Here is a 105,250-nt window from a genome sequence, read left to right as displayed (position 1 = left end):
GATTACGCGTCAATAAATCAGGTTTATTTGTTTCTTTCTGGTGATATTAACATTGATGTACGAGCTGCAGTGTATCACCGTCAGAGAATTAGTTTGTATCATTGGTGCATGCTTACGGTTTTTGTAATCACATCGATGCGCGACGCGTATTACATTTTCCAGTTCCACAACCATATACATTATTATAATCACTAATGCTGACGGTAGAACGACTTCCAGTACAACAATGTCTGACATCAGCGATAACCTTCCTGTATTTGTTTTTTTTTCATGGGCAGACCCCATCAAATCCCCACCAGTATTCTTTTGCTAAATCAACGAATCTATGCAATTACTTTGGACCGTTCTCGAACTGCAGTTACTGCCCTTGAGTGGTGCGACGTGTCATCTTTGAACGACGCGGATGATTCGTGTATTGCATTCATAACAAAAATCAAGGTTGTATATGACACATGCTTTACATAACAATGCTTTCAAAAACAAAAAGACAGAAAACCTTGGATCACGTGTGAATTAATGCGAAAAATAAAAAAACAAAGATAAATTGTTCGTTCACTTTTTGAAATCTAGAGAGTTTTCAAAGTTGCAGCATACAAAAATATCGCAACCAGTTAAATCCGGAGCAGAGAGTAGCTAAAATACAGGATTTTAATGAGGAATTTTCACGTTCACCTAACAAAAGTGTGAAGAACCAATGGGACTATTTAAATAAAATTTTAAACTACGGTTCTAAAAACACTGTTACGTCGATCGATCGCTTACGAAATATGGGCTTGAACTAACTGGAGGAGACCTCTCTAACGAATTTAATATTTTTTTGCATTATTATTACTGAAGCGCTGTGCTGTTCTAGCACTATCACAAATTATGTATATCACGCTCCTGGTGTTTCACATTCGCTTTTTGTGTTTTTCACAACGGATGTGAGAAAGTGAGATAATTACACTGTCTTCGAATCTTAGAACAACTAAAGCTGAAAACAAAGATGGACTTCAAATCAAACCTTGTAAGCATGTTGTCGACTTTTAGCCCCTCTGTTCGTGCATATTTATAACCATACTCTTCGCGCAACAGTTTTTCCAGAAGAAATGCAGGTAGCGAAAGTTACTTTCATCCACAAAGAGGGTGACGCTTCAAACTTTTCTAACTTTCGAGCAACCTCGATTCTTTCGGTATTATTAAAATGCTTAGATAAATGTGATATATGTCAGAATTAAGAAGTGATTCCTAATGAAACATTGTCTTCTCTGATTGTCAATCAGGTTTGCGACAGAAAATGTCCACATAAGCAGCATTTATGAAGCAAGAGGACATTATAAGTGATGGATTTAAAGCAACACAATTAGTACTCCGGATATTTATATATGTAGGCTTTCCGAAAGTTTTCGTCTCCTGAATCACGACCTACTAATACGAAAAATTCAACACTATGGAATAAGAGGAAATAGTCTAACATTATTCAAATATTACCTGAAACTGCGAAAACAAATGGTTGTCATAACCGCGCATCACCCATCCGGTATCGTGTTTTAGGGTCTTTATATAGCATTTTAGGGCCTCTACTGTTCCTTCTGTACATTAACTATATATTTTTTGCCCCCGCTACAGTAACTATTATAGTGTACGCCGATGACTTAACCATACTAATTTCAAGGAAAACAGAACGAGAAGTATTCAACAATGGCAATTATATTTGGAAAACTTTCGACGATAGGTACTCAAAAACTGCTTAAAGATTAATACAAATAAAAGTAAAGGCATCTTGTTCAGACTGAAAATCAGACTATACCGCTGTAACTTTGATCTTGTTTTAGGGGATCGTAAAATTGAGATCGTACCAACTGTTGAAAGTATAGGCGTGTTTTTTACTGAATTCTTAGTCTGGATGCGCATGTCGATACCGTAAGGTTAAGAATAAACACAATAAACGGTATAATAAATCGCCAGACACGTACTTCCTCAACAGGCAAAGATTTTGATATATAATGCATATATATACTACCAATTATTTCGTACTGTTTTACTATATGGGGCAAAAACACTTTGTGTTATTGACCGATGAAAATAAGTCGGTTTCAGCGAATTTTAAACCGCTGTTTTTAACACTCGTTGGTGTTGCTGTTCTCCATTTTGTGTGTACAATGCATCTGTCCGAACGACGTGTCACCTGCCGGCGCAGGTCGTTTCTCAAGCTGCTGCAGAAAGCAGCATTTTGCTCGGCGTCTGCTCTTTCTGATGTTCAAACTGTACCACGAAGAGAGACATAAACTTGTGCTGTGTGTGTGTGTATACATACATACAGCTTGCGCGTCCGGTGTGCAGCGCTGTCGGTCGTTTTTCCGAACAACGAAAGCCGCATGTCCGTAGTAAAGAGTAGCGATCGGCCACTACGTTTAGGAAGCCACGTTAGCACCTGCATTGTGGAGATGGAAACGCGCCAAAATTATAAACGATAAACTGGCACTGACAGCGGATCGAAACACGCTCGTCGGCTCTCTACGACGAACATGCCGGCTTCCTTCCTGGCGGGCTTTCTTCGTGTCCAGTAGGAAAGCACCACTTGAAGGATAGCGTCATGATAACAACTGTCTTGCGTGTTTCTGAACACGCTCTGCAACCTTTCTAATGCAACTGGTGTCCTATAAAACGAATGTGTAAAATTTTGCATTTATTGATAAGCTAATGAGCTCGCTAATCGCAGTTCAAATACTCGGGGAGCCTTCGAACGATTCGACTTTGATTTTAATCGCCGAAGATGTCCAGCTTTTTTTTTAACGAAGAGCTTGATTCAAGCTACGTGACGTAGTCGGTATAAATATATGTTTTTACCATTGTTCCACTGTTATCGCTGTATGTAGTTTCCAGCCGCTTGCATGTAAGTTTCTTAAACGCGAAAAAAAAAGAAAAGAAAAAGGGGTATTGAAACTCGTATTCGACATAGTCGATACGAGTTTCGTTGTCGCTTCGCAGATGTAGGCTCGAGCTCGAAATGTTCGTGATCGGGCGAGTTGGAATTTTGTGAAAAGAATACTTTTCGCGCAGAAAAGAAACAAAGGACAAAAGAACACGTTCAAGATGACAGACCAGGAGCCAGAAGTTTGAGAATTCCGAGAAATGTACATTAAATATTTATTCGCGAGGTGTCTCGTTGCTTGTCCTCTTGCTTACTTGTACTTTGAAACGGTTCTATTATTTCAACTGTATTCGTTTCTTATCACCCTTAGCAACGAGTGGCTGATCAAGACAATAGTACTACACTGCTGTCTTCAGTTCGTACCGATGACGCAGGACGAAAAGAATGGAGAGCGTAAGAAAGAGGTCTTTATACAATATGCGGCACCTGTTTCCAGAGAAACCGATGTGGAGATAGCTGGTCATAAAACTTCGAAGAAAACTGCGTCATAAACTGCTGAAGAAACAAGGTGGACCGTGACTTTGATGGGGTGAATTTTCCGGAGCGGGTATACAATGAGAACGTTGCAATACCGGCGCGATTTTTCACGCGATACATGCCTGGCAACGCAAACCCGTGAATTTAAAAGGCACCGTGCGTGCTGCCGTGCCGCTACGGCATGGCGGATGCACTGTGCAACTGCTGTAAGGTTCGTGAATATTAAGAACTTTGAAATAGATAATCGAATATTGTCTTGTATTCAACTCGAGCAAGGAAATCGAATAGGGCAATATTCGCAAGTCTTCGAATCTAGTAGCCACAATTCGGATCCGGATATTTCTCGAATAGCTTTCGAATAGTTGACGTCGTTGTTGACTGTACAAGATGAAACATAAAATTGAAGCAAAGATAAGCGCTAAATTGCATGCCAGCTGCAGTGGACATAACGTACTGGAGCACGCTACGTTGCTCAGACAGCCAGACTTTTTCGGCGAAACACGATCACTCGCAGCAAGATAATGTTACACGGCACTCGGAAGTGGTGGTTGTTTGGCACTTTCTATAGGTGCGATAACTGCGTCCTCTCATCGGATTAAATACGTTTCCTAGCGACACACTTCACACAATGGTGGCATCATCTGGCGCCACTAGAGAAGAAGTGTCCCCCGCTTTGCTGTCAGCGCAGGCTGCGCGCGTTCTTCGTTTCGTCGTAGAGGTGCACAGAAATACTAATTGGCCAACAAGGCTGCCTTCTTATTCTTGATACGATAATGCTTGACCGCGAGCACTCCGAAGAGCGCCGATTTGGCTAGCAGACTACTCGGTTGTATTTTAATGGTTGTATTTTGTGCGTTTAATAAAGCATGTTTTTATAATGCGCAGTGTAATGACAGAAACTTTTGAAATCTTGTGAATACGATGCAGGATGTGGAGGCTGTACACTATGGTGAGAAGGTCGAACATTATTCGCAATGTGTCCGAAAAATATTAGATATTCGATTCCATTTGCTTCAGGCACTCTTCGGTTCGTATTCGATTCGATTCTATTCTGGCGCCGGACACCGCTCGTAACTTGAGTTAAGTAAAGCTCCATATTTAAGCACGGTTCCAGGTAGAGGTGTGTGAAAAAGTGGTCCGGATAAATAGATGTATGTGGAATACTGTACAGCACCTATGTCATAACAGCACCTATTTCACTGCAGCATAGTTCTACATACTTATTGTTATGTGTATTTAAAATGTAAAAAAAAGATATTCAATATATGCAGCACAGTTTCACATATTTTGCGGTATTATGTGAAACGAGGTTCCATTCAGGCCAGTGGAACGTATTCGTAAGAATTTCCGCTTATAGCTGGAACCAAAGCGGACCAAAGACTGTGAGTGTAGAAATTAATTGTGACAAGGCTAAGCGGAACGAGATAATTAAACACAGTTCCGCTAATCTAATTTTCTTTCACTAAACTTTCGAGGTTGTTGAATCAATACGTACTTTGTAATCGTTTCTGTGGTCAAAACCTAGACGCATGTACAAACATTGATCTGACAGCTGCCCTTCGGCGTCTGCGATATGATCACTTTCGTTCATTATGACGAGCGGACCTAATTTGTCAGCAGGCTTAATTAAATTACTACATCCGATGGTTGGCCATAGCCCCTCCATGGCTACATATTCTCTATGGAAAAAATACATTTCAAAATCTTAGGTTTTTCGAATACACACTCGCCACGTCTCGCTGGACGACTCAATATAAAGATTATAGGCACTTGTCGCACTGGGTAGGCAGGGAACGTTGTTTCACTGGAGGTAAATTAGTAAGTCTGCCTTCGGAAGTAGATCGTAAATGTACTCTCGCGGTCGCAAATTTTGTCCGAAGTTTTTTTTTTGAGATCTTTCACCAATTGAAAATTCGCAATAGCCGCCACTAATTGCTGGGCAGAAATAAAATTACACCCAGAAAGATAGTGCACTGATTTCTCCGTAGTGCCGATACGCTGGAAGAAGGGACAGTAATGCCCGTGTACAGAAATGCATGACTGGGTCTAAATGACGCATGTCGCGAACGCGCCGAGGGAAACGCAATGAGCGTCTTGCTGGGCACGTTCACGCCAGGCTTCATTTAGGTCAAGTCAAGCATGGGCTTCGAGCTGAGATGCATTTTTGTATGCGGGGGTAACAGTGTCATTTGGTGTCGGACTTCTTCTGGCCATTTGTTTACAACGCGTATAGATACCGTACTGCGACATCGCACACGGAAGTTTCACGGAAGCAGGATGCTAGGACAACAAATAAACCACAATATTTCTAACAAGCATCAATATTTATTTTGTTCTCATGCGTAGACACGAGCATATATTCTTAAAATTATTATCACAGCTAGATGTGTACGGAACGTACAAGCACGATATGTCGGGCGCTGACTACAGGAGGCGAAAGCGCGTAGGTCAATCGTCCACGAGAGTGAGGAACAGCGCAGAGTCCGTTTCTTCAACCCAGTTGCGCATGTAACTTTTGCGCACGCCACGCAACAAGTTGCTCAAATACACATGCCCACATTGCACACTGGCGACAGACGTAACAGAGGTTCGTCAAGTCCTGTCCTAGCCACTTCATGGCACTCGCGCCTAACGTTGTTTCAATACACGAACATCCGTACTTAGCTGTTCGCGGTGTGATCCAGGGAGCGTCACGAAACTCCATTATCATGCACCACGAGAGTCCTAGAAAAAAATGCATTCAGCCCTGATATTAACATGAAGATGCCTTGGCAACTACGGCCCGAAAAAGAAACACTTCTGTGTATTTACTTGGTGCTTGCCTATGGTGCTTACTGCTCTGCCCTTCGCGGCCTCTCGAATCCGGCGCACTAAATAACAACGTTGCTAGCACATGTTGATTAGCTGTACCGCAGCAGAGTAGCTTTAAGTGTCCCATTTCTTTGTAAAGCACCGAGGAGCGTCGCTATTCTCTAGAGGACTTTGAGAAACAACAAAACGTAGCCTTTAATTGTGTAGCACCCACGTCATGCGCAAGTGCACCTACACCTTGCGTGCACATACTGAGGTGAAAGCATGCACAGCTCCATCCCGCGGGAAACACCCTGCGTGGCACAGCTTCTCTCGATAACCGCGAGCATGCAGCAAACAAAACGATGCACTTCCTAAGCAGCGCCTGCGTGTGTTCAAATCTGACTCTGGTGAGCAGTTGCAGGACCAGGACAACAATCTCGTGTTCGCCCTCGTGCATGCATGCAAAGTACTACGCACAATCTACATTCGTGGGAGATCGACAGGCAGCGATCGCGCGTTGGGCCTTCGCCGCTCGTGGGTGACGCTGATATTCTGTGGAGTCACTGGTGCTTTCGGGTTCTTTTTGAAACCTGTGTGCGGTCTAAGTGAATCATTGCACCACCGCCAACTGCAAGCGGTCTGAAAGCGCTGCAAATGATAACTTCATATCTGTCTCATGGCACACAATGCCGTCGGTTTTCACGGTGGCGACATGGAATAAGATACTCGCGGCTCCACCACGGGGCGTTCTTTAGCGTGCGTGCTCTTCAGTCAGTGTCGCGAAGCAAGGCGCCGACAGCCGCGCTGGACGGCGGTCAAGAGATGAGCCAGGCGAGCCTGGCTCTGACGGCCGAGCTCTCGGGCAGAGTGAGCGCCCACTTGCGCAGGCCCGTGAGGAGCACACAGGCGGTGACGAGCACTGCGCCGGACATGGTGTAACGGTCGGGCACCTCGCCGAAGAACGCCACCTGCCAGACGAACACGAACACGATGTCGGCCGCCGACCGGACCACGGACACGGGGCCCGCCTGCTCGAGCTGAAGGGCCCGCGTGAGCAGCACCTGGCCGCCGAAGCTGAACGCCCCGAGCACCACGAGGAGCCAGCGGTCGATGCCACAGCGGGGCAGCTCCAACTGACCGACGGTCAGCAGAGAGATGGTGGCCGTCTCCAGGATGGCGACCCAGCCGAAGTTGAACATGATCACCGAGTGGTGGACGCCCTTGACCTTGCGCACCACGATGTAGACGCTGGCTCCGAACACGGTCGACGAGAGTGCGGCGAGCACGCCGCGTGCCTGCACGGGGCCCTGCTCGGCGCCGCCGAACAGCAGCGGCACCTTGGTGATGAGCGCGAGGCCCGCCAGGGTGACCAGCACGGCGGCCACGTGGAAGAAGCCGCACGGTTCCTTGAGGAAGAGCTTGGCCAGCGCCGACACGAACACGGGCACGCTGAATATGATAACGGACGCGTCGGCGATGGGCATGTAGTGGATGGCGTAGAAGCGCAGGAACAGGCTGGTGGCGCCCAGCAGTCCGCGCAGCACCAGCAGCCGGCGCACGCCCCGGGGCCCGAGCGGTGACTCGCGGCTCAGCACCACCAGCGGTGCCGTGAACACCAGGATGCCCAGGAAGCGCACCACGGCCAGCTCGGCCGCCGAGATGTAACTGCGCCGCGTGGGTTGTTGATTGGCTGTGTTACATGGGCTCCTCGACGATATACATTGTCACACGAGTGGGGCGAACAATTCTCAAGCACACGCGGGGTAGTAAATCGCAATAAAGAGAAAGCCCCCGCATAAAAGAAAGGGGAGAAAGAACGAAATACTGTCTTTTTTTTTTCTCGGACTATACTAGTTTATATGTTAAAATTTTGAGGGGTGCAGACTACCTATAGGCGCGGACTATACAGGATTTAATTTTTTTAGATCTCAAGCACGCTTGAAGTGTCACACTGCGTCTACACACTGCGTTCACACTGCGTCTACATTTCGTTCGTCGGTGCATACGAGCAATATTTCCAGTCCATATTGGCAACTCGCGATATCCGAGGGAATGCTGCTCGCAATACGTAGAGTGGCTGCTTTTGTGTGCGTCGACTTGTGAGCATATGCGCGAAAACTCGTTGCAAAATGTGCCACACATTTAGATGTAACTTCACACATGCGCAAAGCACAAGAACAGTATGCTAGTAGGGTACTATTACTACTGATTGGATACTACCCAGACTTTTACTAATTGACAATAAAATATTTGCTTCTCCGCTGTATACTATACTGCTGTAGTCAGGAAAATACGGTAAATCAATATTCGCATAGTCTGATCGCTCGGACTGTCGCGCACAGTTGCGCCAAAGTGCTGGGGCTACACTCGAGTCACAAAAGCATAAGTCTGCAAACTCACTCATGAGCCAACTGACTCAAATTTACCCAGACTCGGACGTGAGTCTGAATGAACCCAGCTGAGTAGACTTTTGGCGAGTCTGAGCACGAGTGAGCCCTCAGGAAAAAAATGTTTCGTGAGTGCGTCTGAGTGAGTTCCAGTTACTATACCAACCTGGCAAAAAAAAAAGAAACGTCATGGCGGCAACGTCATCGCTCCCCATCGCGATGACGTCGCCGTCATCGCGATGACGGCGACGTCAACGCGATGGGGAGCGCTTACAGCGCACGTAGACCAAAAAAAAAAAAAACGTTATCGCAACACCGGCAACGCAAGTTGACGCCGCTAAGTCTACACTGTCACGACGCCACGCTTCGACCCCACCTCAGTGTCTCTCCTGTGCTTCTCTTTTTCTTACTATTCCTGCTTAAAAGCACACTGGAAGCAGGTTCGGAAGGGAAGTGGGGGAAGGCTCGCTGCGAAGCGCGATACATCTGGACGCATGCACGTAGCTGATCCTTCCATCCTGGCTGCCAAGATCAGACAAAGCTAGACGCTACGACGCTGTGGGCTGCGGTGTTGCGAGAAGCGAACGAGATCGACCTCGGCTGAGTTTGTCGAGTTGGGTATAGCTCGGTAGGCTCAGTTACCGTTACCGTTCAAAGCGCGCTCGACCTCTCCCCCGTTCTCTTTGGACTGAGCGTCCACGTTCCTGGCTTTGTGCGGAAGCGGCGCTGGCTGGCATTCAGCGCAACTGACACCATGCAGGGCACTGGTCGTTTGCAGGTCGTGCTGCACACCAACGCTTGTGGCATATTCTATAATAGGTACTCCTGCTGCTTCTGCGGAGCAATCATCGAAGTGCTCACTGTCAACCACGACCTTCGAGAATGAGCTGGACTTTCAGCGGTGCTCTCGTGAATCACACTTCGATTGAACATCGGTTTAGCGATGTAGCTTCGCTCGGACACTTTGGTGCCGTCGAAGAATGAAAAAAGAAAAAAGAAGCTAGCAGAGAGCGTGATGATAGGCATGCCGGCCGTTTCTTAGATCACACCTCGTTCCTCTGCGGGGCCCACCTGCGCGTTGACTCTTGGGGAACAGGCCCTCCACGGTTCCCGGACATTTTCAAGACATTACTTCGTACGTAGTAGCACTTAGTGGCGGCCTAATCACGTTTTTTTTTTTATAATTGGGCTTCATGATGACCATGTGACGCTCCCTCCTAGTCCTTTCTTTTTTTAATGTTCGGCTCGCATTCAGCGCGATCGACAGCAAACATGGATGTCAGAGCCGTGTCACTGGTGGAAGTGCACATGTGCATTTATGACATTTGGTGCCATAGACGCAGCTGCTGTTGATTCTGCGGACCAACTGGGACTTGCGATATTTTCAGCCCCTAGAGAGATGTCCGACGATTCATAACGCAAAGCAGCGAGCCCGACAGTCAGCGGGTGCTCTCGTGAATCGTAGTTGAAAAATGGCATTACTCAAAGTGAAGTTTTCTTCATGCACAATTTTAGCAGCGTCCTCTTGTATTTACGAGGCAGCCCGCATACCGTACAGTGTGATAGAAAGGACCGAGTTTTATCCTGAGCTGCTAAAAACGCAAACGCACGAGCCGCACGTACGCATGAATCAGAATTTACAATTTTGTTCTAAAGTCTCTTTTAGCAAACGTATACTAAAACATGGCGGCACCCACGGAAGCGCGGTGGAAAGGCTAACGTGCAGCTGGGAGCCTCGTAGCGGCCGCATGACCGGGGCGTCGGTGATAAATCGTCACTAATAACAGTCAGCACCCATAACACTTCCGACGAAGGGTGAGAGAACTCGCTTACACAGATGTGCTCCCGCATGGGTTGCAGAAAATAGTGCTAGCCTTTCCTCCTTCCCCACAATAACCACTTCTCTTTGATGAATGATTGGTTGCTCAAATTTTATAGATCGGCAAACTTACCCATGAGTTCGCTCACTCAGACTCAATCAGAATCAGCTTGACCCGTAAGTCTGAGACCGAGTGAACGCGGAGTAGAATTTTAGTAAGGTTGAGTCCGAGTGAGCCCGGCTGAAAAGAATTCTGTTGAGTCTGAGTCAGAGTGAGCCCTAGGCAAACAATATTTTATGAGAGTTTGAGTGAGTTCTATTTATTTTGCGTATACCCATGGCCCCGAGTATTTCAGTGTTTGCATAGCCACCGCACTGTTCCTCTAACCCAAAATGGAGGCGCCTTTTTGCTTCTGCTTAAACGCCGTTCCTACGCGTCTGTTCCCGTCAGGAGGAACAAGAAATGCCACCATCCCGATCTTGCTACGTCAAGCTTCATGCTGTTTGTGTGTCAAGATTGGTTTCCAAACAGAAATGGCAGAGCAGATCGATTCGTTGGCGTTGAACGAGTGCGGTCAACTTGGCGCAACGGCACGTAGCAGAACGTGGTTTCGGTTAGGCGTAGCTCACAGTACGGAGCAGGGTGGTACGCACTTGAGTCTCTTGACAATGACGGTGCAGATGGAGAAGAAGAAGCTGGACAGCGAGGAGAAGGCCAGGCCTTTGTACAGCTCCCACGAGTGACCAGAGGAGGAAGGGGAGCCGTCTTCATCTTCGTCATCGCCGGCTGTTCCGTTGGCGTAAGGCTTGCCGTCCACGGCGGCGGCGGAGTAGCCATCGTGCTCTTCGTCGGCCGTCTGCAGCAGCGGCAGGGCCAGCGAACACGACGAGGAGGTCGGCATGGGCCGCCGCCGGCTGGTGGGAGGAGCCTGGCCCGACGCTGCTCAGGACGCCTCATCGCCAAAGGCCATCTGAATAAGTAAATAAATAAATAAATAAATAAATAAATAAATAAATAAATAAATAAATAAATAAATAAATAAATAAATAAATAAATAAATAAATCCTTGCATGCAGTTTAACACAAATGGGAAGTGGTAAGGAGTTATTCTGGTGAGAACACAGTAGGCGTTGTGGCTAAACTAAAAGTGAACATATGTAATTAACCCTAGCACATGCCCATGAGAACCGTTCTAACGCAGCTTAAGACAGCAGGCACAATGAAAAGCGTGCTGGGCGATGAGGACCCTGCGAAAACAGCTGCAGAGATATGTATCACTTCTAATTTCGACCCGCCGTGGTTGCTCAGTGGCTATGGTGTTGGGCTGCTGAGCACGAGGTCGCGGGATCGAATCCCGGCCACGGCGGCCGCTTTTCGATGGGGGCGAAATGCGAAAACACCCGTGTGCTTAGATTTAGGTGCACGTTAAAGAACCCCAGGTGGTCAAAATTTCCGGAGTCCTCCACTACGGCGTGCCTCATAATCAGAAAGTGGTTTTGGCACGTAAAACCCCAAATATTATTATATTATTCTAATTTCGATTTTAAGAACACAACGTGATGAGACGCAAATGTTAAAAAACAGGGAGAGCACCATCTAGAGGAACATCTTTCAATACAAGTTCCTCTGTATAAGCGCGTGTCCCTCGCAGTGCTTGTAAATACACTGGCTTCGAGAGCTTCAGGTTTTGTGAAAAATAGAAAGGGAGACAAATTTGTCGGCTAAGCAAGTAGAGCAAGAAGAATATTTCAGTACAAGTATGCTTAAGCGCTTCAGACATTTAAACTACTGTTCCGATTTCGGTTTACGGAAGTGAAAATTGCGACAAAGAAAGAAAAAAAAAACAGGAGGAAAATGGTGCTAAAGAGAGGACATCGACAACATCTTTATGCAAATTTCGCTAGATTACTGTAATACTGAGCTGGGTTACATCACGTTAGATTGCGAAAAAATGCAACTACAAATAAATAGTAGCTATAGACAGTTTCGCACGGGCCTTGGCAGGAGTGTGTTCGCGATACCAAGAAACTTCCAGTTCCGTGTCCTATCAGCTTCATATTCCGAGAAAAAAAAACATGTTTTCAAGCTGTCTTAATGTACTAGACGCCCTTTTCAGCAGTTCCAAATAAAAGAAATGCATATCATGTCTCAAGCGCACATATTTATAATTTTGCGTGTAATATACAGCTAGATTGACTTGTAAGTTTGTGGTTATATATCCGCACAGGAAAACTGTTGATCGTGTGTGCGGGTTTCTGTTTTACCTGCGACTCACCACTGCCTTTACTGTCCGTTCTATTTCTGCGAGGAAAACCGAAAACTTGCATGGATCTCTGTTTGCAGACGGCGAGATGGTCTACAGAAAGACAACGATCAACAGCCACAATTCTCGTACGCTTTGCATATACGTTTTTCGCCGAAAGCGATAATTTCTGGGGGAAAAATTAGCCGAAACTCCAAAGGCGCTGCCATACTGGGCCACACATCGTCAAACACCAAGCGCATACAAGTGGTGGCCCCTTAAAGCTGCAGCAACATCTGGCCGATCATGCACCCCATGGAGCCTTCACCGCCACTGCTACGCAGTCGGGCAGCACTCTGCGATACCCTGGCCATCCACAATAACCACAACATTCATGTGAGCGTCAGTAGCTACGACCCAAAAAGAGCTGAAGAATTTGAACGGACGCTTCGCATGCGTGCCAGAGGTGTTTTAGTTATCGTGTTCCGTTCCCTACACCGATATATTACGCTTTCGCCATTCTTTAACCATGTGCGTATTACACGTCGCTTATGCTCAATGTTTGCGCCCGCGCGTCTGTAACTGTGTAATAAAGGTTAGTAGATGCCCAGTGCTTGTCCCGTTTATTTCGTTTCTTTGTTTATTTTTTATGTACGGGAGCGCTTCAGTGCGCGCTTCCTAAGTATGCAAGCTACTCCCAACGTCACGTATTGCGTGACGCACGTGCAGTTTAATGGTTGTTCCACGTCGACTGCAATGGACACTAGTGGCGCTGGCGAACAGTCCCGGGGCCAGGCTAAATATGCACGTATAAAGTAACACCGAAGAGAGTGGAAGGGTGGACAGCCATCGCCGTAGCTGGACTGGCATAGCGCACCCCTTGCGTCATGCAGATGGCGTGGAAATTCGTCTCTTCCAATTTTACTTAGCTTCTCTTTATTAGGAATACGCAGCTCATAGTAATTTTAATCCTCGTATATATGTAATTATTTACTGGTTGCGACTTTTGCAAGAAGGCGCAGACAAGCTAACGTTACACGCTTGGCATAGCGTTCCTTCCAGCTCTTTAGCATAGGCATGTCGTACAGTGCGCCGTGCAGCTTTTGTGATTGCGACCAAAACTCTAATGGACAAGGAGAAGTGATGCATTTCAAATGGGCGGCAACTTGTCCTCACCTAAACCACCGAATGACAGGCGTTCTATTAAAGTCTTCTTAGAAAGAACAAAGCTTGTTCGGGATTTCCAAATCCTCATTACGAAATAAAGTAGCACTTATCATCGGCTCGGTCTCAGTCGAAACGCCGATTTAGTATAATAGCCCTTTCGGCCCTGGTGTCCTATAAAAGGGACACGAAGAGAAATTGTTCTCAGTCATGACGCAAATGCTCAGCAATTTGAAAAAACAATTTGAGCTAGTGTCCATACACCTCCGCCAGCACAGGCAACAGTTTCTTCGTCCTTGTCTTCCTCAGAAAGCCCTAGTGGTTAAAACAAAATGGCGGACGGCAAGAAAGACGACTGCAGCATTATCCACGTCTTTTGGTAATATTTTGCTCAATACCGACTGTCTCCATAGCGATTATAAATTGTATGACGAAAGTACATCCGAAAAAGCGACTATCAAAAAGATGGAGGCCATTGAAGTGCAATGGTGCAGGAAGTGTGCTGGAGGTAGAAGACGATCACGATCTATAGCGGGATATACAATTTGCTTTTGCAGGCTTGGGCTTGCAGGCTTGGGGAGCAGTTTCTCTGCATAGCATACGAATCATTGGCCATATACAACGTAAATACTTCCAACAAAGCGACTATCAAGTACATGCAGCTCATTCAAGTGCAATGATGAGCCGCGTATAACGAGCCCAAAGAATGCTTTTATGGCTTTTCACGCACTAGAACCACTGTCAAAATGCCATCCTGCAAGTTTTTCTATATTTAAATGTGCGACACAGCTTATACGAAACTTCGATATACTTCGTATCGTGCTTTGCAACCACTAAGCCCTGGTGTGCTATATATAAGGACATGACGTCATACCTTGTACTGAGAGGGAATCCGAATATAATAAATATTTCGCTGTTTCTTAGGCAGTAGTACATCCATGCAAAATGATGAAAAAAAGTTAAAATCCAATTCTTGAAGTGTGAAAGAGGCTCGGGAATAATTTCAAGCTTTCGTGCACGGACGCTTGAGCATGAAATGTTTTATCGCTCGTTTAGCGCTGTTTCAGAGGGGGGGACCAGCAATCGAGCCATCCTAAATTCTATGAGAATACAAGGAAAAGTAAACGAATTCCAAAGCACAGCTTATAGTCACCATGCGGCGAAGAAAAGTATGGTTTAGCTCACTATTGAGGGTCAGACCAAGGCCACTGCTGCCGGCCGCTCGAACCTCTAAGCTGTCGCCTGGAGACGTGCACGGTGCAGCAACGGTGAGTGATGTCGTGCGCTTAATAACGCGATAACGCAGAAATGGTTTGTGCTGGCAAAAGCTTGCCAAACCGGATTGGTAATGTCCCCGCAATCACCGGGGAGAACGACGTTCCCCCTCAATAACTCACTGATCTGAATAAATCAAAGAATGGGGAAAAAAGTGAAGTTAAACTAACAAGAAACAGTAGGGTTCTTTTTTTTTTTACCGAATCCGACGCCGGGAGGTCGTCGATGCGCCCAGGCCTTGATTGAAGACGTGGATTAGAATAATTAGGCGGACGACGTTAAAATGAAGAAGCATTTCATATGGTTACACCTAGATCTCGATACGGGAGTGCGCGTAAGATTGCGGCCGACCGAGGGCGGGACGTCAAACACGCGAGCTCGTGAAAAGCAGCACGAAGCCGTATCGCCGCGGTTACGAGTGCGTGTTGTGCACGGCCATAACGCGGCAGTTTCAGCGGTTAGCCTCTTCAGTCCCCACTGTTCCGGGGAATGGACGACTAACGCGACGCAAGGACAACGCGGATATCTTATCTGTCTCGTAGCGATGATGGTATACCGCGAATGATTCTTTGCACTACGGAGTCTATAAAACTAAAGCAACGCATTAAATGGTGAACTCACGCGTTCTGTGCTTGATACCTCACAGCACGTCGTCGTTGATCTTACGAAAACTTGTGCGACTGTAAGTCAGCAATACTCTCGTCGTTGTTGCCTCAAAACGTGGCTTCTTGTTGATGTCAATGTTGAATCCTTTCTAACATGTTCTTGCGCCCACAGTGATTGTCTTCTTTGTTCTCTTTGTCTACGTCGTCAGCACGTTGATAGCAGTGGCTCATTAATGCTATCCCTCATCGGGAAAGTAGTGTACCACGGGATGGAAAAATAGCCTTATGACTACTGAAGAACACACACTATAAAAAGCAAAGAAGTGCGCTCATTTAGGCAATCATTGGAAAAACCTGAACACCCCCCCCCCCTTCCTTCTAATTGTTGCACTTAAAGAAGTAAAAAATCAGATCACAGAATAATGTTCGGAGCAGAGCATGCTGATTTACCTTCAATATTTATTTTTTCTTACAATTTATAACTGAAAGTTGAAAGAGAGAGAGAGGGAGGGAAATTGATTTAGCAACTTTAACTGTGCAACAAAATCAGACATAGCAATTCTGTAGATGATAACAAAACTGACATGTTAATTTGCAGTTTACGTTATTGCTATTTCAGCTTGTGAGTTCGATAAAAGCGTTATTTGCGATGGGGCGATGGTATTTCTGACTATAAAGGTCCGCTTTAACGCTACAACAAAATCAGATATTGCAGCTCTGTAGATTGTACCTGATAACTTTCAAACGTAACAAAACTGGCATGTTAAATTGGAAGTCAAACCTAACTGCAATTTACCTAATACTGCTTCTTCTGCTTGAGAGTTTAGCAATAGCGCCGTTTTCGAAGAAGCGGTTTTTTTCTTGAGTGACGTGTAATACAGCAGTTGCATCCACAATATGACATTCCATCCAAGCAACTTTCCTAAATTGCGACGGCTACTTTCGTTGCGAAGTTATCGAGTTGTAGATCCACTTGTTCTCACCACTACCATAATCATCATCATCAGTCTATTTTATGTCCATTGCACGACGAAGGGCCCTCCCTGCGATCTCCATGTGCTCCTGTCCTGCGCCAACCGATTCCAACAAGCGCCTGCGAATTTCTTAATTTTATCACCCCACCTATCTTCTGCCGTCCCAGGCTGCTGCTCCCGTGTCCCCCGCCATCGTTTGCTGTGGCGTCATCCGGCAGCGCGATCATGTTTAGCAGCACAGACGACCCCGTCAAGCTCACTAATGTGATCTTTTACTTGACTGACGTGGCGAACCTATGGTTCCGCAATGATGAATCCGATCTTGCCAACTGGTCGGCTTTCTCGACAACTTTGACAGAGGTATTCGGTCGTCCCGCCGTTCGCCGGTTTCGTGCTGAGCAGCGCTTGCGCGGTTGAGCTCAACGCCAGGACGAGAACTTCACCAGTTATACTGAAGACGTGCTCTCGCTCTGCAAGCGCGTCAACTCATCTATGGACGAAGCTGACAAGATCAAGCACGTCATGAAAGGCATTGATGACCATGCCTCCCAGGTGCTCGTCGCGAAGAGTCCCCGGATGATTGCCAAGGTCATACAGCTCTGTCAGCAGTACGACGAGCTGTGCGCAAGCAGCGTATACCTCAACACGCGCTGTTCAGCAGGACACCGCGGATCTAACTCCCTTGGATTTCGGCAGCATCGCCGCCGAAATTTACCTCGTCAAATTGTCAAATGTCAAATTTACATTTACCTGGAGGCTGCGACGATTTACCTTAGTTGTTAACTGGGAGAGTGAAGTTATAAGTTCAACTTTTCTTTTTCGGCAACGAAGTGCAGTTGCGGAGAAACTGCATTTTACAGCCACGGAGCACCCTATCCACGGGGTTCTTCGATAACTAATCACGAGGGTCAGTATTAACGAAAACGTTTTTATATAAGAGTGTTTCGAGAGCAGATGTCAGGCAAAAATTGGCGTTGGACATATTATTCGCGAAGGCGGCCAGCCAATGCAAAACAGCGCTTGCGAACGAAAAGCTTTGTGCTTGGCGGGAATTCGCTTTTAAGAACAATTCGATCGTAAGATGTTGTCGTGGACACAAGCCGCATCCTGCAGGATATTCGTATAGTGCACAACTGCATGTCCTCTGGCAAACTGCAGTGGTGCGGTGTCGACGGAACAAGGCTAAATACGTATGAGAGTGGCTGCTGAGCTTCAGGACATACTGCTCATGCTTCCTTCAGCTCGTCTGTCCCGGGGGTGTTGCGCGTGCAGACTCTCGCACTGAGGATGACGCTCAAACGCTGCTACATTCCGTATACGCAACACGAAACCTGAGCGCTCTGGTCCTGACTGAAACGTATTCTGCACGCGTGCCTTCGATATAAGCGCAGACCCGCAAGCGGTCGGTGAACTTTAGAGAACTACCAATGCAAGCCGACACTAATATGCCGCCTAGTGGCATCAGCACAAATTGAAACAGTAAAAGCAAAGCAGAACATGTGACACACGGAGTCACATGAACGTGCGGTGTTGCATCTCTTGACATATCGTATCGCTGAACGTGGTATACGGTCCCTCAACCAACATACCCGCCTCCGTCAAAATAACCCTGTATAGGCTCCAAACTCTCCAGCAACGTGGAAACAAAAATGTGCGGCACAGTCTATTAAAGTTTCTTCACATTATAATGTATGTCGATAGCACATGCACCTAAGGGCTCACTCGCCAGCGTCCAAAGTCGCTTTCATCTGCAGGACGAACGTTAACGAGTAAGATTAGATGCGGGTGAGAAGCCGCTCACCGCTGTTTAAGCAGGAGTTCGTGCTGAGGCAACCGTCCAGAACCGAACAACGCGGCAGAATGAAGGCACCGCCTTTTCTCTGCCGCCAAATGCAATTTGCGCCGACAGCGCTCGGCAGAGGTCGGCGCGATGACAGAGAGTAACGTCCGAGCTGTTTACGACTGCCTCTCGTCGATTCGACGCGGACACGCAGCTGGCGCTTGGCCGAAGAACAATAACCTACTGCTCAATCAATGCGCGCGAACTGCTCGAGACTCGGCGATGGGAGGACCTCGTTACGCGCCACGCCAGTGATTCCGTTCACGCGTGACGAAAACTCGCGGCGGAGACAAGGGGGGACGCGCGCGCAAACGGGGCGAGTGCCGATGTCCGTAAGTTGCGCCGGCAGCTGACGTCCTCTCAAGGATAGATTTAACCCGACTTATACGTGTAAACGTCGCATTACTACTGCCACGCCGGGACGTGTACGCGGCGATGCAACTTTATCAGCACCGGTCACTCGCCTTCGCAAGCCGTCGCTTCTCGTCATTTGTGGTTCCGAGGTTTTTTCTTTTTTTTTTTCACACACACACACACACACACACACACACACACACACACACACACACACACACACACACACACACACACACACACACACACACAAAAAAAAAAAAGCCCACAGACTTCCTTCCAGGAATACGAACCTGTAGCAGGGAAGCCCTAACTACGATTACGAACGCTGACTAAATGTGCCTTAGATACCTGAATTGCGCCTATGGCTTCTGCTGTCCATATAAACGCGGTAAAAAATGACAGTCGCCCGTTTAGCGCAATAATGTACGAGCTATCAATATTCCTGTGTGATGTCGCCATTCACGCATCTTCAACATCAGTCACGGCTGCTGCTTTCGTGTTTCCTGCCATGGGGAGCGAGCTTCTCTGGAGCGTACACGTGCTCCGAAAGCATGTACCTTTCGCGAGGAAGGAACGACGCCCACGACGCGGTGTGGACTAACGGCTCGGCGCCGAACGACGACAATGAGCCTGCGATAGCCGACTCTTCTCGAGCTGCTCACGACTAACGTAAAGGACAGGCCTATCACCGGGACGGGCAGCGAAAGAAAAATCACTATTCGCGAAATCTATAAGATATATGTTGCAATGAAGAAATTAGCCCTGGGGTTACTTTGTCTTATGTAGGAAAAAAGTCGCAGTTTCGCCCGATAGGCGAAGCATCGATTCACCTTAATAGCCAGCTAATACTAAGTAAGGATAGAAGTTTTTATCGGCCGTATAAAGTTGTAAACATTCCCTTACTATAATTAAATTACCAAGCATGGTGTCATGCAAGCACAAGCAAATATGAACACATCTCACTCGATGACCAAGCACACTCGCTGTCCAAACGCTGGAATGAGACAGCGCGGTAGCAGCAGCGAGCGAATTGACCTTCGTGCTGCCTCTCGCTTCAACTCGAACTAAGCGGCGAGAACGCAGGGCACACGAACGAAGCTATCAGCACTCGTCTCACTCTGTCGTCATTGCAGATCGATTTCAAGATGGCCGCGCGCAGCCGCACCATATGCCGCTGCCGCCGGAGGAGACCAGTACCAAATGTGTTCCTCTCATTGGTTCCACTACACTAAAGTCTTGTTAAATAACCATGAGCACAAGGTCACAGTGGGCTATATCAATTCCTCCTTTACTAGATGCCTGCCGCGTGGCTAGTCTTCCCATTGGAGCGGAGGCTCCTATAGCTCAGGGTAGTCGTGGAGAGACGGCGCTCGCAGCCATAGAGTTTCTCACTATAACACCTAGAGGGTAATCTGGCGCCACCGTCTATGGGAGTTTCTTAAGGGGGCACCGTGCCGTCATGGGAATGACGGGATATGTGTCTGCGAGGCTCGTGTTGGCTGGTGTTGTAAGAGGCTTCGTCTAAAACGTGGATATGGCTACGCAAATAACGCGTTCTCAAAGTAAAATCTTCATAAAATGTTTCTATTCACGCATATTACATCTTTACTCACCCACGATGCATGACTAAGCGAAGAAAAGCAAGAACAGACGACCAACTGTTTCAAAGCGAGCGCGAACCTTGTCGTCTGTCCTCCAATTTTAGCGGCCCGCTGATACTTTTTACGTAACATTTAGTCGTACACACAATAACAAGTTCTCATAGTTAAATAAAATATGTTTTCGCGTAATAATAAAGCTAAAACAGCTCTTCACGTGCTGTTCTAGTAGAAAATGAATCATTGTGACAGACGGAACGGTACTTGCCAAGCGCGTCTTCGAGGTGTCCTGTCTCTACGAGAACGATGCCAATCCGAATCCACAATATACCGGCATTCCCATGCATACCACAGCGCAGCAGCGCCAGATTTCCCTCTAGGTAATGTAGTGAGAAACTCTATGCTCGCAGCCGACCCTACTTCCTGATGCGGAGGAAGTGACTATTACTAGGCTGGCGCGCGCTCGACCAATGGCTTGACGAGAGACCGCGGGTCCAGCCTCCGGGATCGCAAAAGACGCCGCTAAAATCTCGGAGGCAGGGCCAGGTGATTTAGGTTTGCAGTGGCCACCGCAGCTAGCACTCGCAGCCGACCCGGATGGATAGGTGGAAAGAGAAGAGGGGCCGGAACCAGCTTCTCAGCTCACGCGGCGGGCATCTAGTGAAGGAGGCATTCGCTATATTTAAACGAGATGGCTGATTAGTTAGCGCGATCATCCATGAATGGACCTATAATTGGACCTATAACCACTTGCAATTAGCAGCTATAATGCGTGCTTGTAGAGTCTTATTACCCTCTGTATTAAAGAAGTATAACTTCCTTTGAAATTTAGGCCAAGTTAGGCGCCGCTAAACCGTAATAAATCAAGTCACAAGAACGTCTGAAGCCTCAAACAAGAAGCTCAGACAAATCCATGCACTACACATCATTTCCATGGTGGCCATAGAGTTTCTCACTACATTACCTAGAGGAAAATCTGGCGCTGCTGCGCTGTGGTATGCATGGGAATGCCGGTATATTGTGACTTCGGATTGGCATCGTTCTCGGAGAGACAGGACACATTGAAGACGCGCTTGGCAAGCACCGTTCCGTCTGTCACAATAATTCTCTTTCTGCTAAAACATCACGTGAAAAGCTGTTTTAGCTTTATTATTACACAAAAACATGTTTTGTTTAACTATGAGAACTTGTTATTCCGTGTACGACTATATGTTACGTAAAAAGTATAAGCGGACCGCTAAAGTTGGAGGACAGACGACAAGGTTTGCGCTCGCTTTGCAACAGTTTGTCGTCTGTTCTTGCTTTTCTTCTCTTGGTTATGCATTGTAGGTGAGTAAAGGTGTAATATGCGTGAATGGAAACACTTTATGAAGTTTTTACTTTGAGAACGCGTTATTTGTGCAGCCATATCCACGTTTCAGACGAAGCCTCTTACAACACCAGCCAACGCGAGCCTCGCAGATACATATACCGTCATTCCCATGCCGGCACGGTGCCTCCCATAGACGGTGGCGAGAGATTTCCCTCTAGGTGTTATAGTGAGAAACTTTATGATAATGGCTGATAACATAGAGTTTCCCCCCGAATTCTTTTTTTGGAAACTCTATGGCTGATAAAGCCCCTGGAAACATACTAAAGTATAGCGCTATTCGTGTCAGTGTGCAGGCACTTCCTCTCTCGTGAGTTTTGTAGATTGTATACAAGTTAGTCGACGTGCGATGCCCATCGAGCAAGGTCCTCGGTCGCATAGTTTCCTACAATAATTACTTATTGTAGGAAACTCTATGCTCGGCCGGAAAGATGGCCTTGTGCCATTATCCCGCTAGAGAACACCAGGGCGGTGCGGTTCGGAGTGGTGTAGTGGTAGAGGTCCGAGAAAAGGGAAAATGCGAAAAGGTAACATGCACGACAAAAAGCCCTTAAAATGTAATCCCATCTTTTTTCAGGGGCTTTAAACTCAGAGGTTGGTGCCGATAGTACTGTTAGCACTTGTTCGCTATTTTAGGGGTACACCGTGTCTTGGAAGTGACGTGTGGAAAATTTAAGTCAGGGAAACGCTTGTACTAGCAAAAACCATCCGCGCAAGCAAGCACGGCCGGATGCGAGTGCGTTTGCACGCAGACGCGCTCAGCGTTGGCGCGCCTGAACGTAGCGCCACTGCGCTGGAAATGGACATCCGGGTAAGCTCGGCGACGCTGAGAAATCGCACGGTTTCAAACGTGATGCACTATGCTTTTGCAAGGTCATCTTGAATGTCCACTCGCGACGCAGCACGCGCGCCGAAGCGACGATAGTGAAGCCCTGGGACGAGAGACGCCGAGGGGAGAGAGAGAGAGAGAGAGAGAAACATTTATTTGAAGGAATAAATGGGGTTTGTGGTGTGGGGCCCACTTGGTCCATGGGCCCCTTCACGCGGAGGTGGCTGCCCTCGGTCCAGGGCACCACAGGCTGTTGCCGCCCTGCGTGCCCTGTCGATCTAACTGAGTTGATCGTCAAGGCTGTCGCTGGCGAGGAGCCTTTCCCAGCGCTCCACACTCGCTTGGTCTATATGGAGCAGTCCGGGGATGGCCCGGCAAGTCCAACTGGTACGTAAAAGTGTGGGCTTCTCAGAGCACCATGGGCAACGCGCGGTGTACGTCGTTGGGTGCATTTTATTAAGAATGTGTAAGTTGTGGTACGTGCCAGTCTTGGGGGGGGGGGGATTAAGCTCCAGGTGACAGCCTCCTCCTTTGTTAGTTTTTTATGTGGAGGGGAGTAGATCCACCCGAGTCCTTTGTAGTAATTTAAGATGGCCGCGATGTCGCACGGTACTGGGGTAGGCTCCTGCGGGGCAGTATCACAGAGTGCTCGGTCTGTTGTGTATCCTCGAGCCACCCTGCTGCCTCCTGGTTCCATTCCAGCCCCATGAGACCCGGCACCCATATTATGGTATGCCGGATGGGGGATATTGTGTATCTAGGGGGTCTGTAGGATCTGGTACGCCAAGAAGAATACTCGTTGCTGTTTGGCCGACTCGCCCATGCAGGAAATTTTGGCAGGCCGCCTGAGAACCCGTAAGGATGTTGAGCGACCATCTCTGGTTGTTACCGTGGGCAATGGCTAATGCGATGGCCGCTTATTCAGCCTTCGCGACGGAGGTGCAGGGAATGGATACGCTGCTGATTTCGCGAAGATGATTATCGACCACTGTGACTACAGCCCTATTGCGATTACCGGTATATAGCGCTGCATCTGCATATGTTGTATTGATCCTATTTGAGTAGCTTTTTGGAAGACCTTCAACTCGAGCCCCTCGTCGCCAGTGATGAAGTTGCGGGCCCATATTACGGGGTATGGGGGCTACATTGCAGTCGGTCCGGAGGCTGAGCAGAATAGATTGCTGTTCGGCGATGTCTCGAAGGGGGCCCACATGCCCAAGGCGTCGCAGCAGATCTCTCCCAGTGGTAGTCTGTGCGAGTCGGGAGAGTTGAGTGGCTAGTTGTGCTTCCCTTAACTCTTCACACGTGTTGTGGACGCCAAGGCTTAACAGTTTGTTTTTCCTAGAGGGAGCCTAAGGGCCGCCTTGTACGCCCGTCGTATCAGGGCGTTTACCTGGTCTTGCTCCCTTTTGTGACATGCTGATAGGGGAGGCTGTAGGTTACTCTGCTGACGACGAGGCTGCGGATGAGTTTCAGCGTATCTTCCTCACGCATCCCGTGGCGACGGGCGGTGACGCGCGCAATCATACAAGCGACCTGTAGAGTGGTGGTGCGAAGGGTGGTGAGGGTGTAGTTGTTCTGACGGTTCGACTGCATCCACATGCCCAGGATGCGCACGAGAGTTTTCTCCGCTACTTCTTGGCCGGCCAGCATAATGCCTAGTCGATGGCCAGGATCTTGGGTGCTGGGTTCATTGCTCTTTCCGTGCCAGATGCGGATGAGCTCCGACTTCTCTGTGGTGCAGGCCAGGCCACATTCACATACATAGTCCTCCACGCAGGTGGCAGCTTGCTGCAGCTTGGTCTCTTTTTCTCCAAGGGAGCCCTGTGTGGCCCATAGCGTGATGTCATACGCATAAAGCGCAGGTTGGACTCCCTCAATTTGTTAGAGTTTGCGCGCGAGGCCTTTCATAACTACATTGAAAAGCAGCGGAGAGATGACAGACCCCTGTGGGGTTCCTTTGTTGGGGACGCTTAGTGAGGAAGATCGAAGTGTGTCCAGCCCTATAGTCGCAGTGCGATTGGTAAGGCACATCTTTACGTATTCGTAGGTTCGATGACCGCAGTTGAGTTCAGCGAGTCCCTCAAGGACAGCCTGATGATTAACATTGTCAAAAGCGCCTTTTATGTACAGGGTCAAGAGAATGTGTGCCTCATGTTGGGGCACTGTCTCGAAGACTTCCGCTTTGATCTGTAGAAGAACATCTTGGGTTGATAAGCGGGCCCGGAAACCAAACATGGTATTAGGAAGGAGTGAATGGTCTTCCAAGTAGTTCTGGAGGAGGGTGGTAATCACTCTCTCAAATTTTGCCAAGTTAGGAGGTCAGAGAGATAGATCGAAGGTTCTCGATCTAAAGCGCCTTGCCTGGTTTCGGGATCAAAATAATATTCGCATGTTTACAATCAGGCGGAACTGTATCTTGTTCCCAGAGAGGGTTGAGGAACGTTGTGAGGTCCTGCACAGCTGAACCGATGAGGTTTCCTACGAGGCCATAGCTGACATGATCCGCACCGGTAGCGGTGTTCCGAGTGCAGCTGCAGATAGCGGCATAGACCTTATCAACCGTAATGGGGCTGTCTAGGGTGTGATTTGGGCCTCCCTGGTATGTACCCCGATAGGGAGGAGGGGTGGTGGTGCCAAAGCATTCGCGTCTGATTTACTCCAAGAGTTCATCTTCAGTACCTGGATAGGTGTAGATGGTTCTTACTACTGCTTTATTCGTTTCATTTTTCGTTGTTGTGGGATCGATGAGCGACTTTAGGATATGCCAGGTGCGGGCCGTGCCCAGTGATTTTTGCAGAATGTCGCTGAATTGAGCCCAATTAAGGCGGGTCAGTTGCACCGCATTGTTTTCCGCCCGGGTTGTGAGGGCGGCGATTTTAAGCTTTAACCTGCGATTGTGCTTCTGGGTCTTCCACCTCTTGATGAGGCGGACACCGAAGACGCAGCTCCCGCACGAGCGAGCGCGCGCCAGTCGAGCCCGGCCGTGCTCGTGGCTGTCGCGTCCGTAGTTTCCTTGTGGAAGGCGCTGCTGCAACTCCTAGGAGAAGAGGCGCGAAGGGGCGCAGTTGGTGCTACTTCTTCCTGATCCTCCACTACTTCGCTTCTGCTGAGCCACCTCCTATACGGTCTAACACCAGCCTACTTCAGTCGTACCCACTGAGCCCTGCTGGCCGGACTGCTCTGATGCTGCTAGGACGACCCTCTACCTTTCTCCCTCCTTCCTTCTCTCTCTTTTACTCCCATCTCCCCCACCCTGCTGCCGCTGAGCCGCGCTCCCGCATGGGTTGCAGAAGATAGTGCTAGCCTTTCCTCCTTTCCCCACAAAAACCACTTCTCTCTAGTTTTTACGCGTAAAAATACGTGTGAAAAGCACAAGTTTTTGCATGATTAGCTGAAAATATGGGCGGTTAGTAACTCTCGAAATTTCGAAGGGTTTCGCCCTACAACAACGGATTCCGGAAGCGAGTCTTATTGTTCTATTGCAACGGGAAGCAAAGATTTGTTGAAAGCGTTAGTAGAACCATGAAGGCGTTGGATAATTAAAGAATTGAATAGACGATGCGATGAGCGCACGGGTGGAAATAGAAGCGAGCAACGAAGGTCAGGAAAGTTGTAGTACAATTTATGGGAATAGGCAGAGTTGTGAAATTTTACGTCTTGATGCTAAAAGGGGCAGACCAATAGATAATTTCAAGTTAGTAAGGCTGATAGTGTTGTCATAATTCGATCAGATAAAACGGGAGGCACGACTTTGAGTAGCTTCTAAAGTGTCAATAAAGTAATTTTGATGCGGATTCCAAATTGTGGACGCGTATTGTAATTTGGTACGGATGAAAATTTCATATGCTAGTTTACGAATCGACGGAGGAGACAAGGATAGGGATCTTTTGATATAGTTAAGGGACCTTGAGGCATCGGCTGTTATTTGTAGAACGTGGTTCGACCAATTTAGTTTGTTAGTGATGATAACGCCAAGGTAGCGGCCACTGTCGACCTCAGATAAATTCACAGAGCCTAAAGAGCATGGAAATTTGGATATAGAGCGTTTACGTGATACAAGCATTAACTTGCATTTGGAAACATTTAGTTCCATCAACCAGTGTGAGCACCACTTGTCAATAGAATTTAGGTCATTTTGCAGAATGGATTGGTCAGTGTTAGTAGTGACACGACAGTAAATAACACAGTCATCGGCGAATAGACGTATTGTAGATGATATGTCTATTGGGAGGTCGTTAATGTATTTATAAGAAGGAGTGGGCCGAGGACGGATCCCTGTGGTGCACCCGATATTACTTTGGTAGTATCTGAACAGCGACCGCCAACACAGGTGAACTGGAGGCGATCTGTCAGGAAGCAGGTGATCCATTATAGGATTAGTGGGTCGAGTTGAAGGCATGAAAGTTTGGACACTATACTCGATGATGAGGGACGCGATCGAAAGCCTGAGAAAAATCTATGTAAATTACGTCAGTCTGAAATGAAGAATCTAAGTTTAGGTGGAGTTCTGCGGTGAATTCGAAAACTTGTGTTTCGCAAGATAAGCCCGGACGAAAGCCATGTTATTTGCTAAAGAAAAAATTATTTCTGTCGAGGCGGGACACTATATGGGAATATATGATATGTTCTTAAAGTTTACAGGCAATACATGTTAGTGAGATCGGGCGATAATAGGTTGGGTCGGAGCGCTTACCAGATTTAAAGATGGGGGTTACTTTCCTTAGTTTCCACTTTTGGGGCACAGAACCCTCCCTTGTAGATTGGGTAAAAAAGATTTGTAATATCTGGCTAGAAATGACGTTAGTGGCTTTCAGTATCTTCACCGGTATGTTGTCAGGTCCAAGGGAGCTAGATATCTTAAATTTATTGATTAGGCTCGCGATATCTTCAGCAGTTACATCAATGGGAGGCATTTCAGTGCCGCAAAATCTTGGTAAAACAGGAATGTTGGTGGAAGATTCCCACGTGAAGACGGAAGAGAAGTATGAATTAAGGACGTCAGAACATTTTTCAACTGGAACATGTGACCCATCATGATTGGTGAGTTAAGGCGAGATGTCAGTGAATTTACGAGGTTCAGCTCCTCTAAAACGACCATTGTTTTTTTGCCTGTGCTGGAATAAACGTATCTATTGGTTACCAACACTCAGTAGTGGTACATAATCATTATCATATTCATCATCATCATAATCAGCAGCCCATCTTTATGCCTACTGCCAGGACGAAGGCCTCTCCCTGCGATGTACAATCACACCTGTCTTGCGCTAGCTGATTCCAGCTTGCACCTCCAGATTTCCTAATTTCGTCACCCCACTTAATTTTCCGCCGTCCTCGACTGCGCTTCCCTTCCTCTGGAACCAATTCTTTAACTCTAATGGTCCACTGACTATCTACCCTACGCATTACACGGCCAGCACAGCTCCATTTTTTTTCTTACGTACAATATCGGCTACCATCGTTTGATCTCTGACCCACACTGCTCTCTTCCTGTCTCTCAACGTTACGACTAACATTTTTCATTCCTTCGTTCTCTGCGTCGTCCTTAGCTTGATCTTGAGATTCTTTGTTAAACTCCAGGTTTCTGCTCCATATGTTAACACCAGTAGAAAGCAAAGATTGTACACTTTTATTTTCAATGACAGTGACAATGAATAAGCTCCCAGCCAGGCTTTGGTATTGCCATGCTATTGTTACTCTTAAGTAAATTTTGTTCTCGTGGTCAGGCTCACCTGTGAGTAATTGACCTAGATAAACGTACTCTTGCACAGACTCTAGAAGCTGACTGTAGGTCATGAATTTTTGTTCCCTTGTCAGGCTATGGAATTTTACCTTTGTATTCTGAGTAATAATATTCAACCCTACTTTTCCACTTTCTCGGTTAAGGTCCTAAATCATGTGTTGCAATTCATCCCCAGTGTTTCTGACCAGGGCGATGTAATTTGCGAGGCACATTTATCCACTATTCAATCTGTCTACTAAACAGTATACATCTATCTGGGAAGCTTCAGATGCACCAGCAGGAGTAACTAAAGAATTTTGAAAGCTTCGTTGCATACGTGTAGGCTGGCAATTAGAGTACATTGTGGGTCACCACTGTTTCCTCCAGATTTCATAAGTGAGTGTACCTTCCATAGCAACGCCACTAAAGTCATTGTAATAACAATAAACAAGTAAAACAAAAGAACATAATGACTGCGACAGAGGAGGCCACAATGGGGTGAATGTGCAGTTATCACTGTCAAAGACTTACCAGAATGGTTTCTCTGCGGCCGCTCGGTTCTTGAAGTGCGACGGGTCACTCGTCAGCCGCTGCAGCGCATACAAATAGAGAGCGCAAGTGCCGCTCCTCGCTCGCCTTGTCGCCCGGTTATCGACAGCGCGTGACGAGGCACAGGTGCGCGAAGGCGATGTCCGCTGTTGTAGCCTCGGTAGTGCGGCGCATCGGTACCCGCTGTTCTTATCCTCTTCCTCGCTCGGTCGACCGTGTCGCAATCTCCCTCTTGTCCACTCGCGCAGCGGCCGCCACAATTCGCGTCGTCACGCGGCGCGTGACGGCAGCGCACCTCACAGCACCAGCACGCAATTCTGCGGCTGATCGGCGATTTCTGCCCCAGCACATGCGGTCAGACTGGCAGGGTCAGTTGGAGTGCCGGGGGAAATTGCTTCTGCGCGCTTCACAGAAAAAATAGGGGCAGTTCGTGCGTTAAAGTATTTAGAGCAACCGAAGATGCAGGCAGGACGAACGCTTCCTCTGTTTATATATCCTCTGAAAATAGAGCCAAGTCCTTCTGATATGATCTTCACATGGCGCACTTTCAATCGTAATTGTGCCCGTTCAGGATCCTAATTTTCGGTAGCGATTAGTTCCATTGCGAAAGTCGCGGGAGACAGCCAATCGCGGGCGACAATTTCGATCCATATTAGGCTCGATCGTGATCGAAAGTGCGCCGCATGAGACCATTATAATAGAGTCAGGTTCATTTTAACGCGACAGCGTTAAGTAGCTCGTGTCGCAGAAAAGCCGGTGTCGTCGGCGTCGGCGGCACTGGCCATGAGCGAAAAAATGACGCAAGGCAATCCATAAATAAAAACCACTTGCAAGATGGGCTGGGTGGGAATCGAACCAGGTACTCCGGAGTGTGAGACGGAGACGCTACCACTCAGCTGTGAGTTCGATGGGTCAAAGCGCGACAAAAGCGTCTCTAATGAATGCAGCGTTGCCTTAGAAACGTGCCGTAGAAAGTTATACTGCGGTGTATATCAGTAATTATGAGCATGCAAATCACAGAAGCCGCAGTTAAACAAGTAGCAAAGTACGTTTCTGCTACAGTTCTGCGCTTGGCGCACACGCAGAGTCATCTTGCGGCAAACACAGAAAACCCCCTCCTCGCAATGTACGGCGCTGCCCCGACAGGTGGCGCGCCACTCGCCCGCGTCTCCCCTTCGTCTCGTTTGAGCGCATTGGGGCCGTGCGGAGACAGGTGCGAGGATGCTCGAATACCCTTGCGTTTAATAAGTTTTCTCGCTCTCCCCCCTTCCAACTTCCAGTGTGCGTCACTCGAACCCTTGTGTTTAGGCGACGCGGCTCCTCTTTCTGCTCACAGCACGATTCCTAGGTGCAGCGTCCGATGCGGGACGCCTCTGACGTGATCGCTGCGCCGTAGTGCGTCTGGTGGGAAAGCGTCCCCTGCGATGTGTGCCGTGCTGCTGGCGAGGAGTCATGCGTCTGCGTGGTGCTCCCAAGCGAGATAGAGGACGATCCCATCGCGGCGTCAACCACATGATCGCGTCCGCCTTCACGGCGCGTCGCGGCCCGGCTGTCCGTGCTGATCACGACGTTTGGCTCACGTAGATCGTTTCTCCTTCCGAGACACCGAGTTCTTTGGTTCGTTCTTCTTGCTCAGGCGCACGTTTCGTCTGTGTGACTCAAGAGCATGCCGAGCGAATGAGTGGGCGGTGCGAACGGGGTGCGATAACGCTATCGCGTTCCACTCTTGAAGGCGAAGCTTAAGCGTTCTCCAAGTTCTTGAAAGACTGCGTGCCGCTTTATTCGGCTGGGCGACAGAGCGTTCACGGAAGAAAAAAGTCGCAGTTTCGCCCGAACGGCGAAGCACCGATTGCGATAGCAATTTAGTGCACAGCTATACGAAGTCATGGTTCTGACGAAGTTCACAAGCACGGCCTGTAGATGGAGAGTAAACGTAGCATTTCTTATTAATGTACAGTTTATTGTATCGCACGGAGATCTGCTGACCACTGGCTTTATCGTAATCGAAAAGCTTTTTGCGCAGATTTCTGGTTGTCCGGCAGAAATCTTCATTGACGAATATTCTAGAAGTTTTCAGTTTGCTGCGTGATGAAAATATACTATCTCTGAATTTGGAAGATAGAAACTTGCGAATAACTGGCCGACATTTTCTAGAAACAAACTTTCCCAATCGATGAGCGCGCGATATGCGGTTATCGCTACTGCTCAGATTAAAGTTTAGTGCATTGTTAAGGGCTGCGCTTATTTTCTGCTTGTATTGTGCCCATGTTTCTGAAGGACTGTCAGCGATACCATGAAAGACTGGGTTTTCTCCGCGTGATCGGTCTTCAATGTTGTCGAGACGGTGGTTCAGATTAATAACCTAAATATATATATATATATATATATATATATATATATATATATATATGTATATATGTGGTGTCCGCTCAAGAGGATGCACCCGGCTCACTCACGCTAAGCGAATCCACGGCACGTACATTCCCGTGTTCTCCCATTTACTGCTGTATGTAGTAGCATGTCAGAGACATGCGCCTGCGGCGAACCTCTCCGCTTTTTCTTTAATCAAACCAAACATCTCTCTATAAATGCACGTAGAATACAAAGAATGGAAACGACATCTACAGAGCGTACCTTGAAACGCATCAAGACGCTTAGCGTATTCATCTACAAGAAATGGTGAGAAGTCTATTCGGCTTTTACCAGTCGCTTCCGATTTCTTTAACACTGCGTCGAACTGCTGAGCACTTTGATAACAAGTTGAAAGGCATTGCAAGAGCGGCGTTTATTCCACCGTCTAAAATCTTTAGCATCAAAGGTGTGACTGGAGACGAACACCGAAAGCACCCCACGGTACCCGCGCGTGACCAATCTGTGGAAACTCATGAGAAGTCATTACTGACGTAGTGCCTCGCGCGCAAGAAACAGCTATACTGGAATTGGGTGAGCAGTATAGCTGGCCATGTAATACGTGGGGCAGATAACCGCTGGTCCCCTCGGAGAATGGCTCCACCAAGCGAAGGAAAATGCAGTAGAGGACGGCAGAGGGATAAGTGGTGAGATTAAATATAGAAAATTTGCAGGCGTCATGGGATGGCGTTAGCTGACTGAAGACACGACTTTCGGTCGGTATAAGTTAGGGTCATGCTGATGACCCTGACGATTGGTGCGGAAGCCGCCGCGCTCCCGTGACGTCTCGAGCGCTGGCCTCCTTTCTCGCGCACGGCACCCCGTTGTCCCCGCGCACTACGCATGCGCGCGGATTTCCGACAATGCAGTGCCCCTCGCGTGCCGGTAGAAGTTACCGCAGAATCTTCCTGCAGCGTGACTTGTCAGATAGTGCGCAAGGTCGATCCAAATGGGTCGCGAAGCTTCGGGCAAAAAGCGGTTCAGTACACACTGTCACCGACATCAGCAAGGGTGTTTATGGGAGCAGCGATTGAAACGCGACTATGGGTGCTACTCTCGACACGCATGTCGGCTGCACGACCGCCATTATCCGCCATGTTGACTCTCTGATTGGCTGTGGCGAGCTCACGTGCCTTGAAATTTGTGCCGGGAAACGGAAGCTTTGCGAAATGTCGTTTTGCGTTTTCATCAAGATGACGAAACGTGACGTGGAGCTGCAAATTTTATGGACTAATACATTTTTTTGGTCCTTGGCAGATATATTGTGATGTTAGCGCTTCAAAAAGAGTGCGAGCGGTAGCGTGCAGAAGCCAGTGCAATGCATCTGCGATTGCGCGAATATGTGGTAGCGATCAAAGATATGCGCCATGCCAGCTTGCTAATTGGCTGAAGGAATATCTCGTGAGGAGCGTCACAGGAAGGGCTGTTTCGTAAACGTCATTTTGACGATGCGTGACGTTGCGCTGGGCGGCAATTGCTGAGATTTTCCGCCATAATTTGTGGTGCGACGAGCCGCGCGAATTGTGCTAATGAGCAGCCATATGCAATGGCACCCGAGAGGAATGCGTATCGCCACATTTTCCCCGTCGCTTGGCACCACGAAAATATTTTGTTCATAACGCGTGCTCATAGTATTTGCATCGCTCTCGGGTGGTGTTGGCATTTGTGTTTGGGGCCATCATTTTTTAAAAGAACGCGTTTATACGAAATAATATTGGTTGAATATAGCAAACTTTCGGCATAGTTGTCCACTTTTCACTGCTACATTTGTATTGTAATCAAGATTAATGCCTTTTCGCACAATCAGAAGTTATGACAACGGCCTCTTTCTAATTTATAAAAAGAAATGTACGCAAGGCGGCGCCTTGAAGTTTCCTCCCGCGGTGCGAGTAACCAGCGAAATGAACAAGATATGGCAGCGCCGGCGCTTGCGTCGCGCTAGTGGATATCTCTGGCGCGCGCAACGCTATCGGTGATATTCAGCCGTTTCTCAGCCAGCCGAGTCGGGCTGAGTCACTTGCGTTTCACGAGATAGCGATAACGTGGCCTAGAACGTGCGCGCATCACCACTGGTAGGTCGCGTATGTTGTCTCAAGCAAGAAAACAAGCGCGTTGGCGCCAACGTGCGATGACCCATTCGATTTTCCGGGGACACGCAGCCTAGCTATTGAAGCAGACGATGGCTTGTACGCAACAGACGACGGAAGCGAGATGCGTTTTCGACGGAATAATCATACGCTTTGAGATAGCTGATTTATTTTTACTGCGGAGGAAAACTGTTTTGCTTTACCGATAACGCTATACAGTGCCTTCATTTTAGTTTCTTAGGCGAAACGTCAAGTTGGCGTCACGTTACGTAAGCAAAACGGGGCCACCAGCGCCATTTTGTTTGCGGCGCGCCTACGTCTCGCACCGAAGAAAATGGCGGAATGTCCAGAATAGCGCCCCAGCGGCGCTATTTTGGACCACGACCTACTGTATAGTACGACACGACATACAGTAGGTCCTGTTTTGGACATTGGGGAATATCGTAATGGCGAAATTTTCGTTTTTAGGCGTATTTAAAAAGTGAAATCTTCACATCGAATCACATGGGAATATTACAAGAAAGAAATTGGCTTCCACTATCGAATGAAATGCTCAGTATTGCATCGTTTCTAATAAAAAAAATTATGCGTGACTCTAAAGAAGAGACGAGCGGAGCTGGGGGAAGGCCAGTAAAGTAGCGCCAAACCGCGCATAACACACGAGCGGCGGCAACGCGTCCCTTCGGCGACCGCGATTCGCGTGGCGAGGCAATTGAGGCCTTGGCGTGACCAACGCCGTAGTAGACGGCGCGGTTGTCTCCACCCTGTACGGAGCGGCGGGCGAGGAGAGAGAGAGTGTGTGATTGTGAATCGGAAGAAGCGCTATGAGCGCCGAGAATGAACTGCAGGGGCGCTGCGAGCGCCGCTCGCGTGACGTCAGGGCACGGACTCGCGCCTGTCGTCTGCTACAGTTCGGGCGGTGTCCGTAGCATGGTCCCTGGAATCCGGGCGCCTTTTGCAGTGCTTTCGTTTGTTCGTTCTCTTTCCCTCTGCTTGTATACTTATGGCGGTCATCTGAAATATATTTTTGCGTCGTCTTCGTTTGCGAAAATTTATTCAAAGAGCTTATTTCTTAGACAACAATACAGTACAGAGAGTCGCTTGCAGCCGCCCAGTCAGTCTGATGCGCTCCTACTGCTACCTGTACGCTATCATTCACTATCTGTAAATATTGTATAAAGCTTTTCGTTTCTTCTTCGTTTGCGGAACGAGTCTGTTTTTCGTCCTCCACCCCAAAGTCACAACAATGTCTAGCACTTGCGCTATCCCTGAGGCACAACAGGCGTCGCACCGTCGAACGGTGCGTATCTACATATATAAGCCAATCACAGTCATGTCTAGCCATCGACCTATAGGCACAGCCGTCACACTTGGATTGACGATGATAGTACACCGAAGTATAATTATTGCAGCTAAATCAAAGGTTAACCAAATGAAACTAAGACTTCACCAAGCTAAACCAAGCTTTCGCTTTGCATATCCAAGGTTAGCTGAGCTAAGCAGCAGCCAGTTTTTATACTTTGCTTTCACTCTCTCTCAGCTCTCTCTCCCCCAAGCTCGGCCAAGCTGCGGACGCATAGATAAACCCAGCGTGGTTCTAACAGCTACACTGTAAACAAAAGACACGGCTTTCATATAAAATGAAAGCTGCACGCCATTATATGTCCTTCAATAAATGTAATTACATTCAAACTTGAAATTCTAGTCTCGACTGGAGAGCTTGTAAATGAACAGAAGCGAGTAGTGACCAAATAATGTACGATCGCGACAATGATAGGAGGAAATCGAATTAACCAAACCCGACACGCACAGAGCTCTGTTCATTGCAAAAGAGTATTGTAAAGGTGACAGTAGAGGTCGATGCCCATTAGAAAAAGAGCCGAGTATAAAGTTAGGTCAACATAGGTAAATTCGTCATAAACAAGGGGAAACGCGCATAACACAAAAGTTCATTTGAAATAAATCGGGGTAGTAAGTCTACAGGTTCCATGAAAACCGGTTGCCTGTAAGCGACTGCAAGTTATTATTGGGCGAAAAACTATACCTTGTGCACACGCAAGCTTGCGCAGTAATCGCTGCTCAAGCGACGTAGCATTCCTCCTACAGCGATACACTACAGCGAGAGACAGTACGCAACCGTTCTTTCTTCGTTAAACCACTATCAACTGCAGTCACGCTATAAAATACGGCGTTAACGGGATTCCCGAATATACAGAATAGAAATTGAATGATAAATGCCAGTCGATTCACATTCAATATATCGAACATTGCAACAGTTTTATTTATTCCAGTTTTCTTCCAGCAACAACGTTTTTGTTATACGTGCATGGCAGTAAATAGTCAGATTACTGTTTGGCACAGCTACACCCACACATATAATTTAGAACGACTGGAAGTGGAGCAGTTTGGTAGGGATTCAGGTTAGTGAAACACAGGCGCGCAAGACAGGGACCAAAGAAGGACCACATCGAGTATATGAACTGAATTAGGCCGCACAGTTGCCGAAAAAGCGTGAACACGTTCATGTTCCAGATACTGTTGCGCCTCAACGCATAAAACAGCAGCTCGTTAAAGAAGTTCAACGATACTGCAGTTTTACTGTAATATTCAAGGAACGTATCTCGAAACTCGCGCGATTCTTAGAATTAATTCCAAGTTGACACGCCTTGCAAGCTCACCGGCTACAATTCGTAAATTGCGATATATGGCTTGAAGTAATGAGTTCAAAAGTTCATTAGTGATTTTAAACGCGTAAGCATTTGTAGGCTTACGAAAAGGATAAAATCCGTTCATCCGTTTGTCATGTAAGACGATCGCTTTCAAGCCCACGCGTCCCTCTTAAACGCGAACCGGTGAGAACACAGCGCGCGAAGATATATACCAGCAGTCGGCACTCTCTGGTAATCGCAGATCACTTTCAAAATATGGTCCACGCGGCCGTGCCATATGCAGCTGCCGCCTGAGTACGGTTGATCACGGTTCATAATGGTTCGACGCGGGTGGAGAAGCGGGTGCTTATCTTCACGCGCAGCTACCTGGCTGCGCGTGAAGATAAGCAAGTGGCATAACGCCTACGTATACTTAGACAACTCCCAGAGGAGTCTCTGCGTGAATGTTTTGCATGTTAATTAGGCGATTATGCATTTCGATTTCTCGTGCGAGTAATATCCGCCACTTCGCGTAAACCAGACCAAGGACTAAAATTATGCTATCTACCACAAGCAATGTCTAAGAAGTCTGCATGAAAAAGAAAAAAAGAGAAAGGAAAACGCAGAAACTCCTCTGGCAGTTGTTTACGTATGCGTAAAGGCCAGACTACACGTACTCTTGCTGACGTGCGCATGCTCGCGTCAGCGCGCGCACGCATGCGCAGATGGTGTGGGCTCGTACGCGTCGAAACGCGGCGCGATTTCGGTGAACAGCTCCTCTGTGTTATCGCGCGCTCAGGCTGCCTCGCGTCGCCGAGCTTGTCTACGCAGTTACGGCGCGTTGCATTCAACTCCCAGTGAAGCAGGTTTATATCATACAAGAAAGTGCTTATTTCCTTTTTGTGCTTGAAAATATAACGTTTACGTTTACAGATATCGAAACATTTTGAAACATTGCCAATAACAAAGTACGAAGCGGTGTGTGCCAAGGCATCTATGAGTGAACCCCATAGAGTTTCTCACTATAGTACCTAGAGGGAAATATGGTGCTGCTGCGCTGTGGTATGCATGGGAATGCCGGTATATTGTGACTTCGGATTGGCATCGTTCTCGAAGAGCCAGGCAAGCACCGTTCCGTCTGTCACAATGACTCATTTTCTACTAAAACTGCTCGTAAAAAGCAGTTTTAGCTTTATTATTACACAAAAATATGTTTTGTTTAACTATGAGAACTTGTTATTGCATGTACAATTATATGATACGTAAAAAGTATCAGCGCGCCGCTAAAGTTGGAAGACAGACGACAAGATTCGCGCTCGCTTTGAACAATGCCTCCTTTACTAGATGCCTGCCACGTGAGCCGAGAAGCTGGTTCCGGCCCCTCTCCTCTTTACTCTTCCCCACCCGGGTTAACCCGGGTCGGCTGCGAGCCCTACCTGCGGTGGCCGCTGCAAATCTAAATCACGTAGTTCTGCCCCTGAGATTTTAGCGGCGTCTGTTGCGATTGCGATCCCGGAGTCAGGACCCACGGTCTCTCGTCAAGCCATTGGTAGAGCGAGCGCCAGCCTAGTATTCGTCACTTCCTCCGCAACTGGAAGTGGGTCGGCTGCGAGCGCCGTCTCTTCGCGACTACCCTGAACTACGGGAACCTCCGCTCCAATGGGAAGACTAGCGACGCGGCCGGCATCTAGTAAAGGAGGCATTGCTTTGAAACAGTTTGTCGTCTGTTCTTGCTTTTCCTCTCTTCGTCATGCATTGTAGGTGAGTAAAGATGGAATTTACGTGAATGGAAACATTTTATGAAAATTTTACTTTCAGAACGCATTATTTGTCCATATCCACGTTTTAGACGAAGCCTCTTACAACACCAGCCAACTCAAGCCTCGCAGACACATATACCGTCATTCCCATGACGGCACGGCGCCCCTTACGAAACACGCTTCGGCGGTGGCGCCAGATTTCCCTCTAGGTGTTGTGGTGGTGAACCCACGAGTGAGCCATATGGTGAACCCGCGAGTGAGCCCAGTGAACGCGCGCTGTCGCGCGTATTTGTGGATGCGAACCGCCATTCCGCGCGTAGGCGCGACCTCGCGCGCGTCCGCTAGCGTACGTGTGATCAGGGCTTAAGCATTGTGCCACTTGCTCATTTCCACGCAGCGCGGTGTCATTATCGATGCTGTAAAACCTGATCCGACCAGTATAAACGACAGGGCTGCGGCGACACGAACTGCTGCGGACGGCGGCGCAAGGTGAATTGATGAGGAAAGCAAACTACTGCAGATGTCGGCCCCAGGTGCGCTGATGACGTTCCGATCATTATAAGCTGGTAACGCTCTCTAGCGCTTTGTCCATCCGCGTCGAAGATATTATATGAACCTTCATCAACGGTACTCAGGCGGCGGTTGCGTATGGCACGGCTGCATAAGCGATCTGCGATGCGTACAGTACTGTACTGTACTGCTAACAGCTTCGCGCGCTGCGTTCTCACCGCTTCGCGTTGAAGAGGGACGCGCGGGCCCATGTGTTGAAAGCGATCTGCGAAGGGGGCGCGGTGCGGCGTGTACTGAGGCCTTCGTGCCGCTTCGTTCGCATGGAGGCGACATGGAGTAAGAAGGTAAAGTCGCTCGATATATACTGCGGGATCCATCATAAAAGCGATCGTGTTATGGGACGGACGGACGGACAGTTTTGCTCGCTGGGTGAGCATGGAAATGCTTACGCATTTAAAAAGAAACGCCCCGTGTGTCTGCAAATTAAAATAATGGTAGGAGACTTCGTGGCTGTGTGCTGACGACAGGTACTGGTTTTCACCTAGCGTTAAAAAAGAATCTATAAAGAAATGTTAATTTAGCTGCATCGTTTCCACACAGCACAAAGAAATTATAATTTCATCTCGAGAATCAAAGAGCGACAGAGCGTCGCAGTGTAAAAGTCATGAATAGAAAAAATAAGGCATTCACAGCACGCACGCTACGCACATGCCTTAAAACAGAGGCATCGGTTCAGTACAATGGCAAGATATATGCACGTTAGTGCGTGTTCACGAGAAAACTACGCAGTGCCTTGCTTAGCTGGCTAGGCTTCTCGTATAAGCTCTACAGGCGGCCGCTGTGCACAATAACACAATGCGACGCTACAGCTAACACGGCAAAGAAGCAAATAAGCCCACATTCAGCATGCAGCAGTTGTGTAGAAAGCATTCACGGTTCACGGTAGCCGGCGAAGGACTTACAGTGATGAAAGATCCAGCAGCTTGGCGAGTGAGAAAGCCCGATACGAGTTAAATACTCAAAGTTCTAATTGCAGACAACGCTGAAGACTTCGCTTATACGAGTGTCATTGATCCCTCAACCTCCACGGAGAGCCATCTCAGTGCGATCTGCAAACTGCTTGTTTTCAGCGTACCTTTGAAAACACCGGCAGACAGATGTCTTATCCCCACATGGTGAAACGGAAGCAGAATCAATCTCCGTGCATGTCACCAGAGCGCGGCTTGACACATTTCAAGCACGTGCTATGTGTTCCACTAGGCGTATCAATCATTTATAATTGTACACAATAAGCTAATGACCTGCGACACACGCTAGCGCTCCGCACTTGAGCACACCATCAGCAGCATCGTTTACAACTTGACCGTCATTAAGCTGCCATTAGGAAGCGAGCCTCCGATCGGATTTTCCGCACTCAACAGCTGGCAGAATACGGAAGGCCTTTCCGAGGGAGGGTCGAAGCGAGGCTCGACATTTCCGTGCCCTGTAAATGTGAAAGCTTCCTTCTAGAGAATTCTATATATCGAAGCAATTTACCCGATAACTCATCCACGTTACCATAAAATAAAACCTCTACTTGAAGTCCATGAAAGACAATGCCTAAGTCCTGGGCGAGTTAGCGGTGAGCAGTTATCATCACAGCAATCACCGTAATAGTCATCATAATCGTTATCATCATTATCATCATCATATTACTCACCATCAGCTTGGCTCTCAGAAAAAAGTAAGTATAAATTACACGGTTCATCAGTCATCATCATCAGTTTTGGCACATATTTAGACTGCATTATCCTCGGTATCGGCCCACGAAAGAAGCTATACAGAGATTAAAGACAGACATGGAAAAGTGGCGGCACAGCTCGCTAAAGAAGACATTTCCTTCAAAGTACATATCTCACAGTCTCCGCGTACAGAACCCGCAGCCCCGAATCAATGACTCCGCTAAGTAGAGCCGATGCCACGCACCCGTTCGTATGAACTATGCCAGCCCCACTCGTACGACCGACCGAATTAATGTTTACAAAAACCAGTGCTCGACATCATTACCCGATTCAGTTCCACTGTGCACTACTCAGCAGCTGTTACCACTTCGTGCATCTGCAAGCGGGAAAGTTTATCAGGCAATTGTCGGTTCGGGCTATCGGTGACGTCGCCGAATTCTCCTGCGTCTTAGATGCACGAATTATGAACTACTACTATACAACATACAGCAGAGCTTTCGACGGCTCCGGCTCTTCGCACGAAGACTTGAACGGGTGCATACTTTGTGTGCGTACGCTCCATGTACGCGGGAGGCCGAAGGCGCGCATCGAGGAACCCAGTGCGGCATCGTAGCTCTCCGAGGCAACGGGCTCCTCTTGGAATGAGAGAAGTGCAGGGCGAAATCTGTTTCGAGGAAAGACGTCTCCCGAAAATGCTGGGCTTCTAACCTGGCGGGCGCGTTAACTGGTCTGCGGCGGAGATAAACAAGAAGACGATCGAAGTCTTGGCGGGAAAAGAGAGCGGGGAAATGAGACGGGGTCCTCACAGGTAAAATTTCAGAATAAAATAAAGAGAGGTAAAATGGTTTACTGATTGCATTAGGTAGGTACTAACAACTTATATCGCGCGGTCTACTTGTGGCCACCTCGATTCAAAGGTTATGCCATACTAGCGACCCTCATAATCAACGTAGCACATTTTGCTCACTTAGCCGTACTCTCTAAGCTTAATTTCAATCGCGAGAAAAGCAACTTCGTATTTTCTGGTACGAGCTCTAAGGTGACCTATTATTATTTGCGAACTAGAAAAGTAAGATTATCACGCATTTTCAAAACTACAATTGTGCGCTTCATTTGCATCAATTTAACTAATGAGAATAACTTTTATATCATTAAGGCGAAATTATGAGATGGCTCAGCTGTCGGAACATTGACTGCCCGGCGTTATGCCATCAAAATCCAATGGCACCTAAATTGGGGGTCAAACTCTCGACCTTCGGTGGGAGTCAAACCCACCATCTTTCTTGTTTGCGGGAAAACGAATTAAGGCACATTTCATTGGGAATTAATTAAGGCACTCGAACCCACGACCTTTGGTGGGAGTCAACGCTACGAACTTTGGTGTTAATTACGGCAAAACGAATTAAGGCACATTTCATTAGGATATAGTTAATTAAGGCACTTCAACCCACGACCTTTGGTGGGAGTCGACCCTACGATCTTTGTTGTTAACTAGGGCGAAGGTAATTTAGGCACGGTTAATTAATTTAGCATTAATTAAGGCACTGGAGCCCACGACCTTTGGTAGGAGTGGAATCCAGGACGTTGGACCTTTAAATTCAGCCGGATTTCCCCCCGTATGAGCCATATAATGCGTTCGCATTAAAACAAGTAAAGAGAAAACAAGTAATAGGAAGTAACAATGCATGTAATGCAAGTCATTTAATTATTACCTCGTGAGTGCGCACGGTTTCGCCTTCATCCTCTTTAGCGTACGCTAAAGTGACTGTCAACTTTTTTTGCGTTTCCGAGTTGTTCGAGGGTGGTGTTACAGAAGTAGCCAGATTCCGAGTTGAGAAGCGCTTCGCGCAGTGAGCTGACTTTCCCTTCCGATGCGCTGTGAGTTGTCTCTTCTGCATTTATGAGAGATGACCTTATGTTCAAATTTGATTTTGTTGTATTTTGCGTGCTGAACTGTTTCAGTGCATTTACGTCACCTGCCTGCCTGACTTTTTCGCTGTTACTTTCGTTTTGTTATATGCCGGCTTGTTATGTGGTATTTAGCACCTACTGGTTCTACGAGAAAAGGAGTGGCAGGTGCCACCTAAAGGCGCCAGCATCTTCTAAAATTAATGTATTTAAAAAATAGAAGTTTGATTACAAGCCCGTTTCACTATATTTGACCAATTAGTTCGTAAAACGACTATTACGCACCTGTCGCTTCAGGCTGTTAAGGCAAACAAGAAACCTGTAAGCTCCGTTCTCTCTTCACCGCTTATCTCATTCTATCTCTCGCCGACATTCACTTCGTCATGCGCCCTATACTTTCCAAGTAACACTATTTTTTTTTAAAATCGTCTAGAGTCGAAGTGTTATTAAACGCAACGTGTGTTGGTAACGACCGAGCGTGTTTCTTCTGTCGGATTGAAATTTGTACGCAAGACATTATTCCAGTTAGCATACAGGAAGCAAAATAACAAAAGTCTTGATGGCGCCCGCGATGCCATTTTATTTGGTCGGCGCTCGGTGCACGTCTGACTAAAAAGCCATTTCCATCCGATACGTTCCCGAGTGCAAAAAAAAAAAATTGTAAAAGCTACGACGTCTCATTTGGCTCGCTCTTTGCTCGCTATTTGTTGCATCGCAGCATCAAATCAACGGCAGAATCTCACCCTGGGGAAGACGTTTAGGGATACCACGTTTATGCGGACGTATACGGCCTCGAATGGGCGACTGACGAAGAAAATGGCGGCACGAAAAAACTCGCTCCTGAGCGGAACCAGTGAGGGTGAGAGCCGTGCACGTTCGTTGGGGTTGGCGTGAGCAAACACGACCACGATGTTCACTACACTTCGGAAAAGAACGTCACCTGGCGTTCATTATTTTTATCTGCAGTTATTCCTATAGTCTGTTTTCGCATCGCTATATAGTTTCTGCGAGGGACTGCACGCGCGAGTTTGACGTGCTTCTTTCCTGGCAGGACGCGTGCAGCTCACGTGCAGCTAAAATGCCCGTTCCCCGAGGCGTGGATCGCGCTGTGTTTAGCGCAGCTATCAGTCTGTCATCACCGCCCGGAGATCGTGTCGTACGCGGCACAGCGACTGGCCACTTCAGCGACGTCAATTTGCGTCGGTCCGTGGGCGTGGACGCGAGAGCAGCTTCCGACGGGATGACGCGGCAGCTTTCCCGATTACGGCGACGGCGTGCGACTCGCGGCGACCGCCGGCGCACTTCCAGCGGAAGCAGCGCGTCTCCGTGCGGCCTTGAAACGTTTGCGATCTTGCGAAATGTCACGAGCCCGGAAAGGAACGCTCGGCGTGCGCTGCTCTTTTGCCGGTTTTCCGCAAAGGCGTTGGCACAGTGCTTGATCCGCGGCTGCCGTGGAGCGAAGTCTGCAGGCGGCAGCCATCTCTTACCGGAAAGCCGACACAGCATACGGCTGAGATTTGGCGCGGCCTTGTTTGCCCCCACGTAATTGCTCGTCACGGCTTAGTCGCTGCGCGCCGACAGATGCTGACTGGCGGGGCCGAGATTGAGTGATTGAGTGCGCTCTCTCTAAACAAAAGTGCAAAAAAAAAAAGAATTAGGGCCCATGTTGAAAAACATCTCTTACGTTGGAGTTGTTTGACAGAGAAAATTCCAGACAATTCATTATGCGATATTAGCGAAGGCAGCCGGTGAATTACAAAGAGCCTATAGGGCCAATATCAAAAAAAGAAAACCCCGAGAGCTATAGAGAAATCGTACCGGCTGTATAATAGCGGCAGTCGTGTGTACTTACAGCCAGTATCGTTTTTTTTTTCATCACGAAGTATTAATTAATTGCATTTAAATAGTGGACTTTCTAATTATTGCTTGAATCGCAAACGTGTCAATTACAATGTTGTAGGGCACCTTAAATAACCTCAGAATCAAGCATTTATTTCGTGCTTAAGTGTGCCTGGTTGTTTTTTCCAAGAAAAAAAAAAACAAGAGCCCGCGAAATACGCGAAATATGAAATAGATGCGCGCTCGCGCGCCGCTACTCAAGCGCCTCCAAGCAACCTTTGATTTATTGCCGCATCGTACATAAGGCTTCGTCATGTAAGATGGCTCGAAAGGTTTCGCGACCTAATTAGCGTGGTGCGATAAGCGTCAGCATCTGCGGACGCAAGAACGCTGTGCTCGATCATGAGGCACTCGGGATAGCTTTAACCTTCGCGTATCATAAAACAAAGCTACGAAAGAAATGCAACCAATGTTAAAAAAAGGCAGCTCTCGGTAAAACGGGAGAGAGCTACTTAGAAAACAAAATTATGGGGTTTAACGTGCCAAAACCACTTTCTGATGAGGCACGCCGTAGTGGAGGACTACGGAAATTTCGACCACCTGGGGTTCTTTAACATGTACCTAAATCTAAGAGCTACTTAAAAGTTCATTTCAATAAAGAATAAACCAAAAGCACGCCAGGCGTCTCAGCCGCTCACAATGAAACGTCCAAAGGTGCAACTGCTTTAGCCATTTACCCTTTCTGTCTCTTGAATTCCGGAAACGAGACAAAACAAAGCGGTGTTTTACCTATTTCTATCTTTGTCGCAAGCTTTCTTTATTTAGGGATATGATGAAATCATGAAGGCGGGTTAAACAGTCACGTTTTACACCAGTTTTGAGCGGTTATCTTCCATTGCCACTTATAGCACGTACTCAAACCGGTCACCGTCTGCAGCAATGTAGTGCTTGCTTCTTTCCAACACTTGTGATGTTGCAGCTTTCAGCAACGACGTTGGAATCTCACGGCAGACTCTGCTTCTTTTTGCCTTTAGGGCGGCGGGTGTGGTAGTTTCGCTGCTATACACGCGATCTTTCACGTAGCCGCGCAAGAAGTCCAACGGTGTCATGTCCGGCGACCTTGCAGGCCAGGGTACAGGTCTGTCCCAGCCAATCCACTGTCCAGTAGAAAGCTCGTCGATCTACGCTTCAGACTGACTACTACTACGCGCAAGAGCACCATCGTTTTGAAATCAGACGTTCCGAATGTGCGCAAGCGGAACGTTGCAGCAGAAGTCGTTCACGGGGCCCTCGCGGATGTCGTTGACATAGCGTTGCGTCGTTCATGTGTTGCCAAAAAAGATGGGTCCGATAATGCTGCCGCCAAAAATACCGCACCACACTTTAAAGGCCCACTGGTATTGGTGTCGTCTTTGTGCCAGACAGTGGGGATCCTTGTCACTCCAGTAGCGCGCGTTGTGAAGATTAACTTGTGCGTTTCTGGAGAAATTAGCTTCATCCGTCGAAAGCACGCGAGTGTGAAAGTCCGGTTCTTCCTCACATTTCATGAAAATCCAACTGGCAAAGTCAAGTGTTTTCAAAATCTCGGTCTTCAAGTATTTGATGAAGGTGCACATGGCACGGGTGCATATGACCTTTTTTAAAATCCTCCACACTAATGACCTCGAGGTTCCTGCCTCCGCACTGGCGTCGCGCACACTACCCTGAATGTTAGCAGGAAAGAATGGCAAAACATCCGTTTCCGCTTCTTCAGCTACCATCGCAGTCCTCTGTCGCTTCCTTCTGAAGCTACCCGTCTCGCAAAGGACTTCGTACGTTCCAAGCACTGTTAACGGACTAGGGCGTCCTCCACAATGCCACTTCCGGAATATCTTGGCTGTCTTCCTCTTGTCGTCGTGCGCCACCCCTAGAGCCAGGATTATTTTAGCCTTCTGATCATTCGTGAAGGGCATCACTGTCCTCTTGAAGAGCAGGTCACTGGCGTGGTACCGTTGAGATCTCCCGTTAATAGACAGTTTTAGTCAAGCGTTTGCAACCGAACGTAAAAGCATTACGTACTTAAAAAAATAGCGTCGTCCTCACTGCGCATGATCCCAATGTTATTGGGTTTCTGTGGTTTACGTGCGCTATGATAACGTACGTTATTTGGCGAGTTTAACGTTCGTAATGTTTACGGACGCTAAGAAATAGCGTTGTCGAACATGGCGGCACCCATGGCTCCCGCTTCAGCGTGAATTCTCGTGATGGCTGCGCTCTCACTCGCGTTGATAGCCAGCAACTATCCTAATGAGCTTTCGTTTTCTCTAAACTAACCTGAAAAGGTTAATTATCACCGCATAGCACGTCCATTTTCTGAGATCGTTCAGCGATTCTGGCGCCCGTAAGCCTAACGCGACGCGTCCACACACAATGCCTTTGCCACATAGCAACAGCAGTATGGTTGCTAATGGATCGTCTTGGCTTGTATACGTTTGGCACGAGGTGACAGACGGCGCCCTGTTTTATAATGTCTTCTTTACGTTTGCGTTTCCGTGCGGTAAACTAAATGACTTGAAAGGACTCGCACCGTAACGTCCCGCAAAGGTGCTTACGTTTAACGTACGTAAGGCGACCAACGCTATTCTAAAACTGTCTATCATTTACGCACTGACAGGTTAAGCAAAAATTATTCACGTAATCGACAACAGCACATGCTGGCCGTACAGATCCGTTAAAACGCATTAGATCGACACAGCCTGCGAAAGTTTTTTTTTTTTTTTTTCCTGCTAAAGGGAACTAAAGGAACATACGTTCCGGGCGCGCCTATCTACAGAACAAGATGAGTGCGCAAAATTAAATTCCGAAGTGCACCGTCACGGTTTCCAGTCTTCGAAATTCCCCCTACGGCTCCGCTACGCTTATCAATGCGTCAGCACCGTATTCTCATGATGCTGCAACCATCACATATCGTGAAGCCCTGTATCGAGCTGGCGCCGCTAGTGAAGACATGTATCCGTGGCTACTCGCTTGGGAGCGCTTGAGTAGTGGCGTGAGCGCGTATCTATTTCGTATTTTGGATGTCTGGCGCGCTTGTGTATTTTCTCAGAAAAAACAACGAGGCAACGCTGAGCGCGAAACAGACGCTTGATTCGGAGGTTATTTGAGGTGCTCTACAACTTTGTACTTGATATGTTTGCGATTCAAGCAATAATTAAAAAGTTCACTAAGTAAAAGCAATTAATTACTTAATACTTCCTGATGAAAAAATATACTGGCGGTAAGTACACACGACTAAGGCTACTATGCAGTCGGTACTATTTCTCTAGCGCTCTTGTTTCTTTTTTTTTAAATATTGGTCCAAGTTAAATGGGACGCCCGGTATACACACGAACAAAAAAGCTTTGTGCACTCGTCCATCGGTCTATAAACGAATTCCAATTCCATTCCGTCTCACGCTTTGTCAGTGGTGGTCCGAGCAGCGCTCCGCCTTCTTGGTCACCAGGATAGCCCGTTGTGAACTGTGGATGATACGACACGAATAAAATCGTGAGACCTTACATCACACCAAAGCGGATTTCTTACTCTGCGCAACAAACGGTTCAACCACAGTGCGTGCCGTTCCCGTTGAGAGCAAATGGCAAACGCACCTGCACAGCTGCTGCAGAAGAGCACACGAAAGCCTCGGAGACAACCAATAAAAAAAAAGGAACCGGCGTAGCAGAAGGATGCAGGCTGCTGCATGGAAATAGGCAGACAATTTTGTATTAAAATTTTCGCGCTAAAATTGCAGCGCTGGCTTTCTAATTGTGTAGAACCCGTGACAATCGGCGAAAATCTGACAGCCGCAGCTGTTCTTTTTTCTTTTGTTCTTTTTGAAATCTTGCGCAAAAGTCGAATCAAGCAAGAACAATACATTATCATTTTGCGATGAACAGACGTGCCGCTTTGACGGCAAACTGCTATGTTAAGCAAGGAAATAGTGTTATGCATCAAGGACAGACGTCGACTCACCGCGCCATAGGCTATGGCATCACAAGGTACCGCAAGGAGGTCGCCACGTCTCCTCACCTTTTTTCTACGAGTACCACTGTTGCTGCTTGCCGGGAAGTTGCTCTTCGTCTATCCATGAAAGGTCTCGAGCAATGCGGCACATGTTGCAGATGTGCGACATCGCAGCTGCCGACATTGCGTAACGCTTCTTTCTTTCTTTCTTTTTTTATGTCACCAGCAGCTTCTACAGCAGTGGTTTCCTATGATCCAACTCCGACTCTTCAGTTTACTTCCTTTCTTTATGTTTCTATTAGTCTAGTTTCGCGCATCACACCTGCATATTACTACCGTATATAGCTTTCACTGCGGTAGCGCGAATTCAGGAACATTTAAGGAGGCTATACATGCAAGCGCTTGCATGTAGGCTCCTTAGGAACCACAAACCGGAAGCACCCCTCTGTGCCGGACGAATGCGGAGAGCGCGGCGAAAAGCGCGACGCTGCTAGTATGGCGGCGATAGGGAACGTTTAGAAGTCGTGTGCATAGTTCTTCCAAAAAGAAAATTTCAAATTTGGCAGCTATTGTGGCTTATGAAAACGTTCCGTAAGTCTGTCCATCAATGTTGACCTATATAGGTGACATCAAGGCGACCACAAAGAGGGAACTTCAACCTCAGAAGCTCCTACCCGAATACACGGGAACGAATTAATCGTCTTCTCGGCTTCAGCTGCACTGAATTTGATGACATTTGCTACATATAAAAGAAAAGGTTAGTCTACCGGCTGTAAGCGACAGAGTCCGTTTCTTGGCAATAACATGTTTTGCAGGAATTGTTTGAATTAAACTGAAGCATGAACTTTACAACTCTGTAACTTGACGCTACAAGACGATATTGTAATTATGTACACTGCACCCACTCATACATCTAAGACGGACAAAACTTATGTGTTCGTGACTCTGAATTATATCACCGACGTGATTGTCGAGAATTCACAAAAATTGCAAGAAATCCACATACACACACACACACACACACACACACACACACACACACACACACACACACACACACACACACATATATATATATATATATATAGTTTTCGTGTGCGTGCGTGCGCGTGTGTGTGTGTGTGCGTGTGTGTGTGCGTGTGTGTGTGTGTTTGTGTGTGTGTGTGTGCGTGTGTGTGTGTGTGTCTGTGTGTGTGTGTGTGTGCGTGTGTGCGTGCGTGTAAAAACATATGCCTTCACGTTCCTATTTTTTTTAATGCTATATCTTCGGGTCCGGCGCGAAACCTTTCGTCTTATATATATATATATATATATATATATATATATATTTAGAAACGAAGGTGCACACTTACGAAAATTGCATCTTTAATGTTTGTAACGTTTCGGCCGTGGCACGGCCGAAACGTTACAAACATTAAAGATGCAATTTTCGTAAGTGTGCACCTTCGTTTCTAAATCTACTTATGCACCGGACCTACAGAACTTCTCATTGAATTATATATATATATATATATATATATATATATAGGATAAAAGAGAGAGAGAGCGGACAGAAGTACGGTGGTGTATAAAAGAGCGGTGCCGCTGCATCTATCACAACTGCTGCAGTCTCCGAGTATCGCGTAGATTTTCGAAGCGCGATTCAGTTTGGCAACCTGTATCACTAAGATTCTCCGATTTTAGGATTGAATTTCTCAGTGTGTTCCTCACACAATAGTAAACGTAACGGTGTGCTTTCCATGTTCAATTGCAGGCCGTTTGCAGTGACTGCATTGCGAAAATCATACAACAAACTGACACTGCAGCAATCGCAAAACTATTACCTTTTTCCACGGAAGCCTTTGAATATATTCAGCACAATTAACTTGCTTCTCTTTTAGTTGCAACATTCTTTTCGCCCTGCTGAGGGATAACATGACTGACGTAAGTACAACTGTACGGCCCCCTCGTCCTAGGGGCCGGATGAGCGTGATTTTGTCGAACTTAACTGCATCGCGGTGTTAAGTGATGCGCGGCAATGGAAATAATTAAGGGGACCGCGCGCACCCAGTGCCCATACGCGCCTACATGTTCGTTAAAGTGGAAGAATAAAAAGAAACTAGGTCAGATTTCACCGACTCCTCCTTTACCGGCATATCGAAAGGATGTATCGAGCTTGCATGGTCCGACTTCTGCATTTTTGGTCTCACTTCGCTTCGCGATGCTTTTGGAGTATTAGTTAAAGCGAACTGCATAAAAATTTTCATCGCTTTTTGTGCACCACGAGCACTCAAACAGGCGCTGTATCTTTTATATTACTCAGCAGGAACAGCGTGTTTGAGAAAAACCGTATGGCCCGCGAATAAATTATTGAAAAAAAAATATTAATAGCTGTTATCCTGCAAGCACGCACATGTTCGCGGGCCAGTATTCAGCTCGTGTGGCCTGATTACTCTTCGCATAATATTAGTTATAAATGTTTCTTTTTTTTTTGCTCCAGCAGACGGCGCATGGCTTTTTTCTTTTTCTTTAAGGCCACGTTTTTTAGAGGGCATTGGTCTAATCGTATAAATCTTCTTCAAAAGATCTCAATCGAGAAGGTGCTCAAATACTCTAGGCTTCCCCTAGCAGATCTACATGGGTAATCTACTAGCAAATTCTCCGATTCGAAGGCATAGAACTATAGTACACCCTCATCGGTATCGTTCCGCCGTATACGTTCAATAGAAAAGAAACGAACGCCTGTAACAATACTGAGCAGAAAAAATAGCAGCGTTCGTATGGCTTACAGCGGCGAACAGCTTGTGAATGACGTAGTATTATCGCAGCGAAGAATAAACCCTCTTATAGCCTTTTGTCACCAAGCGGCTGCAGAAACTCGGCTAGAGCGGCTAGCGGTGGTAGGATAAAAAACGGAAACATTATAAATGCTTTACTTGTAACGTGCACTTGCGGCTACGAGAGGCATCCTGAAAAGAGATGACGTTACCCCGCTCACAAAGATACCACCAAGCAAAAAAAAAAATGAAAAAAGCAAAAGTAACAGCTTCGCCCGGAACGCGAAGCATCGATTGCGATAGCAAATTAGTGGACAGCTATACGAAGTAAGAACAGTAGTTATATCGGCCGTATAAGCTTGTAAACATGGACATACTAACTGAATTAACTAGCACTATGTCACACGCGTACAAGCAAACGTGAACCCATCTCGCTCGACGACAGCGGAAGCTCCCTATCAACACGCTGGTGTGAGGAAGCGCGGGAGCAGCAGTGAGCGAATTGACCTTCGTGCTGCCTCTCGCATCAACGCGAACTTAGCCGCGCGACCAGCGCGCGGCGGACTCTGTCGCCGTCGCAGATGGCTTTCAAGATACAGCGGCCTGGGCGTGGAAGCCCTGGCCACCCGTAGTACAATGCGCAACCCCCCCCCCCCCCCCCATTTTACCCTGCCCTCGGAGCCCTGCGCCAACACCCTCTAGATAACTTAAGGCCCTCCGGCTGTTCCTCCCCCCCTCAGCTACGTCACGCAAAAGAGGCCCACATAGAAGTTCCGTGTAGTGCACTGCGAAGCAACGAGCGGCGCACCTGAGTTGGAAATGAAGCGCGGAAGATATACAATGGTTAACCCCGGTTATTCGGAGAATACTGAGTGGGCGACAATGGCGACAACAACGTGATTAGTTCCGGGATCTCTGTCGCTCCTTGGATAGCTTCTGGGTTAGAGAAGTCCCGGCATGCTGCAACATGCTGCCGAGCGCACTTTTCTCTCACGGCGAAAACGGGAGTAATGGGGCAGTTAGTCCTAAAAATGGCGCCACCAGTACTGGTGGCGCTGTAGTCATAGACCAACAATGGGAATGACGCAGTGGTTCAAGACTTCCCATAGCACTACATCTACAGCTGCGGAGCTCGCGACTTTCCGCGGTGCGCTTCATGGTGACAAATACTCAAAGTCTTCGAAAATGGGCAGTCTTCTGCGATTCAAGGCCGGCCTTACAATGTGTACATTCGTTTCTCCGACATGGCACTCACGATCAGCTGACGTGCAAAGTTGTGGAACTTGTCCAACACTTGAGAGAAAAAGGCCACGAGATCTCCTTTCAATATATACCAGGTCATTGCAGTATCACTAGAAATGAAGACGCAGATAAGGCAGCTCGGGCGTCAAACAAAGAACGCTGCGCCCATATTCCTCTCTCGAGGGCCGACGCTGCGAGACAACTTAAAGTTCTAGCACGCACACAGTCCTTAGCAGAGTGCATGAAATGTCGCACATACAAGGCGCACCAGACTGCAGCTCAGACCTACGGCCGGAGTGCAGCGCCGCGAAGCGTATCTTCTGCGCCGGTTGTGGCCGAGAGTTGCTTCCCGAAAGCTTATTCAGCACTAATTGAAATGGCTGACAGCTCTGCATGTGATGTTTGCTGGTGCGCGAAGAACATGACCACTTATTGTGTCAACGTCCTCAATCTGAAGCACAAGGACAACCTATGCCCAACACATTCAGGAAACTAGATGATCGTCCTCTGAGTGAACAGACAATAAGTACTAGGACACCACCTTCCCCCACCTCCCTGATCACCGGCTCAGAAGACAATCAAGGCACTTTTGTGCTTTCTGAGAACGTCTGGTCTGTACGAGCGGGTTTATAACCTCCCCTTAACTCTCTCTAACTCCCTTCTCTCTTTTCCCGTTCTCCCTTCCTCCAGCATAGGGTAGCCAACCGGACTCTTGACCGGACTCTTGACATCCCTGCCTTCCTTCTCTCTCTCTCTCTCTCTCTCTCTCTCTCTCTCTCTCTCTCTCTCTATATATATATATATATATATATATATATATATATATATATATATATATATATATAACAGTTAACAAATCCTCGAGCTTTGTACTTGCTAGACAAGCGCACTGCCCCAGCGCGGTTCCGCTCCCTGACATTCAGAATAGGCCTAAGCGCAGTGTCATATCTGGCAGTGTGCCCGAGCAACGAAGCGGCGAATAAAACATAATGGCGTAGCGTTCTTTGCTATGCTTCGTAATGCGCCGCTTTTCAGGCGGAATATTCTGTGGCGTTCTGTGTCATTACTGGGCAGCACTCATTCCTTTGAAGGCGCTTTTACAAGCCGTAAGAGCGCTTGTCGCCTCTAAATTTTCTACATGCACCCTCTAAGTACCTTTTAGTTATTTATTTCTGGATATGTGTACTTCACATTTAAGGCTAAGTGGCGTGTGGTCCCACAGAGCTCAGCCGTAAGCACTTGGGTGACGACTGACTGGTTAGCAATGCATGGGTTTCACGAGAGCCGAAAAGACATGTTCTTACTCCTGGTGAGGCGAAGATTACAGAGAAGAGGCTGCAGACTACACAAAGATGGCAGGAAGAAGGAACGAAACACGCGCGAACACTTGCTGGTGGATTTCTCTTATTGTTCACAAACAATCGCACCAGGCCTTCCGCGAGCACAGAAAAGTACAGAGCTTGCCTATTTTTAATGACGCTACCATTTACTATTGCGCAGTTGCAACTTTTCACAACGACTACAATGCTGTTGCGGATGCGGAGCACCATATCAGCGGTTATGCAACGATGGACGTTCGAGCTTCTAAAGAAAAAAAAAAGTTGCAGTTTCACCAGAAACGCAAACCATCGATTACGATAGCAAATTAGCAGACATTCATACGAAGTAAGGATAGCACTTGCATTGGCAGTATCAACTTATAAACATTCGCTTGCTAACTAAATTAGCATGCATGGTGTCAGCGCGCACAGCAAACATGAACACATCACACTCTATGAGCGCGGACACTGGCTGTCGAAACACTGGCGTGAGCAATCACGGTAGCAGCAACGAGCGAAGTGACCTTCGTGCTGCGTATCGCTTCAGCGCAAACTCAGCGCCGAGAACACACAGCACGCACAAAGCTATGAGCCGTCGACGCAGCTATAGAGCTTGCCCCAAAAGCAGATCGCTCTCAAGATACGGCCGCGCGACCGCACGCAGCCGCCACATGCACAGTTGCAGCCGCGGAGTAGAACGCCGCCCCCCTCCCTCCTCTCCCTCCGTGCCTTGCAGCGTTAGGTGCCTCACACGCGACGGAAGACAGCGCGCTTCCTACCCGCTGTCTAGTGTTCCTGTAAACGCACTCGCAGGGAGCATATACCGCTTTCCTTCCATTCGCGCGGTCGGGATTCAGCCGCAATCGTCAGTTCCCTCTCACACTTTCACTTGCACATAAAGTGTAGGGCACGCGGCCCGCTGCCCCGAACGAGGTGAAGACAACCGCGGTGTCGATGTCGTACTACGGCGTTGGGCGCGTGAATGGGGGATACACACGAACGCCGGCACTGCGTCCCTACAGCGTCCGCCATTAGCGTGCCCATCGCCGTAGTATAGACGCGCCGCGGATGTCGCCATCCTTTAAAGAGCGGCGGGCGAGGAGGACATCGAGGCACCATAGTTTTATCGGCCGCCTTGGACTTTACAGGAACATCACGGCGACGGTAGAAATGCGCCCAGTGAGTCTACATAATTGCTATCAGCAATAATAAAAGAGTACTAGAGTAACAAAAGCTCCGCGCATTGTATGCATTTCCCCACACTTTAAGCATAAAGTGGATGAGGGAAATAAAAAAATGAAGTTTCGCGGAATAATTGTTACTTCGCGAAAGTATAATATATAGGGATCAACAACGAGTCGTATTCGAGTGCGTGCGGTATCATCGCGGTAAGTAAAGAAGTAACGCGAAGTCAACGACGAGGAATCGAAGCAGCACGGCGAAGATAGTTGCTCGCCCCTCTCCCTCGTGCCCCAGATATAAAGACGCTGGTTTGAAGAAAGCTGACCCCGGGGCTCACCGTGGCCGGCGAAGGTAGTGACGGACTCGCCGCAGAGCTATCGAAGACCGCTGGCACGCCGTCCGGGCATCGACTGCAGCTGGATCCAGCCCGCCGGTAGATGATATCTGTTACGACCGCAATTGACGCGCGACCGCTACAGCCCTTTGTAGCATGTACGGCCGCCTACGCCACCCATCGTTAGTGCGGGGCCCTCCCAAGCTCTCGCAACACAGAAGGCGGGGGGCGGGTTGCGATGCGGCAAGGCAGAACAGAGGGAGCGAAGCAAGACTGCGGCCGCCGCGGACTGAACACGAGGCGCGCGCTCTGTGCACAGCTGTCGCCCGATTCGATGCGTGCGGCGAATGCTCGCCGCACGGAACGCGGCGCTGTCGGGTGGGAGAGCCGAGGGATTGGAAAAAAAAAACGGTTCCACCTCGGACGACGTGGTTTCACTTAGCAATGAACGCCGAGGAGGAGAACGAGCACGGCTCCCAGGCCTCTGACGCAGCCCTGGCTCCTCTGCCCCGCTGCATCGGCTGCCTCCTCAAAATGACTTTTCACCGGCGGCTGTTCGGGGTGCGGCTTTGGCGCGATGCATTCGGATATCGTCCATTGCCTGTTTGTTTTGAACACGTGAAGTTGTTTTTTCTTCGGTTCTTCTTAAACGTACACACGAAAGAGAAACGCTTGCAGTCTTGACTCGAAGATCCGACAGCACGTCGGATAAGTATTCTTCAAATTTCAGGTGAAAATGCGGTAGAAAACAAAAACATCGACAAATATTCAACCCGCACGAATACTTTGTAATGTCAGACATAGCGTGGCGGAGAGCCATGTATATCATGAATACCACATAACGTTAGTCAAAGTGTTAACGAAAAAAGATTGCTGGCTCTCCCGTAATCGAGAGTAGATGTGAGCACGAAATGGCAACCGGCAAAGCAGATTGGTTGCAGATGATACTAACCACAACCTTAAAATGAGTGTGGTGCATGTTCGCAACGGCACGGCCCCACCACACCCACGCCGTACTGTGCACTGGTCCATATGGACGCTGCCTAGTTGAAGGCCGCACGACAGCCAGCGAAAGACGCCAGAGAAACAGAGCGCACTGCTAAGCTAGAAGGACAATGATTTGAATTCTGAGGTTTTACGTGCCGAAAGCACGATTTGATTGAGAACTACGGATTAATTTTGACCACCAGGGAATCTTTAACGTGCCACCAATGCACGGGACACGGGGTTTTTGCATTTCGCCTCCATCGAGATGCGGCCGCCGCGGACGGGATTTGATCCCGCAACCCCGTGCTTAGCAGCGCCACACCATAACCGCCAAGCCACCGCGGCGGATAGGAGCGCCTGAAGGATGCGCCATCTCTCGAGGCGACGCAAAACCCGCGCCGCGGAACTCACGGACCACTGGCGCTCAGCGCTCAGCGCCAAAAGATGACAGTGAAGTGTATGCTGCCCTGTATCTGCCTTTTGGACGTCGCTATTGGAAATGACAAATAAATCTTCAGCATAGTAGAAGTTACAGCTTGAATGAAATTGCGAACAAACATTAGGAAAAACTCGGTACCAACATCTTTCGTAACTTGTTTGCGCAGTAACTGGTGTATGCAATGCGGTCCTGTACAATGGGTTCGGGGCCAAAGACAACATCTTTTAATGTTTGCACTGGTTGCCCGGATGATCTCGTTTCGTTCTCGCATTCTCGTTTGAGTGCACGGATGACAGCTCTGACTTTTGGATCAAGGTCACTTGAAGGTCACCGACAACGGAAGCTAAAAGCATTTCATGCTTAAAAATAATTATTTGAAAAGGACGGCGTAAGCGCTTCCTAGCTAGGCGGTCGCTTTTGACCCCTGGAATTAGAATTATAATCTGTGCTACAGAAATGGCGTAGTGTTTTTAGCTGTATTTTCACAACGGCAGCATATTTTTTTCAACCACACGCGGCATGAAAAACAAAACGTGTACCCCCCCCCCTTCTTTTTAAATATATATCCCTTACGTGCAGCTCTGGAGCATCGCCGAATATTTCTACAAATAATTGTACTATTTTCCTGTAAATATTCTTAGGTTGTGCGTCCAGAGCGAAAAAAAGTTTCGGCTCGACAGTGCGCCTGCAAGAAACCAGCGCGTTTCTGCGAAGAGACAATTCATTTCAGGCAGGCATGATTGCCATCCTGGTTCTCGGTATACCAACTAAGCTGGCGCGCAAATTCAACATAACGCACGTTCCGTACACGTAAACTACAACAGAATTCTGGTCTTTTCAATAAAGTACTGCCACCCGTGTACCCGATTAGTACAAGGCGCGCATCCTGATTTCCTTATGCTCAAAAAGTTGAGTGCGACCACCACGAGTGTGCCGACAAGAAGCAGTTGTAAAAATAGTCGCTGCTTCGCCCGAAAGGCGAAGCATCGGTTGCGATAGCAAATTAGCAGACAGCTATACGAAGTAAGGATAGTAGTTTTATAGGTCGTATAAACTTGGAAACGTTCGCTTACTAAGCGATTTAACAAGCACGGTGTCAGCGCGCACAAGCAAACATGAACACCTAACACTCTATGAGCGCGGACACTCGCTGTCGAAACGATGGCGTAAGCAAGCGCGGCAGCAGCACCGAGCGAAGCGACCTTCGTGTTGTCTATCGCTTCAACTCAAGAGCTGCTAAAACACAGCGCGCACAATGGTACATGAGCCGTCTGCAGATCCATTTCAAGGCCGTGTAGAGTACCGCCATCCTACCTCCCCCGCTTTCCTCCATATATGGCGCGCGAGATTGAGCCGCGATCGTCATTTCTTCTGCCCGGTCGCGAAACACGCATTTGCTGCCGGAGCACAACACCGCTCACCTCCCCCCCCCCAACCCTCCCGCATGGGAGGGAGGGCGAAGTGTGTGTGTCTGTGTCGGGGGGGGGGGGGTGAGGCCTCGAGGGGAGCCAAAGTGCCTCGAGCGGCCACTCGAGCGGCAATTTTGCGTATATTTGCGGGCTTCTTTCACGCTCGGTAAAAAAAAAACGTAGCACGAATTGAGCAACAGAAAGCTGTATCGGTAGTTTTTAATGTTGCTCTCCAATTTTCCCACTGACACTCTTCATCTAATTATAACACTTGAGAAGTTTATTAATGAATTAGGACGAATTATGTAATTACGTAGAATAAAAAAAAATTATCCTGGTATCTCCAAGCCACGACAAACAAGATTACTTTCTGTCCAGCTACATGACATTCGCATAGTTTTAAACTTTGGCTAAATTTAGTTGGGACACCCTCCATATTTTACTCTGATGTGCATTGCCAACTGCATTGGGAGTGTACAATGAAAGAGCATGGCAACACACAACATTTTATGAAAAGAAATATTGCCCGGGATCATCTCAGACCAGGACGAATTTTTCTTCAGCTGCGAAGTTTTCTTTCTGTGAGTTAAAGCCGCATAGTGATGTTGTCAGCTAGGCGCCACTCAAGTACGTAGGCACACCTCCCAGTTCTGCGCGGCTTCATCGTCGCCCACGCCGACGCACGCGAACGAACACTCTGGGGAGCCGGTTGAGGTTCGCCGGCCGTACACTGCTGCCGCTCAGCCATCGTGCTCGGGATGCCTTGAGGCCTGCGCATCTGGACTCCGCTGTATGCGCGCCGTGAGCGCCGGCAATGGACACCGTGGACACGGTCAGCTACAGTGCACCAGAAAAGACGAATTGGCGGAATTCCTCGCGCTGCTTCTTAAACACGGAGTTGCAACAGAGTCACCCAAGGTTGGCTATGGATCACGACAGTCTACGCTGGTTTAAACTTAAATTTTAACACCCACAAACTGAGCCACCTAGTTCTCTACCTTTGTACGTCACTCACGCACTAGCAAACCTAATGTTGCGAAGTACCGTGGGTGGCTGGCTGCCCGATCGGTCCAGTAGGCATGAACGATTAGGTCCTGAGAGCAGCAACAAAGAAAACCAAACCTTTATGGAGCGTCATGAGCGTTGCTCGACATTGCAAACAATTGCATATGCTCCTTTGAGCGAGTGACAGTTTCCCAGTAACTGATTCTGTCCCAATATTCAAGCATATGTCATTTTGTGTGTCTGCACCTGTACCGCTCGCTTTCATTATTAGAGGAAGAGCCGGACTCAGCGCGCTGCTTGACGTGAATGCGACTCGAACATAAAGCGCCGCCGCTTAAGGATTTACACAAGGAGATGATCGAATGCGCCTGATGCGTGTTCGAGAAAAGACACGGTGGCGTGAGCGCGAACAGACGCGGTGAGTTTCAATCTTCCGGCTTGGAAGGAAGCGGGAGGGGAGCCGCCGTCTCTCGTCCGTCTCGCGGCACCGACCGTTCAGCCTTCGAAGGAAAATCGAAACAAAATATTGGAACCATCGTTAGGGCTACAAACCGGAAACGAAAGCTTCAATTGCCTAAACCGTGATACCTACCGCGAAGGCCCCCGTTGAGAAACAAGAGGCCACCTTCGACAGGAAGCGGACCCCTATAGGGGTGAATTTCACCGGTGGAATGCCGAGACTATTATGTTGAGGTCTGCCACCATCCTTCGAGTTTCGCCAGAGTGCAACTGCACAGTGCACAACTCCACAGTGCAACTGCAGTTGATCGATCTGCAGTGTTAGCCGGAGCTAAAAGGCATGCACTAGAGCAGCGCGTCCCTTGGTTTTAGAAGTACCGAAGAGGTTTCTGTGGAAACCTCCGATAAAAAAAAAAATGCGGAAGCGTTACGAACCGGGCCATCAAACATGACTGCTCTCTTCGAAAGCACTTTTGTCTGTGGGCAAGCATTCTGCTTGATGGCTCTCAATAAGAACCTCCTTGACGACGTAACATCACAAGAAGTACCGAGGGAAGCGACAAGTGAGACGACGCCGAGCACATATGTGCGAGCAAAACATGCAACGTTTCTCGCTATATGCGGCCTCTGTGGCTCTCAGAGAAGTTGATTTCGGCCCACGCTGGTTTCGGCTTGTGCAACCCTGAGTCAAGGCTTTCGCATAAGAAAGAAAAGGGCCAGCCAAATGTGTGCCAGAAGAGGCCGTGAGACGGACGTTGTAGGACACGGCCTGTATGCTCAGAAGTGCTTCGGCGGGGACTAGCGTGTTATGGCATGTCCTGCTAAGGTGACACACATGCGGCCCGCGTTCATTTTGCGAGTCAGCACACCCGCGTGTGCCGATCCTGTAGCAGCACATCGATGCGCCGTTGAGTCAGGCCTGCGCGTATATCAAGCTCGGTAACGGACAGACTGACACGCAATTTTGCGCAAGTGTGCCGTTTCTTAATGTGTTCTGCAGCATGGAAGTAAGAAGTGGGCGTACACACTAGAAATAACTACTGCTGTATCGCGAGACATGTGAAGCACCTCGTATACCCTACATGGACCACTGGGTCGGGAATCAAACCCGACCACGTGCTCGTGCAGCAGGCATAACACATTACATCACCATATGTGGAAATCATATCGCGAGAAGCCAACAAACAAAGGCACTAAAGGACACCGCAGGGGAAATTACTAGTACTTATTTATTTTTCATAATAATTCAATCAAAGAAATTATATAAAAAATATGGGGTTTTACGTGCCAAAACCACTTTCTGATTATGAGGCACGCCGTAGTGGAGGACTCCGGAAATTTTGACAACCTGGGGTTCTTTAACGTGCACCTAAATCTAAGTACACGGGTGTTTTCGCATTTCGCCCCCATCGAAATGCGGCCGGCCTGACCGGGATACGATCCCGCGACCTCCTACTCAGCAGCCCAACACCATAGCCACTAAGCAACCACGGCGGGTCTGGAATGATAAATTAATGGCAATGAAAGTGGCTGAAGAAACAACTTGCCGCAGATGGGGAACGATCCCACGTCTCCGCCTTACGCGCGCGATGCTATAACGTAACGTAATGCGAAGGCGTGGAACCGGTCCCCACCTGCGGTAAGTAGATTTTTCATCCACTTTCATTGCCATTTATTTATCATTTCTTTAATTCAATTATTAAGTACAAGTAATTTCCCCTACGGTGTCCTCCGTATCTTTGCTTGTTGGCTTCTCGTGATATGATTAATAAAAATCGGGCCCCTCGGAGGCTAAAGCTATGTTCACACTACGGTCGTAACGCGCGTAACAGCTCTTTCGGCGTATCGAACGTAACGGCTGTAAAAAACGTTACGGCAGTTAATGCTATGTTCAGACTACGTTCGTAATGCTATGTTCAGACTACGTTCGTAAGGCGCCGATTTTTCGTAACATACGTAAGCGGAAGCGCAACAAGCGTATGCGTCTAGTTCAGACTATGAACGTAAAGGTACCAACGTGCGCAATTCTCGCAAAAATCGTGGGTGAGAGTGTTAAAGGGTCGGCAACATTTACGACTGTTATGTTACGACCGTTGCGACACAGCCAATGACCGATAAGCTTTCGGCTTTCAACAACCGGTGACGACACTTCCGTCCTCCCGTCTGCAGACAGCTCCGGGCGCGGGAAGTGCCATTCCGCCGTTCCGTGCGCACGATTGGCTGTGTTCGTGAAAATTTTTGCAGTGCGCCTTGCGAGACTGTTTTCAGTTCATCTAGTTTATCCGCCGAGGAAATCGATGGCCGCAGATGCGTGCTCCCAACTTCGATGAGTGGTCTCATTAGGTTTTCAAGGAAGCGGAACTGCTGGGGTGACATGCGCATGATGTTATGAAACATCGCAGCGTCACCAACTCGGAGCTTGGCGAAAAGGTTGTGAAAATCGCCGTCCACGGCCCTGTCGAGAAATACTTGCCGCACCCAAACCCTTCTGCGTCGCCTTCGTCGTCTTTGGGCGATTGAATACATGACTATAAGTTTGTTTTGAGCGTGAATTTCTTCAATCTCGGCCAGCGCTCGCATGTTGGCAGGAGCCATATTGGACCGCTGGTGACGTCGATTCTGCAGCTCCAAATTTCATTGGCGTGTTGTAAAAGCCGTAATTTAAGCAGCAGTAAATGTGAACAAAGGTGCCGGCTTAACTGCCGTAACGTTTTTTACAGCCGTTACGTTCGATGCGCCAAAAGAGCTGTTACGCGCGTTACGACCGTAGTGTGAACATAGCATAAGGCGCCGATTTTTCGTAACATACGTAAGCGGAAGCGCAACAAGCGTATGCGTCTAGTTCAGACTGCGAACGTAAAGGTACCAACGTGCGCAATTCTCGCAAAAATCGTGGGTGAGAGTGTTGAAGGGTCGGCAACATTTACGACTGATATGGACCGTTGCGACACAGCCAATGACCGATAAGCTTTCGGCTTTCAACAACCGGTGACGACACTTCCGTCCTCCCGTCTGCAGACAGCTCCGGGCGCGGGAAGTGCCATTCCGCCATTCCGTGCGCACGATTGGCTGTGTTCGTGAACATTTTTGCAGTGCGCCTTGCGAGACTGTTTTCAGTTCATCTGGTTTATCCGCCGAGGAAATCGATGGCCGCAGATGCGTGCTCCGAACTTCGATGAGTGGTCTCATTAGGTTTTCAAGGAAGCGGAACTGCTGGGGCGACATGCGCATGATGTTGTGAAACATCGCAGCGTCACCAACTCGGAGCTTGGCGAAAAGGTTGTGAAAATCGCCGTCCGCGGCCCTGTCGAGAAATACTTGCCGCACCCAAACCCTTCTGCGTCGCCTTCGTCGTCTTTGGGCGATTGAATACATGGCTATAAGTTTGTTTTGAGCGTGAATTTCTTCGATCTCGGCCAGCGCTCGCATGTTGGCAGGAGCCATATTGGACCGCTGGTGACGTCCATTCTTCAGCTCCAAATTTGATTGGCCTGTTGTAAAAGCCGTAATTTAAGCAGCAGTAAATGTGAACAAAGGTGCCGGCTTAACTGCCGTAACGTTTTTTACAGCCGTTACGTTCGATACGCCAAAAGAGCTGTTACGCGCGTTACGACCGTAGTGTGAACATAGCATAAGCCGGCACCTCTGTTCACATTTACTGCTGCGTAAATTACGGCTATTACAACAGGCCAATCAAATTCGGAGCTGCAGAATCGACGTCACCAGCGGTCCAATATTGCTCCTGTCAACATGCGAGCGCTGGCCGAGATCGAAGAAATTCACGCTCAAAACAAATCGTCATGTAATCAATCGCACAAAGACGACGAAGGCGACGCAGAAGGGTTTGGGAGCGGCAAGTATTTCTCGACTTGTCCGTGGACGGCGATTTTCACAACCTTTTCGCCAAGCTCCGAGTTGGTGACGCTGTGATGTTTCATAACTTCATGCGCATGTCGCCCCAGCAGTTCCGCTTCCTAGAAAACCTAGTGAGACCACTCATCGAAGTTCGGAGCACGCATCTGCGGCCATCGATTTCCTCGGTGGATAAACCAGATGAACTGAAAACAGTCTCGCAAGGCGCACTGCACAAAATTTCACGAACACGGCCAACTTAATCGTGCGCACGGAATGGCGGAATGGCACTTCCCGCGCACGGAGCTGTCTGCAGACGGGAGGACGGAAGTGTTGTCACCGGTTGTTGAAAACCGAAAGCTTATCGGTCATTGGCTGTGTAGCAACGGTCGTAATATCACAGTCGTAAATGTTGCCGACCCTTTAACACTCTCACCCACGATTTTAGCGTGAATTGCGCACGTTGGTACTTTTACGTTCGCAGTCTGAACTAGACGCATACGCTTGTTGCGCTTCCGCTTACGCATGTTACGAAAATTCGGCGCCTTACGAACGTAGTCTGAACATAGCATAACCTGCTTTCTTCTCTTCCATGGGTCAAAATATTTACGCACGCTACGCATTCTCGTGACGTAACACTGAGCATTCCGTGCTTGCACGTATAGCAAACGGCTCGGACGACTTTTAATTCCTACACTGCGAGCATATACAGATTCTAATGCGAGCCCGTTGTTTCTACTTAGCCGGGCACGGTGCGCTCAGAGCCACATGTGCTGCGGGCCAACTCACGCAGCGAAAGAAACGGCACAAAAACAAGGGCTTCCTGCGCGTGCGGGCGCCGTGATAAAAGGGCGGCGGCCGCGCGCATCTTTCCGCGCCAGCCACAGGCAGGCAGCTCAGCCTCCTTTTAACGCAAACGGTCGTTTTTATGTCGGCCGCATCGAACAACCAGCGGTGGCCGCGCGTGACGCCAGCCCAGCTGCGCTCCCGTCCCGAGTTCGATAGGCGTTCAATCTGCTCCGCGAAAAGGCGGCCGTTCCAAAGTGCCGGCTCACGCGTGTCTCTCCACTTTGCTTACTCCCGGTTTCGCGTAAGCTTTTCACGAGGCTGACTTCCGCGTGCCTGTACTGAGCGACTGGTGTTCCCGGAAGGCCCGATGTATCTTCCACTTTTACCACGTTCAATAACTTTCAGTGCCGAAACAGGACACAAGACAGGCAGCACCGGCGCTTCGTACGAGTCGTGTCTTTGCCTGCATGTGTTCAATAAAAACTCATACAAGATTAACCGGTTCTCCCGCATCACGAGCACGATCCTTCAGCAATTTAACGAGAGGGTACACTCGGCGAAAACTGGCAACAGGAAACATGGCACGGCCTGTAGTGTTAATCCTATCCGTTAGTTGACGCGAGCATCGAAAAACAAAAAGAATGTGAAATGAATTTACAGACAACGTTCTATTTATTTTTTTATTATTTCCCGCTAAAGCTAAATAGTTTTGCGTATAGGTGAACTTGTACTTTGCGACTTGTTTTTCTTGCGTTACCCAGCAACAAGCTAACGTGCCGGCACGCCAGGCGCGACCGATGCATGCGTCATGCGCCAGACAGGCCACCGAAGCGAGCAAGGCTGGTTGCGAATGTGAAGTTCGCCTGTTCGGCGAACCGTCTCTTTTGTGTGTGTGTGTAAGCTGGGAATTACCACTTAAACAAGCCCCGTTAAAAGCTGGGAACGGGAATTGCTTTGTCTGTCCTTCCCGTTACGTTCGCGAAGACGGTAGACGTCGTCTTCCTCAAGCTAACCTCGTTATCGTGTCGTCTTCACGCCCACTGCTCTCTCTCTCTCTCAGCTTCATCATTACCACTGGGTGAAGAAAAAGATCCCTCAAACACACATATGATGTAGGTGCAATCGCAGTTGTCAAAGGGCGCAGTATCGATTAAGAAAGAAAGAAGGGGGAGGGAAGTACTGTTGCTCGAAAAAAGTACAAGAAAAATGACCACAGAAGGTTGCCTTTCTATATGTAAAATACTGAGTGCAGAGACTTGACGTCTCTGAGAAGCTGATTTGGTCATATAAAGAAGAAAACAGCAAAAGTCACTAGAACTTCGATATCTGATCAATGTATAGGTGCTGTTACGATCGGCCTGCAGGGGTGCTAACCTGCAGAACCTTTCCCGGCCAGCTGCATTAGTTTCGATCGATCTGCGGTGGTGGCGATCTTCGGATAACTGGCGACGCCAGCAACGTTAACCGACCATGCGCCTCCTTTGTCGAGTCGGTGGCGCCTGCAAGTCAAGCCACGTTTGGCGGACCATGTATTGTTACCTGGTTCGCTGTCGCCTTCATGGTCTATTTGCAGCAAGAGAGCTTCTCGGAAAAGGGCGTGATGCGGTGCGGTTTTCCTCGGGCCCTAGGATTCATCCCAGTCTGCTGACACTCGTGGCGGCTACTTGAGAAGTCAGCGCTGGAATTAAGAGGCGCCGGCTGGGGTCAAGCGTGACAACCTGGCTACGAGGACCCACTTAACTCGGTGGGTGCTGGGAATCCGAAGTGTGTATATGATGTTGAATTCCAATGGCGGAGTCAGAAGAAGTTTTTCTGCTCGTTTCGGAGCAAGTTCGTTCCAATGATAGAGCGAGGGCGGGAGTAAGGTGTTCCAATGAGAGAGTCGGAGTGGATTCAGAGCGGGAGTCACTCCGTGGAGCAGAAAAAGAAGCTCCGCCAAAATCAGCGGAGTGGACCAGAACTCTGCGTGACGTATTTCCTTTCCTACGTTTGTCTGCTGGGAGGCGACACCGGCCACGACTCGCGAGGAAGCAAAATTGGCTGCACGTTTGGCGAGATATCCATTCCGCACTTAAAAAAAAAAAAAGAACAGGTGAACGGCGCTGAAGAGATAAGTGACCGGTGCGGCGGTGCTGGCAGCAAACAGCGGAAGGAAATGATAACACGCAAGGTATCCTGGGTAACTCGGCGATAGAAGTTCCGCTTCCGCCTTGTTCCGGCGGCGTAGGTTGTGTTCCACTCGCGGATTTGGAAGCGTTGCTCTCGCTCGGGGAGTCCGTCGGCCACTCCGACTCCGCCATCGGAATTCAACATGAGTGTGTGAGCCCTCGCTCAAAGGCGGGTCGACTACGCCTCCAACGACTGGGGACGGTCCGATTGGACGAAGGTTGGACAGCAGTTTTCCCTCACCTAGGGATCTAGGGAGGACAGAGTGTTTTTAAGCAACTGTGTGCTCGACAAGCGGGGTGCTTGGTGCTTGAAGCTAGTGTGCTGTGTGCTCCGTCTTGCATGCTCCATTTGGGAGTCATGCTAGACTGTTGACATGTATCTCATCTTTTAATGTAAATATTGTAGATAAACCCTGTACTCCTAGTTCTTGATGAGAGCAAGTTCCTTCCTACAACCACGTCCCAAGCGTGGGTGAGTTGGACGAGGCATGGGCCAGTTACCACATAGTTCATGCCCTACTACAACCCTTACAACTGGATGCCAGCGATGGGTAGTTCCTCCCTTCAACTACGTCTAAACCGCACAACTGGTCACCAGCGGTGGGATCATCCCTCCAAATCTTACAGTGCAGTGTTACGATCACTCGGCCACCCACACTCCCTCCCCCTTCGAGGTCAGCATCCATCGTGCCTGTCTACCATCGTGCTTCACACCCTAAGCACGTTGAACCAGGAACAATCTCGGGTCATTTGGGTATTCATGGCCGAGATTGTTCCTGCAAGCCCATGTTCGAAAGCACTTACGTTCTGTATAAGGCTCATAGCAGGATGACGAGGGAGATTGTAGAGTCCTACGAGATAGCGAAACTAGAGCAAAAGTGCGTAAGCAAGCCTTCAGTGTCACTATCGGAACAGGAGATACGATTCCTTGGCTTGTCTTTGTGACGGTTATAGTACATGTTATTTCTTTTTTTTCCTTGCCTTGCACACGTGTCCGGTTCAACGAAATGTACCACTCAATGTTCTTTTTTGCTGTTACGTTTGTTTCCGCTCGCACGGTATATATTTATCGATGCGTGCGAAAATAAAATCTATAGTTGAAAGTGAAGCGCTGTGTCTGTGTATCTGTTTCTTTCTTCGTCCTCGTCCAGTCGCACTTATACACTCTACCGTGGAAGATCTTGGGACCATGGCCTCGCATATCGCAGCTACAAAAGGCCACAAAAAAGCGCTACTGCGATATTTGAAAGCTACTGGATTGAGTCAGCGTCTGTGATCCGGACTGAGTGACCGAACGATATCCCCAGTAGACTTTCTCTTCCTTTAATCTTTCCGTCCCCTTTCCCTTTCCCCAGTGTAGGGTAGCCAACCGGGCTCAGTCCTGGTTAACTTCCCTACCCTTCTTTTATCATTTGCTTTCTCTCTATATATATCTGGAGCCTGAGCAACAAAAGCTTTTCGTCCGTAGGAATGTTTTCGGACTGGTCGGCCGCCTTCGCTAATATGTTCCCTGCCGCTAAGGGTGGACACTTTTTCTTCTTGCGTACTTAACTAGCATAATAACTTTTTATGACTATGGCCCAAATCCTTTTCGCACTAGTAGAAGACGGCGCGCTATCCAGTTTCGTGTTCGCGCAGCGCTTCCATTTATTACGCATGTCGCCAGGCATAACTCCCGGAGTGTTGCACAGATGCGATGCACTCAACAGCGGATCCTGCGCCTTGCTTGTTTTCATAATACCGAGACATGCATCGAACAGGTGGGGCAGGATGTCTGCTCATGGTTCGTCGACGACAGTTCCAGCTTTTCAATAGAAATTTTAACATTTCCTCGTTGCAATGTCGTTACAAGCGGGAATTACACAGCTGGCTGGAAGAACGCCTTTGCCGAAGCGCGTCACACAAACTGATCAGGCTGCAACGTCGCGTGCACGCGACGCGTTCAGGGACGGAGGCGGAAACCGGCGCCACCTGTCACGCTGTTCGGCGCCGGCTGGCAACAGAGGCACTTCCGCGACCCCTCTGTCAATGCAAACTGTCAGGTGCAAGGAAGGAAGCGTCGCGACAAATAATAAATCCACGTCGGCCACGAATGCTGCTTACACGTACCCTCATCGTAAACTCTGAAAACAGAGCCGATACGGGCGCAACTCTTTAACGAATGGAAGGCAATACATGAGAGTGTTGTGAGCGGATTAGAGACTATGAGTGATAACTGCTACGAAACGCCAGAAGCAAGGCGGGCCATAGCGATTACTCTCTGCGGCGCTCAGTGGCCGACGCTAGGGGCCTTAACTCCGAGGACCACTTGGATATGCTTGCCCTTCAAAGTGGTATACTAAGGTGCTGAAGCTTGCCGTTCATTTCAGCACTGCCACATAACGACATCTTCTCATCGCGGCTTATACATGCCGGGTTTGGTGCAGAACGAGTTCCCAGCTTTCCTTGCATACGCGGTAGAAGCAATGCAGGTCTCGCACAGCATATCAGCAGAGGTGGCTGAACAGACTTGAAGAAGCTCACGAAGCGTATCGAACGGCCTATATATGGGCGGCTCGGCGCTGATTGTAAATGCACTGGTGTACAGTGCGTGTCAGGGGGAACGAAGAGGAAATTGTTCGTGTGCATGAAGCACTGCACCAAACTATGTCAAGTATGGGCACTGATTCTCGTTATCTGAATGCAACCATGCGAACACCTTGTCATTCTTCATCGGCCAACATTCAGCCGGCGTTCCGTGTATTTTCTTAAATTGCGCTTCCTTTTCCTTCTCTGGAATAAAGATTAGGTTGTACCTAGCCTCTTCGCCTGATAACCCGGATCGCTCAGACAGGATGGAAATGATATACAGTGCAAGATTTTCTACATTATTTGACATGACTTCGTTGAGAAAGCAAATTGCAGCTTATTCTGCTATTTAGCTGTGCTACGTGCTTGCCGTGCAACATGTGTTCAGAGCAGTAGGTGGTTTTGCGTCGACTATAGTTCATTCTGTTAAATAATTTCAACTGCATAAATATGTCTCCACACATCTTATTATGCGTGTCGCTATACCTGAATAACTTTTGGTGAGTGACAACCACGAGGGGCGACCATTTTATATATCTTAAAAAGTTGTTTTTGTGCGTAATGTTCTGGAAACAAGGTAGACATCAGGACGTAAGTAAGCCCAATCAACGCCACACAGCACATTTCGAATGACAACATTAGGTTTTAAAGAGGAACCAGATATAATAGTTCGAAGCCATAAGGACGAATATGTACACTGTACCCATCATTCCTTTGCGACCCACAACGTTGTTGTATCGGGGGGGGGGGGGGGGGGGGGGCGTGGTTGCCAGACTTCGCCTTAGCGTGTATTGTAAAGCTTTACACACATCGCGACGTGGCAGTGGCTATGGCGTTCTGCTGCTAAACACGAGGACGCAGGTTCGACTGCCGGCCGCTATGGTTGCGTTACGACCCCGTCGAAATGCGAAACGCTCTTGTACGTGTATGTAGGTGAACCCAAGTAAGTGCTAAGAATTAATCGTGTGCCTTCTGCTACGGTGGTGATGATGACGATGATCTTGGTACCGTGCTCTTCAGAGGCGCGTCTGCTGGTACGGTGTTTGGAAGCCGCCGTCTTAGGGTTGGGGAGATGGACTACAATGTGGGCGGTCCACTCCTGAGCCTGATAATAAAAAGTGCAGGTGATTCAGTGCACTCATATCGCAGCAACCACGTACGCAGCAGGCCACACCAGCCTTGGCATAGACGTTCGCTGTACTTCAAGTTTTCGTTGCGTGACTACGTCTCGATTTGCCCTTTCACGCGGCTGTACAGTGCCAGGTTCGTCGCTCCTGCCGTCTTGCATTTTACCGTCTAAAGCTTGCTTAGCTCACCGGTTCCCTTGCGCTATTACCGTCAGTTGGTACAGTGGCTAATCGTAGCGTTTCGAGAGACTTTTCTCGTGGAGCGACCACTTGGGTAGGCGTCCGAGGGTCATGTACACCTCCCGGAGCCAGCAGCCCTCGTGCATGCGGCTCAGACGTCATTCATTGGTAAGCTTCGCTACTACCTCCAATACGTCAGTAAGCATCGTTGCTAGTCAGCGCTTGTGTCTGTCGTCTTTTTTTATCTCGTTCAAAAGCGCCGTTTTTTCGCATCAGCTTCGTCAAGTGCATGACTTGCCGTGGACTCCCAAAGGTGACCTACCCGTCTCCCATTGTGGTGGACATGCCTTCCCCTCAACAGAGTTTCAGTGCAGCATTTGCTGGTTGGCGTCGATCCCAGTCAGAAGTGCTATGTGATCTGCATGGACAAGTGCTGGCAGACATTAATTGTACAACCCTCCACTCTGCACTTTTGCTCTGGGAACGTTCAATCCTATCAATAAACCCTGACCTGCCTATCACAGCAGAGCCCATCTTCAATGGTCGCCGGCCTATGCGGGCCCCTTTGCACGACACTTTCGTCTATTGGTCCAGTGAGGCGAGTGTTAGTAGTGTGGGCTCACGATGTTGTTTCAAACTCAGGTCGCTGTAAAGTAGTGATAGTGAAAAAAATCAGAGAGTGATATGGATGTCTCTATAGGACGTCGCCTTTAGGTACGAAATGCCCGATAACTTATGTGAGAGCTATGTGGGCCGCGACGTTGGCGGTCGTTCTATCTAAGGTTTAAAACGAAGTAAATGGCATGTTTGCTCCAGCCCTCGGCATATAAAACATCAACAATAACGTTAACTCGACATTAAGGGGGGCCGGAGTGCATTTGCGATCATAATGAATGAAGAGAGTGCGCTCGGCAACATTATTATGCATTAATTTATACGAGATCCTTCCTAAGATGATTTGCAGCCACTTCGAGGGTCCCGATATTTCACGGTGTTTCTCGGGGCTTCGTAGTAGTGCTGTGCTCTATTGAACGATCGTAGCTCCAAGCTAGAGTATTTGCCACCGACATATCGGGTTACTGTTCCCTTCATTAACATCTGCTTCTTCGCTTGAACTTTCTTTCTCTCTCTCTCTCTCTCTCTCTCTCTATATATATATATATATATATATATATATATATATATATATATATATATATATATATATATATATATATATACACACCATTCAGTCCGTCCGTCCGTCCGTCTATCTGTCTGTCTGTCTGTCTGTCTGTCTGTCGGTCTGTCTGTCTGTCTGTCTGTCTGTCTGTCTGTCTGTCTGTCTGTCTGTCTGTCTGTCTGTCTGTCTGTCTGTCTGTCTGTCTGTCTGTCTGTCTGTCTGTCTGTCTGTCTGTCTGTCTGTCTGTCTGTGTCAGAATGTGTCGAGAAACTTAAACTGACGAATGCTTTCTTTTCATACACGTGCAGTTTGTTTTGGGGAGACAGCTTTACCTTCCTCCGGAGTTGTCTTGTTGAATTCTAGTAGAAAGATATATATCGTGTGATCGTGGACAAAGTGCGCTGTCGCGAGCGTATGATCGGCACCGACCCATTAGCAGCTTCAACGACCATTACTGCTGTTACACAGTGTTACTTATTTATTTATTTACTTAGTTATTTATTTTTATTTATTTATTTGTACCTCAAATACCCCATTTGTGGTTTTACATGAGGGGTGGGCATATTTAGATCATATTTTCAATGAAAGCCTTGAACGATGAACGACTGGAGTGGTGCAGCGCTCGAGCAGGTAGATGATTCCAGTCTTTCGCTGTTTGAACGAAGAAAGAGTTAAGATGAGCGGTGGTGCGAGCTGGAGGGGGATAAACAGCCCTTGAATGGCTATGACGGAATGAAGTGCGATGCGCAGGCGTAATGGATGTCGGTCTGGTGACGCAGCGAGTGATAAAATTTGTAAAAGAGGCACAGTCTTGCTGTTTTGCGGCGGTGCTCGAGGGTTGGAAGGTTCAGAGATGACTTAAGTTTAGTAACGCTAGTGTGGTAAGAGTAGTCAGAATCAATGAACCTTGCTGCACCATTCTGTATGGATTCCAGTGCTATTGCCAGGTTAGATTGGTGTGGGTCCCACACTGAGCATGCGTATTCCAGTTTGGGTCGAACGTGTGTTAAATATGCGAGTAGTTTTACTGACGGAGGAACAAGAGGTAGATTACGGCGCAGGTAGCATAGTTCAAGATTGGCATCATTGCTAATGCTGCAAATGTGTGAGGACCAACCGAGGTTATTGGACAAGTTAATACCTAAGTACTTATAAGAAGGCACAGCACTTATTTCCGAACCGGCGATAACGTAATTAGCTGAAATAAATGATTGGCGACGGTGGAAAGTAAGTAGCGACATTTTTTTGACGTTGAGGGACATTAGCCAATTATTACACTAAGTTTCAATGACGTTAAGGTCGGACTGGAGGGCACGAGAATGAGCGTCGTTAGTAATATGACGATAGATTACACAATCATCAGCAAATAAACGAATTTCGGAAGAATAATCTATCGGTAAGTCGTTAATGTATATTAAGAAGAGTAGTGGCCCCAGAACTCTGCTTTGTGGCACGCCGGAGTTAACGGGTGATAAATTAGACGAGCATTGGTTAGCGTGGATAGCAATTATAGCATTGGATAGCGTGGATAGCATTGAATAGTAATTTATTGTGAATATTTTCAGGGCCGGAAGACACTACAGAAAGGAGTGGTATAGACACAAACGTGTGCAGTGAAAGAGCAAAAACAGCAAAAAAAAAAAAACAACGTTACAAGGCATTTTGATAGGCGATCTTGAATCGTTCTGTATGTGCAATGGCAGCAATGGAGGAGGGAACGTGGTTCCATTCGGTGGTTGTTCTTGGGACGAAAGAATCATGATATATGTTAGTGCGACACGACGGCAAGCTTACATTGAAAAGGTGATCGGTTCTAGCTAGCTGAAACGTAGCAAGGTGGTGGAAAAAGAGCGACTCACAGTACTTGATCGTAGTGGTACGAAAAAGAGCCAGGTGAGAGCACTTGCGGCGGAAGGTCCAGCAAGTTCTCTTCGTGGACCTGACACTAGAATGACGGGAGACAGGATGACACGCGCGGCACGATTCTGAACCGCTTCGAGGACAAGGAGGAGAGATGTTTGACTGGGGTCCCACATGGCGCATGCGTAGCTCTAATCTTGAGCGGACGAGTGTTCTGCAAAGCATCAACTTAACTGGGGATGGCGCAGTGGAAAAATTTCGACGCAAATAGCCAAGCATGCGGTTCGCGCTGCCAGTCACATATTCAATATGAATGTCGATCCCAGGGCAGATTAGACGTGGTGTGAATGCCGAGATATAGAAAACAGTCAGCGGAGGGTAAAGCAACAGTATTAAGGAAGTAAGTAGGCATACTTTGAGTAGAATGTCTAGAGATACGCGTGCTTTTACATTTACTTGGGTTAAATGCCATAAGCCAATTATTGCACCAATCAAAAACACTGTCGAGTTCACATTGAAGTTTAAGGAAATCTGTATTGTTGGCAATATTTTGATAGATTACACAGTCATCTGCGAAGAGCCGGATAGTTGAAGTTAAAAGGTGGTTAATGCAAATTGAAAAGAGCAAATGACCGAGAACTGACCCTTTCGGAACGCCAGATGTTACTGCGGTAGATACAGAAGAGAACTTGCAATTGCGCGCTGTCACATACTGGGTGCGGTTAGACAGAAATTCTTTTATCCATGCTAAGAAATTGAGATCTATATTAAGCTAAGTTTGAAGACAAGTAAATCATGCGAAATTGAACAAGAAGCCTTTGCGAAATCAATTAATATAGAATGTGTTTCATATCCCAGGTCGGCATTAGTGAACAGGTCGTTAGTAAAAGATAGGAATAGCGTTTCGCACGAAAACATTTTGCGGAACCCGTGTTGGGAATTACTGAAATACCTACTGGACGCAAGGAAATCTATAACGCGCGAATATATTATTTGCTCTAATATTTTGACAGAAATGCATGTTAGTTAAATAGGACGGAAATTATCGCGAGAATGTACATCATCTGACTTATGCACGGCAACCCCCTTCCCTATACTTTGCAGTCCGAGGGCAGCGCCTGCATTTGTGATGACTGTTGAAAAAGTTTCGATAGAATCAGCGATGAAGATATTTTTGTACGCTTTAGCATTTTCGATGAAATGCAATCAGGACCTGCAGATGACGCCACCTTCAAATTATCAATGAGTCTCTCAACGCCAACAGGATTGATCGCGATGGCGTCCAAATTGGTAGGAAAGAAAAGCTTGGAAATCGCAGAAATACAGTGGGGACACCTTTCTGAAAATATGTAGCTAAATTATGGTTTATCACTGCTCAGAACTTATTTGATGCCACCGGTGTGCCGGACTGAATTAACTGAAGGTGCGTATATTTTGTGCCATTTATTATGCTCCAAAACTTGCGAGGATTGAAGGATAATATAGCGATGGAAGTGTATCGAAAAGTGTATTCTTGGCATTTAACACTGCAGTACAGTACTCTCGATTTACGTTGATGTAAGGCGTCCGACGATCAGTCGTGCGTGACGGTTTTGCGCGCCGGAATACCCGCTTCTTTTTGTTGCGCAGTCGTTTTAAAGAATTATTGAACAATGGCGAGCGGGAATTTGACGAAACTTTTCTTTGTGGCATAAACTGATTAACCAGAGACAACAGCTCGGTCTTGTAGAGCAGCCAGTTGTCTTCAACTGATCGCTGTTCGAAGCCAGAGAAGTGATAATCCACAAACACCAGTAATTCCCGGTTTATAGCATTGATGTCTGCTTTTCTATAATCCTGGATAACCTTAATTCGTTTCTTCAAAGAAACCTGTGCCCGCAAAGTGAAGTGGATTATAGTATGGTCCCTGATTCCGGGTAAATATGTCAGAGAAGAAGTTAAACAGTTAAATAGTTACGCAGTGTTGTCTACTGCTGTTTTCAAGTTGTGTTGCCTCTGAGCGTTGTTTGAGCTGTAAGTATACCTGCAGTAGACTTTGAGCGGCGCAGCAACACACGGGAGATTAATTTTGGTTATTTGGCATTCCGTAAGGCGCGGATAATGTGTACGTACATATGTAAACACTTTTTCATTCATCGCGATCGAACTAGCGACACTGTAATTAACTTCAATTTGCACACTGATCCACTGCGGCAGTTATACGCAATCATCGACAAGCAGCGCGTCTGAGTAAAGGGGACGGTCTTCTAAATATATTGAAACACTGGTAATAATAAGGTCATTTTTGTCAAAAATACCAGCGGCAGTGTGCTTGGGGGTGTGCGTGGACTTACTAATTGGCAAAAACGAAGCACAGCGTGCTAAACTACGCTAATTAACTTTTGGCAGGGCTGTTGCTATAGCGGCGAAATGATTGTCAGATAGTGAGATACTGTTCAAGGAATACGACGATACGTCGTGTGGCCATTTACTAAAATTTTTCAGAATGACACACAGCTTCACAATAGCAACCAGGAAATTTCGCCAAGATACGAATCCTCGTTTCACGCAGTACTAATGCGTACTTTCACTAAAGCGTGAGTACTTGCGGTGCGTACAGTGCTCAGAGGCGCGTCAACGTAGAAGCCGGCGACACGATGACTGGCAACATGCGTTTCCAATTTCTTCCAAATGAATTAATTGGTATATCCATTTCTCTGCGACTTGTATCCGAGAGATGGTTATGCCGTGATCTGAGGACAGCCAGTAAATGGTAATGCATTGTGCGGTGGCTCGTTTTGACAGTGTGGTCGCACGTACGTATTGGCAAAGTTAACGTTTCATTTCCGAATTGAACTGAATTATTTGCAATAATGTTGCGGGAGACCAGCAACAAAAAAAAAGAAAAAGCTGATTAAACAGCTTGAGAGGACCTGGCCACTATACAAATACGTCGGCCTAACGATAGTTGCAACAAGAAAAATATATATATTGTAAAGAAGAGAAGCGGACAGTCGGCCGTCCGCCAGAGACGCCTGTTCACTTCCGGCCCGCGCCAGCGTAACGAAGAGAAAGACGCACTTAGGCTCGCGCTCTCGGGCTGCGGGCAGAGAGAAGAGAACGCAGAAGTGAACAGGCGGTTCTGGCTCGCGAGAAACGCACACGCGGAGCTTGACTCCCGTGCTCCTCAACACCGCGCATCTCCTGTCGCGCAGAGATCTACAATGACACATAACATGAAGACGAAAAAAGTGCCAGAAGGAGAATATTTCTAAATAAAAAAGATTTTTTGAGGGATGGCATCCTAGACAAGGCAGTTTCTGCTGCCGGTCTTAGCACAACATAGGTACGCTAAAAGTATTACAGTGGAGTTGCCGTTCCACCTGTTCCGCTGCTATTGATTCATATTACCTCTGTAGCCAACACTCACCTGATATCATTGCATTGCGAGAAACCTGGTTACCAGCAGAAAAGGCAATCCTTCTGAGAAATTGCCGTACATTTCGTTTAGACCGACCGTCTCGTGGTGCCGGCTTAGCTATCTAGGGCACAAACAGTGGCCATCTTCCTATTCTTTTTGAGCTCGTATGCCAATTGACTCGACTTACTATGCATTCATATACTTTTGTTAATTTCAGCACATTCAGAAAGGTCTTACAGATGGATTTGCCTAATCAGCAATGGGATAATGAAGAAGAAAATGGTATAAATTTATTTTCTGTATTAAAAGATTCCATAAAAGTCTAAATTCACTGTGCACTCCACTAAAAGTAGGTCTTCTAACCCGTGGTGGAACGCAGAGTGCTCAGGCGATTACAGGATAAGAAAAGCAGCGTATAGCAAGAGCTACTTCATAACCAGCGTCCTAGAAATTGGAGAGACTAAGTTCGAGGCAGCAACATTCGAAAGAACAGTTGCAAATTCGAAAGACAACTTTGAGTGTAAGCACTTCGACTTTCTTTCACAGGCTACGAACAGAAAAGCACTTCTTCGATTTCTGAGAAATAAGAAGGTCTTTCCGGCACAATTAAACGTCGAATCTGTGGTTCCAACACCCTGTGAATTGGCCAAATTACTGGAAGCTATTGCTAAAGGTCTAGAATGTCGCTTTAAGTTGATTTTGCCCTGTCACGCTTCTAAGAAGTTCTTCGTAACAAACTTCGAAGAAGTTACAATTTCGGAGCTGAAAAATGTACTAAGCCAGCTGCTTAATTCAGCGCCAGGCCCCGGTGACATTACTACGGCAAAAAGAACTTTATTTAAGATATCGCCAAACGCATTGCGTTGCATGCAAATCCATTCTATTAAATATTCGTGCGCATGGATTCCTCCGGAAAGGAGACTAGCAAAAGTAATCTCATTATTAAAAAAGCAAGGGGCCGGTTATGTATTAGATAACATTATGCCGAAATCTCTTACATATAATCTAGTAAAACTCGTAGAAAGAATCTTACACGACTGCATAGATAATTGGGGTGACAGAGAACATAATTTTGAGCCCATGTCAAGTTGGCTTCAGACGTAAGTGCTCGATTTAGTGTGTCCACGTCGACTTAGAAAGTCGTATTCAACTAGCTCGATGTCAGAAAAGATATGCAGCCTTGGTCGCTTTGGATATCACTAAGGCGTATTACAGCGTAGAACGTGTAAGCCTAATAAACGCGCTTCAGCATGTTGGTCTGCCAAAATATTTTGTCGCGTGGGTATATGAATTTTTAAACGGCAGGGAATTTTGCTGCTCTCTGAGCGGATTGTCTTCATTAACTTACAAACAGTCAAGAGGTCTACCACAGGGATCAGTCCTATCGCCATTGCTGTTTAATGTTTTACCGAGTACTGTACATTTGCAACAGGATGTGCATGTGTACTTATACACCGACGACATCGCATTTTTTTCTGTGCTGGTAGACTTACATGCTTTGTACCAAACCCTGCAGTATTATATTAAACGCCTAGAAATGTGGCTCCATGGTATTAACCTCTATCTTAATATAAAAAAAGCGCCGTCCTAGTTTTCCCTCAAAGCATTCTTGTGCAAATTTCGGTTCTTTATCGGCAAGACAGGATCCCTCACGTGAATTCACTTAAATATCTGGGGTGTAATGTACGCCGAAAAGCTTAATTAGAGCAGATTACCTCAAAGCGACCGCGCACATTAGGAATGCTGCTTAGACTCAGCAGCAATCGATCAGGATGTCATCGACATGTTCTCATGATTATCTATTGCATGTATGTTCGCCCGATGATAGAGTTTGGCTACGTTTTGTTTTCTGGCGGACCTGGATACATCATTCGGCCTCTGATTCTATAAGAACGAGAGGCATTACGTCTATGTCTTGGGCTTCCTAAATTTGTCACTAACGATATCTTATATCAAGAAGAACGCCTGCCTTCTCTTCTCATGCAATTTCATATCCTAACAGTACAAACTTTTCTAAGTATATATGCATCACAAAAGAGGAGATTACAATATGTTTTCATTAATCAATCGGCTTCATTTTTAACTATCAATGGCATCGCTCACGTTGCCCTGAAGTTGTTTTAGGACAAAAACTATCGGACCCATTAAACGTTCGCCTATACGAGGTGGTCTTTCTAAATTCCTCGGTTCCAGTTGCTAAAATCAAATTTGATCAAAATTTTCCAAACAATGCTAAACATTTGCCCTATCAATATCTGAATAGTATTTTGGAAGGCCACCTTGCACACCTGGATACAAAGGTCGATATAGCAACTGATGCTTCCGTCTGTGAAGAAAAGGCAGGTGCGGGCATTGTATCACCGCATTTAAATTTGTCTTTTTCGATTCGGCTACATGACTTCGCGACTATCTTTCAGGCAGAAATATTGGCAATTGTCTTAGCTTTGCGCAAATCACCATAATTTCTGCCATCAGCTGTGACCTTAACTGATTGCCCGTCTGTTCTTCATCATTAACCCAACAAACCACAACTTCACTAACCCCACCCAAATTGTCAGATTAATTAGGAACTTTTTATTCTCTTCTCACAAGACACTTACGTGTCGCTCGTTTAGCGTAGGTGCCAGGCCACAAAGGTCTAACCTTAAACGAATATGCAGACGCACTCACAGTAGCACCCCACGATGGTCCTATAATCCCCACTTTACCTACGTCAGCTTTCATCACTGTGGCGCTATTGAGGAAATATACTACTGCAAATAACTTCGCGCAGTAATCGCTGTCAACCCGCATCTCAATTGCCTTTGGAACGACAAATGGCGATCCACTAGAAAAATTGAAGTAACGATTACAAGCCTATACGGTGCCGAGTCTCCCCAATGAACTTTTACCTCCGCAGGTCTGGCCTGACTATATCGCCTTTGTGCCCTTTATGCAATGAGAGTGAATCTCTGGAGCAGTTCTTTTTTGACATGCCGCCGTTTCATCATTCAATGGAAAGGATTTTTAGAAGATCGCTTCCAAAAGCTTGGCTTGAATTTGACTCTTCCTGTAGCTCTTTCCTTTGGGGCTACCGTACTGGGTTACAGAGGAACGTTTGTGATACCATATGCATCTGTCTGCGTGAGACAAAAAGAATTGCATGCTAGACTTTTTCTTAACACTTATTATGCTCACAAATTTATTTTTATGTAATACTTAGATAATTGATTATTCATATCTGTAACAATAGACACTTTACATCCCATTTGCAAGATACTTATTTCACTCTAAATTATTCAACAAAAATATAATAACAGTTTTATCACCACCCGATTCATGGCCGATCCCCCAGAGTGGGTTGCGCCATTTCACTAGGGAACAAGGACAAGAAGAGGAGGCAGAAGTAAACAGGCGTTCTGGCGGACGCCCGGGTATCTGCTCCGCTCCTTTACAATATATGCAATGCATTGTATATGGCTCACGCACAGACAAAGCCCAATTGCGTGTGCCACGTACGTGTCAGAAAGATATACACACAATGTTTCCGATAAACAGCAAAATCAAATAAAACAACCAGAAAGATTTCGCACAAACCAGAATGAGTTTGTGGTTTATTCTGTTAACGGGCTTCCTTCTCGTCGAGACACGAGGCATATGCAGCGGCTCAGTTCTGAACACATGATAGTCTGGTGCCATTCGCGCGGTGATCGTGAGGACGACAGCGAGGTGGCCGCTTTGTTTTCCTGTCCCGGATGTTTGACGAGAGCGAGGCCGCACCCTTGCACACGAACTATGCGCAAAGCTTCCGCCGTGTGTATTCTTCTCCGCGCAAGTCTTGAGCTCCCCGGTGCCGAGATAAGGCCTGCTGCAAAAAAGGAGCGTGCAATCTCCACGCATTCTCAGCATTCTATACGGCGAGACTCGTCCGGAAGGTCCAGACGTTCGCGGGTTGTCGTGTCTCTTCCAGCCAGCTACGGCGACTGCGCACACAGGCGAGTGGGCGATTGCAATTGATTGCCGATAGCAGATTATTTGTATCTTTTTTTTCTTCATTTCCTTTAGAAGCGCGACCTGCAGTGACAGGCCATCTTCTATTTTTGTTGCTGTTTTGCTTTATTCTTCGGAATAAGTCATCTTGTTTTTCCTTCCGTTCCTCGTGTCTGCCATGTCAGTTTCTGTCCCCTCCTTTGTGAAGCGCAGGCGGGCGTGATGCTCCTAGCGGCGGCAGTTAGCCAGCGTATACTCACTGCTTTCATTTTCCTCTCTTTCAGTTGTTTACATGTTCTCAAATCAGAAGAAATAATAATAATCATCAGGACAATGAAAGGACATGTCTCACACGTAAACAATGATCGGCAGTAATGGAATGAGAGCGCAGAAAAACGAGCTAGAAAGAAGATAATAAAACAAATTCGGCAGAACCCATCTCGCGATGACTGTCGACGGAAATACGTTTAGCTTTGAATCAATACAGCGGCACGACGTATTGCCACCGTCGAAACGAACTATGTATGAAGCGTGTGCTGAAGCGGGGCTCCTCTTGCGCGCTGCCGTAAGAGCACTCAGCGCCATCTAGCGTCGCTGCCGCGAAGTCTGCACGTGACCTCCGAAATGCTTGGCGCGCCGGTTCGTGCGAGCGCCGAGAAACGCGTCATGAGGCAACCGAGCTCATCTCTCGCGCTTGTTTCTAGGCGCACTACGCCATGTTGTGACACTGCCGAGAAGTCCGCGCGTGGCCTCCGAGACTAGAAGCGTGGTGCGCCGGTGCCTGCGAACGCAGAGAATTGATCCCTCGTTTGCCGCACATCCAGGTGACACGTAGAAAACTTGGGTCAGTGATCCAAGTTCACGAGAGCTTCATTGAAGAACTGCACATATCCAGTGCATTAATGGCGCAGCTCGCTAAAGCGTTGGTGTGAAAGGCGTCTGTTGAACGGCGGCGCTTACCCAGTGCACTTGCGACGCAGCCTGCTAAAACGCCGGGTTGCTGTACTAGAGAAATCCTTGTGACCCTTGGACCTTTGGATCTTATCTTTTTGGCAATTGTAGAACGGCACATTCCCAATGGCGCATGCCAGTTACCGAAGTCGGTGTCAAGGACTTTCATTGAAGAGTGGCACACACATACTAGCAGATACTTAACGACCCGAGTTTGCATCAAAGAGGTCCATTGAAGATCAGCACAGGTTGAGTGGCACATACCCCGAACTCCAAGTGCATGTCAAAGAGTTTTATTGAATAGCGGTACCGACCTAGTCCCGCATACAGTGACCCATGTCGGCGTAGTTCTTTGAAGAGCGGCACGCATCTAAACATTGTCACATACTCAGTGAGGTAAGAGGGCTGGTTTCGAACCCTGTTCCCTCAGCACCGCAACCCATTAGACCATGAAATAACCAGTGACCCAGGTAGGCGATAAATTGGCTAGAGACATAGACAGTTTACCCCCTGGGAAGTGAGTCTCTCGCACATCTTGCATCCGGAGTACATTGCAGACATGGGGCACGTTACTTTCGTTCGCAGTCCTAGCAACCAAAAAAAGAAGAATTTACTAAAGGGAAAGAGAATTGAGAGTTTCAATTACATCGCGGCAATTTCTTCGCAAAGAATGGGGAACAGGGCACAGGGCACCGTGCCCGGCCCTATTGTCTTTTTTTTTTTCACGACAGTGCCATCTTGTATTAATGCCCCTCGTATACTGCTGAAAAATAAAAGACCGAACAGCTTAAAACGCCTATACGGCGCAAGAAGCCCTTCTAAGTAAAGCTTCGACTTCAACTCTTGGAAGCAGTTCTGGCTATCTGCTATAAAGCGTATAGGCTTTCACACGGAGCAAGCCATTTTGTGAGCGTGGGAGAAAACGATTTCCAGCTGAAAGGAAAGCACAAATGATACGAAAAATAACAAGCGAATTCGGACCGCGTCATACAGCTCTCGGCGTATCCGTGCCTCGGTTACGGGTCGTGTAACGTCCTGTTTTTTTTTCTTCGTTTCTTTTTTCGCAATTGACTTGGTCTGTCTTATTTCGCCGAGACAATTTTGTCGCCGATGTGGATGGCGATACTTACTGGAATGTGAACGTCCTGCGAGGAATGGGGAAAGCTATGCGGGAAGCTTTTACCGTTGCTCGCGTGACGGAATTACAGATGAGTTTCAGCCAGAGAGAGAGAGATAAAAGCAAAGGAAGGACGGGAAGGATAACCAGAGCATATCTCCGTTTGGCTACTGGTACTGGGCATGGGGAAAAGATCGAGGTGAGAAAGGCGGGAGAAAAGTACAGAAAGAACAGCGTAAGACCACATCTGCGTGGTCGCTGTCACGCAGTCTATCAGGGTGTCATATAGTCGCACCCAGTGCCAGCGATTATCGACACCAACACGTAAACAATATTTAAGCAATCTTATTCTCTCTCCAGAAAAGATATTTCCACCGCAGAATATTTAACGCATATTGTCACGTTGTAGTGACGGTGACATAACATTTAAAAAATCTGCAGCTGAATTCGCAAAGTGGAAGGCTAGAGCGCGGGGGCGGACGGAGACAAAGGAGGCACACAAAGCACACTGACACGGCGCTGACTTCCACTATGTTCCACTATGTTCCACTATGTTCAACCAACAAGCCCAACTAGTTACTCTGCTCAAATTCGTAAAGTTTTTCACTCGTAAGTGCTATCCGCCTTCCGTAATGATATGTTGAGCATTAGGGTTGACTGGTATTTTATCTTCAGAACAACCTTTTTTTGAATATGGACCCTGTTCCCTGGAAGCCGTCAGTGCGCCGCAATGCTTCTTATTTACTACATAAAAAATTGGGAAGGGAGGTGGAAAGATAGCGTAACCAAAGGAAACATTAAATAAGAAAAAACAAGTCTAAGGTTGCGAAAATGAGAGAAAAGAATTAGGTCAGTACAAACAAACGACTGCGGACAAAGCAGCACAAAGAACATAAGATGCGACCGCCAGCCAATCCTAAGTGGATAACGTAATGGCGATTGCTTGGTTCAATAACATTTAGTTGTCGAAAACGAATATATTTTATCTTTGCGGCTCAAATTTCCGAACATATTATCTACGTCCACCTTCCCGATGGCTTTTGACTCTTCTTGCTAACGTAGCGCTCGTCATTCTGCCTTCATTGGAAACAATAAAATGTACTTTCTCTATCTCTTTCTCTTTCCGAAACAACTACGTGCTTGTTGCTATCCACACTGACACCACCTAAAGCACGGAAAAGAGAGAGAGACTGGCCAGCAAGGTCCGCGGTGTTATCCCCTGCCAATCGGGTAGCTTTTTTTCGCGAACGCGAATCAACAATCCCAGTTAAATCAGGGGTGTAAGAATAGATGAACAGAAAATGAATAAACCCGCAGTCGCATAAGCGTTCACGCGTCGATTTCGCCGCAATGAGTGCGTGCAGTTGCGATGGCAACGGGCCTCCTGCTGCTGCTCTTACGCACTTGCCGAGCGAAGCCGGTAATTGTTCTTGTAACGAGAGCGGTGTACGCGCATAATACGCAGATACACGAGCGCACACCTGCGTGCTTGTCGACGCTCAAGATAACACGCTGTCCGCAATAGGCGAGTCATATGAGAAACACAATAAGGAGAACGCCGACCAAAATGGTGTTGTCAAAGGGGTTAGACATTTCGGCTTCCACACGGAAGATTCAATTGTAGGTAAGCGCTATAGTCCTGTTTCACGTGTGTCCTTCTATCCTCGACTTGTTGTTTGCGCTGAAGACTTTCGTTTCACACGTGTCTTGTTCACTGACACCCACTGATCAGTGAACAAGGCTCAAGCCGGAGCCGTTACCCCCTTTGAAGGAAGGAATCTTTATTTCCCGCTGAACAATGGAGGAGGGTCAGGACAAACATACGAGAAACATATAATAAACACCGCTGATACGTGTACATTGAAAATGCGTAAATGCGAAAATGGTATGCTGTGCAACGTTATCAACAAGAACAGGGCAACGGCCATAACACCACAAGGTTAGAAGTTTCACAATGTTTTAAAAATGGAGAGCAAAAAGGGAATACGGGGTTTAACATAAAAGTGCCTTTAAAAGCACTCGAAACAATTAGTATATATACATCAGTAAATAAATTACGATACAGCCTAATCAGATGGTTAACACCTTTTTGGTCGATGTTCTTTTTATTCTGTTTCTCACGTGAATCTGCTTCCCCACCAGACGAGATGTCGCTCAATTATTCATCTCGTACTGTATAGGATGCAAATGAAAGCCGTTGCCAGGTTGGCGTAAATGGTTCGGCAGGCACGTTCGCTTGCAAAAGGAACACGGCGGCACAGAGGGTCGAGCATGTATCGAGGTCGTGCATGGATCGCCGACTGTCAGCAGTGTTTACCAAAGAAAAACGCAAAACCAAATGTGCTTCAACCTTTCTTCTCTTTTCTCTCATGTTCTTATTCTTTTTTTGAGTGCCCAAGTAACGCCATTAGGCTGAATTATTCGGGCGTCACGGTCAGTATTGCAACACTAAATGCATCGCTTTAATTCAAACGAGCCAAACAGACTGGAAATAAGTAATTAAGATATGAGAAGGAGGAGCGAGGCAGCTAAAATATTTTGCAAATCAATTCTGCGGAATCATGAAGAGGAAAATTTGGTCGCAGCCGAAGCTACTCAGGAAGCACACGGGGATTTCTCAGGAAATAAAGCTTCGTAGTTGAAGAAATATGCTTTATAAGTTACAAGCATTCTGAAATTTTCTTTTTTCATTACGAAGATATGTTTACATTTTAATTTATTTAAAGGACAGTAACCACAACAGAGAGAACTATCAAAAATGCCTCTTAGTGTTATCAACAAGGATTAATTTAATCATTTACTTTATTAAGGAGGGAGTATTGATTTCTTGAGAAAATCATGTGTGCTGAACACCCAATTACACAGTTTCGGTACCCGCAGTGTTTGCTTAGCGGCTATGGCGTAGGGCTGCTGAGCACGCGGGATCGAATCCTGGCCACGATGGCCGCATATCGATGGGGAAGGGGTCAAAATGCGAAAACACCTGTGTACTTAGATTTAGGTCCACGTTAAAGCTCTTAGACGTTCACCACACAGCCCAAGTCCGTCGTCTCCCGCTAACCCCGGCTGGCCGCACAGTGCTCCGGAAGCTCGAGGCTATCCCCTTGCGCCATAAAACAGAACAAAAACAATCGAGGCTATCCCCGAGGTTACAGAGTACATGACGATTCCGCGAAAGGTCAGGGGCATATTTATGCCCCACCTCTACCCCGCAACATGGACCCCGAGGTCCATCAGGGCCGTCGGCAGGCCCGTAGTGAAGCCACATGGCGACGCTACGGCTCGCAAGATGGAGTGGTCTACACAGACGCAGCCAGACGCCCTCGCGGCGACCTCATGACCGCGGTGGTAGCGGATCACAACGGAGGATTGATAGAACACACAACAATCACGGCTGGCCGAGTGTTGGAAGCGGAGGAAACCGCGATTGCCATGGCCATGCATGCGGAAGCGAATACCGTCATCAGCGACAGCGAGCAGGCCATCGGCAATTTCGTCCGCGGTAGAATTTCCAAACAGGCGTACCATGTCCTCACGCGTCGCCCCCTAAGCGGCTTGAAAACCTTCGTGTGGACCCCCGCTCACGCGGCTGTGCCCGGCAACGCGTCGGCTCACAGTTTGGCTCGAGATCTCGCGCGCCGAGCCTCGTCCGCGGATGCGGACGGCGTGAACGAGGAAGAGAGACACGAGGAACCCTGCGAGACTTATCATGAAATAGCCCATAGGTATCGCTTGAGGCGTCGCGAGCTCCCACCACCGGCCAAGCAACTCGATAAAACTCAAGCGGTCGCGTTTCGGCGACTTCAGACAAACACATACCCACACCCAAAGTACATTATCAAAATCACAGGGGGCAAGGAAAGCGACCAATGTAGGCTCTGTTCAGAAACAGGAACACTCACACACATAATGTGGGAATGCACCTCGCTCCCGATTTCTCATCCCGCAGTCAGCAGCGAGACTGAGTGGACAGCCTGGCTCAGTTCCGGGGACGTCAACCGACAGCTTGAACTGGTGAAATGGGCGGAGAAGGCCAAGCAGGCCCAGGGCCTTACTTGAGCCCAATCCCTCAGCCACGTGCCCCTTTAACCTTCCCCCTTTCAATAAAGTTTATCACCACCAGAGAACTCCAAGTGGTCCAAATTTCCAGAGTACCCCACTACAGCGTGCCTCATAATCAGATCGTCGTTTTGGCACGTAAATCCCCATAATTTAACTTTATTTTTTTAACACTTTCGGTGAGACAGGATTAGCTGCGGTTGAGCGGCCGTGTTCGTTCTCTTTGTGGCGACCGAAGGTTTAGATCGCCGTTTCGCCGTCCATCCTGTGGCCAGAACAAATGCTACCCCTGCCCAATAATCACACTTACAAGTCACGCTTATTATGTATGATACAGTAATGAAATCATAACAAGACAACAAAGAATGACACGAAGGACAGCATAGAGACCACTATTTGTAGTTCCTAATTGAATTACATGAATGATAAATAAGTGGAAATGAAAGTAGATGAAAGAATAACCGGCTGAAGGTGCGAAATTGAGCTACCTCGGCGCCGTTTCCTGTCCACTTTCTGGGGTATCATGTCTGTCTATACTATAATTAACCCTAAGAGCGTTTACCAGCGCTATGCATATGTATATGTATTACTCAAAACAGCATTGCGAGAGAATGGGCCCCACTACAAAAAAATCCGTCTCTGTACCGGCAAGCAGAACAATGCGCACATAGTTTCACTCCCCGCGACCCCTTGAAGGGTCACGAGCTGCGGTTTGGGCAACACTATGCTAGAACGACCGCCCCGGAGAAGCATCGGTCCCGGGTTCGATCACCCGGGCAAATATGAATTTTTCTTCACCTGCGAAACTACATTTCTCGAGAAACCCGCGTGGGCCTCGTTTGCAACTTCGGCTGCCGTCGGGTGGGTGACGAAACTTTCCTTTTAAGCGAGAGACAAGCTGGAGAAGAACGACAAAGCACGTGCAGACGCACTAAACAAGCGTCAAAGACGTACTTTTCTAATATCAGTAGAACCTTACTTCCTTCGTTATTTAGAGGTTTTAACATGAACTACGCAAGCCATAGCGTGTTCCACGACGGCCCATGCACACTATCAAGTAAGCGATAACGAGGTCGACTTTGACGTGAGTGAAAAACGTTGTTCGGCGAAAGCGAGAAGTAATCGCGAGTATTTCGCTCCACAATTAATCCGCACAACAATGACAGCCGAGACAAGAGAGGCGTGACGAGTTTGGACTCGCTGTGCGAGAGCCGTGTCGGGGCGTGTCAGGGTGCTTAGGGAGAAACCTCGACCAAAACACCGATGTTTTCTTTCGCATTTTTTTTTTTGCTTCTATACACGGGCACAAGAACGCTGACATCGAGCAAAGAACTTTGACGAAATCTTCCGGCAGTGAGAGGAGGACAATTTTCATCTAGGCACTACGTTTTTCTTTGAATGAAATATCGAATCTGGCAATACTTCAAAACTATTTCACTCAAACATTTCTGATTACATTATGACGTACGTTTTCTTCCGTTATCGCGATAAAGCACAGTCAGGTCAATTTTCGCAGTAAAAGAGAGAAAAAGAGACATGCGGAAGCCTTCGTAAAATACACGAGGGCCTCAAGTTTCCTTTCCTGTAAAATCACTAAGTAGTTTCTTTTTTTTTACGTTAGAGTAAGTTTAATCGAAATCGGAGCTCAGCAAGAAGTGACGCTTCCCATCGACCGGAACGTGAGTAACTGAGTGAATAAGGATGCTTGCCCGAAAGTCAAAGTATAGGCGTCCGCCGCTTGGCGCGCCCTGGTTAGATCGTTCGCTACCGTGCTCATTAAAGCTGGGGACTGTGCCACTTTGCTTGTTTCGCATATGCAGTAAATGGTCTTAGCTACATTACCGCAAGAAAGAAATCTATTATTTTGTATTACTTTTTTTAGTTGTCTTAGTACAGACTGCTCTAGTCTGAGCAGCCTACCTAGTGAAGCGCTGCATGATAATTAATGCTAAATATGGAGATCGATCTGTGGGACCATGTGTGAAGTCCCCAGTGAAAACATGACTAAGGGATCACAGGAAGATGGCCGACACAAGCAACGTTGTTAGAACGTGGCTCCGCGTACGTGTCTCCCTTGTTCTCCCGTACTGCTCACAAAGCCAAGCCCTCCTTCCCCTCCCCCCTCCCCGACTATTGCGCACTTTCATTTCTTTTTATTTATTTATTTATTTATTTATTTATTTATTGCCACTTGGTAGAGCGACTGGGAGCGTCACCTGCACTTTTCCCCTGCAGTTTAGTAGCTCTGCATTTATTAGGGGCCGAATACAACAAAGTTTTTCATTTTCAAGTTCCGTCTACCATTGGCTGGTCGTATTGGCTAAAAAGACCTGCAACGTCACGATTCGCTGGCGTTTGCTCTCAAACAGCTCTTGAAGAAAGTATCTTTTTCTTATGACACCGGGCCAGCTTATTCATACGGCTGCCACTTCCGCCAGGACATCCTGACAGAGTCGACAGAGTTACTCGCAACGCCCTTGCAATACTGTGAAGGTAGCGCTATTAGAGAGATTTAGATTAGTGGACGAAAGCGACTTGCGTTCCCTAATCTAAATATCCCTAATCTTTCATTTCGCCGCAATCTCGCCCTTCAACGCTTTTTTTCTTTCGAAAATCACATGGCCGATAACAGTCCCAAGCGTTGAGTGTCCCGATTAGGGAACTTTCGCTTGACAGGTTCTGTTTGAGGACCCAAAGTAAAGATGGCGAGTACGATTTCAGAAGAATACTTACCATCTTGTGACTTGTGATGACTTGATTGACTTGTGATGCAGGCGATGATTCGAATAGCAAAAGTTATTTTCACAAGTACATTGCATTTACCCCATGGCGCTCCAGAAATTTAACGCTGGCATATCCCGGCAGAAATTTAGAAAGACCACAAAGGAAACTAATGCTATAGCAATGTTAAACATACATCGTTGACAATGACGTCACGCTATTTCACCGTGCTTACCGTAGCTTCGTGGCTAGCTCTGGATGTGAAGTCCTGTAATTTCTAGCAAAACATATCCGCAAACAGCTGCAGAGAAATAAAAGCACTGCGCTATAGTGCATTTGCTATCCCTTATGCGCTATGACGTTGTTTGCTATGTTGCAAACTGGATGCAGCAGCGTATCACCTTTTGCGTGCCTTTGTCGTTCGCGTTGGTTATAAAATACCCTCTGTGAAAAACTCTGCAGAGTTATCTACAGGTTTTGTGTTTTTCTATGCTACCGTGCACTTATTGTGAATTGCCTTTCCGTAAAGCTGCAGCTCAAGATTGGTACATTCCAGTCAAGCAAATATATGATATTACACGTGTGTCGATGACAACGAAAAAGATCAAGACACTGCACAAAAATTATTGTAATGCGTTGGCTGACAAGGTGCTTTCAATTTATAACAGCTGCCCGAGACAGGCCCGAAGAAGAAGGCCAGAAGACAGAATGAGTGCATAAAGATAACGATAAACAACAGACATAACATTCACACTAGACATTGACCAGGGTGTCTACCGAGCTGACATTTCCAAGTTCCCCGAGTTTTCCAGGTTTTCCCTGAGTGCCTTTGCAAAATTTCCCGAGTGGCACAGAACTTTGTCTTATGTCAAGACGTGCAGACACCATGTTGCCCGATGCTGTCACTCCCTGGTAAGCATGTTAAAAAAAACGACTTAATCGTGTTCGAATAGTGACTTAATCCAGTTTGAATAGTAAGGAGTACTGTTTATTTTATTCATAAAGAAAAAAGAAGCGATGGGTTAGCAAAATGCACAGCGAATAAAATATATTAAAAAAAACTGTAAAGTCCATTGCAAATCGACGTGAACATTCTCAAATACGAATAAAAAGTAGATGCGTACACAAGCAAATCTCTTAGTAATGAGCTATTTCTATAAACTGACAGCAAGCTTATAGGTATGAGGCCCGAACTTCGTCACAAGTGAGATACTCTCCCAACAGCTGGTAATTTCCAACCTCAACTGTCCCGAAATGCTCTCAGCCCCCGCAAATCGCCTGAGCGTTGCGTTTCCCTGCTTTAAAGAGTTTATTTTGGTTTTGATGGGAGACACCTGCATCTCGACGTCAGCCGACACTTAGTTTTTCGAGTTCAAGCTCCTTCAACGAAGCGGCCGCACGCTTCCTTTCCTGTATTTCTGAATGCGTAGTTCCTTTCTGTGGTCGTCGTCGTCCTTCCACCGCGCGTTCGACCCTCAGACCATTTGAAGCGTCCTCTTAGTTGTACATTCAACGTCCGATTTTTAGGGCTCCCTAGGTGCCGCGAAAACGTTCGAAAAATCGGTCAGGTCGAAAAAATGAATGCATGTCTTTTACTGCCTTTAACGCTCAAATTGCCACAGGAACTTCTGGAAAAGCTCTGAAGGTCTGCCAGCACACTTATTAGGCATATCGGTGCTCGTACTTTGACAGGAGATGGCGAGTGCACGCGCGTGTAATTAAGGAATACATACTGTGTCCCGTGACATTGCCCCTCCCCACGCTTACTAAGCTTTACCGCATAACACTACTGTGATGAGGCAAAGCTGCCTTTGGAACCCAACATTATGCAACGTGTCGTGCTTTCCGAGCTTCGAAGCCAATCGCGAGGACCACAAAGGCGCAGTCGGTGCCAGTGCTGACAGTGGCAAACACGGCGCCGAACGGCAAGAGGCTTACCAGCGAACGTCGAAGCAGCTAGGCCTAGCGTTGCCGCCGTGTTGGCTCCGGCTGACAGCGAGACTGCCTCCGAGAGTGCAGGTTCGAGGCAGCGACGTAATCAATATGGCGGCGGTGGTAGCTTTGATTGCCGTTTCGGACCTGCGGTCACGGCAAAAAGTCCGGAAAATTGGTCTGCGAACGGTTCTTGCACCCGAAATTTCAGAAGTTTCAGAAATTTCCGGACGTCCGGAAAGTCGGTCGTTGACTGTACACTGGCAACTCCAGCCGACGACACGGCGTCAAAGACAATTCGTTACGATTCCTCTCTGTTACTTGAGCCACCGTCACCGCGACTTTCGTTCCCTATCAATAAAATTAGATCCTTTTCCCTCATAGAAGCACCAATTACCTGAGTTTTCCCGATTGGTAGACACCCTGGTCATTTAGTCCGCAAATTCAGCAGCTACTTGAACATGAGCATCACCGCAAAACACGGTGCTCGATGTTCTACAAGAACACCCAAAGACAAAGGCTGCACGTGGCGCGATTTGCACCCGCAGCGATCACTCACAGCGCAGGCATTGCCACATCCACGCAAGACCTGCCATTGCTTTTTCGCGGCAGCGCTGCCACGTACGAAATTATGGTCCGCATTTATCTAGCAGTTCGTACCCTTGAGCAGTTCCTTATAACAGGAGACGCCCAAGTGCGACAGCGAACACGTTATTATCGAAGGCGGTCATGTGAACAGTTCTTAACAATGAGCAGGGTAAATTCAGTCCTGAAAAACGCGCACAAGGAGCGTCCCCGCGTTTGGAAGCCTCGGATGATGTTCAGCACCGCGTGAAAATGACATCGACGCCTTGCGCAGCCAGTCAACGTAGCTTTGCCTCCTCCTCTCCGGCGAAGGAGTCGCAGACGCCTCAGCGCGGACGGCGCTCGTGCTCTTCCTTATTTGTTCATTTTTAACCTCTGTCCGCCCACTAACACGTGTGCTGGTGGGAAACTCCAAACGCTCTTCTACACCTCCAAAGCATGCAAGTGCACTTCATACACCATTAAATAGCACAGAGATCCAGAATTGACTTGTTCGGCGTAGAAACGAGGCGCCAGATGCCGAAATCATAAAACAGAGTTTACACTTCTGAAACGGATCGTGTCTTTTTCTTTTTTGTTTTCTTATAAGACACCTGCGACTGCGAGGAGACGATTGAGCACCTCCTTTGTGACTGTCCCCGTTACAAAGTGCCAAGAAAAGTGCTCGTGACCGCGCTTGAAAAACTGAACAATCGCACCTTTACAGAGGAAAAAGCTCTAGGACGCTGGTCCAGACGGGCTTCGGCACTCAAGGCCTTAAGGGCTTTGCTGAAGTTTTTAAGGACATGCGAATTGTGCGACCGCCTTTGAATGTTGTAGCGCGTAGTATCGCGTAACTGTGTGATTTTTCTCGTTCCCACTTTTTTTTTACTTCTTCTTCTTTTTCCTTTTATTCCCTTTAACCCTTTCCCCAGCACACGGTAGCCAGCCGGTACTTACACTGGCTAACCTCCCTGTCTTTCCTCCTTTTTTTCTCCTCCTCCTCCTGACATTACAATAAGGTATTTGAGTTTCTTAATTGGGCGCGTTCCTTGTACGTCCACGTACTTCCACTCTGAAATTCGACATTTTTTTTATTTAAAAGAAAAGGAATCAGTGGCCTGATGGCAGATAAAACTTTGGAACTTATCTCACCGTCGACAGAAGCATCTCAGATACACAGACGTAAAGAAACAGATCACAGCAAAGCATGTACCATTACCAAAAGAATGAAACTGAAGTTTTAGGAAATACTGCACAGAACTCTTTTTATCGTGGCGACCACACTCGTCGGAAACAGTTAAGCAGACAGCGACGAGGCAAACTATCGAAGAGTCAGCGACGCAGCAGCAAAGGTCGAGGCAGCTGCCGTGTGCCCCGCGCGACAGGCGCCGACGGCACGAACAAACGAGCTGCACGCGACGAGGTGACACGCCGAATGGCCGCCGAACTTTTCGATGCGACATATGCGAGCTTGTTGCTCTCCATGCAGCGCTCTGATTGCGGTGACGAGAGCTCGCCGAGCTGTCGCTACATACAGACGTCGCACAATTTGCGCAGACCGACGCAGAGGCAAACGCCGGTGACACAACTGCGCCGCAGTGTTCTCACTCCTGCGAGTTTCGCGTTGCTAAACACGCACACTTCTGTGAAAGCAGACGCCGCGCTTGCGGCAGAAGACAACGCACGCAGCGGTGGACGTCACGGGCCGCCCGCGCGGGTTTCGTCTTTCAGAGAGGCGCGCAAACGTGCGCACGTATTTTTCCTTTCGATGCCGCACGGGCTCGGCTATACTGGCGATGAGTGCGCAAGCCGCAACAACGTTTCGCGAGGATTCAGCATCCTCACTGCGTTCATTCTGACGGAATTGTTGCTAAAAAAAAAATGAAAGTGAAAGGGGGAGGGCATTGCATGAATTGAAGTCTGCAGTTTTTACGTCCCAAAACCACGATTTTATTATGAGGATCGCCGTAATGGGCGAGGCCGAATTAATTTGGTCCCCGAGTGGGCCTAACCAGGTGACGTTGAGTTTACGCGCGTCTATGGTGAAACGAATAAAGTTGTCTCACTCACTCACTCACTCACTCACTCACTCACTCACTCACTCACTCACTCACTCACTCACTCACTCACTCACTCACTCACTCACTCACTCACTCACTCACTCACTCACTCACTCACTCACTCACTCACTCACTCACTCACTCACTCACTCACTCACTCATAGCAACAGGCAATCCCTAACGTGCCCAGCAATGTATGGATTAAATCCCAGAACAAGAGGAAAAAGAGAAAAAAATGCTGCTTTGGCCACATAAATTACTTATCGGTTGGTGGAAACTGAAAACAATTGCGTCGCTTGCTGATACCGATAGGCGTTGCATGTATTTACGCCAATTAAGAACCATGGCAGCTCTCCCAAATTAAGGTTCCTCAACCCTTCTTTATTACGTATACATATCATACACATGACGCATCACCAACAGTATCAGTCACTATCAAACGCACATCATCATGTTTCTCGCAAAGAAACCACGAAAAGACGGAACAAATGTACGGATAGGTGAAAGTCTCGAAGACTATACATACAAGGAAAACGACCACCGACGATCATTTCGAGAAGCATCAGGAGGAGGGTGCACAGAGATAGAGAGGACAACGCAGCAAGAGCTGCAGAAGAACGCGTTGTCCTGTCACTCCCGCTGTGTCAAGTCTTCGCGCTCTTCACCTATCACAGGATCCAGCACGTAGTACGTGTTTCTATTCTAGTAAAGTCCAGCTATTTTTACTACACGGTTCTATTCTTTTAACTATAGGCGCGAACACACACACGCCACACACGCGCATATATATATATATATATATATATATATATATATATATATATATATATATATATATATATATATATATATATATATATATATATATATATATATATATATATATATGCGCGTGTGTGTGTGTGTGTGCATAAACCAAGTATATGTCAGGAGAATGGTGTCATGGCGTGTCACAGGGTGGACATTAGATGGTTGACAGCGTGATAGGGTCACATTCAGAAGTAAGAAACTGTATTTTATATAACGTATCGCCCATCACAAAGCCAAGAAGGTCAGGGCGTCACACAATTACATCCGCAGCGACACTGTGTCGAAAAATCTGTATCTAAAAGGCAAAAAAAGAGCAAGAAAATAAATAACATAGGCAGGCGAAACGGGAATCACTTAAGGCGTTCCATCGAACTTTCTTCGCCGAATGCGGTCGTGCGACGGTGGCCAGTTTGACGTCCACGTCGGCCGCCAAAGAAGTGCACATATTTCGATTGACGAGATTCAAGGTCGCCAAGTAACGCAAGGGCTGTAAGAGACGACGTCTATATACGACCACTGTAGTCTTATGTTTGTTTATTACCAGAGACGAATAGAAATGTTCGCTACTAAAAATCCTTCAATCGGAAAATTATAGCTAAAATTGATGCTCTAAACCCAACGAAAATACGGAAAGAAAGAATAGAGGCAAATTTGTTTACAATTAACAAAAATGAGTGAGAGAAAAATATAAAGCCTACGTTTACAACAAAACCATATACGCTTAAGATAACGCAAAGTTACAAACATACATATCCAGCGGTATAATGGGTACCGATTGGCTCGATTTCTTTCTTAATTGAGCATAACGAAGCCAATCGACAATAAAGCCCAGACAACAAGCGAAAGAGAAATTAACTGTTTCCTTAACGAAAATATCGAAACAGTAAATAAAATCGAAGATTAAAGCGTACGATAAACCCAACTCGCAGCCGGAGGGATCCGACCCGAGTACTCGTGAAATGCTCAACCGACTGAGCCATGTCTCTGGCAATTGAAGAAAGGCTGCGGCACACTGAAACACGCCCGTCCATATGCGCTCATTAACGGCACAGCGACTCTCGCGGGTGCACACTGCACGACGAAGGGAGCGCAGCTTTCGCGACACTGCGCGATGTGCGGCCCTTTTTCTTTACTAACGGTTCGGTCCCGTAGCGCAAAGCCTTAGACAGGCTTCGTGGACTCGCGTTGATCCTCCGCGCGCAGTCAGCGCGGCACGATACCCCGAGAACCGCTGTCACTGGCAGACGCGATCTGGGTCGGGTGTACGCTCCTTGCGCCGGGCGTTTTTATTGCGGCTGCGGGAGATCTGTGGGAGGGGACTCCCCCTCCCCCGCCCGTGGCTCCGAGTGCGGGCTCCGAGGCGCGGGAAGAGGGGCCTTCCCATTCGACCTTTTACTGCCAGCCTGTCTTCGCCCTTTTCTGCGGCGCGACAGAGTTACCGGGGCAACGAACGATTGCTGACACGACGGCACGCACAGGCGAACACCCATACGTTCGACGCGCCCGTACGATCTCCCCGTGTGCGCACCGAACGCCGAAAGCTTGTGGAGCGTGGTTTTCTCCCTCTGAAAGAAATCGCAGAAAGCGAGGAAACTAGAACGATGACATTTTTCGTGGCCCGAGCACATAGCCCGTAATGCTCGTGTGCGCCACAGATGAAAAAGGTTGCAAATATAATTTCGAGGTCCTACTGGATCGCCAGGAAATACGTTTCGACTACATCTGTTGTGCGCAAGCTCCTGTCCCTAACTAATCCAAAACACTTTCTGTTTCAGATCAGCTGATGTTGTACTGCACTGTTAAAAGAGGCAGAGAGAAATCACATTTGTGCTCCGAAAGGTGTCGGTGGAGTCCATAGGTCTGCTGTGACCCCACTTTTGAAGGAGGATAACTGACACCCTGCAGCAACGGGACAAGAGCGAAATATGCGCCAAGTTCATCGCTGGCGCATACGCTTTACCAAATCCGACGCCGAAGAAGCGAGTGGGCATGCCTGCCTCACACCTAGCTATAGCCCGAAAATAACGATAAGGTTCGCCAAAGAAGAACACCCTAGAAAAAGTGCATGCTTGTGCTACTCTCAATCATTACAAATGTGCCGGTATCAACCACTGGAGATGGTGGTGCGAAAGTGCCAGTGAGGGGATGAGATTACTCGTAACCGACCACGTGGCAAAGCAGCGTCAGCGCACTTCCATCTGTATTGGCGCTCACGCGTCGTCGGGAGTTCGCAGGCGGGCAGCTTCTAGCTTTACACACGCCTCCCTAAAAGCACGGCTCTGCGGTGTAGCGCGTTGTTCGGGGTTCGTAATGGAAACTGTGAGGCGTAATGAGTGCTTGGTATACGCGCAAACGTGGCAGTAAAATGGCGTACATATGAGTTCGTCTTGGAACCTAGTTTCCGCCAAGTAATTAAGGTCACAGCACAAGTATGTGCATGTCATTTACACCATGTTGCTAACGTGCCCCCAGCTGTGTACGAACGCGAGCAAAGTGTGCTCCCCTAACCGCTAGGATTCTCCAACGAAAGAGAGAAATGAAACAGCAGCCGTTGAGGGTTGATCGAATGTCTTCACATATTTGTCCAACACCGCAGTCAATCTTCTGCACAAGAAAACACTTTAGTTTTTTCATTAAATAAGCGTGTGATGTTGCGACGAACGATGCCAGGTGCCCTACACGCATGCAAGCATACTGAGCAACATCATAAATGCTGTTAAGGCATCAAAGAGGGAGGTAATACCGCCACTGAAGACACGCTTTTTTATAAAGTGACCATCAGAAGCTTCTTTTCTCGACTTGCTAGAATTTCCCATTTGCGGTTCCAGAATGCTTTTAGGGCACTGAAGTTCAGAAAGCAACGAATATAGTAGTGGTGGACTCCAAAAACGACGGGTGTTTGAAACGTAGGTCGCAACATGCAAGTGTGGTTCTCAACTCATTGTTGGAGGAATTTGCACGCGCACTTCTTCTCAAGAACCTTCCACGAGAGGATGTGGAAAAAAGTGTCGAAATAAGAGTGTTGTGAAAACCAGCGAAAGGTGAGGCTAACTCAGGCGGGTTTTTTCTACGCTGACACACCGTGTGTGGTTTCTCAGCGGATCATGAATCACGTAACCGCTCGAAGAGCTCTGCCACTGATTTTCCGAGTGACATGTAGCTTAGCACGCTTCTCCCAACGCAGCAGTTACCTAAACAACCACCGATCAAACGAAGAGGTACGCCGCTTCGCAGGCACGGGAGGTATACTTACGTAAGCTGTCTCCTCCAAATAGACGTACAACACGCGGAGCGTCACGAGTTCAGACGCAACCGCATTCATTCTTCAAGGAACAACGACACAGCGAAAGGCGCAGAGAGCGGCCTTTGAACTCCGGCGGAAGGAAGCCGGAATACAGCACCACGCTTGTACCCAAGCAGCTGTCGCGTACACAAAAATTCGCTCAATGAATCAGCGACTCAGGGTCGACATCGCCGTCGCACGCACATCCCGCGAACACTGCTATGCACAGAACGCTGGCGATGTGCCACACTATTTTTAAGCCACTGCGAGGAAGCCGTGCGTTTGCTAGCCGCTTCCTATGTGAACGACCGCCGTCCTTTCCTCTATCTAGACGAATAGAATAAATTGTCTCAGCATCGCGAGGCAGACTCACTTGGATGCGGTTCGGCTGAGAATCGTGGCTTTGCGAGCGACCGCTGTCGTCGTCCGCTTTGCGGCGCCGGCATGTTGGCCGCGATCGATTCCACTACGGGGGCGAGCTTTTCGGGCGTCCGCCGGTCGTCTGCTAGGCGCTCCGGACAGGGTGAGGAGAACCCTCAGAACGCGAGAGCTCGGCCAACCTTCAGTTAAGGAGCGCTATGGTGTTTGGGGGCGCAGCCATTTTGAATACGGTGAGCTGCTCGTTGCAGACGGTTTGTGTAAAAGGTTAAGCACTAGAACTAAGTTACCGTACTAGTGTTTCATGCCAAATGCGCCTGCTTGTTCGGACGATAGATGAAACAAGCAGAACAGCAGTGAAGCGACCACTTCGCTGCGACAAGAGCACGGGGCCACTTTTTTGCTGCGGCAAGACGAGACAAACCGCTAAGCTTCTTACTCTTCCTTGTCATTAAAAAGTTATGGTTATTTGAACAGAATCGAAGCAGGTAATCGCAAAAGCATGTGCAGCTAACATGTGGTTGGCAATGGCGCCTGTCTGTGCGGTGAGCGCGGTCACAGCGCCCCGACCTCGAATCGAAGGCCTTGCGCCTGACGCTTCCTTTGCCAGTGCTACCTAACTCGGTCCATAGAGCTTTTTGGCGCTGATGCAGCGTTTTCTCACCACGGATACACGGCGGGTTGTCGTGGAACATCGTTGAGCCAAGTAACCAGATGCCGCCTTGCGGCTTAGAAATCAGGAAGCACACTGAAGCTGTAAGATTCTGCTAAACCTCACGTGAACAAGGTTGATCGCCGAGGATGCGTTTGTGTGTCAAGACCGCTTATACAAGCGTTCTTTCTGACACATTGGTGCGTTCTTGAATGCCAATGAGCGCTTCAATCGTCTGAAGACGCGAGCAACCGCGAATGAAGGAGAGATTATGCTGACTGCCTAAAGTCACGCCGATTCAAACCAGTCGCATAGTGAGCTGCCTGTACGTTACGCTAGAGGCTTGGCCTTCATAACTTGATATCGAGAAACAGTCTCAAGAAACACCGCAGATATAATATACGACCTTTGCTACCGAAGGGACATAAAAGAACCCGTTTGCATGGTGCTTGGCAACTTGCACCATGCCCCCTGCAAACGGGTCTGAAATGGCTACTCGTCCTGCCTGAAGCGGGCAAAAGATTAAATTGAATTCTAGTGCTTTACGTGACAAAACCACGATCGGGTTAGGAGGCGCACACCATTGTGCGGGACTAGGGATCAACCAGCTGGGGTCATTTAAAGTGCACATAAATATAAAATCTATACGATCGCTTTTACATTACGCCTCCATCGAAATGCGCCCGCCACAGCCGTGACCGAACACGCGGCTTTGAGCACTGCGGTGCATTGCCTTAGTCACTGTGCTACCGCGGCGGGTATAAGACGAAAGACGGCGACGCAGTCACTTCGTTTCACAGGTGGCTGACTCGTGTACGACATTCCAGAGGTTGAGCCAAGATAGAGCATCTTCCTTACGTTTCCGGTTAATTACGCTCGGAAATATTAATTAAGCTTCCTAGGGGTGTCCGAACGGGGATTTTTCAGACCGAATCCAATACGAATCGAATAGCGCAAGAAGCTAATCGAATCGTGTATCAAATAGTTTTGGGATAGTTTTCGTATAATGAAGAGCCGCTAGCACAATTTATATAAATCAATGTTTACATCCTAGTATTCTCAAGGTCAGCAAGCATTTCTCATTACATAGTGCGACACAGACGCTCTTTTTCCAGCCAGTTTCGGTTTCAAGGAGCCTTCCAAGGGGAACTGATTGTTCGTGTAGCTCCCACATGAACTCCGCTATTCAAGATTTTATCGTTGGGATAGGTAGTGTCGAGGACGGCCCCGAAGTACTCATTTGCTGTAGCCACCTATTGTTAATAATTAGAAAGGTAATTACCGTGACTTCGCTAATTACGCACGTAATTGCGGAAATTGATCTATATCTAGAGGCTGCCAATTCGTACACTCGAATGGTAAACATAACGCTACCGTGATTAATATTTTCCTAATTTTAAAAGTTTGGTGCAGCTCAAGAAAAAAACACCCGTATGGGAAGCCGTGCTTTGTTTGCCCTCTGTTCTGGGAGAAATACGCATGGAATTGAGAATAAATTTGCACAAAGATGAAGAGAGGGAGGGGGGTGGGGATGTTCTGGGTGGTGTACGATCAAAGGTTAAATTGTGTTGGCTACTTACAAGCTTTGTAGAATAACTTGTAGAAATGAGCGTTAGGAGCGTATTTCACGAGGTCTTGCGAAAGTTTTCTGAACGTGGTGCTCGGCACCGTTATACGACCATCATCCGCAATCTTTCCTAGTGTCCTGTAAAACTATAGGTGCCAATAGCGCGCATTCGGTGAAAATGTGGGGCTGTTGCTAATAAGGTTCGAAAGTATAACGTTTCTGGCTTAATTAGGGGATTTTAAAATAATTTGAATAGAAAGACGCACCTTATTTAAATTGGTGGGAAATATAGGTAGGCATGTTATGGGTGATGGGTAAGAAAGTCCGCAGTGTGTCGGTTAATTACAGCATTTGCAGTAAATTATTTATGCAAGCACTCCAGGCAGTTAAAAGTATGTTTTACGAACTACCAAGAACTTGTCCCGCCGTCCTGGAATAAATATTATTGTCACCGAGATCAAATTTAGTGAAAGTAGGCGTAATATTTTGACTGATGTGCGCAAAGTTAATTGTTTGCAGGTGTATTATGTCTTTTACGAAACATTTCTAGACAAGAGCTAGAAAGCCTTATAGGGTCGTAATGTGTAATGCTTCCAAGTGCCCTCAGAACAGAGTTCGTGATACTGAGGTCACAACTGGTTAAAAAAAAAATTGGAAGAGGGGGTTAAGTAGTTGGCGGCAGTTTAGCATTTCTGGATTTATTAAATGCTTTGCATACATTTTTTTTTTTTTTTGCAGGCGCGATATGATGAAACGCGCAGAGTGTTTGCCCTCAGTCTTTGGAGGCCCACTGAGAACTGCACCAACCTTATACTTAGTAAAAACGAGAAGGCGGTCGCACGTTATGCCTGATGTTTGTGCTCTCGGCGAGACTCTAGGAAATTTCTTCAAAGACGAATAGCTTAACGGCTATTCACCCCCTTAGCCCTTCTGATCCGCCTAAACTTCGCTTTTGCTGGGCCACCTCCTATGTTCTATCACCATTCCACTCCTCCGGTCGAAGACACTGGGCCTTTCAGGCCGGGCTGCTCCGCTGCTGCCATGGCGACTCTCTACCTTTCTCCTTCCTTCTATCTCCTTCACTCCCATATCCATCCCCCTGCTAGCGCTGAGCCATGCTCCCGCAAGGGTTGCAGAAGATAGTGCCAGCATTTCCTCCTTTCCCTGCAAGAACCACTTCTCTCTCTGTGTGTGCAAATTTTCACGACTATACCTTGATTAATAACGACGCTACACAAGCTTTATACGCTGTAGGGGTTGGGGGACGGACTTCGGGATGAAAACCCAAACTTGGGAGGATTTATTCTACATTATGTACAGGGAGGTGAGCGACAAGTAACATTGGTACAGTCATTACGGGCCGGCAGCAACTCGGACGCTGCGGCCCGCGGCAAGAAGTTCGAGAGAGGTGAATCAGGGAATCAGGGCATGTCCCAGAATCCTCAGGTCTCTCTGGAAGGCTTCTTATAAACCCTTCGAGCACTGTAAGTCACGTCATGTTTGACCAATGGGAGAGTCCTCTCCGGTGACGCCACTTTCAGCCAATGGTAGGCGCCCGTGTCGCGGTGTCACACCTGGCGGCTCTCTGTGGTCTTGCCTCGCAGACTGGCAATCCACTTCTTCTTGGCTGGAGAAGGAGGGGGGGGCGCTCATGCTTCATTGCACAAGGGCCCACCTGCACCCGGTGGCTCGGCTCCGCAGCGGTAGCAGATGCCTTCTTCAAAGCCGAAGGGGGACGATTGAGCTCCATTGTACGAGGCCCCCTTCTAATCCCGGCGACGCACGAACTTGTTGGCACGTGAACTTGTTGCCTTAAACTTGTTTGCTCGTGTCTCCTCTGGAATGCGCTTTCCTGCTTCTGCATTCCTCAATTAGCTGTGCTGCAATCCGATGTGGTCTGGGGAACTCGAAGTAGCCTCAGGAAACGGCGCCATATCTAACAACGCATGTTTCCTCCGTGCTATGATGGAAAGAAATGTGACACACGAGCTCAAATTTGGATGAAATAGAGTCCATGTCATGAGTCATATGTAGGCAACGTTTTAAAGTGTGTGTGTGTTTTTTATTCTTTTAATACATACTGCGGAATCAAGTTGCAAGCAGCGTAGACATCATAATCGAACATATAAGACAAATTAAGCGAATAAACAATGAAAAGTAAACTTAAGAAAATATGAGTGATAAGGAATTTCAGACAAGTATTGTACGTGGGAAAAAATGAAACTAACATTTGTCTGTTCATGGAAAATAAGACGTTAGTGCGCTACCACAGGGGTGTCTGGTTATTAGTGGGGACAGAAATGAGGGAAGTTCAATTGGTAGTTCATTATTAATGAGTATACGAAGGAACCGTAACTTCGTTTCTTTCCATCGTACTTGGAGTGACTGTATTTGATTGCGCTGCATTATTTCACTGAGAAAGCCGGATACAGAAATTTGTCAAATACAAACCTCACAGCTTTTCTTTTGATTTTTTCTAGTTGTTTAATGTTCACTTTAATGCATGGGTCCAAAACGATACATGCATATTCTAGTTAACGTCCGATTAGTGAGAGGTATCCGAGCAATTTAACATTAGTAGTAGTATAAACTTTATTTTGTCCGCGATGGAGAGGAGGAGACTGGGAGAGCCCGTCCTCTTCTTCCCCAGGCGGCGGCCAGGCCTTGCGCTCTGGCGGCGTCTTCGGCCATCTGAACGACCCGGAGTTGGAGGTCCAGGTCTGAGCTGAGCAGTGCAGTCTCCCACTGCCCTAAGGTAGTGGTGGGAAGGGGAGGCAATAAGCCAGTGCGTTTTCTGGTCCTTATCAGGGGACATGCCCACATGATGTGATGAAGATCGGCTCTACCTGCGCATAATTTACAATCCGCTGTATATGGCCCGGGATAGAGGTGACTGTACGTCACTTGGTTTGGGAAACTGTGCGTCTGTAAAAGGTGCCAGGTAACTGATTGCTTTTTATCTGAATTTTTGTGAGTGGCAGGGTAATGCCCCCTGGCCTGGCGGTAAAAGTGTAGAATTTCCTTGTAGGATACCATCCGGTTCCTGCCTGAGTAGTGGAGAGATTCGAACAGCTCATCGGGCAAGAGGTTGCCGTGCGGCTGCGGATGGCCAGGTCTCGCGCCGCACTGTGACCAGCTTCGTTTCCCGGAAGGCCGGAGTGCGCCGGTGCCCAAACGAGTGGGGTCCATCTGTGCCGGGGTTCGGGTACCCTGGCCAGAATTTTGAGGGCTTCAGGCGAGCTGTGCCCTTTCGCGAAATTTCGCATAGCTGTCTTTGAGTCGCTGATTATGAATTTGGCTGCGGAGGAAGCGTACGCCAAGGCGACTGCGACTTCCTCCTCGACCTCCGGCGAGCTTGTAATAGCTGAGCTTGCAGCGATGATTTGATTTTGCTGATCTAGTAGAGCCGCTTTTATAGCGTCTCGGTCACGACACTCGGCAGCGTCTACATAGGCCACGTCCTTAGAGTTTGCAAAGCGTTATGAGCGTTTTCATAAGGATTTGGCTCTTTCCGGCCTGGGCTCTTGAATGCGCAGAGGGCGAGTGTTCTTAGGTAATGGTGGGACGTGTATGTGTTGATTCAGACCCAAGCTTTCCAAGCAATTTAACATTAGTGGGGGCTTTTTTAAACTGATGACTTAACAAACACAGTTTTCAGAAGGAAGATGAACCAATGTTAGATATATGAACTTCCAAGACAAGTTTTTAGTCAGTGTCACTCCCAAATATTTGTAGTTAGTAACTTGTCGAAGCGGTAGGGAACCGAGCTTATAGGTGTACGCGAGGCGCTGCTTTTTTTTTTTTTTTAGTAATCAGAAGAAACACGCATTTCTCTGAGTTAAGTTTCATACTCCATTGATCATACAATTTTGCTACGTTATTGACACCAGCACTTATATTGTGTTGGTCATTTGTAGAATGATATTTGCACTATGCAACATCGTCGGCGAACAGTTGGATTTGGACTCCAGGGCAGATTACGTTAACAATGCCATTCATATACAGAAGAAAAAGTAACGGTCCCAATACACTTCCTTGAGGCACCCAAATGTGACTGGGAAGGCCGTCCGTGTAATTCCCGTCCCCATCGATGAACTGTACGCGGTCAGACAAATAAGCGCAAACCAGCGAGAAAAAATTTCTGCAGCACCAGCTCACCTGAGCTTTAGGATTAATTTTACATGAGGTTTACATTTGCTGGTGCTGAAACAATCTTTTTAGACTGTAGAAACCTAAATAGGGCTTTTTTATGACTATACTGTGGTAGGTAACTGTAATTTGTGACGTTATAATTTTCTTTCGCTCAAATGTTTGCGTAAGTGTAGCTGCAACAAATTTAGAGTCATTCCAATTACGTGGGCATTGGTAATACAGTAACTTTCTCTACGCTGCTTTTCTTCTATATTCGCGTTCAGAGTCAGGAATCCACCAGGCGGAATAAGTACCATCTTTGGTTGACTGCACGCTGGTTCTGGTTTTCGTATAACTGTCACTTATCACGTGACACCTTTACTTCGTAACTTAGTCCTGCTTGTTTATTTAAAACTGAGAAGAAGCAAGATCAAGAACTATCCCACCGCGGCTCGAGGCAGCCGCGAAGAGCTACGACCGAGACGAACAGCTCTGGGCCGTCCAGCGGGTCCTCGGGGCGCCCGAAAGGCAGGCTCGATCCCAGCATCGGGTAAGTATGAGCTATGCGACGATGCTACTACTACTACTACTACTACTACTACTACTACTACTACTACTACTACCACGACCACCACGACCACCACGACCACCACGACCACCACCACCACCACCACCACAACAACAACAACAACAACAACAACAACAACAACAACCGTTGCTGCTGTTCTTCGAAGAGCGGCATATACCCAGTGCCCTTCCGGATCGCCCTGCTTTTTAAAAGACTGCAGAATATTGGGTAATCGGTTGACGAAAAGGGCAAGATCGTTGCCAGGTGTTCGTTATACAGAAAAGTGGGTTGAGCTGTCCAAGGATTAAAACGCTCATGAGGCTCATTCCCTCCGGCGACAGCGGTCGCACGACCAGGTTGTTCACAAAGCGACCGGTCGCACATGCTCGCTTTTCTCGAAAAGGGGCCGCTTTGGGCCAGTCGCTCACTGCTCGATTTTTCAGCCGCGCGACTGAAAAAGCCGTTACGC

The 105,250-nt window shown here is 47.7% G+C and overlaps 1 protein-coding gene across 12 annotated transcripts; it reads right to left on the bottom strand.

Annotated features, from left to right (window-relative positions):
• Positions 1–5,696: 5,696 nt before the first annotated feature.
• LOC135898571 (solute carrier family 35 member G1-like) lies at positions 5,697–98,008 on the bottom strand. Of its 12 annotated transcripts, XM_065427609.1 has the most exons (5): positions 54,615–54,985; positions 47,231–47,294; positions 28,898–29,319; positions 11,045–11,361; positions 5,697–7,849 (listed from the first exon to the last, which is right to left on the bottom strand). In XM_065427609.1, the coding sequence occupies exons 4-5, from the start codon at positions 11,290–11,292 to the stop codon at positions 7,000–7,002; spliced, it is 1,098 nt and encodes a 365-aa protein (XP_065283681.1). In that variant the 5' UTR covers positions 11,293–11,361; positions 28,898–29,319; positions 47,231–47,294; positions 54,615–54,985; the 3' UTR covers positions 5,697–6,999. The 12 variants fall into 12 exon arrangements, with proteins under 12 accessions (XP_065283681.1, XP_065283683.1, XP_065283685.1 ...); XM_065427611.1 differs by lacking the exons at positions 28,898–29,319; positions 47,231–47,294; positions 54,615–54,985 and adding exons at positions 90,772–90,912; positions 97,859–98,008; XM_065427613.1 differs by lacking the exons at positions 28,898–29,319; positions 54,615–54,985 and adding an exon at positions 97,859–97,987.
• Positions 98,009–105,250: the final 7,242 nt, after the last annotated feature.

The sequence above is a fragment of the Dermacentor albipictus genome, chromosome 2 (assembly GCF_038994185.2).
Source record: "Dermacentor albipictus isolate Rhodes 1998 colony chromosome 2, USDA_Dalb.pri_finalv2, whole genome shotgun sequence".
In the NCBI taxonomy this organism is placed as follows: domain Eukaryota; kingdom Metazoa; phylum Arthropoda; class Arachnida; order Ixodida; family Ixodidae; genus Dermacentor; species Dermacentor albipictus.
Note: the sequence above shows the minus strand (reverse complement) of the source record. Positions and strands in the feature narration are given on the sequence as shown.

Coding starts and splice junctions, on each gene's coding strand:
- LOC135898571 (XM_065427611.1), bottom strand. CDS start 11,292: ATGCCGACCTCCTCGTCGTGTTCGCTGGCCCTGCCGCTGCTGCAGACG. Junction 7,850..11,044: donor GTCATTGTCAAGAGACTCAA/GTGCGTACCACC, acceptor CACGCGGCGCAG/TTACATCTCGGCGGCCGAGC.